Below are 144,179 nucleotides of genomic sequence, written 5' to 3' on the forward strand. Positions count from 1 at the left end.
GCAGAAAGAAAAAAGATGGTCCCCGCCTTCACAAAGTTTACATTCCTATAACGTAACAACACATAAAAGGATGCTGAAAGAGGAGGGAGAGAAGGAAAAAACCAGATCTATTGGGTAGCATTACAGAGAAAGTTTAGGGTGCAGTTCAGGGAAGAATGAGAGAGGTAGCTCTGGGTAATCTTCTTAAATGGAAATTCTGGGATTAGCCATCTGATAAAAAAGGAGAGATCACCTGGTTGCAAGGTACTTTTGAGGTATGAATTCCATGGCTAGAATGAAATTCCAGCATTAGAGGTTTCTGAGGCATTTTAGAGAAGATCTAGAGTACAAGAGCTTGTGGTCTCTGGAAGTGCTTTGCTCCATTTATTGTCTTCCTAAAATTTCTTCCACATGTAAGCTAGACTGACTTCTGACAGTAAGGATGTTTCTTTTGGTAGAGTCCATAATCAATGCTTTCTCCACTATTAGGGGCTCATGCCCCTTGTGCTCATTGCTTTTTCTAGAGTGACTGAATTCTGGCTATTGTATGGTCTCCTACTAATCCAGAGTCTCTCATTCCAACCAGATGGATGGGCTGCTACTAGTCCAATATCTCCAATGACATGGTATACGTGGAGGGAGAAACCCTCTTTTTTTTCCATCAACCCAATGATGAAAGCAAGGATTTAACACAATGTGAATCTGGGTGATTAGAAGAATGGTAGTGTCCTTGATACAAAATGGGAAATTGGTAAAGGGGCTAGATTCAGGGCAGGGGGAAAGATAAAGATTCATTTTTTAATGTGTTGATTTTGAACTGTCTAAGGGACATTCAGGCAGAGACATTTAAAATGCCATTAGAAATGAAAGACAGGGGAAAGATAAAGACAGGATACATACACACACATAAATATACCATACCTGTATAATTCCTATCAACTATATTTTTAAAGGAGGTTTTTCAGGAATAACCAGTTATTAAAGAAAATACACTAGCTTTTAATAATATTGTTCACCTAAATTATCTGTGAAATGGGAATTTGTGGACTACCCTGGGAACCTATCCACCAACATTCTTCCACAGGGAAAATGAGTGTTGTTCCAATTAAAGTCAAACAGTCATTAGATTCATTGGAACACAATCTATTTGTGAAATTGGGCATGCAAAGTTAGGGAATGACAAAAAGCAGAAACATACACACACATATATGTATATACGTGTGTATAGATATGTAGATATATTTATGCACATATATTTTATATATGTGTGTATATACATATATATCATATACCAAACTTGACGTGTCAATAGATTAAATATGTGTATACACATACACATACATGTGTATTTATGTATATACACATGTATGCATGTGTATGTATATATGTACTTATATACACATACAAATACATATGAAAAATCATCATGTATACATAAAACAGTGAATGAGTGAAGAAAAACAAGTACAGAAATAAACATAGGCCACTGTTCATGAACCGGTCTCCATCTGGGTACAGATGAAACCCCCTGTAGATTTCATCACAACTTACTGGCAGGGAAGCTTTGCTTAGGAATGGCTCAAGTCTGAAAATAGCTCTGGTTTTTCAGATGAAACTCAAGGTGTATTGGCAGTCCAAGAACATGTCTGGACTATTTCTAGCTTTAGCAACTTCTTACTCATACTCTCTTGTGATGGTATTCTCACTTCAATTAAAGTACATATTCATATATATGTATATATATGTATATATATGTATACAGATATAAGTATATACCTATATTTACAATGTATATGTTGCATGCATTCATGATAAGAATTTTCATATATATTGCATAGTTTTGGAACTATTTTACAGTACCCTTTTTCATTAGTCCAATCTCCGGCAAATTATTTTTTCACAAAGGAAAAGAAAAGAGAAATGTGAGAAAATGATACTGGAGAAATGATTGACTGCCATATGTGGAGCTAATAGAATAATTCTGATAGGATAAACTTACATTTTAGTGGAAAATGTGAATTCTATAGTTAGTTTCACTTGAATGGAATTCAAAATATCTTCTCTGTCATTAGTACTGTTGCCATATTTTACACTATCATGTAGCTAGCAATGATTTTAAAGTAAGACATTCGATTGTTCTATTTAGGTTATTGGAATGAGGACTTTTCAGGATTTTACTTAGACCTATAATGAGACTATTTCAGCTCCATGGGAAGCGAAGTCCACAAGAAGTAGCTTTTGAAAACATTTTGAAATGAAAACACTGTCTTCAAGGATAAACATAGAAAGTCACAATTTCAATTGGAAGAGACTCCGGGATGAATTGTTGACATGCTAATAGGGGGATGAAAAACATAAATCCATAGTATCACCAAGGGTCACAGAAAAATGTAAACAAGACAGATAGAGATCCTGAGGGTGTTTTTGTTCTTTTTTATAAAGTGGTATTAGAAGACAAAAATAGGGAGTTTGGATGCTATACTGCTGAGGAAACAAGGAAGAATGAGAGGGATATTAAAATCATGCACAACTGGGTTGCATGAGATGACAAGTATTCAAACATAGAGGAAGGGGTGTGGGAAAGAGTCATCCCATGAACTCTGGGGTGGAAATTGGTAAAAAGATTTAGCATTTTAGAATTTCCCACTATCTTCACACATACAATTTGGCATTGAAATAAAAAATAAATTACACTCAAAAGATAAGTGGGGAAAGGGGTGATAGTGGACATAGAATAGGTAAGGAAATAACCATAAGAAGTGGGGAATTGAAGGATAAGGGGCAAAAAGAGTAAAAACCAGGGGTCGAGGAAAGAGAAGAAATACATTTTGCCTTATAGATCACAAGTATTAGGCAAATATCCTCTTATTATTTGCAAAGAGGAGTATAGTGGGGGAAAAGACTGAATTAGTTTCAAAGTGTCAAGTTGCTACTACAAGAGTTGAATTTTAATATACAACATAAGATAGTTGATATTAAAGCTAGGAAGATCTGCTCATTTCCCACCTTTGAAGCATAATGTCTGTGTGACCCTAAGCAAGTAACTTAACCTTTCAGTGCTTCAGACAGCTTTTTCTAAGGCTGTACTTTGCAAAGAAGGTGCCAACTTGCATTAGTAGAAATTTCTTCATTCTAGGATTTTACTTTACCAATAAAATCACATATTCCAATGACCTACAATATCCCAAAGACCTACAATAGCCCCATGTCACACTTGATAAGATGATCAAGCTCATCTAAGTATCATGGTTAAATTCTAAGTCACACTATGGCATTTTAATAAAACAAAATTGCCCTGAAATTTCAGTCAAGTATTATCTAATTACAGACAGCTAGCTGGGAATACTATTGAACTTGTTGACAGATAGAGCTAATGCCTCTCTTGTGGATTTTTATTGTGAGGTAACAAACTTTTACCACATGCATCAGAAATAGGGAACTGTGATCTGACTCCGTATCTCATGAAAACCATGTAATAAACTAGGTTTAATGAGATTTTCTGTATTTCCCATTATAAATGCTAGTAATACACATGAAAATATTTTTAAAGTTTTTGCCATTTATCCCAAAATAGGGAAAGTGATCTTCTACATACCTCACATGAAAATTGTTTTATATTTGGAAGTGCTTTGAGAATTCAGGAGGGGAGTTAAGTGGTCTACTGATTATAATGACTTTTAAAATTCCTCCTGAAAGTAAAGCCATTCTTTTAAATTCCTAAAGAATAAAAAAAGAGATAGGCACAGGCACAAAAAAAGTGTTGTGGTTTTAAAAGAATTTAGTATAAAAAAAATGGCACTTGAAAAATTCAGAAGGCAAAAACTTCTGTGTTTTGAGAACAGGTAAATATTAGATGTGTCTAGAGCTCAATCTATTGCCAATCTTCAACTGCTCATTTGATTGAAAGAATGAGTAAACAAATGCATTAAAAAGCATAAAGGACCTCAGTATTTGCAATGTACTAAAAATTGAAGACACAAATAGAAAATCTAGACAGTTCTTGTTCTCAGGAAGCTCACATTCTAAAGGCAGAGACAACATACACACACAGACACACACAGACACACACGTTTTCAATTGTAAGACAGATGGAAAAGCTTAATATTTGTAAGGTTGTGATTATATAGTGGGTAGTAAAGCCCAGAGTTCCAGATGGCCCAGATATAGGGCAGATATCAATGTCTGTGAATCTGGAAAGCAGTATTAGCACACAGAATAATCCAGGTTAACTGTAGTATACAGGAGGGGTAACTATTTTACAACACCAAGCTCAAAGTCATGAAGTAGGGTAGAAAACTGAGCACATCAAAGAAAAGAGCCTGACCATTAAAAAAAAGCTACTGGGGTAACAGGAACAATCAAGACACAAATTTAGAAGACAATGATGTCAAAAAAACTACAAGCAAAGTCTCACAGGGAGAAAAAATGAATTGGATACAGACCCAAAAAGAACTCCTGGAAGAAATTTTTAAAAATTGTTTTAGAGTGGTAGAGGAAAAATTGGGTAAAAAAATGATAGCAAGGTCAGAAAAATTTGAAAAGGTAATTAACAGCTTGGTAAAAGAGGCACAGAACAATACTGAAGAAAATAATACATTAAAAACAGAGTTGTCCAAAAAGATGTGTCAAACTTCACTGATGATAACTACCTAAAAAGGAAAATTAGCTAAATGGAAAAGAGGTACATAAGTCCATTGAAGAAAATTATTCCTTAAGAATTAAAATTGCACAAGTCGAAATTAATGATGCCATGAGACATCAAGAAACAATAAAACACCTTCAAGGTAAAGAAATGAATAAAGGATGAAATATCTCATCAGAAAATCAACTGATCTGGAAAAGAGATTGAGTAGAGAAAATTTAAGAATAATTAGACAATCTGAACATCATAATCAAAGAAAGAGTCTATATGTTATCTTTCAAGAAATTATGGAGGAATTGCAAGCAGCCAGAAAGAAACAATTCAAGTACTGTAGAAATATATTCATGATATCACAAGATCTAGCAGCTTCTTTATTAAGGCATTGAAGGACTTGGAATATGATATTCCAGAGGTCAGAGGAGCTAGGATTAAAATCAAGAATCACCTACCCAGAAAAACTGAGTATAATCCTACAGGGGAAAAAATTGACATTCAATGATATAAAGAACTTTCAAGCATTCTTGATACAAAAAGCAGAGCTAAATAGAAAATTTGACTTTCAAATACAAGACTCAAGAGAAGTATGAAAAGGTAAACAGGAAAGAGAAATCATAAGAGATTTATTAAAGTTGAACTGCTTACATTCCTGCATGGGAGAATATTTGTAACTCATGAGACCTTTCTCAGTATTAGGGTAGTCAGAAGAAATAGACAGATAGAAAGATAGATAGATAGACAGACAGATAGATAGATAGATAGATAGATAGATAGATAGATAGATAGATAGATAGGTAGATAGATAGATAGATAGGTAGGTAGGTAGGTAGGTAGGTAGGTAGGTAGATAGATAGATAGATAGATAGATAGATAGATAGATAGATAGATAGATAGATAGATAGATAAGTAGATAGATCTTACAGAGTGAGTTGAATATGAAGGGATGATATCTAAAAATAAAATTATGGGGTGAGAGAGGAATATATTGAGAGAAGGAGAAATTGAGAGATAGAATGGGGGTAAATTGTCTCACATAAAAGAGGCAAGAAAAAGGTTTCACGATGGAGGGAAAGAGGGGAGAAGTAAGAAGGAATGAGTGAAACTTACTCTCCTTGGATTTGGCTTTAAGTGTGAATAACATACATATTCAATTGGGTATCTTACCTTAGAGGGGACATGTGGGGGAGTGATGACAGAAGGGAGGGCAAAATGGGGGAGGGGGTAGTCAAAAGCAAACACTTTTGAGAAGGGACAGGGTCAAAGGAGAAAATAGAAAAATTTGAGGCTGGGATAGGATGGAAGGAAATATAGTTACTCTTTCACAACATGACTGTTAGGAAAGTTTTCTGCATAACTACACATGTATAATCTATATTGAATTGCTTGTTTTTTCAATGAAGATGGAAGAGAATTTGGAACTCAAAGTTTTAAAAACAAATGCTAAAAAATTGTTTTTACATGCAGTTGGGAAATAAGATATGCAGGCAATGGGGTATAGAACTCTTTGTTGACTTACAGGAATATAGAGGGGAGAGGGGATGGGAGAAAGGGTGATAGAAGGGACGACAGTTTGGGAGAAGGGTTAGTTGGGGTGCATGTTGGCTGTAGCTGCTGATGTTGTGACATTTGAATCCAAGAATATAAAATCTGACTCTGCTTCCATTTCTTCTTCCTCTATTTTCCAGGAAGTGATGCAGCCAGTTGTCAAGATCTTAGGTCTTTTTGATATTACGCTCTAAGTCAGTTTTTATGCTCTCCTTTTTCATTCTTGTTAAGAGATTTCTCAATTCCTCTTCACTTTCTGCTATCGGAGTGGTATCATCTGTGTATTTGAGATGGTTGATATTTCTCCTGGCATCCTTAATTCCAGATTTTGATTCATACATCCTAGCATTTCACATAATGTAGTTTGCATATAAATTAATTAGGTGACAATATACAGCCTTTTTAATCAAGTTGTTCCATGTTCAGTTCTAACTGTTGTTTCTTGGCCTGCAGGTTGATTCCTTCACAGACAAGTAAAATGATGTTACTCCTAACTCTTCAAGGACTTGCCACATTTTATTGTGATTCACACAGACAGTATAGTCAATAAAGCAGAAGTTGAAACTTTCATGGAACTCCCTTGTTTTCTCCATAATCCAGGGAATGTTGGTAATTTGGTCTCTAATTACTCTGTTTCTTTGAAAACCAGCTTGCTTTTCTGGTAATTCTTGGTTCACATATTGCTGAATTCTAGCTTGCAGAATCTTTAAGCATAACTTTACTGGCATGTGGAATGAGCACAAATGTTTAATAATTTGAACATTTCTTAGCATTGCCTTCTATATAGTTGGGATACAAACTGACCTTTACCAATCCAGTGACCACTGTTGAGTTTTCCAAATTTGCTGTCATACGCAGGCAGCACTTCGATAGCATCAGCTTTAGGGTTTTAAATAGCTCAACTGGAATTCCATTGTCTACATTAGTATAATTGTTAACAGTGCTTCCTAAGGCCCACTTAACTTCATTTCCCAAGATGTCTGGTTCTAGATCAGTATCCATACCATTGTTATCAGTGATGGTTGATGTTAAGCTCTTTCTTTTATAGCTCATTTGATTATTCTTGCCATTTCTTAATCTCTTCTGCTTCTGTTCTATCCCTAATACTCTCTTTGTCTTTTATCACAGCCATTTTTGAATGAAATATTCCTTTGATGTCTCTGGTTTCCTTGGAAGGATCTTTTTTTCTTTCCCATTCTATTGTATTCTTTTATTTCCTTATATTGCCATGAAAATTTAGGAAAATCAACTTGCTATTTTCTCAAAATCTACATTCAATTTGGTATAACTTTCCCTTTCTCCTTTACCTTCTTCTTGGGATATTTTGTAGCTGCCTAAATAACACATCTTATGAAGATGAAATAGAAGTGATGAATATATTTAAGGGATTAGATTTGGTAGATTGGTTTGCAATGCTGTTTAGGAAACAGCAACAAAAACATTCCAAAGAAAAAGAAGAACAAGAAAGCAAACCAGCAAACTGATGAAGCTTTATAAATAGCTGAAGAAGAAGAAGGGAAAGAAGAAAGGGAAAGATATACCCAAATGAATGCAGATTTTGAGAAAATAGCAAGGACATCATTCTTTCATTTTTGAGATTATACCACAGTACTGTTTTTTTCACCTTCTTATTGACAGTGGGGGCTATTCCATTACTTCTAAGGGAGTCTTACCCACAAACTATGTTATGAAGGGATGGTCATCTAAACCAATACTTCTTAAACTTTTGCACATGAGACCCCTTTTCTCCTGTGAAATTTTTAGATGATCCTGGTTTTACAGGTATATAAAATAGGCATACAAATCAAACATTTACTGATAATAAATCATAAAGAAATTTACTTTAAAACAATTCTTTGGTATACATATAATTTTGCCAATTATTAAAGATGAAAGCAAATTTGCATACTAATGAGATGGTTGTGTTTATTTATTTTTACACAAAAATCTTGGAGAGGATTCTGGTAATATAGTGGAGTAAGTCAGAAAATTTCAAACTCTCAAGATTTTCCTCCACAAAGGAGAATAGTGCCTTAAGGCAAACATAAAGCTGCGAAAATAAATAAGAGAAGGGGAAGAACAGGTGTCCTCTTGGGACAATCAGAGAAGATCTGAATAAAAATCCAAGGACAAAATTTTCTCCCAGTGAAGAGCAAACATCTCCAGATTAGGGGCAGCTTAAATAACATGCAGCAAGCTAGGAGTTTAGCTGGGTTGGGAGGCTGTCTCAGATCCACCCAAGGGAACTTTTACCCCTGGGACAGTGAGGAGAGTTGGGTATCTGAGCTGGGGAAGATCTAGGGAACTTCTGCTGACAAGGAATGTCAGACCTGGCTATGAGGAGGAGACACAGGTACGGTGAGAAGTGCCAGGCCTAGAGGCCTGTGTGGTCTACCCGAGTCTTCTTACCTCACCTCCGAGGTCTTCGGTTGGCCAAAACCGGATGCTCATATGAGAGAAAGGACGTTCCAGAGTCGAACAAGGGTTGAGCTTTATTTCAGGGTCTAGTTACAAGTGCAGGGAGGTCTTCCTTAGGAGGAAGAGGGGGAGATTTCCTAAGGAGGCTAAGATCTTAAGGGATTGGAAGTAGAAGTACAAGCCGGGAGAGAGGGGGAGGGGAGAGAGGAAAGAGAGAAGCGGAGCCTACTGTCCTCTTGGCTCCTCACATGCTAAGAGAGCTTTCAGGCTTCCTCAATCCTACTTAGCCTTCAGCCGCATAGTTTGCATCTCAATACCGTGCTGTTAGGTAACTATAGTGTGCCCAGATCCGGGACAACCTCGAGGGCAGGGAGACTCCACCCATCACGTATCTCCCGGGGAGAGGCGGAAATACTTGAGATAGCTCGGTTCACCTCGATCCCCTGCCATTTCCTGGGGGGGGGGGGGGGGTCTCGTGAGAACTCTAAGATTTAGAAGCTCCCACCTTTACCCGCCCGAGACTGTCCACACGGAATTGAGCTTCCAATCCCAACAGAGAAGGATCCAGACCATGTCAGGTGAGTGCAAAAGCAGTGGGGCTGGACGCTACTGGCTGTGGGTACTTACAGGAGGCTGGAGGTCTTGGTTTGAGTTCAGCTGAAGAGGATCTGAGGCTAGAGGCACTATTTTCCATCCACGAGGACTAGAGATGATTATAAAATCTAAACTATTACCAAAAAAATGCACAGACGGAAGAAAAAATCCAACCATAGAGAGGTATTATGGGAATAGAGAAGACTGGGGTTTATCTTCAGAGGAGGATACTGAGGTAAAGTGGTCACCTGCCTAAAAAGAATTCATTGAGGAACCTAAAAAATGACTTTAAAAGTGAAATGAGAAAGACTGAGGAAAAACCAAAAAGAAAAATAAGAATAATCCAAGAAAAATAAGAAGATTATGAAAAGAAAATCAACCAATTAGAAAAAGAGATCCAAAATCTTAAGGAAGAAGTTGATTTCTTGAAAATTCGAATTGGGTAGGGGAAAGATGGTGAAATTCTAAGAGATCAAGAAATAATAAAACAAAATATAAAGAATGAAAAAATAGAAGAGAATATGAAACATGTCATAAGAAAAACAGTTGATCTGGAGAAAAGATCAAGGAGAGAAACCATAAGAATGAATGAACTACCTGAAAACTATGATCAAAAAGAATTTTGATGTAATAATAATGCAAATAATTAAATAATTAAAGAAAATTGTCCTAAAGCATTAGACCAAGAGGGGAAAATACAAATAGAAAAAATCCACCAATCACCACTTGAAAGCAAGTTTTCCTACAAGGAAAACTCACAGGAAACCCCTAGGCCAAAGATAAAATATTATGAGCAATAAGGAAAAAATACATATGGTGGTACCACAATTAGAATCACAAAGACCTACAAGTGACAAGACAGGTCTTAGCACTCTATATATTGAAGAGCAAAAGCACTGGGCTCCGGGCTGAAAATACTATTCCCAGCATAACTAAGCATAATTCTGAGTTTAAAGAAAAAAAGGATATTTAATGAATTGTCAGACTTTCAGGACTTTATTTTAAAAAAAAATGGAACTGAGTAGATTCGACATATAAGACCCAAGAGAAATATAAGGTACATACCAGTGACCAGTTACAAGGGACTTAATAAGGATATACTGTTTACCATTTTTATGTATGTAAAATGTAAAATCTATGTGTAAGATTGTTATTAGTAATTAGGTAGATTGTAAGAGAGATTGGAGTAGACCTGAGTATGATATGACTTCAAAAAGTAAAGCAGTTTAAGAACAGATTAAAGACTAATTATATGAAAGAGTTGCCAGAGAAAGAACCAGTTAGATGGGGGAGAAGGACTGTTAGTTCTGGAAACCTGCTTTCATTGAGAATGAGTTCAAGTGGGAAAATACATATACATCTAGGAGAGTACAAAAGTCTTCTAAATTTAGAAAGAAATAAAATTCTAAGGGGATAAGGAGTGAGAAAAGGTGAAAGGAGGGATCTTTAGAGGAGAGGATGAGGGAATAGGTTAAAATAGCCTATGGAATAGTGTTTAGATAAACAGGAATGAGAGGATAAGGGAAGGATCTGTAGAGGGGAGTGTGAGCGAATAGGTCAAAAGAGTGTACAAAAGGGTGTTTGGATTTAGGGGAAGGAGAGAATAAGGGAAGGATTGCTGGAAAGTGGTAGGTTAAGCAATAGGAGGGCAAAGTTAGTGGGTAGAAGTATACTAAAGGAGTTAGGAGATATAGGAAAAAAGAGATATAAACATAAAAACAGATTAGGATTAGAACCTCTTAGGGAAAGTATATGTTTATATATGTATGTATGTATATTTCAATATCTACATATACAAATATCCATGCTTACTTGGAGCCTCAGGGTGAGGGAGGTGTAAGGGGGAAGGAAAGGGGAAAAAGAACAAAGCAAAAAGTGTACAGCAGAGAACAAAAAGAAAACAAGGAAGCAAAGATAGACAGCTTTCAGCATGATGCAAACTATCTGATATATGGGCTTTCTTGAAATAGAAACTTTTTGCTATATATTCTGAATCCTCTGCTATGTTCTGTGTGCACATGGCGTGGTTTTTTTTTTCTTTTATATTGAAGTTTGTAATATGTTTCCTTTTCTTGGTATATATTAATGTTTTAGTATTAGTCTAAAATAAAAAAATCAAAAAAGAAATCAGAAGAATATTTGATACTGCAGGTCTTGGAGAATCTTAAACATTTTTTCAGAGTTAATTGGTATTTTGATTTTAAAATCATTAATGCTGAGAACACTGTTTCACATAAATACGTGGTACAAAATGGCACAAGCATGTTTTGGGCCATTGCAGAAATTTTGGAAATTCTGTTCTAATCTCAATCCAAAATCCATTAAACATTTTTTTTAGAAAACTCCAGTTTTAAACTGGTGTCACTTGATAACTTGACAAATTCTTCTTGAACTTTTAATTGCAGACCACAGACATCTTTGGTTTCAATTGAATATGGTTTATGAATCCAACTTAGTTTTTAAGAATCAAAATTTGAAAGGAAGTATTTCTGAAACTGTGTCTCCAGACACATCAGATGATCAATTACAACTCTTACAATTAAATGTTTGGGAAGATTATTTTCAATAATAAAATCACCTGTAGCTGTAAACATTTCTAAAGAACCATTTTCCACACTATTTATCTATATGTTAACTTTTTTAGTAAAATTTTTTTTCAGCATAAATGTTGTACTTTTTCCCTTGAAGCAACATGTTTAAATCATTGAACTTTTCACAAATATTCTAAAAATAACTAACCTTTGAAAGCCATAAGTCATTATGAAAGAAATAACAAAATTGGATTTCTGCTCAGTTAAAAATGTAACTTCATCTTTCAATTTTAATAATCTGCTTAAACTTCACCCTCTTGAGAGCCACACGATTCAACATACTTTCTTTTTTTGTCAATTTCGGTGTACTACAACCTAGTAGAAAAGACATTGCCACATTGTCATCAGTGTTTTTACTTCTTCTGTCTAAATTTAGCCACTTATCCATAACTAAAAATATTTTTGTCTAAAACATAAATATTGCTAATAATTTTCAAATAAATACTAGCTTTAGTTTATGAAATTACATTTGTTTATGCCTAATTTTAAAAAATGATGTTCATGCTTACATACACATATAGTGGTAATGATGGAGAAATATTATTAAAGGGCTTTATCTTGCTGCAATTAAACATTTATCTTTCAGTAAAAGGAGATAACTGAAGTTTTTAAAATCAAACATTCTAATGCAATACAATCAAAAGATATACTAATTTCATACTTCCATGCTGAGGAATGATGGTAGGAAAATATTAAAAATTTTTATTTTCCATAATTAAACTATTATGTTTCTATAAGAGTAGAAAACTTTGTATGTATGGTAAAAATACTGAAAGTATTTCTGTTGATGTTGCATGACATGATAGCATGCACAGTGCAGTGTGCATGTTGTGTGTTCAGAACCAAGGCTATAGTGAAATCACCCTATGCAACATGGGCAAGTGCTGTCAGAAATCCCTCAGCTTCATTACGTTTGATTTTGAGTTCATTTTTGGTCATTGTATGTTCAGAAACTTTTTACTATCGCCAAATTTTTCACAACTCCACATTAAGTTTTGAAACCCCATATGGAGTCATAACCCAAAGTTTAAGATTCATTGATCTAAACAATCTGGTACTCGTGAGAGAAAGAAAGACAGAGAGAGAGAGAGAGAGAAAGAGGGAGAGAGGGAGAGAGGGAGAGAGGGAGAGGCAGAGCATTGGAATAGATTAAGTATAATACACAGTAGTATATGACTATAGTAATCTAGTGTTTGATAAACCCAAAGATAAAACTTTGGGGAAAAGAACTCATCATTTGATAAAAATTGTTGGGAAGTGAAAACATTTTGGAAGAAACTGGGCATAGACCAATAAATCAAAATAAGGTCAAAATAGATAAGTGATTTAGACTTAAAGAGTGATATCATAAGTAGATTAAGGGATCATGGAAAGATTTACCTTTCAGATATAAAGATAAGGAAAGAGTTTATGATCAACAAGAGATACAACTCATTATTGGAAGTAAAATGGATAATACTGACTACACAAAATGAAAAAGTTGTGGCACAGACAAAACTAATGCTGCCAAAATGGAAAGGAAAGCAGGAAACCAATTTAAAAAGAAATTACAGTTCTCAGATAAAGACTTCATTTCTCATTTACATAGATAGCTGAATGAAATTTATGAAAATAAGAATGGTTCCCCAACTGATAAAGGGTCAAAGGATATGAACGTGCCATTTTCAGAAGAAGAAATTAAAACTATTGTCACATAAAAACACTTTAAATCACCATTGAGTAGAGAAACACAAATTAAAACTACTCTTAGATACCACCTATCAGATTGGCTAACATGACAGAAAAGAAAGTGACAATTGTTTTAAGGACATAAAAAGTAGGTACCCTAATGCCCTGCTGGTGGAGTTATGAACTGACTTAACCATTCTGAAAAGCAATTTGCAACTATGCACGAAGGACTATAAAACGATGCACACCCTTTGCCCAATCAATACCACTGCCAGGTCTGTATCCCAAAGAGATCAAAGAAAAGAGAAAAGGAAATAATAATAATCAAAGTAGAGGGGGAGGGGAGGGAATGAATCTGGAACCTAACACTTAAAAATGCATTTTAATTTTTTAGAAATATAATTAGAAAACATTTAATGGAATAAAATATATTTTAAAAATGTCAAGGATGTTTTGGGATTTGTATTTTTAGTATGAAACTTTTTTTCTGTTAGATTGTTAAAAAAAAAAAGGAGATTCTGGTGTACAATTCTTATCCCTTCATCATGTCTTTGTAGCAATTTTGTAGATGCAGCAGTATGTTTCACAGTTTCTAACACTTCCTCATAATGAATAAAACGGGTCTCTGCAATCAGGAAATTCCTGCAACTTCTGGTAGTAATGATCTGTGAACTAGCCAAAATAGTTTGTTCAAACCTGGAATTAACTAGCAGTAATCAAATGGAGGGAACCAGGTGGTGGGCCGTTCCGAGGACAGAGAGCTCTCATCTCCACTGAGTCTCAAAGAGCTGTCTAAGCATACCTTATGTGCAGTTGGAGCCTAGGAATTTTATTTTCCTACAAGGACTTATCCAGAGAGGGACAGCCCCAGAGCTCCCACATGCAAGTTATTCTAACTAAGGTGTTGTTCCTGCTTGCATGCTGTTCAAAGGAAACCTGCATTTCCACCTGGCCCCTTATGGCTAGGGGTGAGGACCCACTTGCTTTTTACTTAATCTACTGCCTTTTCACCCCTCCCCACCCCTCCCCATCAAAAAGAGAGGCCTACATTGCAGAACTCTTCCAGTTAGGTGGAAGTCCTAAACTTACACCAGCTTCTTTGTTAGTCCTAATGCAGAGAGAGATACACCACAGTATTGCTAGGAAGGTGCATAGCCCCTCTCCTAATTCTAATCCAAGTCCCAAAGCCAATGATATGAAATGGATGGATGGTTTGAATTTCCTTGATGACTTCACAGACAAGATATATGGGCAAAGTCTGTCACCTCTGCTGTGGATTTGGTGAGTCACTGGCTCATTACCTTTGTAGGGCTTATCCCTTCTCCAGAGTACCCTCCCAAGATATTAGCCTGGGGTGTGTAGGAGGAGAGAGGTTCATTCTGCTGGTAATAGGTGGCTTCTCCCTCCTAGTCTGTGTCCCTGTAGTCTACAAAGGGGGTGTCCCTCAGTGCCACTTTGGGGGTGTTTTTTATTCTCATGGCTTATGCTGAACTCTTAAGATAAACTCTTAAATAGCCCTAATGTGCCCCTGCTTTTAGCAGGGTCCAGTGGGAATTTTGAGGTTCTCACATTTCCTACCTTTTTGGTAGTATTAGTTTTAGGGGGTGCTAATTGGCGTTTCCAAGATCCTTACATGTTTTGGAGTGCATTGGGGGGCTAATACCAGGGGTGTGAGGGCCTGAGTCCCTCGAAGTGTTGGCTACTCTTTCACTGGCAAAAACAGCCAAGGGGTGAACACAGTCCTCTCTTGTCCCTTCCCCCAGGCGAGTGAGTCTCCCCCTCAAGCTTTTATTGTTGCTCTGTCTCATGGGTTCTTCCTTGGGGCAATCACACCTGGAACAGGTTTACAGCCCTCCTCCTCCAGGTTGGGGCTTCCCCCCAGCTGCTCACCCTTTTCTGGATTGTGGGTTTCTTTGAGCTCTTGGTCCGGGGTCAAAATTGGAACCTTAAGTGAGGTTGGCTTATGAGAGCAACGAGAACTGCTCCACTGTCCCCCCTGCATGATTTTAGCATACGCATGCCCAGGTTAAGAGCCCCACCTTCCACACTACAGACACCACCAACAAAAAGCAATGGCCTACCACATGTTTCTGGATGTGTCCCAGATTGCATTAATGAGACTTAATAGGTGGGTATTCACTCATCTATCCACGTCAGTTACTGACATTCCAGAGCCCATTCCTGCAGGATCCCATCCTCTTGGTCAGTGGAACTGGATAAACTAACCACTGGGTTCAGATTCAGCAAGGAAGGAAGGAGAGACACCTGGATGCACTAGCACTAATCAAGGGTAAGTGATGGAGTGATGGGCCCTGAACGAGGATAGAGAGCACTCACCCCCATTGAGTCCCAATGAGCCTTCTATTCTTGGGCAGTCAGCATTGAGCCATCTCTAGGTGAAGAGCTGCCCTGTGCTGTTTGAACATGGGGGTTTTATCAGTCCCAGAGCTACCACTTGCTAGATTTTTGAAAGATACCAATGTTTTGGTTGGCAGGCTATTCAAATTCTCATGTTCCTTACTGCTAGGGGTGAGGGCCCAAATCCTTAGTCTATGGCTTTCTCCCTGCTCACTGGTGACTTGGTATTTTATCCTTCTTTCTGCGTATCATGAAAGTAATTTGTTCAGTGATTCATTGTACATGTTTGTTGCTGATTGAGCTAATTAAAAGGTAATCCATGGAGCCATTTTGCTTCTCTTAGCCATTTCATACCCTCTTTCAGACACAAAAACAAATACCAGTTATACTCAATTTCAGCAATGTGTATCTAAAACCAATTATTCTCTTTTGTAACTGTCTTGGAATGGTTGACCCTGTGTTTTGTTCATATCTAGAGGTGTTTGGATTTGACACTCCTGGAATCTATTATTTCCTATTTTATGTCTCCAAAGTTACAGGCTGGTAACGGCATTGATCACTCTAAACTTATTCTACTATTGTGTCTCTTTGACTTCAGGTTACCATTAAGTGTCTTGATGTAGGCAATCTCAATTTTCTTCTTTATAACTGTTTAGTGTTTCTTGCCTGAAGAAGACCAAAGCATTTATAAGTATCACCTTTGTCCATTGATTCTATTTGACTTCCCAATTCAAGCTCAAATTTTTCAGTCTCTGTTTTTCATTGCCATACAATAAGAGATTTCAACTTATTGAGTCTATCTGACATCTTACTATCAGTGGAGAAAGTTTCTGAGATGAAGTTGTTTAATGTGCTTTTTGATGGAGATACACAACTTGATTTTATCCATTGATGTTGTTCCAATTCTCACTTTGATAACGATTCTTAGTTGTTTGCAGGAGAGATGATAATGGATTTAGGACTAGGCAGAATCATGATGGGTTTAGTATATCTACTTGCAATCAGACATCATTTGCATCAATCATTCCTGCCAATATTGGTGGTATATTTTAAATGGAGAATAGTTTACAAAGTTTATATAAATACCTGCATTCATTTTATCTATTTACATTATATGAAAGGTCATGAATTCAGAATAAAATGCTTTTTTTGAGTAATCAATAAAGGCATGCATTTTATCATGATTTTATCAACTTGACAATAATTACCTAATCAATAAAGATTATTTTTTAGGGTCTTGGAACTTTTTGGAATGTATTTAATTATTTTTACCTTTTATTTAATGTATTATTTTCATGTATGAATCAATACATTTGTGGGAGGTGATTGTGCAAGATAGAATGCTTTGTACATAATATATAAACATATTATTGGCTTCTATTTGGAGGGGTCCTTGATGTCCTCCTTTTTATTATATATGTCTTTGATGCATTTTCTCAAATGCTTCAAAAAAAGCAAGAAAAATAAAATGAAAAATATGCTTCAGTCTACACTCAGAGTACACCAGTTCTCTTTCTGGAGGTGGATAACATTTTTGTCCTGAGTCCCTCAGAATTGTCATTGCATAAAATTGATTAGCATTATAATGTTGCTGTTACTATACACAATGTTTTCCTCCTGTGCTCACTTTATTTTGCATCTAAAAATTACTTATTCATATACTTTGATCATTTATCAATTGGGGAATGGCTTTTTTTTTTTATAATTTTGGCTCAGTTCCCTATATATTTAAGACATGAGATTGTTCTCATAGTAACTTGTTATTTTTCCCTAGCTTCTTGCTTTTTTTCCTAATTTTGGCTACATTTATTTTCTTTTAAATTTCCTGTAAGCAGACTTTCCATTTTGTCTCCTGTGATCCTCTATACCTCTTGCTTAGTGTGTATGTAAGTGTGTGTGTGTGCATGCATGTGCATGTGTGTTTATCATAGGCAGCTGGATGTCACAGTGAATAGAATGCTGGACCTGGAGTCAGGAATACTCATCTTCATGATTGCAAATCTGGCCTCAGACACTTACTGTGTGACCCTGGGGAAATCACTTAACCCTGTTTGCTTCAATTTCCCCCTCTGTAAAATGAGTTGGAAAAAGTAATGGCAAGCCACATCAGTATCTCTGCCAAGAAAACCCCAAATGAGGTGACAGTCAGATATGACTGAAACAACTGAAAATAAATACATTTCATACATACCTATACACATAACACACATATAAAATATATATGTATATATCCATATATGACATATATACATACGCATGTATATGTACACACATTTAATTTAGTGCCAAGCGGATTATTGTGGAAAAACAATATATAATTTTTGTCTTCACTACAGCTGATAAAGTTGTATTTCTAGTTATTATAGTAACATACTGCCATGTGATACATATATTTCATTAAGCAATTAGTTTTTTAACATTCAATTGTTTCTTTAAATTTTGAGTTCTGACTTCTATCTCTCCCTCCTTCTCCACTCCCACCCATTGTGAAAGCAAGTTATATGATATCCGTTATATATGTGAAATCATGTAAAACATATTTCTATTTTGCCCAAGTTGCCAAAAAAAAAAAAAAAAAAGGCAGGACAAGTAAAGAAAGCAAAAAAAAAAAAAGGTAAAAACAGCATACTTCAACTGTACTCAAACTCCATCTCTTTTTGTTTTGTTTTTTTTCTGGAGGTGGAAATCGTTTTTTAATATGAGTTCTTTGGAACTGTCTTGAATCACTATGTTGATCAGAAAAGTCGTTTTCAATTGATCACCATACAACAGTGCTATTACTGTGTACAGTGTTCTGGTCCTGTTCACTTTACTTTCCAATAGTTCATTAGTCTCCCAGTTTTTCCACATCCACACCAACATTTGTAATTTTCTTTTTGTGTCATATTAGCTAGTCTCTTATATGGGAGACAGTATTTCATAGTTGTTTTAATTTGCATTTTTCTAATCAATAGTGATTTAGAGCATTTTTCATGTAGATAGCTTTTATTTCTTCTTCTGAAAACTGCCTGTAAATACTCTTTGAGCCTTTGTCCACTTAAAAATGATTCATTTTCTTGTAAATTTGATTCAGTTTTCTATATATTTGAGAAATAAGGCTATTACCAGAGAAACTTGCTGTTAATTTTCCCCCTACTTTTCTTCGAATCTTGGCCTCATTGGTTTTGCTTATGCAAAACCTTTTTAATTTACTATAATTAACATTATGTGTTTTACAATCTATGACCATCGCTATCTCTTCTTTTGTCTTAAATTCTTTTCTTATCCATAGATCTGATAGGTAAAATTGTCCATGTTCTCCTCATTTTCTTTAAGTCTATATCAGGTACCCATTCTGACCTTATCATGGCGTATGATATAGTTAAACCCTAGTTTCTGCCAAACTGCTTTCTAGTTTTACAGCAGTTTTTGTCAAATAGTGAATTCTTGTTCCCAAAACTTTGATCTTTGCATCTGTCAAAGAGTTGCATATCTAATCTATTCCACTGATCTCCAGTTCTATTTCTCAGGCAGTACCAGATTGCTGAAATCTGATTCTTCTAGGCCTCCTTTCTTCACATATTTTTTCATTGACCTCTTTAATATTTTTGACTTTTTGTTCTTCTTAATGAGTTTTGCTTTTATTTTTTTGCTCTATAAAATAATTTTGATAGTTTTATATGAAAATGAATAAACAAATTAAAGTAACATTTTCATTTTTATTATAGTGGATTGGCTAATTGTTTAGATGTGTCTGCATGTGAAAAGTAACATATATATATGTATATATAGACACACACATATGTGTGTCTATATGTACACACATATACATACATGTGTATATCTATCTATCTATCTATCTATCTATCTATCTATCTATCTATCTATCTATCTATCTATCTGTAGTTCCTGAGTTTGCCTTGGCAGGTTGACTCATAAGTATTTTTTTATTGTCTCGTCATTTTAAATGGAATTTCTCTTTGCTCTCTTGTTGCTGTACTTCATTAGTAGTATATAAAAATGTTGATGAATTATATGGGTTAATTTTTTACCCTGAAACTTTACTGAAGTTGTTCATTTTTTTCAACTAGATTTTACTTGATTTTCTAGTATTCTATATGTATACTGCCACATCATACTCAAAGATCAGAAGTTACGTTTCCTCTTTGCCTATTCTTTTTCCGTGAATTTCTTTTTCATCTCATTGCTATAGGTAGCACTTCTATTACAGTATTTAATTATAGTTGTGATGATGGACACCTTTGCTTCAACCCAGACCTTTTTGGGAAGGCTTCTAGCTTGTCCACATTACACAACCATTTTAATACATGTAAATTGTTTGCCTTACCTGCTTTAGTGGTCAGCAGCATATGCAATGAACTCTCTTCAGTTAGTATATGACTACCTATGTGGTAGTATATGGTTTTTTAATTTCTTTAAGTACATTTTGCCTCCTTGTGGAGCTGAAAATCAAAAACTTGCCATTCTCTTCTCTATCATACACGATAAACTGATCATGCTTTTTCTGAATAGGTTCAACCTGTACTTCTATATTATATCTCCCATTTCTTGGATTCTTAGGAACACAAAGATGACGTTGAGAAGAGAGCAACCCTAATCTGTGCTATTTCCATTTTCCTGTCCACTCTATTAAAGAAGTCTGAGGATCTCCAGAGGGCCTAATGTAAATCACCTTAACTGCTAATCCAAAACTGTGCTATTTTCTCTTCCCTCTCTCCAAATGAACTGATAGTATGTTGAGATTTGAGGAAATTGTGAGTATTTATGATACTGTTTTTATTATGAGTATTGTTGGTTATATAGCACTATAATGTTTACTATATATGTGTACACATATATGTGTATATATACATATACAGTATATATGTATGTATATACATGTCTGTGTGTACACACATATTTTTCTATATTCTTCTTCTTTAGTCCTTACAACAACACTGTTAGGCAGGTGCTGCTATTATCCCCTTTTTATAGGTAAAGAAAATGACATTCAGTGATGTTAACTAAATTGTCTGGTGTTCTCTAGCTCATAAGTGTCTGAGGTGGAATTACAACCTAAGCTGCTCTATAATGTGATATTTGATTCTTTTTGGTTTTAAGTGAAATGCCTTATTCTCATTGTCTAGGATTTAATCAAAGTACATGTATAAGAGCACACAGACTTTAAATATATGTTTGTGTGTGTAAAGAATATGCCCATTATAGTGTATATACATAGATTATACATATATGTATATATATGTGTGTGTGTGTGCATGTATACACATATGCACTTTTTGGATACTAATAAATTGGATATTGGATAAACAAAATATAATGGAAATAATGGAATATTATTGTATTTTATCAATAATGAAAAGGATACTTTTAGAGAAATCTTGAATGACTTATATGAACTGATCCAGAGTGAAATGATCAGAACTAGAAAAACAATTTAAAAAATTAAACAAGAATCAATAAAGGAAAGCAACCTTAAAAGGACTTAAGAACTCCAATGAATGCATTAATCAATGCTAACTCCAGAAGAATATTTATGAATATGCCATCTGCATTCTGAGAGAAGGGTGATAAACTCAAACTACAAAATTAGAGATGCATTTTTGGATATGATGAAAACATGGACCTATTTTGCATAACAAAGATTCTCATTGTTACTGTAGATTGAGGTATTCTTTTTCTTTTTTTGAGGGAGAATTTTGGAAAACAAAGGTATTATGAACATATATATATGTAATTTTTTTTGTCTTTTTTCCCTCTTCATTTTTCTCTAAATGGATAGCATCTTAGGGTTTTTAATTTTACTTCATATATAAGCTAGTAGATATATGTTAAGACAGTGACCTAAGAAAGTATTTTTCACAGATCCTCCAGGTAATCCATTTTGTTTCTCATTTACCCTTGATTTTTATGCTGCTAGGAAATTGGCAAACCAACCTTTACAGAAAGATTAAGGTAAAATAATACTTTCAAGAAGTCTCATTGTGGAAGGGTTTTATGACATTTATTAAGATCATAAATGTATTGCTGAGAGTCCAACCTCATCATTTTATAGAGGAAACTGGAGTTATCTAAGGACACAATAGTAACAAGAGAAGAAATGTTTATTTTAACCCAAGTCCTTTGTCGGTCTGTCCAACGCTCTTTCCACTGGATCATATAGCTTCTGCCAAGTTGTGCTTGTGCAGCGCACTATAAAAGGATCTCAACAGCTGGAAAGGCTTCAAATACAGGCTGATACAAACTATGTTTCTATTTCTCTTTTTATCCACAAACTGTATTTCTACTTTATTTTTTAAATTAATTTTTTTGTTTTCTGATTTCAACATTCATTTCCATAAGTTTTAAATTTTCTCCCTCTCCTTCACACTTCCCTCCCCAAGATAGCATGCAATCTTGTGTAGGTTCTATACATACATTCTATATTGTTTTGATTGTGTGTCCAATTTAATGTAATTAATATTAGACATTTTGCATTTCATAAAACTCTCTGTCTCTTGTTTGGTCATAAATTTCTCCATTCTCCATACATCTGGAAAATAAACTCTTGCTCCTCTAATTTGTTTATAGTATCAGCTTTGCACTTATATTGTGTACTCATTTGAACAGTATTTTGGTATATGGTACCAGGCATTGGTCTATGCCCAGTTTCAACCACGTTATTTTTCTAGTTTTCCCAGCAGTTTTGTCAAACAGTGAGTTCTTATCCCAGAAACTGATGAGGTCCTTGGGTTTGTCAAACAGCAGACTACAATAATCCTTCACTACTTTGTCTCGAACCTATTCCACTCATCTACCCCTCTGTTTCTCAGCCAGTATCAAGTGGTTTTGATGATTGATGCTTTATAATACAACTGAAAATCTGGTATGGCTAGACCACCTTCCCTAGCATTTCTTTTCATTAATTTACTTGATATTCTGGACGTTTTGTACTTCCAGATGAATTTTGATATTTTTTTCTAGTTCTAGAAAATAATTTTTGATAGTTTTATTGATGTGTTACTGAATAAGTAAATTAATTTAGGTAGAATCATCATTTTTATTAAATTAGCTTGACCTAACCATGAGCAACAGATGTTTTTCCAATTATTTAAATGTGATTTTATTTGTGCAAAAAGTGTTTTGTAATTGTGTTCATATGGTCCCTTGGTTTGTTTTGGCCGCTAGACTCCCAAATATTTCATAGTGTCTAGAGTTACTTTAAATTGGATTTCCCTTTCTATCTCTTGCTTTTGAGTTTTATTGGTAATATATAGAAATTCAGACGATTTATGTGGGTTTATCTTGTATTCTGAAATTTTGCCAAAGTTGTTTATTATTTCAAGTAGTTTTTTACTAGGTTGTCTAGGATTCTCTAAGTATACTATCATGTAATCTGCAAAGAGTGATAACTTAGCTTCTTCTTTGCCTGTACTAATTCCTTCAATTTTGTTTTCTTCTCTTATTACTAAAGTTAATATTTATAGTACCATATTGAGTAACAGTGGTGACAATTGACATACTCACTTCATTAATGATCTTATTGGAAATGCACCTAGCTAATCCCCATTACATATAATGCTTGTTGATGGTTTTAGGTAGATGCTACTTGTTTTAAGGAAGGCTGCATTTATTCCTATGCTTCCCAGTGTTTTCAGTAGGAATGGGTGTAGTATTTTGTCAAAAGTTTTTTCTGCATCTATTGAGATAATCATATGGTTTCTGCTAGTTTTGTTGTTGATATGATCAGTTTTGCTCATAGTTTTCTTAATATTGAACCAACCCTGCGTTTCTGGTGTGAATTCTAACTGATCAAAGTATATTACCCAAATGATAAATTGCTGTAATCTTTTTGCTAATACCTTATTTAAATTTTTTGCATCAATATTCATTAGGGAATTGGTCAGTAGTTTTTTTCTCTGTTTTGTTTCTTACTGGGTTAGAATCAGAATCATATTTCTATCATAAAAAGAATTTGGTAAGACTTCTTCTTCCCCAGTTTCCCCCAGTACTATTGCATTGTATAGTATTGAAATTAACTGTTCTTTAAATGTTTGATAGAATTTGCTTGTAAATCCATCTGCCCTGGATATTTTTTCCTAGGAAGCTGATTGAAGGCTTGCTCAATTTCTTTTTCTGAGATGGGATTATTTAAGTATGTTACCTCCTCTTCTGTTAATCTGGGTAGTTTATATTTTTTTGTAAATATTCATCCATTTCACTAAGATTGTTAAATATTTGGGCATGCAGTTGGGCAAAGTAATTTCTAATTATGGTTTTAATTTCCTCTTCATTGGAAGTGAGTTCACCCTTTTCATTTTTAGTATTGCTAATTTGATTTTTTTTCTTTCCTTTTTAAAAAAAGTTGACCAAAGGCTTATCAATTTTTCCTGTTCTTTTTTCATAAAGCCAGCTCTTAGTTTTATTTGTTAGTTTAATAGCTTTCTTAATTTCAATTTTATTAATCTGTCCTTTGGTTTTCAGTATTTCTAATTTGGTATTTAATTGGGGATTTTAAATTTTTTTCTTTTTCCAGCTTTTTCAATTACATGCCCAATTCATTGATCTCCTCTTTCTTTATTTTATTCATATAGGCATTCAGAGATACAAAACTTCCCCTGAAAATTGCCTTTGCTGAATCCCCATAAGTTTTGGTAGATTGTCTTATTATTGTCATTTTCTTGAATGAAATTAGGGATTATTTCTATGATGTGTTGTTTGATCCACTCATTCTTTAGGATAAGATGATTTAGTTTCCAATTAATTTTTAGTCTAACTTTAAATGACCCTTTTTTTCACTGCTTACCTTTTCATGCTTCTTAAGTCTTGTATTTGAAGAATTTTCTACTGAGCTCTGGCCTTTTTATCAGGAAGGTCTGGAAATCCTTTATGTCATTGAATGCCCATCTCCTTTCCTGAAAGATTATGCTCAATTTTGATGGATAATTGATCCTTTATTGTAGTTCAAATTCCTTTCATTACAGAATATCATATTCCAATCCCTCCAATCTTTTAATGTAGAAGTTGCAAGGTCCTATGTGTTCCTGAGTGTAGTTCCACGATGTTTGAATTGTTTATTTCTGGCTGCTTGCAGTATTTTCTTCTTGATTTGATAGTTCGGGAATTGTCAAAAGTATTCCTTGGTGTTTTCAATTTGATATCTGGTTCAGAAAGTCATCAGTGGATTCTTTTGTTGATTATTTTGCCCTCTGGATTTAGGACCTCAGGACAGTTTTCCTTGATGATATCTTGGAAGATATTGTCCAGGGCTTTTTTTATCATGGCTTTCTTGTCAACAAATAATTCTTAGATTTACTCTCCTGGATCTATTTTAGAGGTCAGTTGTTTTTCCGAGGAGATATTTTGCATTTTCTTCTATTTTGTTCATTTTTTGGATTTTGTTTAATTTATTTTTGATGTCTCATAGCATCATTAGCTTGTACTTGCTCCATTCTAATTTTTAACAAATAGTTTTCTTCAGTTAGCTTTTGTATTTCCTTGTCCATTTGTCCAATTTTCCTAGTTAAGTTTTGTAACTCCTTGTCTTTTGGCCAGTTTTACTTTTAATGAGCTACTCTCTTCAGTGAATTCTTTTTTCATTTTGTCAGTTGTATTTTTTAAATCATCCTACAATTTTTCTTCTACCTCTCTAATTTGACTTTTAGTATCTTTCTTGAGCTCTTCCAAGAATGCTTTTTGGGCTTGAGACCAGTTCATATTCACTTTTGAAGTTTCAGATGTGGGTATATTCAGATGTCCTATCCTCTTTTAAGGACATATTTTGTTTTTCATTGTCCCCATAGTAAGATTCTATGTGCTTTGCTTTTCTGATTTGTTTCTTGCTCATGTTGATTGGCTTTTGTCCTGGCTTTTAAAGTGGATTTCTGCTTCGAGAGCCACACGTGATTCTGTCCCACTTTTCTTATGCTGAGAGTTTAGGGCCTGGTTTCTGACTTTTGTGTATTGTGGCCTCTGGTCCTTTCAACTAGAAGCTATATAATGCTGCAGCTTACTTGGTGCTGAGCTGGCTGGTATGTGCCAAAGCCAAGGCAAGTGAAGTCCTTTTGAGTTTCCTTAGGGTTACACTGCAGCTCCTTGTGTGGGGTGTGTGTGTGTGGGGGGGTAGTCTGATCACTAGAAGTTTCCTCCTCCCCTATGTCTTCAATAGAGTGCAGGAAGGCTTAGGGACTGGTGAACCCCATCTGTACTGGTCTTTACCCAATTCCCCCGCTGTGCTAAGGCAGGCCTGGGGTCCTTGTGTTTGAGCTTACCTTCACCCCACCTGAAGCTCAGGCTCTTCTGCAGGTCACTGAGACGGTGCTTGCTGCGATGCTTCCAGTCCTGCACTGGTCCCCTTCAGCCACAGCAAGAACAACCCTTCCCATTGATCTCTCTAGCCTCCTGAGTTGAAAGACTGCTGTAATCCTTCTACTGAATCCACTATTCCAGGATTTTTTTCTGGGGCAATATTCTCTGAGTTTTCAGAGGTCAACAACAGGAGGGTGGGAACACTTACAGTTTACTCCACTCTCTTGGTTCCTGGAAGTTCAAGTAGGTGGCTTTCAAATATTTTGTCTGTGGGCTAATCACTTCAGGAGTGGCTGTAGCTCCTGCCATGGGTCTTGCTCTTCTGTCTTACTCAGTTCTGCTGATCTCCAGTCCTGTGGTGAGAGGTTTGGGAATTCACACTGCTGCATCTGATTCAGTCTGCCCAGGACCATTGCCACTCTGCTATAACTGTGGCAGAGTCTATATTGCTACAGCCCACATTCTACACTCTCCCAGTCCCATGTAACAGATTCGTCCCATCCACCTTCTAATCTGTGTTGAGCTGGAAATTTGCCACACTGTCTCCCAGTGGATTCTGTCACTCTAAAATTTGTTCAGATTCACTTTTTATAGGTGTCTGCAGAAGTTTGTAGTAGAGCTCAGTTGAGTCCCAGCTTTCACTCATTTCTATTTCTTTTGTTTGTTTGTTTGTTAGCTCTGAACACAGCATGTAGTATGTATTATATAGGCTTTATAAAAAAAATTTTGCTTTCAGTTTTCAACAATCACTTTCATAAGTTTTAAATTTTCTCTCCCCCCTTCCTTCTCTCCCCAAGATGGCATTCAGTCTTATATGGATTCTACACATGCATTCCTATTAAACATATCTTCACATTAGTCATGATGCATGGAAGAATTAAAATGAATGGGAGAAACCATGAGAAAAAACAAACCGAAACAAAATATAACACAAGAAAAAGTAGTCTGCTTCATTCTGTGTTCTAATCCCACAGTTTTTTCTCTGTATGTGGATGGCATTTTGCCTCTAGTCCTTTGGGAATATTTTAGGTCCCTGCATTACTGTGAAGGGCTAAGTTGATCAGAAACAATCCTCCCTTACTGTGACTATTACTGTGTACCATGTTCTCCTGGTTCTGTTCATTTCACTCAGCATCAGTTCATATAAGTCTTTCCAGTTTTTCTGAAGTCCGACTGTTTGTCTGTGCTTGTAGCACAATAGTATTCCTATTTATATACCACAACTTGTTCAGTCATTCCCCCAATTGAAGAGCATTCATTTGATTTCCAGTTCTTGGTTGCCACAAAAAGATCTGCTATAATATTGTTGTACATGTGGGACCTTTTCTCATTTTTATGATCTCTTTGGGATACAGCCTTAGAAACAATATTGCTGGGTCAAAAGGTATGCACATTATTTTTTTTGATGGCCCTTTGGGCATAGTTCCAAATTGCTCTGCAGAATGGTTGATTTAGCTCACAACTCCATCAACAGTGAATTAATATTTCAACTCTCTCAAATCTCCTCCAATATTTATCATATTTCTGTTGTACCATGTTAGGCAATCTGATAGATATGATGTGGTATCTCAGAATTGTGATTTGAATGTCTCTAATCAGTACTGATTTAGAGAATTTTTTCATATAACTATAGATAACTTTAATTTCTTCCTCTGAAAACTGCCTGTTCATATCCTTTGACTACTTATCAATTGGTAAATAACTTGTATTCTTGTAAATTTGACTCAGTTCTCTATATATTTTAGAAATGAGACTTTTGTCACAGATACTACTTGTAAAAATTCTTTCCCAGTTTTCTGCTTCCCTCTTAACCTTGGTTGCACTGGGTTTGAGCAAAAACTTTTCAATTTAATGTAATCAAAATTATCCATTTTACACTTCATAATGTTCTCTATCTCTTGTTTGGTAGTGAATTTCTCCATTCTCCATGAATCTGACACTCTCCCTTGTTCCCCTAATTTGTTTATAGTATCAGCATTTCATTTCAGTTTCTTAATCTAAATTCAGATATATTCATTTTGAAAAATTTGGCTACCAAGTAAGCAATTCTTTTGGTCATATGACCTCATGAAACTATTTCTTTTTTTGTCATTTCCTTCTACTAATTTTTTTACCAATTATTTTATTTCTCCCCAATTACATGTAAAAACTGTCCTTTCATTCCTTATGCCCCTTCCCTGAGATGGTAAGGAATCTTATATAGGTTATACATGTGTAATCATGTAAAACATTTCCATATTAGTCAAATTTTGAGGGGGAAAGCATGAACAAAAGAAAAAATTATGGAAAAGTAGTATACTTTGATCTGTCTTGCATCATTATATTGCTGAAAATACCTAAGTCATTCACAGTTCTTCATTGTACAAAATTACTGTTGCTTGTGGACATTGTTTTCCTTGTTCTGCTCATTTCAATTGACATCAGTTCATGTAAGTCTCTCTTGGTTTTTCTAAAGTCACATTGCTGTCATTTCTTATGACACAATAATATTCCATTGCAATCATATGGCATCACTTCTTCAGTCATTCCCAATTGGTGGACATCCTCTCAATTCCTAATTCTTAGCCACTACGAAAAGAGCTGCTACAAATAATTTTTTACAGTCATTTCTTTTGCTTTGTTTTTTCTTTTGGGGATGCAAATATACTAGTGGTATTGCTGGATCAAAGGGGATGCACATTATTTTAGCCCTTTGGACATAGTTCCTTATTGCTTTCCAGAATGATTGGGTCATTTCACCACTCCACCAGCTGCGACACCATTAATGTCTCAGTTTTCTCACATCCTCTGCAATATTTATCATTTTCCTTTTCTGTCATATTAGCCAATCTGATAGGGTGATAGAGTGTCTCAGAGTTGTTTTAATTTGTATTTCTCTAATGAATAGGGACAGAGCATTTTTTAAAATGAGTATAGATAGCTTTGATTCCTTTCTCTGAAAACTGTTCATATCTTTTGACCATTTGCAATTGGGGAATGACTTGTAATGAAGTCATTGCTACAGCCTTACAGGTTATTATCCAAATTCTTAGAGGATGTACCCATGCTAAGGAGCTCCTGGTTCGCAAATATTGTGTAAGAGGCACATGGAAGATATAACAGAAGTGCCAATTGAAGGGGAGGTGCATATTATGCTTTAATTTCTTTTATAAGTTGAAATATGGTTTAAAAGTAATTTTCCTTAAAATTTTTAAAATATATTTTGGATTTGACCATGTAACATGGGAAACACTGGCACAGGACTGCTCAGCATGGTGTGCCCACATCCAAAAGGGTGCTGTTCTCTATGAGAAAAGCAGAATCAAGACAGCACAAAGTTAATGTAGGATGTGAATATTTGGAGTATCCACGGCAAATATTAACACAAACTGTCTGTGCCCAACCTGTGGTAGAGAATTCTAAGCTCATATTGGTCCGATCAGCCACAATTGGACACGCTGATGTTTCACTTTATCATGGTGATGTCATTTTGGTTTTCTTCAAGAATGGAGGACAACAACCAACCAACATATATACATACATACATATGTATACATACATATGCATATGTATACATGTGTGTATATATGTATATGTACATATATGTGTGTATATACACACACATATGTATATACATACATATGCACACACATATGCATATATACATCTATAAACATACTTGCATACATATAGGTGTGTATGCACACGTACATATATACATACACATATGTTTATATAAATACATACCAGCATGGCAAATTGATTTATCACCTATTTTTTTCTACTAAAAGATATGAATGAGGTATGATAAGGTAAATGACTAGTCTTTCCTTTGGACAAGTACAAATCCATTATTTGCCAGGCTGAGTTGAGCAGTGGGGATTTTCAAGGTAACTGTATTGAACTTAGGATCAAAGTCATCAATGGATAAGGAAACACCGCTGAATGACTCATTTCCCTCTCAGAGTTTTGCAGTAATGGTAAAAAAAAAACCACACACAGATTTACAGAATATTCCTATAAAAGTCAATCACTAAATCAAAATTTCATTTGTTTTCTTAAATTAAAAGGTAGCGGATATTGCCAAAGAGTCATTGGATTCCTTGGGAAATCATTACTTGCATTTGAGGAGAAATCTAATTTGATGTGGAAGCAAGCTATCAGGGTTTTCTGATATGATCTACAGTTTGACTGTATCTTTTTCATGAACATAAATTATGCATTGTATTCATGTCTCTAAGATTATCTTTCTGAAAAATTTCAGCCCAGAATCTAAAATTTCTCAATCATGCTGTTTGAAATTTTAATCCCCATACTCCTGTATCCATCTTTATATTTTTAGCACTTTAACATAAAATGTAGAGGACAGGGATTCTATGTATTTTGCTTTTTGAAAAGGTTGCTAGACACAAGGCCACAGTTTATAAATAATTTTGCTTTGGAATGGTATAGTTGGAGAATAAAATGTCCTGGTCAGTTAGTTGAATTAACACAGAATTGTTAACCACAATGGTCATTAAGAAGGGAAAGTATTTATTCTCTATAAAAATCTGTAAATTGAAAAATTCAAGAAAAATAAGTAAAAAATAAAGGAAGTAAAGCTGAATGCACAAAATGAGAGTGCAGACATATCTTCTGAGGTAAAGAGGACCCTGCCTAAGTCCTCTCATCAGTCCCTGAACTTATAAGATATAGCAGTAACAGATTTAGTCCACCCATGAAACAGAAAGCAAGGGCCAGTTGGGAATGGAGGAGTGAAGGAGACTTGGGTAGCACAGAATTGGATAGAAGTAAAAGATTTTCTTCATTTTATTGGAGGGAGAATAGAAACTGAAAAATCTAATGCTCGAGATTTTGGACAAGGAGGAGACTGGGCCACATTTTCTAAACTATCAACATCAGTAGGATTAGGCTACCTTGACTTGACTGGAAATTTCAGCTGTGAAAGCAGGAAAAGGCAAAAAGCAAGAGAGAAAATCACACAAATTATGAGAACTAGAAAAAGGATCCAGAAAACAAACAAACAAACAAAAATGCAAGGGAGAAAGTTTAAGTTTAAACCTAGCTCACATGCAAGAAAAAAAATAACAAAACTACAAACTACTTTTAAAACCGAAAGGGAAGGTCAGGTTACAATGAATTAGTTTTATGCTATAGAGGCACTAATCCAAAATCATTGATGAAAAAAATGGACTGTCCAATGAAAATGGAGAAAGGCAGGAAGCCCTTGAATAGTTCCAGAGAAAGTTTAAAAAACTAATATCCTGGGAGCTAATTTGGATTAGAAACCATAGATTTTAGTGCTTAACAAAAAATGCAAACAAGGTAAATAAAAAAGACAATATGATAAACCATAAAAGAAAAGGAGAAGACCTGAAGGAAAGAAGGAAAAAGAAAAATGTACAACACCCACCCCCCCCCCCACACACAAGCACACACATACACACACACACACACACACACGAAAGGTAGGAGACTGGCAAAACGCAGCAACTTTACAAAAAAAAAAAAAACAACAACAACTTGATTTCTACTATATAAGCCATCCTTGATTGACATTGAACAAAAACATTTAAAGACAAAATTTAAAGTTTGTAATTTTTCCAAAATAGATTGTTATAATAAAACAAATACCACCCCAATACCTTGAATATCATGTTGGAGGTAATGATGCTAAAATAATAATATTAAAAATTCACTAGAAATTTTGAATAGCGATACCACATTACTGATTAACAGAATCTACAAATCTTTGTAAGTTAATAAATAAGAGGCAGCTAGATGGTCCATTGAATAAAGCACTGTGTTACACTAGGCAAGTCATTTAAACTGAGTGCCTCTGTTTCCTCAATAAAATAAACTTCAAAAATAGAACAGAGTTATAATGAGAATAAAATGAGATGACATAAAACTATTTATTAGGTGTTGTTTTTCTTTTAGAAAGATCAATCAGTAGAATGAATTAGGAATACACTGAATCAAACAAACATGGTAGCATAGTATTTGATAAATAAAAAAGATCCCAGTTGCTAGAGTAAGACTTACTCCTTGACAAAAGCTGCTAAGAGAAGTGGACAGCAACCTGGAAGAAATTAAGTTTAAACCAATACATAGCACCTCACAAGATAAGTATCAAAAGGATCTATGTCCTAGATATGAAAGGTAAGATTATAAGCAAATAAAAGAAGGAAGGAAGAAATTGTGTATGGATACTAAAATTCATGGCTAAAAAAAGTAATAGAGAAGACTGAAAAATAAAATAAATAATTTTATTATAAAATTAAGAAGTTTTGCACAAATTTACCATAAGTATTAGAAGGAGAACAGGGAAGCATGAAACAAGATTTGTAACAAGTATATCTGGTAAAAGATTTATCAATGTGTTTTTTCACATATCTACACACATATAATATGGATGTAGACACACACATATACATACATTCATATATGCAAATGCATACATAAATATACAAATATATACACATGATAAGAATTATACACACACATAGGGAGAGGGAAAGAGTAAAGAAGAGGTGAGGTGAGCTGTGTGTATGTTTATTATAATTTATTTGGCCATCTGTTGATCTATATCACAATAGCTAGGTGGTTGTTGGATAGAATTCTGGTCCTGGAGTCAATAAAGATTCATATTCTTGAATTCAAATCTGGCCTCAGACACTTACTAGCTGTGTGACTCTGGGAAAATCACTTAACCTTGTCTGTGTCAGTTTCCTCATCTGTAAAATGAGATGGAGAAAGAAATGGTAAACTACTCCAGTGTCTTTGCCAAGAAAATCATAAATGGGGTGATGAATATTTAGACACAATTGAAAACTGGCTGAACAATAATTATATTTCACACACACACATATGCACATACATACACACCCATATATATAAAATTGTGTGTAAAATATTTATGTATATATACACACACACATATATATATACATAGATACACACACCCACACACGTATATGTACAAAATTGCATGTGTGTATGTGTGTGTATGTGTGTGTGTGTGTGTGTGGACCTCAATCAAATTTATTACTAAGAGCATTTCTTCAACTGATAAAGGGTTAAATGAGATGGCAGTTTTCAAAGTAAGAAATCTAAGCTATTTAAATTATATCTAAAAATACTGTTAATCAGAGGTGTCAGACATGTTGCTCGGCTGAATTGCATTAAGGTAATTTGGGAAATATTTAACCAAATAAATAAAAATACAATAGAATATAAATAATGTTAATATGTGGTTTTCTTGGTCAATAGGTGGCCTGTGTGAATCCTTATCTACCTGTTAGTAGTCCTATGTCTTTTTGAGTTTAACACCTCAGCTCTAAATCACTAACAAGCAGGGGGAAAAAAAAGAATAAAGTGACAGTGAGGTTTAACTTCCCACCTGTCATACCAGAAAAAAATGACAAATATTGGAGGAGTCTGCAGGTGTATTGAACCTGAGGTCTTGAGGCCACTTGTAGCCTTCAAGGTATTTGGGTGTGGTCTTTCGACTGAGTCCAAGGTTTTCAGATCAAATTCTTTTATTAAGGGAATTTGTTATGTGAAGTTTGGATTCAATCAAAGGTCCACATTTGAGGACCTGGAGGTGTACATATGGCCTAGAAGCTGCAAATTCCCCACCCCTGAACAATAGGAAAGCAGGTACAATAGTGTACTATTAATGGATGATTGATCCAACAATTCTGGCAAGAAATCTGGAACTAGAATGTTACCAAACGGTGCATACTCTTTGACGAAGTTGTTCCTATTCATATAACATGAAGAAATCAAAGATGGAAAAATTATTTAAATGTATACATATAGAAATGAATACATGGAAGGTGGGGGAAATAACTATAACAATAATAATAAATATTATTTATATAATGACTTCAAATTTGCTAATTAATTTACAAATCTTATTTCATTTGATTCTTGCAACAACTCTAGGAGGTAAAGCTATTATCATTCTGATTTTAAAGATGAGAAAACAGGCTGAAGAAGGTTAAATAACTTGCCCAGGGTTACACAACCAGTGAGTATCTGAGGCTGAATTTGAACACAGATCTTCCAGACCAAAAATCCAATATCTAGTCACTGAACCACTAACTAATAATGAATGGATCAAAGAATAATTATTTACTATGTGAAAAGAAGCAATAACTATGAAACAATTATACAGAAATTTCTAGAATTCTGTTAAAGCAGTGCCCTGCAGAAAATTTCCCTATTCATGTAAGTGAATATTTGTAGCACCAGTCATTATTCACAGCACCTGTTATGGCCATGAATATTCCAGCAAAACTCAGAATTGTGAAATACAACAGAATCTCCACATGAAGGAGAGAAACAAAACATTTGTTCAGATACCAGAAAGCCAAATCCATCATAGTAACAACACTAAATCTCTGAGTCCTCCTTTCTGTCACCTTAGTTCTCAGTTCTCAGAGAGCCCTGTGCCTTTAGCTTATTCTCTTGCTAGGGAGGAATAAGGCAAATCTTTCCACCCTGGGACATCTATTTCTTCCTCAAAAGACTTCCTGCCTCCAAATAGAGATCTGATATTTCACGATCCACTTTTGTCACCATTGTAACACCAGTGTGATATTCACAGTGCCTAGGGTGGCCATGAATATCCCAGCACAATTCTGAATCACAATATACAACAGACTCCACATAGAAGACAGAACCAAAACATTTATTCAGACACCAGAAAGCCAAATCCATCACAGTAACAAAAATCTATACGCAATAATACTGCAGAGAACAACACCATCCCCAAGCCTTCCCCCTGCTAGGCTTCCCACAAACCAGCTCCATTAAGCAAATCACAAGCAGGCTCCCTTAAACAAAATCACAAACAAGCTTTCACTCACAGTACCAAGCAGTAGCCTGTTTGCCTGCATCCTTCCTAGCTTTGACTGCTCTCATGACCAAATTTTCTTTCAGCTCTGCTCTAGATCTGCCTCTTCCTGTTCTACCTTCCTGCTCCACCCCTTCAGCAAACTCCTCCCACCACAGGCTTCATGTTACTCAAACTCATGTGACTTACACTTCCATGTGACTTAAGCACGCACATTAGTCTATTAATGAATGGGAAAGATCTTTCCATTTAAATTACCAAAGTAATATTATCAAGTAGCAAAAGGGAGGATCAGGGAACTATGTATAATTTTTATAGAAGTTTGTCAAATGAAGAAATCCAAAATAAGAATAAGCTATTTTTAAAATAAGAACAGAAATTGATAAGATGGAAAAGGTATAACTGATCATTTTAAAACTGAATTTTAAAAAGACCCATAAGAGCAAAAGAAAAAAAAAAACCTTCCCTAACCTAATAAAAAAGAAGAAAATTAAAGTACCTAAAGAGGAAATTAAAATAGTATTATTATGACAAGGAAGAATAAAAATAATATTTTCATATTATGTAATACTTAATTGTATGCTAACAAATAGTATTTAAAGGAAATTAGTGTTAACCTAAAATCTGAAATATTCAAATTAGCAGTACATAAAATAGAGATAAAATACAACCTAGGCTCAGAGAAAGTAAAATTTAACTTTTAAAGAAAATGCTAAAAAACAAAAAAACCCTGTTCAAGGCAACTATAGATAAATTATATATATATATACATACATACACATACACACATTATATATAATGTGTGTATATATGTTATATAAATATGCCCTCTCTATATATATGTATGTGTGTGTGTGTGTGTGTGTGTGTGTGTGTATAGATAACTCTCAAAAGTTAAGAAAGGAAATACTTTATCAAATTGCTTTGTGGAGATAAATCAGAAAAGTAGAACCCTAGACAAATTTTAATGAAGAATAGCAGTGGAAAAATTTTTCTTAAAAGAATCTTAGTAAAATGACTACAGAAATATATTTAAGGAGTTATTCATTATGACTGAGTTAGATTTATATTGTATCAGTTATAAAATTGATAAAAGAATGGATTAACATTAGAAAAAGAGTTACTAATCATACTAAAAACAAATAAAAATCACCATTGTAGTATTAGATGCATATAAAATAGCCTTTCACATATTACAGCAATCACATTAAATCCTAAGAAATAAAAACACAAGGCTATTTTAACATGATGAAGTGTATATATCTGAAATCCAAAGTTAGCATCATTTGCAATGGGGAAACATAGGCACTCTGCATGTGTTCAATTTCATTATACTTCAAAATAAACTCCTTTTTTGTATTTTTTCTGTTTTTGTATGTGCCTCAGTTTCCTCAACTGTAGAATAGGGGTAACAATAACACCTCCCATGGGTAGTTGTGAGGATCAAAGAAAATTATATTTGTAAAGCATCTAGGCACAGTGCCTAGAGAACATAGTTGGTAATTCATATTGATTACTGTTGTTGTTCTTGTTATTTCTGGCCCCAGGAATAGAGTGTCTCTAGGAAGGCATCCCAAAGGAGCTCTCAGCATGGGGTTTGAACTGGGGTGTCTGCCTGCTGATTGCTTCTGTTCTTGTTCTTTTCCCAGTACACAGTCTTGGACTCATAACTACCCCTTGCCTAGGTAGTGCAGCCAACCCTCCTTTCCCTGGAGATGCAAGTGTGGTTTGACCTCTCTTAGGCAGAGATCCCCTCCTTAGTCCACTCTAACTCTGGGTTTAGTTTTTGGGGTCAGAGTAACAGAGTTTCTAGTTAACTACTCTTTTACCCCTATATGGTCTGGCCCTTTCCTCACAGACCTTTAAGGTTTTCAAAGTTTCATGTGTGTTATGTCATATAAGTCTCATAATACCCCTTATAGAGAGCCAGGATCCAGGCAAGCACATAATAGGTACTATATAAATGTTCTTGTTTTGTTCAAGACCTAGGTTTTCTGTGTCTAAGCCCTACTTATGGTACGTACTGACTGTGTGACCCTGAGTAATTCACGTACCCTTTCAGCACTCCAAACATCTAAAACCTCTAGATTTGAGGAAAGTTGCATCAGTAGAAGAGGTTTATTACCAAGGTTTTCCATATAGTCATGAAATCATAGCACTGGAAAAACTAAGTGAAGGGCATAGAAGGTGTGGAAGTTTGCTTAATGTTTTATGAAAGCCTATATGGGGGATACATGTCTCTTTTAGTATAAACATCCCTATGTACCTTCAATCAGTCCTTGAGAAGGATAGATTGTTGAAGGGATAGCTTGGAGACAGTGTAAGCCAATTGGATTGGCTTCAGAAGGGGCTCTTATTTCCCCTCTCTTTACCCAGATTCCACAATTAAAGATGATCCTTTGCTTAATGTATTTGACTTTCTGGGAGTCTTCTTTTTAAAATGCAAACATCTTTAGAAGCAGAAGATCACTTCTTTACAATTTGTGAATACTTGTATGGGGGTTATTTTAATAAATTGTTCCAGGGCAACAGCTAACTGAAATGTGTTTTTACCCAGAATTTTTAATATGGAATAAAGAGTAGAGGATCTGGAGCATGGTTCCTAACTATACAGTTTTTAATTCTTCTACTTCAATTATACGTGCATTTATCAGCTCAGCTTTTGTTTTTTATGGCTATTTCTACCAAATGAAACAGCAACATCACTGAGTTTCTACTTTGCTCCAGTATCTTTTATATGTATCCTGTCTTCTCCATTCCCCTTGTAACCTCTCCAGTTTTAATCTTCATGCCTTCTTAACCAGACTATGTTAACAATTTTAAAATTGGTCTCCTTGCTTCTTCTTTCTACTATCCATCCTTTACAAAGACTACTTGAAGGTAGAGGAATACTTAATCTAGAAGACTTTTATAAGACTTGAGAACCATATTTGAACATTCAAAGAAGTGTTATGTCAAAGAGGGATCACACTTATGTTACATGGTCCCAGACGGCAGAATTAGAAGCAATGGGTGGCAACTACACATAAGGATTTGTTGGCTGAATAGTAAGGAAAAAATTAGACCAGTGCATAAGTACAGGTTACTAGATCTTTATCACTGCAGATATCCGAGTGGATCCTGGATAACTGGACTTTGTAACAGGATCTTGTTAAAATAGAGATTGGTGAGTATGAACTATGAAGTTCTCTTTGACTTTCAAAGACCAATATTATATCTCATAACAACATGGGAGAGACTCTGAACTCCTAAAGACTATACTATTATATTCTAAGTGATGAACTTAAGGATACTGACAACTGTCGTACAGGATACATAGGCATAGATGAATTATAATGTTTTTAGAAGGAAGAGCCAAATTGATGAGATCATAGACTCTTTTCAGTATTTCAATGGAACATATGCTATCGTAGACCTTCCCTACTAGGGAAGGCTTTTAGCATATGGATCTCATAATGTCTATGTCTTGTCTGATGACCACCATAGGTAAGTTTGCATAAGCTCCTGACCTAAAGTTTGACCACTGGGAAATACATTTTCTTGCTTTGTGCTATTCAGAAAGACTACTAAGGAATGGAAAGATCATGACCTACATGGCAGGCAGCCCTTTTACCAACAAAATCATTAATCCATAAAGAATTGTAGGAAATCTAATTTAACTTCTTTTTTTCTGTTTCTACCTGTCTCTTGAAATTTTGCACCTTTCCACCTAGAAGGGTGTTTGTGGGGAGGAAGTGAGAATGATTCAGTTTTGTGAAGTACTCACAGTTCTCAAAAGGAAGCATGCTATATTCAGCAAGTGCAAAGTATGATTATTAATCTTAATATCATATTTTTAAAGCTGCTGACAGATGGTGAATACAATGAAATGTTTTGATAACTCCTTGTTATATTTTCAGAGACTCAAAGGCTTAGTGAAAATATGAGGTTCTAAATATTTGAACACCCAGATGCTTCCCTGGATCATTGTGACCAAAGAGTATCTGCAAATATTGTACCTATGTTTATAAGCGAGGGGAGCGAGAAGGCAGTCGGAAGAAAAAGAAACCCACAAATATTGGATTCCTGCAAAAAGTATAGTGGAACATCAGGCCTTACACCTCCAGGGCAATCTATGCATCTTTTTAACACAAACTCTCTCAGATAAGACTGTCTAGGAACTCAGGCCAAGTATGTCAGCATTAAAAATACAGAACTGGCTGGAAATGCTGTTGTGTGTCAACTTTTATTTGTCCTTTAAACCAAGATAAAAGAACAAATGTATGCCTGTAGGCCAAATAAAGGGCCATCCCCCTCCTTCGACCCTCCTTTCTTCTCTCTCTCTTTCTTTGCAACTTAGATGAAATTTGTACGATGAATTGCAATAGAAAGTTCAGATGACAAAAAATTACAGTGGTGTGGCCAAGAAAAATGCCCATGGGGCTTTTAGTTTCCCTTGTGCCAGGACTGAACTATCAGATCAGCCTTCTGGACTCAAATGCAACACTGTCAATAAGGATACATCATCTTTTTTGTGGTGTAGAAGAGCTGTCGGTTGCAATTCCCATTATTCCAAAGCCAGGATTTTCCATTAGTGTAGCCACCTGCTGGGTTTCTCTACTCAGGTTTAATGGAGTCTGAATTTGAATTTATCACCATCTGTGGGAAGACAGGAAATGAGAGGAGCATCACTAATTCCTTTCTTCATTTACTAAGCATAAGCATAATCAGTATAAGGAGACAGGCAGAAGCTGGAGCAATAAGGGAAAGGGAAAGGGAGACTGTTTTAACTTGTACTGACATCTGAGCTCCAGACCAAGGGAAAAATGCTGTCTGTTCCATAGCCAATTGCAGCAGCAAAAAGAATGTTTTAATTTCCTCTGCACCCCAAACATTCAGATTCAGGATACAGTTTCTCAGCTTCTAAGGATATCACTAAAGATTTTAATCATGTCTCTGGCTAAAAATATGGACTCATATACCAGTAAGGTCTCAGGAAGAGCTTAGGATGCTTAATTATAATACTGAAGCATATAAAGAAAAACATACAAATCTAAGTGTGTCTCTTTGGTTGTATTTCTCACCATTCACCCCCAAACAGTGATAATGAAGTAGGACCAGAGGCCGGGGAAGCACCACTTGGCTTAAAGATCTTCAGAAACTGCTGCAAGGATGAGGTCTCAATAAGTTAGGTTTTTGTTGTATGTATTCCAATGATTCTGAATAAGTCAGCGGTAGAGCATTTCAGTCATTTCCAATTAAAAAATAGAAAAGAAAACAGGCGAGACTTCTAGAGGGAAAATCTGCTATGCAGGGGAAATCTGGCTTCTGCTGGTGGATAAAGACTTGCCAGTCATATCTGCCCAGATCACATGCCACTCCCTAGAGTGGGTTGCCCTGAGGAGGGTGCTGTCCGTATTCTGAAGATCTCTGGGGGTTTGGGGGGAGGAGGAGAAGATGCTGCTGTCCTAACTCACTAGCTGCAATGAGCATCAAGGACCACCTTCATACAAGTACCAGGCAGAGGAAGAAGAAAAATTCATCCAAGAATGCAGATTTCAGAAGGAAACATACGTACTCACATATACATACATACATGCACATGCATGCATATACACACACACAGAGCTCTGAAGAGATTGTCTCCCATTGTATTTCTTTAGGGACCATAAATTTAGCCCTTTTTCATGAATTTCCCTCCAAGTTTATAGTCTTTGGAATAATGGTTCTTAAGAACAAGGCTACTCTAAATAGGGGTCTACATGGGGGTCAACTTGATGGAGTTTAGAAGCTTGAATAATTGCAAGGAAGATTTCTTATTACAAAGAGGTAACAATTCTAGAGAAGAGAGGAAGCACAACAAATAATGATACTCTTGTTCTTTGAGGCTACCAGGAGACTTAAGTCTCCTATCAGGGAGGTTTTGAACACTGTATTGTGACAAAGCAAAGTGCCTCATGGGTGCCTGCTACCAGTGCAACTTGTTTGATGTTTGATCTGTAATGAGATGGAAGAGGAAAACAACCCCTTGGTGATCTACTATATGATATCTATGCACAGTTTTAAAGATTTAAGATTTACTTCTGGGACAACATCCCTCATTGTGCTAATTTATTATTGAGAAAAAAAAACTACACTTTTTAAAGGGGGTGGAGTGCACAGAAGTTGATACGTTTAACACACTTCAGCATTAACATTTGACTTCCATAGTATCAACTATCAGAAGCTTGACTTTTTTATTTTATTTTATTTTTTTTGCACTCACTTCAATTGAACAAGTATTTACTAAGCACCTAGGATGTGGCAAGTCCTGAAATAAAAAGAGAAAAATGAAGCAGTCAGTCTCACTTGCAAGATCATTACATTTTATTAGGGCTAGGACAATATAGCATGTACACAAACAAAGAAATAGAAAGAGTAGAGGGACAGCGACAAGACATTATTCTATTGGTATTCAGAACTCAAAAATGAGGAACCCCCTCTACCAATGCTGAAAAGGAACTTCAATTTAGTCTTACATAACTGCAAGATCATGTGTGTTAGAGGTCATATTTGAACCCAAACACTGATGGGTTTGAGGTGAACTGTCCATCCACTATGTTATGCTTCCATTTTCAAAGTATATAAAAATGAATAAAATGCAATTTCCTGATGGAGAAAGGGCTATTAACAGAGTGGGAATCAGGAAAGGCTCATATATTTGGTGGCACCTAAGATGTGCTTTGAAAGAAGCAATATATTCTTCAAGGCTGAAGTAAGTAGAACTCATTAAGGCTGAGGTGGTTTGTGACTTAAAAGAGGGCGGGGGGACTTTGTGTTGGAAAGCATATGCATTGGTGAATGACCAACAGTGAAAAATACATACCAAGGAACTCACTGATGAGGGAGGAGAGAGGAAAAAAATGAGACAATGTAAAATAAATGAGCGGTTAATTCTAATCTGAATGTAATGGATGATGTCACACACATGGTTATTCATACCAGGCGTGGCCACTTCGAGAGAATGGAGACAAACATAAGAAAATCTGTCAGTTTGGGTTAAAGGAACATTGTTATTACCTCAGGTCAAGCAGATGGAGGGCAAACTTCTCTGCTGGATTCTGCTGCTCTTTAATTAATGTCCACATTTGTTATGTCAACATAATGCATCATGTTGGGTTTAAAGATTTGTTTTCTTTTCCAACATGAATGAATCTATCATTTAATATTCAGCATTCTCACAGTTGAGCAGGAATGTGGATGGATATGCAGATTCTTACAACTAATTTTTAATCAGCCATAGGAGTGAAAAAAAAGAAATACAAAGCACTGTTTTTGCATATTTTATTTCTTGATGTAGAGATAGATTTAATACTTCACTAATGAGCATGTTTGATTGAAAGCTCCTGAGTGTGTATGTGTATGTGCGTAAGAAAAATAAGAATATCACAGGATCAAATAATACAAAATCAAGGATTCTTCCCACCCTCATCTTAGCATCCTTTCAATGGTTTTTCTTCATAAATGATTAAGTAACCACGGTCTTTTGGTATATCTGTATGCTCTTACCAACAACAGATGACAATTTGGCAAAAAAAAAAAAAAGAAAATTATTTACCTCAACTCACTTTGTTTAGTAAGCAGGGCTTTTCTTAACAGTCTACCAAAGGAAGAGGTTTAGCCAGATTGAGTTTATGCATGTGAAATTCTGGTGATAAAACAGAGCTATTTTCCCATTGCTGAAGCCAAAGTGTAAGCCTATTATGTAGCAGTAAATGAGGAGCTGTAGACTAATAACCAATGTTCTTTCTTAAATAGATGGCAGACGGGCATTGTTCATTTTGGGGAAATATTTTTGTAGTGCTGGGCTCCAGTCTCTAATTATTTAAGCAACTACAAAGATATTTGTAGTCAAAATGTGCAAATATTGCTTGGATTTATTCCAAGCTAGAGAAGTAGGCAGCGATCTGGACCAGTTGGATGGAACGCTCAATTGATAGTTAGATATCTTACAGGTCCTGGGACAGAGTCTCATTCAATAAAAACAAAAACAAAAACCAACAAAAAGGTGTCTCCATTAGCACCTGGTTTCACCAGGTTTGGGACCTTCTTAGAAAGAATGGTTGTGTCCTACTTTGAATACATTGCTCTTTAAAATTAAGTCACTTTCTGAGATAAGATTTCAGGACCCTAACTGACAAGGGCTAGATATTCTTCTTTGAACGAGTATTTATTTTATTCTGAACTTAATAAACATTAAATAAAATAGCCATTCCATATGTATATTGCAACAGAAAAATAAAATTGTACATAAAAAGTAAATATTAGGTATAGCTTATTTGTGAAAAAAATATTTAACCTTTAACTGTCAAATATTTCTGATTTTCTGTTTTCTTCTGTGCATTAAAATGATTCTTCAACAAGCCTCTTTTGTTTTATTTTTCCTTTTTTTATTACCTTATTCTTATTTTTTCCCTGAATTTGGAAAAAAAATTATAAAAAGAAAGATTATGTTTTCTTAACTTCAATAGAGTTGCCAGTGGGACAGGGAATATATTGGCTAACCATTGACATTTCAATGGTTTGAAAGATTTCATACAATAATTTGTAATTCAGGGGTTATTTCTTATTAAGTGGTTTGACAAAGAAGATTTGGAGTAAGGGAGATCTGACTTTAAAATCTACACAGGAAACTTAGGATGATGGATCTCATAATGAAGGGATTTTCAAAGTAGTTCAATTCAACTCCCTAATATCCATTAGTCTCTCTGGGTAGATGGTTAGATAGGAGTTAAGAGTGGGTATATTCGTAATTGCTTGTGATATAAAAAAAAAAATCAATAAATTTTTAAAAATAAAATACATTTCCTCTCATCTTTTGTTAGTCAGCTATAAATTATGAAACACCTACTCAGTGCCAGGCTAGGTTCTGGGAAGATAAAGACAGCAATGAGTTTAAGGATGACTAACAAAATTTGTTTTCAGAAGATGAGACTTGAAGGAAACAAGGGGTTTCCTCTTAACTAGGAGTTAAGAGACAAGGAAGGAGAGTGTTCCAGGCATATGGGATAACCAGGAAAAAGACTTTGAGTCTGGAGATAGAGAGGTTTTTCTTTATTTTTTCCTTTTATATTCCCCAGTGGAATAGCAATGACAATGTCACTTGATTTTAGAGTACACAGAGGAGAGTATGGTGTAAGAACTTTGGAAAGGTAGAAAGGCAAGTTATGAAGGTCTTTAAAAGCCAAACAGAGACTTTTATATTTGATTCTTGAGGAAATAGGGGGACACTGGAGCTTATTGACCAGAGAGATGACATGATGGGATCTGTGTTTTGAAAGATCTAATTGATCTTTACTGTTTCATTCATTCATTCAACAAACGTTGATTAAGGAATTAGTCTGCTTGCTCTTGAGGAATGTAAGGTTTAGATAAGATATAGTCCCTTTCATCAAGAAGTGAAGTTTAGAATATGGGGATAACACAAACATTGAAAACTATCATATAAAAGAGAGAGAGAGAGAGAAAGAGAGAGAGAGAGAGAGAGAGAGAGACAGAGACAGAGACAGAGACCGAGACAGAGAGACAGAGACAGAGAGAGACAGAGAGAGAGAGAGAGAGAGACAGAGACAGAGAGAGACAGAGAGAAAGAGACAAAGAGAGAGACAGAGAGACAGACAGACAGAGAAGTAATTGTAAGGAACATTTTATATTACAATATCTGAGAGCCAGTCCAGTACTGGTAATAGAGACTCAGAAAAGCCTTCTTGAATTTCTTAGAGTTAGAAGGAAGCTCAGTAATCTAGTCAACTTTTTATTTTCTAGAAAAAACCCATACACAAAATGATTCATTACTATAACATACCTGACAAGTGAGTAACTCAGGGTCTGATTTAAGATACCCAAAGACTGCAGCATATTGCCCTTTTGGATATCTCTAATTGTTAGGAAGTTTGTTTTGTGCCTTTATTTTCCCCTTACACCAAGCCTAAAGTCCCCTCTTTAAATGCTATCATTTGGCCTCATTTTGGCCTCTGGGAAAAAATAGAACAAATCTCATCTGTTCTCCACAGAATATATAATGTATTTTCGGACACTTGATAGTAGCTATCATGTCACTATTTAGTTTTGTCTTCTCCAGAGTAAATATGCCCAGTTTCTGCAACTGATCCTCATGAGATAAACGCAAGGTCCTTCACCTTATTTTGACCTCCTTTGGCCACTTCCAATTTATTGATGTACTTTTAAACTGTAGTGTCCAGAACTTACACCATCGTTATCATCATGGCATATATAAATTTTTGGAAAGCACTTTATAAATATTCTCTCATTTAATCCAGCAATAGAAAATGGTAGCAGTTAAAGCCTTAATTAGGGGGCTTTCCCATATTCACACAATTAGTAAGTATCTGTGAATGGATTTGAACTGAGGTCTTCCTCTCTCCAAATCCAGTGATCTATATTTTTTACTGTATCACCTAGCTGCCTCACAAAGCTGTTGTAAGCACATTTATGGTTATTGCTCTTGAAAAGTATTATGGTTATCACAATTATTTGATCTAATTTATAGACCAGTATTCAAAACCATTTTGATGTTATGAAGAAAGAATGATCTCTCTACAAGTGAAAAACTAAAAAAATGGCCCAAAATAGCCAGAAATATTTGTCATGATTTATTTTCATTATTCATTCTATTTATTGTAATGACATAATAAATATGTGTGTTATTTCCCTAAAATAGTATGTAAAAATGGAAGCTATACATATTTTCAATCCTCCCTTTTATTCCTTCCCTCTTTTTCATCTTGTAAAATTTTTTTGAACCTAGCTTTGTTGCTGTTTCTTACATTCAGTACATTATCTTCATTTCAATGCCTTAGTTTCCACAAAAGCTTTGCTTAAAGGCTACTTCATACGTTAAACTTAGTTCCCCAATGTCTGAAATGCCCTACCTACAGAATTTCCTGACAACTCTTCCCCAGCTGATTATTTCTCCCCTCTCCCAAAGTTTCCATTTATTTAGTTTATATGTAATTTGTATAAACTTGACATAGAGTATAGATTTAGAACTTAAAGAGTCTATAGAAGCCATAAAATCAACTGTTTTATTTGATACATGAAAAGAAGAAATGCATAGAAAATGTAGGTGATATGGCCAAAGTGAATAGCTAGGAAATGTCTGAAGCAGAGCTTGAAATCAAGTCTTCATGAGCCCATGTCTACTACTCTGTACTTCAGTGATATTGCCTTCCCCACTTTTTCTCAAATAATACACTCCATCTCCTGATACTGGACATTTTCCTAGTGTCCCTCATGCCTGGAATGCTCTCTCTCCTCATGTCTGCCTCCTGTCTTCCTTCAAGTCTTAACTAATTGCCTATTTTCTTCAGGAAACCTTTGCCAATCCCTGAAGGTAAGAGGAAAACGAGAATTGTAACCTATAATAAAAATCATCAAAAATGAAGTATATATTTGAGAAAGAGACTAAGGAGTGATATTTAAATTAGTCCTTAAAATCATTTTAAATCTCTTAAGAATAGTAACAACAGCAATAACACGATCTTGCTATTTTTTTTTTAAATTTAAAAACCTTTTCTGGGGAAAAGGATGTTATCCTTTTAACAGGGGTAATTGGTGAAAAAAAAAGTTTCAGGGGAGCTACATCTGTTGCTAAGAAGAGTGCTATTGTATTTAAAATGCAAGTTAACACAACAGCTGGCAGCTGGAAATAATCTATTGGGAGGCACAAAGTTTCTTGTATCTTAGAGAAGGCAAAAGTTTTCTTTTATGATTATTTAAAAAGAAAGATCTCAAATTGTTCTGCTGAATTATAAAGTTACTCTTGATTTTTCTTTTTCTGTATGTGAAGCAATAAGAAAAGTAGTCAAAGGGAATGACACTCTTTATTAACTGATAAGAAATGAGAAGGATAAACTAAGGCCATCCTTTAAATTACATTACTCAAAACAAGTGAACAAAAATCTATGACTAAAGTGAAAGAAAACCACTAACAGATGGCAAAAACTGCAAGATTTTCGACATCAAGTTAGACAGAAGTTTAAAATTAAACAAGGATTCAGAGTGAGTTAGAAAGAAAAGTTCTTCTTAAGTGTTACTTTAATAGCACAATCAAAAAATTAGTGAGAAAGATACTATTGTTATGTTTAGGGATTTATCTAATTTTAAAAAATGTTTCCTAAGGTGAACCAATTAGAAAAGGAAATCCAGAATCATAATGAAGAAAACAGCACCTTGAAAGTTAGAACTGGGCAAAGCAAAGCCAGTGAAATTATAAAAGATCAAGAAATAATTTAAAAACATGAATAATGAAAAAAAATGAAGAGAAAGTGATAAGTCCTATAAGAAAAGCAACAGATTTGGAGAATAGATCAAGAAGAGAAAATATAAAAATAATTGAGCTAACTGAAAGCTATGATCAGAAAAGAATCTTGATACAAAAGTATAAGAAATAATTAAAGAAAACTTCCTGAAGCATTAGAACAAGGGGGAGGGGGAAGTAGAAATAGAAAAAAAAATCCATTAATCACCACTTAAAAGAGATCCTATGAGGAAAACTCATAAGGATATCATAGTCAAATTTTGAAACCCCCAGCTCAAGGATAAAATACTAAAAGCATCATCATTACAAAAATTTGAATATGATGGAGCCAAAATTAGAATTGCACAAGACCTAACAGCAAAGACATCAAAGGACCACGGGTCTTGTAACACAATTTGCTGGATAGCAAAAGAACTGGGGCGAAGGCCCCAAACTTCGTACACTGCAAAGTTAAGTATTATTCAGAATAAATAAAATGGACATTTGATAAACTATCAGACTTTCAAGACTGACTTTGTTAACAAAAATTCTGAACGTACAAGACATACAAGCATACAAGACATACAAGAAACAGAGAAATATGTGATATATACCAAAGACTGATTAGAAGGGATTCATAAAGACAGGCGGTTTGTCTTTTATGTACGTAAAATGTTTGTCTAGGACTCTTATTCTGAATTGGGTAGCTCAAAACAAAGATTGGGGTAAAGCTGACTATGATATTAATTTTAAAAGTAAAACCATTTAGGAATAACTAAAAAGAGCAATTATTTTATACAAATGAGGTGCAAAAGGAAGAACTGGTACAAAGGAATTAGATGGGGGAGGAAGACTGATAGTTCTGGTAACCTACTTTCATCAGGAATGGGTTTAAGAGGGAACAACACATATATATTTAGAAGAATATAAACATCTTCTAAATTAAGAGGAAATAAAACAGTAGGCACATGGTGAAGAGGAAGAGGACAAGGGAGGGATCTCTAGAGGGGAGGGTGAAGGAATAGGTTAAAGGGGGTATAGACATGTTTAGATTTATGGGAATGGAAGAATAGGGGAGGGATACTTGGAGGGGGGTAGGCAAGTAATAAAAGGGCAAGATAGTAAGCAGAAGCTAAGTAGAGGAGGCAGGAGGGATAGGAAATAAGAGATATGTATGAACGTAAACACCAAAAATCAGGTGTAGAATAGAGAGTGAAAATATATGTCTGTATATGTTTGTATATGTGTATGTATGTACGTATGTATCTATAGCCGCAGAGAAACATCTAAACTTCATTGTAGCCTTCTTGGGGGTAGAGGGGCAAAGAACAAAGTAAAAAAGTGCACAGCATGGAACAAAAGAATTCAGGGAAGCAAAGAAAAGATGGAAATTTTTCAACACAAGTATGTATCATACAAGCTTTCTTGAAATGAAATATATTGTTACGTAATATGAATTCTGTCTTATGTTTTGCTATGCACATGACATGTGTTTTTTTCTTTTTAACTTTGTATTTAAGTTCCAATATTTAAGTTTATGACATGTTTTTGTATATTTATGTTCTAGTGTTTGAGTCTAAAATAAAATTTTAAAAAGTTTCCTAAGTGAGATAACTGGTGTATTAGGAGGAGCTTGTGATTTGCAATCAGAGAATGGAGTTTTTAATTTTGCCTCTGGTCCTTGATATTGCTGTTACTCTAATCTAGGCCAAAGGGATCAGCTCTCTGAATGAGCCCAGTAGCAGATAGATGAAGCATTGCTTCCTGCTTGGAGCTTACCCACTTGACAGGGTTGAAGAGGATGCTGGAAAGGGAGAAGAGAGCCTACCAGGAACAGTAAATATCACTTGGACACAAGTCCTGCTTTTATGAGTGCCTGATTTAAAGCATCTTTGTGCTTTAAATTTGAGCCCATTCTCCCAAGTAAAGATGAGAGTGTTACTGGTTTGTGGTAATGTTTTTGTAACTTTTGCCCTTGATAAACTTTCTCAGTAAATGTAATTTAAAGCTAACTAATATGAACTGGTTAAACAATATAGAATTGAGCATAGCTGATGGCAGATCATGAGTGACAGAATTAGAAAACAAAAACTTCTCAGTTACCCTTAAAAATCTGCGGGGAGATTCAGAGTCATCATCTGGGAACTCAACTGACAGTGAAAGTGGGGATTAGGAGAATATTTCCCCATGTATGACAAAAGTGCCCTCGTATATGGGGGCTTCTTTTGGGATAAATATTGGGTCCTTCATTACGAAGGATATGATTATTCTAATTGTTGAATATCTAAGTTTTGGTTATGCAATACAGAAAATTAGTTCTTCCATCCTCTTTTTATTTAGACAGTCAATTTTATAGTTGATTTCCATGCAAATCAGACCAGTCTCTTGGTAATAATATTGACTTGTCTGAATGCTTAATTACTAATATACGTTGTATTACTGTCCCCTTACAAGTACAGAGGATAAGAGCTGTGTGAATTTTTCAATCCTTGAAATACTGGTGCCTATTAGATAATCTACATCATACTCTGATAGCTTATGCCTGTTGATTTAAAAAATATTTTTACTTTTAAGCAACTGCATATTAGTTGGCTTTTTTGTGATATAACTAGACAGTTTGTCTGAGATCTTTTCAAGTACAGATTTATGGAATAAGGTCTGATTATAGGCTAAAAAACTCTTGGGGATGAATGAATGAGTGAAAAATATGCAAAACTGCTCTAAATGTGGGGAGCAAAAGGACATCCCGTTTTGTCAAGTACTTCACATTTTAATAGTGATAACACTCATAGGAGATTTCAGCTACAAGTCAGATAGAAAGACCTCATAGAATGTAGTGGCAAAACAGATAATAATGTGTCTTGCATGACTTCTGCTCCCTGACCCCACTGATAAACCATACCTATTTCTAATGTTGAAATATTTGACAAAGTATTTGACTTTGACTCTAGGAACTTTCTTTGGGGGGTCTTCAGTAGTAGTAGTGGCTACTGATGAGTAAGGACTTCTAGACCTTTCAGTATCCATTTCAATATCCATTCAGTATCATTTTGACAAGGATGACTTCACTAGATGATGACTGCAGGGCCCAGTTGGAAGTAAAGTCCTTGTTTGGGGGAAGGGGAAAGTGTGATGCTGTTCCTGGGACTCTTGAGGTTATAGTCTTTGACTTTCTTAATCATAACCTGAGGGCATATGATAGTAACATTTTGATTCACCTGCCATAAACCACCTCCTGTCTTTCCTTTAGGATGTCATGCTGTTTATGCTAGTATGAATAGTACTTGTGAATAGTATTTGATGTGAATAGTATTTGATTGGATTTTGGAGATGATATTTAACCCCTTCTTTATTGACATAAATCCCCTGAAGTTTAGCAATGGAGGCTAGATTTGAAGCAGAACAATTGGTCTTACAAACTCAGCTATTCCAACAGGTAAGTTGGGGCTTACCTGTTCATAAATAGCAGTTGGTCAATGGTGACTGATTGTGGAGTTGAAGATGGTAAGTTAATTTTTACAGAGTTTTTTTTCCCTCAATGATGGTCATAAGAATCTGGATGGCAGCAAGGATGGAAGGGAGCCTGATATTCTCTGGGTTCTTGGGTCCATTTCTTTGGGCTGTCTTCATCAGGGTCTGAAGGAGATCACGTTGGTATTTGAACTTGTTTGGTACACACCAACTAATGCAACTCTCTTAAGCTCACTTGAGTAATCAATCTGAGGGAACATATGTCTTGCTTAGTAGTGGACACTTTATTAACCCTTTTCCGATTTTATTTTTGGTACCAAATTTCTAAGCTTCAGTTTTCTCACTTGTAATGGAATGAAACTTTATATACTTTTTTGCTCCATATTTGGTATGTTGTTGTTGTTGTTGGTTTTTTTTTTTTTGGATTTTGTAATGAAAAATATTAGAAATGTGTTTTGTCAGTACATAAACTTTATGGAAATGTAAGTTCTTAAAAGGAAATACCTAAGTTGCATACACTATGGAATAGTCATAAAAAGTTATTCCAGGCATCACTTGCAAAAATGAAAATTAGATAAATTCCAAAAGGTATTAAAAAGCATGTATTTGTCAACAGTAATGGGAAAAAATAAGGAGTACTTGAAAACTAAAGTGGGAGTGGACTTGGGGATAGCCTTGAAAGTAAGCAACTCAGAGAGCCAAGATAAAGGAATATCCAAAATGTTACCCTCACCTCCTTCACAAAGGAAAAATTTCTCACTGAGAAATTCTAAGAAATAAATCATGAACCACTTTTCCCAACCCAGGCTGGCATAGGAAAACAGAGAAATATGTGGACACTAGAGACACAGTCTGATTAGAAGAGAGCATTCCAGGGTACAGGGACTGAAAACATACCAAAAATATGCCCCCAAGCAAGAAGTCCCAGATTCATATAGGCAATATGACCTTAGGCAGAATATGAAAGCAGGTATCAATTGGTACCTCCATAACTCACTATCTAGTTCTAGGTCAGAGTTCTAGGATGGATTGAGGAAGGGACCTGCACCTAGGTGTGACTTTCAAATATAAGAAAAGGACATAGGTCCTAGCTAGGAGTGGGGAACCTGTGGCCTTGAGGCTACATTTGGCCTTTTAGGTCCTGGGGTGTAGCCTCTGACTGAGTCCAAGTTTTGTAAATACAATTTTTTTATTAAGAGGATTTGTTCTGTGAAGGACATAGACCATGTTGCTTGTCATTCATTTATGAAGAGGACCATGACATCAGGAAGGTGATACCATGACTTGAATGTAATTTGGATTTAAGTGAGGGATGGCTGTGCAGTTACCAGTCTTACCCTCTCCTCCAGAGCCATTTGGGTCCAGTGGAAAGACATAGATCAAGCCCACAGCCAATAAAATACCTGTAAAAAATTACTCTACATAAATTCTAAAGCAGCAGAAGCCACAAAATGACAGAGGGAAAGAAATTTCCAGCCCAAAGCAGCCTGGAAGGCTGACAGGAAAGGTCTATCACACTTCGCTTGGAGCACCGCCCAGCCCTGGCTGTGCATCAGGAACAGGACAGGAGCAGGCTTCAAGGCTCCACCAGCAGCAGCTGCGATTCCCAAATTCCTCAACCCACAAATGCCAAAGGCAGCTTTAAAGGTCAGAGAGAAAGTACTTTCACCTCCATGAGAAGGGAATGCAGGGGTCTAGACCTAGTCCCAGGTGGCAGCAGCTTCCATTTTTGGAACCCTGGCCTAAAGACCCTGGGGGAATTGAGTTGCTGATTTGGATATCAGCCCTGAGTGGCAGCCTTGGGGTGAGGAGGAGTGCTGACTCACATGGTGGAACTGGAGGTGGTTGTGGAGAGGAAATTCTACTGGCAGATCCTGGCCAGAAAAGAGTGCATGTCATTGCTTCCAGATCAGAGTGCAAGTCAGAAGAGGAGTAAACTTCTTTCCCTTGATTGTACCACCTGGGAGGAACTGAGAACTTACAGGTCTCCAGGCTATACTCTCTTCTTGATAAAGAACTCAAAAGTCAAGTAACTGGCTGGGAAAATGCCCCAAAAGAGAAAAAGAATAGGACAATAGAAGATTGTTTTCTTGGTGAGCAGGTATTTTCTTCCATCCTTTCAGATGAGGAACAACAATGCATACCATCAGAGGAAGGCCTAAAAGTCAAGGTTTCTGCATCCAAAACAAAAAATAAATATACAATGGTCTCAGGCCATGGAAGAGCTCAAAAAGCATTTTGAAAATCAAGTAAGAAAGGTGGAGGAAAAAATGGGAAGAGAAATGAAAGGGATACAAGAAAATCATGAAAAGTGAGTCAAGAGCTCGCTAAAGGAGACCCAAAAAATGCTGAAGAAATTAACACCTTTAAAAATAGAATAACATGAGGAGCCAAGATGGTGGAGTAGAAAGATACACATACACTTAGCTCTTACCCCATAGCCCATAAAATACCTGTAAAGAAGAACTCTCAACAAATTCTAGAGCAACAGAAGCCACACAACAATGGAGTGGAGGAGATTTCTGTTCCAGAGAGACCTGAAAACCAATGGGAAAGATCTTCTGCACACCAGATCAGAGCAGAGCCCAACCTTGCCTTGACCATGCAGCACAGAGGGGAGCAGAAGTGAGCAGGCTTCAGGGACGGAATCTCCAGCAGCAGTGCAGATCTCTCAACCCATAGGTGCCAAAGGTCAGTGAGAGGGTCTTTTTGGCTGGCCGAGAGGGGAGTGGGGTGTCCCCATAACTCAAGCCCCCTCAGGAGGCAGCAGCAGAGGCAGCAGCAGACATGGGCTCCCAAAGCAGGCATTGTTGAAGATCTCATCATAAACCCCCTAAGGGAACTGAGCCCCATGTTGTGGCTCTGCCCCAACCTGAGCAACTGAACTTAATCTCACTGAATAGCAGCCCCACCCCTCCCCTAAAAACTTCCTAAGGCTTGGGAGCAGCTCATTTGAATCTCAGCCCCCAAGCACTGGCTGCGAGGAACTGGAGACTAGTAGTTGTGGAGAGGAAACTCAGAAGTCAAGTAACTGGCTGGGAAAATGCCCAAAAATGGGGAAAAAAATAAGACCATAGAAGGGTTACTTTCTTGGAGAGAAGGTGTCTCCCCTCATCCTTTCAGGTGAGGAAGAACAAGGCACACTGTCAGAGGAAGTCAAGGCCTCTGCCCCCAAAGGGAACTTAAAATGGGCTCAGGCAATAGAAGACCTTAAAAAACAAGTTAGCAGCATACTAAAGGAGAACAAAAAAAATGCTGAGGAAAATAACAGCTTTAAAAAGAGGCTAACTCAATTGGAAACAGAGGTCCAAAAAGCCAATGAGGAGAAGGAGGTTTAAAAAGGCAGAATTAGCCAAATGGAGGAGAAGGTTCAAAAGCTCATTGAACAAAATAATTCATTGAAAGAGAGAATTGAGTTCAGGGAAACAAATGACTATGAGTTAAACCAAGAAGTTAGTAAACAAAACCAAAAATTTTAAAAAATAGAAGATAAGATGAAACAACTCATTGGAAAAACAACTGACCTGGAAAACAGATCGAGGAGAAATAATTGAAAAAAAATTATTGGATTACCTGAAAGCCATAATAAAAAAAAAGAGCCTAGACATTACCTCTCATGAAATTATTAAGGAAAAGCGCCCTGATGTTATAGAATCAGAGGGCAAAATGGATATTGAAAGAATTCATCAATCACCTCCAAAAAGAAACCCGAACAAAGAAACTCCTAGGAATACTGTGGCCAAATATCAGAGTTCCCAGATCAAGGAGAAAATACTGAAGCTAGAAATAATACTAATACAAGCAGCTAGAAAGAAACAATTTGAGTACTGTGGAAATACAATCAGGATAACACAGAATCTGGCAGCTTCAACATTAAGAGACTGAAGAGCTTGGAGTGGGATGTTTCAGAAGTCAAAGGAACTGGGACTGACGTCAAGAATCACCTCCCCAGCAAATCTGAATATAATATTTCAAGGGAAAAAATGGTTGTTCAGTGATATAGTCGAATTTTAAGATTTCATGTTGAGGAAAAGACCAGATCTGTATTTTAAAATTTGACTTCCCGAAGATGGCGGACTAGAAAGATGTGTTTATGCAGGGTCCTCCCCACAGCCCATAAAATACATGTAGTTAGGGACTCTCAACAAATTTTGGAGCAAAAGAAGTGGAGAACAAAAGAGGGGAGGAGATTGCCAGGCCACGGTGACCTGAAAGGCCCATGGAAACGTTGGTTGTGCTGGACGTGGAGCCAATAGCAGAGCCCAGCCCAGCCTTGGCCAAGGGGCAGTGTGGTGAGACTCTGGGAAGAGGACACCTTGGGGGTGGAAGCTCCAGTTGCAGTAGCCGGGTCCTCAGATCCCTTGGCCCACAGGTGCTAAAGGTCAGTGACAGGGTTTTATCAGTATGCCAGGAAGGCAGAGAAGGGCCTTCCCATAGTGCCAGAAGCAGGCAGTGGCCACAGAGCCTGCACAGCAGCCTGTACAGAAGCTCCATTGTTGGAGCATAAAAACCTCTGGGGGCATTGACGAGCTGAGCCTTACCTCTGCCCTGGGTGGAGGCCCTGGCCACTCTGGTCTTTGTCTCAAACTGAATGGTGGCCTTGTCCATCCAGCTTATCTGAAAATTACCCCCCAGTGCTGACTTGGGAACTGGAGGCCAGGTGTCTGTGGAGAGGTAACTGCTAAAATTCTGGACATAAAAATCCCTTTCTGAGTCCAGACCAGTACATACTTGATTGTGCCACCTTGGAGGAACTGAAATCTCACAGATTACCAGAGTATACCCTACTCTTGAAAAAGGACCCAAAATTCAAGTAACTGGTTGGGAAAATGTCAAAAAAGGAATAAAAAATAAGACCATAGAAGGTTACTTTCTTGGTGAACAGATATCTCCTCCCATCCTTTCAGATGAGGAAGAACAATGTTTACCATCAGGGAAAGACATAGAAGTCAAAGCTTCTGTATCCCAAACATCCAAAATAAATATTCAATGGGCTCAGGCCATGGAAGAGCTCAAAAAGGATTTTGAAAATTGAGTTAGAGAAGTGGAGGAAAAACTAGGAAGAGAAATGAGAGAGATGCAAGAAAAGTATGAAAAGTAGGTCAACACCTTGCTACAGGAGAACCAAAAAAATGCTGAAGAAAATAATACCTTGAAAAATAGGCTAACTCAATTGGCAAAAGAGGTTCAAAAAGCCAATGAGGAGAAGAATGCTTTCAAAAACAGAATTAGCCAAATGGAAAAGGAGGTCTGAAAGCTCACTGAAGAAAATAGTTCCTTAAAAATTAGAATGGAACAGATGGAGGCTAATGACTTTATGAGAAACCAAGAAATTACAAAACAAAACCAAAAGAATAACAAAATGGAAGATAATGTGAAATATCTCATTGGAAAAACAACTGACCTTTAAAATAGATCCAGAAGAGACAATTTAAAAATTATGGTACTACCTGAAAGCCATGATCAAAAAAAGACCCTAGACATCATCTTTCATGAAATTATCAAGGAAAACTGCCCTGACATTCTGGAACCAGAGGGCAAAATAAATATTGAAAGAATCCACCGATCACCACTGGACAGAGATTCAAAAAAAAGAAACTCCTGGGAACATTGTGGCCAAATTCCAGAGTTCCCAGGTCGAGGAGAAAATATTGCAAGCAGCTAGAAAGAAACAATTCAAGTATTTTGGAAATACAGTCAGGATAACACAAGATCTAGCAACTTCTACATTAAGGGATTGAAGGGCAAGGAATATGATATTCCAGAAGTCAAAGGAACTAGGACTAAAACCAAGAATCATCTATCCAGCAAAACTGAGTATAATACTTCAGGGGAAAAAATAGTCTTTCAATGAAATAGAGGACTTTCACGCATTCTTAATGAAAAGATCAGAGGTGAAAAGAAAATTTGACCTTCAAACACAAGAATGAAGAGAAGCATGAAAAGGTAAACAGCAAAGAGAAGTCATAAGGGACTTTACTAAAGTTGAACTGTTTACATTCCTACATGGAAAGAAAATATTTGTAACTCTTGAAACTTTTCATTTTCTGGGTTGTTGGTGGGATTACACACACACACACACACACACACACACACACAGAGACAGAGAGCACAGAGTGAATTGAATAGGATGGGGTCATATCTTAAAAATGAAATCAAGTGGTGAGAGAGAAATATATTGGGAGGAGAAAGGGAGAAATGGAATGGGGTAAATTATCTCTCATAAAAGAGGCAAGCAAAAGACTTTTCAGTGGAGAGGAAAAGAGGGGAGGTGAGAGAAAAACATGAAGGTTACTCTCATCAAATTCAATTAAAGGAAGTAATAAAATGCACACTCATTTTGGTATGAAAACCTATCTTACAATACAGGAAAGTGGGGAAGAAAGAGATAAGCAGGGTGGGGGCAATGATGGAAGGGAGGGCAGTGGGAGGAGGGAGCAATTTGAAGTCAATACTCTTGGGGAGGGACAGGATCCAAAGAGAGAATGGAAGCAATGGGGGGCAGGTTAGGATGGAGGGAAATGTAGATATTTTTACACAACATGACTATTATGGAAGTCATTTGCAAAACTACACAGAATTGGCCTATATTGAATTGCTTGCTTCCCAAAGGGAATGGGTGGGGAGGGATGAAGAGAAGTTGGAAGTCAAAGTTGTAGGAACAACTGTTGAATATTGTTCTTGCCTACAACTAGGAAATAAGAAATACAGGTAATGAGGTATAGAATGTTGTCTGTCCCTACAGGACAAAAGAGAAGATAGGGACAAGGGAAGGAGGGATGTTAGAAGAGAGGGCAGATTGGTGATAGGGTCAATTAAAATGCTCGGTGTTTTGGGGTGGGGCAAAGGGAGAAATGGGGAGACAATTTTGAACCCAATATTTTGTGAAAATGAATATTAAAAGTTAAATAAATAAATTGAAAAAAAGAAATTGAAAAAACAAATTGACTTCCCAAGACAAGAATCAAGGGAAGCATGAAAAAGTAAACAGAAAAGAAAAATCATAAAAGACTCTCTAAAGCTGAACTGTTTACATTACTACATGGAAAGAAAACATTTTTAACTCTTCAATGCTTTCTCAGTATTTGGGTGTTTGGAGAGATTGTACATACACACACACATACACATATATAAATAGAGAGTAGAGAGTGTGTTATATCAGAAGAGATGATATCCACATGCAAAAATAAAATAAAATAAAATAAAATAAAAATTAAGAGATGAAAGAGGAAAATTCTAGGAAGAGAAAGGGAGTAATGGAATGGGGTAGACTATAACTCATAAAAGAGATAAGAAAAATCTTATACAATGGCAGAGATAAGGGAGAAGGGGAGAGAGGGAAAAAATAAAGCTACTCTCCCCACATGTGGCTGAAGGAGGGAATAATATGCTCACTAAATTTGATATGAAAATTTATATACACCAACAGGAAAGCAGGAGAGGAGGCAACAAGTGGAGCGAAGGGAATGTTAGAAGGGAGGGCAGATAGGAAAAGGGAGTCACTAGAAATAAACACTTTCGAGAAGGGGCAAGGCCAATTGAAAGGGGGGAAATTAAGAGGGGGTAGCGTAGGTCAGAGGGCAATATAATTCATATTATACAGCATGGTTACTATGGAAGTCTTTTGCAAAACAACACATGTTTGTCTGTATTGAATTTCTTGCCTTCTCAGTAGGTCTGGGGAAGGATGGGGGACAGAGAGAAGTTGGAATTCAAAGTAATAGAAACGAATGTTGAAAATTTTTATTGCATATAATTTGGAAATAAGAACTACAGGAATAGGGGTATGGAAATATATCTTGCCCTGCAAGAAAAGAGAGAAGATGGGGATAGGAAAGGGTGGGGTGTGATGGAGGGGAGGGTACATTGAGGGAAGGAGTAATCAGAATGGAAGGTATTAGGAAGCAGGGGGAGGGGAGTGATGGGGAGAAAAATTGGACATATTACAAAGTGAAGTAAAAGCAATTAGTATTAAAACAATAGACTGAATTAATTACTGGGAATAAATCAATGATATCTTTAATTTGGAGAAAAGAATTTCAGTCTAAATTTCCTAGAGGAAGGTAACCTCAGGTAAAAGTTGGCATTGATGGAAAAGTAAAGGTTTTAATGGTAAATTACATTGTATGATTGTCATTTTATCAGGAACTGGAACATGTATAGAAAGACATGTAAACCACTTAAGACTTGCCTCAAAATATGTTCCTTAGCCAAAGTGAAACTATAATCGCATTTGAAACCTGGTTATTGGAATTTGACATTTTTAGATGCTATGGGACTATTAAGTGACTGTGCTGAGGTGGGATTCTCCTGACTCAGTTTCCCACTGATACCTGGCAGACTTTAAGCCTGACTGAATGCAAGTGGATAACCTAATCCTGCCTGGAATTGACATGAAATTGGGGTGATATTGTATCCCTGCAGTGTCCTTACTATTGGTGGCAATTTCGTATAGTCAAAATATTTGTAAGCTTAATACCAGTTCTATTCAATTATAGATTATGGGTAAGGGAACATCTGAGGTTGTCTAAAATTAAGCTGTTAGGCATAGGACTTTAGACCAACAACAATAAGTTAGGGTCCTTTAATTCTTAGTAATACTATGGAGACAATTAAGTCAAGAGCTTGTGAAGTTAGCAACATAAATATTATTTGTGTCTCAGTTAGTTAATGTTTAAAAAAATTTATTTTGTGGTGCATATTGTAAATGCTTTAAAAAGAAGTATCACCTGACCAAAGTTGGAATTGTTTCATCTGTTACAAACTGTGTTAAAAATAAATAATAATATAAAAAATTTAAAAATACCTTTACTTTGAAAAAATAAAATAGAATAACAGAAATGGCAAAAGAGGCCCAAGCCAATGAGGAGAACACTTTAAAAAGCAGAATTAGCCAAGTGGAAAAGGAGTTTCAGAAGTTCACTGAAGAAAATAGTTGTCTAAAAATTAGAATGGATTCTAAGAGAGGTGGAGCCAAGATGGCTGAATGAGAGCAATAGCTCACCTAAGCTCTTAGACAAACTCCTTCAAATACCTTTAAAAAGAGATTCTGACCAAATTTTGAAGGTGCAGAATCCAATAGAAGAGAGACAATGGCAGATTCACAGCCCAGGACAGACTGGAAGGTCTAAGGGAAAGATCTGTTTCATGGGGGTGAGCCCACAGCATACAGTGCAGCACTGCCCACAGCAGAGTGGCTGAGCAGGAAAATCCCTGGGGAAGCCACACACAGTAACAGCATGGTGGAAAGGCAGAGTGGCAGCCCAGGGCATAAGACCATCAGAGCTTAGCAAGTGACAGCTGCTAAGCACCAGATATCAGCTGCAGTAGGCCCTGAGACTTTCAGCCCACAGACTATACCTCTGTAAATCACCTACTTGAACTTTGGGGAGCCACGATGGCAGAGTGAATGGTACATGCTCTCTCCTCCTCCCTTGTTGACCTTGAAAGAACCATAAAATATTTCCCCAGAAAAATCTGGGATCAATGGGAACAGCTGACAGGGCAAATAGTCTCATAACACCTGAGGCTAGGAAAATAGTTAAAGGGGATTCCTCTTACTCTGGCAGAGGGTAACTGAAAGGTGAGGGACCCGGGGGGGGGGGGGGGTTGGAAACTCACACTAGGACCCAGGTGTGCCTCAGGGGAAATGGGAAGACAATAGGGCCAGGATCACCAACCCCTGGGCTTGCCTTCGTCTGTGCTCAGCTGAGGATATCTCCCAGGACCAGACCACCCTTCCTCCACACTTAACAAGCTAGCCCAGGGCTGATCTAGAAAACACAAAGCAAAAAGATAAATTAGCACCTTGCTTAGCTTTTTCACACCATTCAGCTCAACACCAAGTTCTGCAGCTTCTAACTGAAAGAACCAGAAGACCCAACAGACAATCACCATCATGAACAAGAAAAAGCAAAAGAAGGGTGAAAAAAACATAGAATCTTTCTATGGGAACAGGGAACAAAACACGAATACCAAAGCGGTCAGTAGTGACCTCATCTGAAACTTTAGAAGGGGCTATGAACTGCTCGCATGCACAAACAGCTCTCCTGGGACAGCTGAAGAAGGAAATAGAAAAGAAACTGGCCAATGATTTTAAAAGTATGAAAAAAGAATTCACTAAAGAGAACATCTCCTTAAAAAGGAAAATTGAGCAAGTGGAAAAGGAAGTACTGAAATAATTGGACAGATGGAAAAGGAGATGCAAAAGTTAACTGAAGAAAACAATTTGATAAAAATTTCAACTGGGCAAGTAGAAACTAATGACTCTGTAAGACATCGAGAATCAGTGAAACAAAATCTAAAGCATGAGAAGATAGAAGAAAATGTAAAATATCTAATTGGAAAAACAACTGACCTGGAAAATAGATCCAGGAGAGAAAATCTAAGAATTATTGGCCTACCAGAAAGCCATGATGAAGAAAAGAGTCTGAACCATATCTTCCAAGAAATAATCAAGGAAAACTGCCCAGAAGTGCTAGATCCAAAGGGCAAAATAGTCATTGAAAGAATTCACTGCTCACCTCCCAAATGGGATCCCAAATTAAAGACATCAAGAAATATTGTTGCCAAATTCCAGAGCTATCAAATGAAGGAGAAAATATTACAGGCAGCTAGAAAGAAACCATTCAAATGCTGAGGAGCTACAGTGAGGATCACATAAAACCTTGAAGTTTCTACATTAAAAGATCGAAGGAATTGGAATATGATATTCCATAAAGCAAAGGAGCTGGGACTACAACCAAGGATCAATTACTCAGCAAAGTTCAGCATAACATTTCAGACAAGGAATGGTCATTCAGTGAAGTAAGGGATTTCCAGACCTTCCTGACAAATATGCCAGAACTCAATAGAAAATTCAATCTTCAAACACAAGTCTCAAGAGAGGAATAAAAAAGTAAACAGTAGGAAAAAAATAAACAAAACTTGTTACTCAATTTGGGCAAACTATTTAACTCCCTGTAAGGGAAGATAATACCTGTTAATCTTGAGAACTGCATATCTATTATGAAATATAAAAGGGATATACATAGAGGAAATGGGTATAAAGTAAATGATGTGATGGTAAAAATGTGATTTAAGCATGTACAGAGGTTGTAACAGAAGATGTGAAAAGAAGGAAGCAGAAAATGGTAAATTACATCATAGGACAAAGCAAAAAAATATAGTAGAGGGAGAGAGGGGAGGGAGATGAGCATTGTTTGAGAGGTACTCTCATGTGATTTGGTTCAAGGAAGGAACAATAAACTTAATTAAGTATATAATTCTAATTAGTTCTATAGGCAGTAGGAGGGAAAGGGGGAAAAAGCAGAGGGGAAGCTAAAAGGGAGGGAAGAAGTAGTAAGGGTAAAGGGGAGTAAAAGAGATGGGGCTAAAAGAAGGAAGGGAAGACTGTGGGAGAAAAGTGAAAACTAGTGAGGAGGGGAAGGGAGATGGGAGAATTAAAAACACAAATGGTGGGAAAGAGGATGGAGGGAAATACACAGATTGTAATCATAACCGTGAATGAGAATGGAATGAACTGTCCCATAAAATGTAGACAGATAGTAGAATGGATTAAAAGCCATAATCCAACAATATGTTATTTACAAGAAACACATTTGAGAAGGAGGGATAGACAAAGGGTAAAGGTGAAAGGTTGGAGCAGAATGTATTTTGCTCCAACTGATGTAAGAAAAGCAGGGGTAACAATCCTAATTTGAGACAAAGATAGAGGAGAAATAGATCTAATCAAAAGAGATAAGGAAGGAAACTATATCCTTCTAAAAAGCACCATAGACAATGAAGCAATATCATTACTAAACTTGTATGCTCCAAGTGGTATAGCATCCAGATTCTTAGAGGAGAGGCTGGGGGAGTTGAAGGAAGAAATAGATAGCAAAATTATACTAGTGGGGGAACTCAACCTCTCTCTCTGAACTGGATAAATATAACCTCAAAATAAACAAGAAAGAGGATAAGGAGGTAAATAAAACGCTGTATAAGGTAGATATGATAAGTCTCTGAAAAAAACTGAATGGGAATAGAAAGGAATGTAACTTTATCTCAGCGGTACATGGCACATATACAAAAATTGACCATGTCCAAGGGCATAAAAACCTCACAATTCAGTGCAGAAAGACAGAGATAGTCAATGCATCCTTCTCAGATCATAATGCAATAAATATTATATGTAATATAAGATCAGGGAAAGATAAACCAAAAATTAATTGGAAACTAATTAATGTAATCCTAAAGAAGGAGTGGCTTAAACAAGAAATCATAGAAACAATCCATAACTTCATTCAAGACAATGACAATAATGAGACCACCAAATCTTATGGGATACTGCAAAAGCAGTTTATAAGGGAAGTTTTATATCTTTGAATGCTTATATGAATAAAATAGAGAAAGAAGACATAAATGATTTGGACATCCAGCTGAAAAAGCTGGGAAAAGAACAAACTGAAAATCTGCAAGTAAATAACATAGTGAAAATCAAAGGAGAGATTAATAAAATTGAAATTAAGAAAACTATAGAACTAATAAATAAAGTCAACACTTGGTTTTATGAAAAAACTAATAAAATTGATAAACTTTTTGTCAATTTGATTTACAAAAAGAAAGACGAAAACCAAATTACTAATATCAAAAATTTAAGAGGTGAAATCACCTCCAATGAGGAGGAAATTAAAACAATAATTAGAAATTACTTTGCCCAACTTTATGTTTGTAAATTCGACAATCTAAATGAGATGGATGAGTATTTTAAAAAATACAAATTGACCAGATTAACAGAAGAGAAAGTTGAATACTTCAAGAACCCCATCTCAGAAAAAGAAGTTGAACAAGTCATCAATGAACTCCCTAAGAAAAAATCTCCAAGACCAGATGGATTTACAAGTGAATTCTATAAAACATTTAAAGAACAGTAAATTCCAATACTATATAGACTATTTTTGAAAATTGGGGAAGAAGGAGTCCTCCCAAATTCTTTTTATGATACAAATATGGTTTTGATACCTAAACCAAGAAGAGACAAAACATAGAAAGACCAATTTTTCTAATGAATATAGATGCGAAAATTTTAAATAAGATTTTAGCAAAATGAATACAGCGTCTTATCACGAGAACAATACATTATGATCAGGTATTCATACCAGGAATGCAGGGCTCATTCAATATTGGGAAAACTATTAGTATTATCGACCACACCAACAACAAAACTAAGAGAAACCACATGATTATCTCTGTAGATGGAGGAAAACCTTAAAAAAGGACTTAAAAGAATTCCCAATGGTCTTCTAAGGCAAAATGTCCTCCACATACAGAGAAAAATCTATGACATCAGTCATAGAAAGTAGCAGATCATTTTTTTTTGTGTGTATTAGGTTTTCGTTTGTTATATGATTTCTCCCATTCACTTTTGTTCTTCTGCACAGCATGACTATGGTGAAAATGTATTTAATAGGAATTTATGTGTAAATCCTACATAAAACTGTATGCTGCCTGGGGGAAGGAGAAAGGAGGTGTGGGGTAGGTAGGGAAAAATATCTAAGCTTTATGATAGTGATTGTAGAACACTAAAAATAAATAAATTTAAAAAAATATTATGGAGTAGATGGAAGCTAATGACCTTATGAGAAACCAAGAAATCATGAAATAAAACCAAAGAAATGAAAAAAACATAAGACAATGTGAAATATCTCATTGGAAAAGCAACTGACCTGGAAAATAGAACCAGGAGAGACAATTTAAAAATTGTAGGACTACCTGAAAGCCATGATCAAAAAAAAAAAGCCTAGACATCATCTTTCATGAAATTATCAAAGAAAATTGCCCTGATATTCTGGAACAGTGGGTAAAAGAAATATTGAAAGAATTCACTGATCACTTCCTGAAAGAGATTTGAAAAGAAAAATTCCTACGAATATTGTAGCCAAATTTCAGAGTTCTCCGTTAAAAGAGAAGGTACTGCAAGCAGACAGAAAAGAAAAATTCAAGTATTGTGGAAATACAATCAGGATAACACAGAATCTGACAGTTTCTACATTGTGATTGAAGGGTTTGCAATATGACATTCCAGAAGTAAACGGAACTAGGATTAAAACCAAGAATCACCTAACCAGGAAAAGTCAACGTAAAACTTCAAGGGAAAAATGGTCATTCAATGATATGGAGGACTTTCAAGCATTCTTGAAGAAAAGGCCAGAGCTAAATTGGAAATTTGACTTTCAAACACAAGAATCAAGACAAGCATGAAAAGGTAAACGGGAAAAAGAAGGCATAAGGGACTTACTAAAGTTGAACTGTTTACATTCCTACATGGAAAGATAATACTTTTAACTCTTGAAACTTTTTTCAATATTTCGGTTGTTGGAGGGATTATACATACATACATACATACATACACACACATACACATATATGCATAGACAGAGAGCACAGGATGAGTTAAATAAGAAGTGATGATGTCTAAAAATAAAACTAAGGGGTAAGAGAGGAATATAATAGGAGAGAAAGGGAGAAATGGAATAGGACAAACTATCTCTCATAAAAAAGGAAAGAAAAAGCTTTTTCAGTGGAGGGGAGAAGAGGGAGATGAGAGCGAAAAAGTGAAGCTTACTCATCACATTTGGCTTGGGGAGAGAATAACATGCACACTCATTTTGTTATGAAAATCTATCATGCACTACAGGAAAGTAGAGGAGAAGGAGGCAAGTGGAGTGTGAGGATGATGACGGAAGGGGAGGCAAATGAAAGGAGGGGGGTAATTAGAAATAAGTCCTTTTGGGGATGGAATGAGGTCAAAAGAGAGAATAGAGTTGGGGGGGCAAGATAGAATGGAGGGAAATATAGTTAGTTTTTCACAACATGACTATTATGGAAATCTTTAGCAAGACTACACACACACACACACACACACACACACACACACACACACACACACACACACACATATATAGCCTATGTTGAATGTCTTGCCTTCTCAGTAAGGATGGGTGGGGAGAGAGGAAGGGAGAGAAGTTCAAACTCCAAGTTTTAGGAATGAATGTTGAGAATTGGTTTTGCACGTAACTGTGAAATAAGAAATACAGGTAATGGGGTAAAGAAATCTATCTTGCCCTGTAAGAAAAGAGAGAAGATGGGGATAAGGGAAGGGAGGGGTGTGATTTAAGGGAGGGTAGATTGGGGGAAGGAGTAATCAGAATGCACGATGCTTTGGTATGGGGGGAGGGGAGAGCTGGGGAGAAAATTTGAAACTCAAAATCTTGTGGAAATGAATGTTGAAAACTAAAAATAAATGAATAAATTGAAAAACAAATTTAAAAAAATAAAAATAAAACAAACAAAAAAAAGACATTGATCAAGATAACTGGAGATGATTCCAGATACCCCTAGAGCATATACTGAGTTAGGGAATAAAAAGTTTCAGAAAAAAATAATAGCTACTTGTCTCTCATCCAAGGAATACACCTGAGTCTCAGTTCTAGCCTCTAAATGAATCTGAACCCTGCAATGGAATAACTAATAAAGAGGTAACTGATCAAAGGAGAACCTAAGGTTCTGTCAGTCTTAGCTGGAAAAAGGTTTTTAGACAGCTTGTAGTGACTGAGTTCAGCAACAATCTTTTTTTTTTTTAATTTAATATATTTATTTATTTTGTTTTCAACACTCATTTCCACAAAATTTTGAGTTCCAAATTTTCTCCCCATCTCTCCACGTCCCCCAATCCAAAACGCTGAGCATTCTAATTACCCCTATCACCAATCTGCCCTCCCTTCTAACATCGCTTCTTTCCTTTATCCCCATCTTCTCTTTAGTCCTGTAGGGCAAGATAAATTTCTATACCCCGTTATCCGTATTTCTTATTTCCCAGTTGTATGAAAGAACAATACTCAACAGTTGTTCCTAAAACTGTGAGTTCCAACTTCTCTTCTTTCTGCCCTTCTCACCCATCCCCATTGAGAAGGCAAGCAATTCAGTAGAGGCCATATATGTGTAGTTCTGCAAATGACTTACAAAAGTATCATGTTGTGTAAGACTAACTATATTTCCCTCCATCCTATCCTGCCCCCCATTTTATCTATTCTCCCTTTTGATCTTTTCCCTCCCAAAGAGTATTGACTTCTAATTTCTCCCTCCTCCCATTGCCCTCCCTTCCATCATCCCTCCCACCCTGTTTATCCCCTTCTCACACATTTTCCTATATTGTAAGATAGGTTTTCATATCAAAATGTGTATGCATTTTATTCTTTCCTTGAGTCAAATATGATGAGAGTAAGCTTCACATTTTCCCTCTCACCTCCACCCTTTTCTCTTTCATTGAAAAGGCTTTTTCTTGCCTCTTTTATGAGAGATAATTTTACCCCATTCCATTTCTCCGTTTCTCCTGCAATATATTCTTCTCTCACCCCTTAATTTCATTTTTTTAGATATGATTCCATCCTATTTCACTAATACTGTGCTCTCTGGCTTTCTCTCTCTAGGTGTGTGTATATTTGTGTGTGTGTGTGTGTGTGTGTGTGTGTGTGTTGAGGGGTGAAAAGGAAGATTAAGTGGAAATAATTCTATATCATAGAAAAGGTATAAAAATATAATCATGACAGTAACAACTATCATCTGTAATCAACATTTTTCCTCATCAAACTGGACTTGAGTATGCTAAATACGATGTCTCTTGAACCATAGAATTTTATAATATACAATCATTTATTGCAAAGGGAGAGGTTTTCCCCTGTGGTTGTTTCCAACTTTCTAGAGGAGCCCCTGTGATGCCTATTTTCTTAGGAAGATTTTGAAGAAATCTCCCACATTCCATTTTCATTAATGAAACTCTTTATGTTTCCCAGAATATCCTGAAGGATGTAATTAGGCAGGGTGACAGTTATCCTTTAAGCTCTTTTAGATGCTGGGCATATGGGAGGAAGAAATACCTCTTAAGTAAAGATTCAGTAATCAGTTCCTGATGTCACTCACTTGTTTCCCAAATTTGGAAAAAAAAATTCTCTGTAAATACAAGTAGACCTGCTCCATGATACATGCTCTTTAATGCCGAGATCCGAGGTAACTAAAGTTACTCATGTTCAAGTTTGATTCTGTGAAATTGCCTTATTCTTTTCTTGGTATTGGTAAAGACAGTTTCCTAGACTTCAGTTAACTAAGCTAATTCAATCAGGAATTGAGACTGTCAGAACCAATGAAGTTGTTGCTTGTTGAAGTCGAAAGCCTATAAATGAGGAACATAGCCACTTCCAAAGGGTTGTGTGTTAGGATGAGAGGAAAAGCATACTCTTAGACATACATCCTTGTTGAAACAGCTGCAGCTCATATGTTTATTGGGTTCTCATCGCACTGTAGACTTCATTAAACAATGGATAAGGTAATAGGATGAATGCTATTACTAGCCTGCTCTGAAGTATTCTCTGTCTATTGACCTTTGGGGGTACAACAATTCAATATCCTGATTGGATCAATGTAGCTTGAACCATGATAGATACTGCATCTGTCCCCATGCCCTGTTGTCACAGATGAAATCACTGGAGATGCTGTTAATGACAGTTTTGTGTTCTAACATAATTTTAGTGGAGAGTCCTTATCACTGAAATTTATTTTCCCCCATAATGCTTGACAGACTATGAGTGTGTTGACCTTTTCTAGAATAAAATGCAGGGTAATGCCCATCTGTTCTTTCAGGCTTTTGCCTAAAGAGCTTATAAAACAGGGAAATGTGTGGGTCATGGAAAGGGAGCTCTGAGATTTGTCCAATTTATTTTTTCTCTGCTTTTCATCAATAAAAAAAAATAGTAACCCAATCCAAACCTTCTTAATTTGTGAAATCTAATGAGAACACAGCTTCAGAGAGTATGGCTATAGAACATTTAAAGATGTGAGTTCAAGCATGCCTTGAATAAGGGAAATATTAGGACAAATTTCCACATGAAACCATGACTAAATTTCATATACCCATTTAAGCACACACAAAGGAATAAGCAATAGGTTGCACAAGATACAAAGAAATTTTGTTTGGCAATTATCAATAGGAAATTTTAGAATTAAATTTATCTCTTTGTTTTATCTTTTCATTTGTATTTATCAGTTTTATTTTTATGCAACTGTTTTATCTCTTTCTATAAATTTGGCCACAGTAATCATGATAATGATGATGATAGTGGTCATGATGATGACCCTAGAATTCCCTAGATGACCCTAGATGATGACCTAGGATTCCCTTTGTTGAGTGGCTATTACTATTCCTTCAAGTCTGTCATGATTTTTGAGGGACTGAATTCTGAAAATAGTTCTCTCCCCAAACCATGAATTTGGAGCTGAAAGGAACTGATTCAACCTCTTCATTTTGTATTTGAGGAAATGGAGATCTGGAGGATTTAATATATTTGCTCAAAGTCAGACAGATAACAGGAGGAGTAGAATTCAAGTTCAGGTTTTTTTTTTAATTTCCAAACAACATTCTTTCCTCTCCACAACAGAGTACTCATTAATAGTGATTAATTATTTGTGATTCATTAACCCTGTCTGTTCCATTCTCTGTCTCTATTAGAATATCTATCAATCTATTGATATATCTCATCTACATATCTATTTATCATCTATTTATATTTATATCTAGAAAAAATATTATCAAAGCAGATAAACAAAAATACATAAGTAACACTTCTGAGAGACCCCATCCAACTGTGTCATGAAAAATAATTTGCGTATCTTGAAAGTTGCTTTCCTGGAACAATTACTATAACTCTTCTCACACAATTTAAAGCCTTAAAACAATATGCTGAATATCTAAATATAGGTGACAATGAGTTTCTTTACTTATTTTTAAAGCTATTTATTACAAGTACATTGTCAGATTGCCATTGCTTTCTTTATCATTCATTTTTCCTTAAATGATGAATATAATATTTTAATTTTTACATGACTATTTTTACCATAGTATATGGTGATTTAAAAAATGTGACCATGAATATCCCTCCACCCTTCAAAAAGTTATCTTTCTTAAGATTCCTATTCAATATTTGTGAAAGATCTGTCATAGCTAGTTTTTCCATTATCAAATTAAGATATATAATTTGTTCATTTTCCCATTAGATTTTTTCAAATCTTCAAGGCCATCTTAACTCACCATTGAATATTATCTTTCAATCTAGCTCTATTTTGAGATTCAGTTAGCTTTTCATTTGATTACTTATATGCTATATTATTCAATAATTATATGATATCATATTATGCTGTTGTATTAAGATTTGTTGCATTCTCTTATATGAACTTGTTATATGCATGTGATATTAAAATGCGTAAGGATCTTTGGTGCCTTCAGGCAAATACACACATTTATGTATAGTTGTATATTTATGTGAATAAGTATGTGAATTTGTATATGGATTTGTGTTTATCTATGCCTAAATCTATTTCTACATATCATCTGCCTCTACAATTATATCTATACATCCATCATCTATTTCTATATATAAATATATACATATATATGTCTGATATCTATTTACAGTAGTTTACTTTCTCCTTTCTTCCTAATTTCTTTCCTTTTTTCCTTCTATTTCTTTTCACCCAAGCTTATCTTCCTTTTCATCTTCAATGGTACATAGTCAAGGTAGATCTAACAACAGGAAAAATAAATGTCTCTAGTACTATGCAAATGGTAGTAAGTCAACTATTTCCGGACATTTAGATTTCTTGCCTTTTGTTACATATCTGTTCTGCATTTTTCTTCCTTCTATATTTCAAAGACTTACTAAATCCTGCTTAAAAGAAATGTTAAATAATTCAATCTTCTTTAAACCCATTTTCCTCTTTAGATATGAGATATCACTGTGGGGGAAAGATTTTATTCCTTTTTGTTTTTCTTACATTATTTTTTAGTATTTCTGCAAGTTTCTAGATTTTCATGGTTAGGATGTCTTGCATATTTCTACCTATTGTGGTTTAGGATGATGATGATGATGATGATGATGATGATGATGATGATGATGATGATGATGATGATGTTGATGTTACTGTTATTTTTTGCTTTTATTTGATAAATTTCTTTTGCTTTAGATGAAAAATGAAGCTAGACATAGAGGTGACCTCTGCTTAAAATATCTTCTCCAATATTTCCTATTCAAGTAAAGATGAAGAATTGAGAATTAGTTGTGTTAGAGAGTATGGCTGATGATAGGCTTGCAGGGGCCATCCAATAGAAAATGAATTCAGCTTTGGCTACTTCAGGAGTCAAGTGTGGCTCAATACTCAAGGGTCATGCCTTGAACTAGAGACTCTAGACTTCCTTTTCAGTGTTCCTTCAAAGATACTAGGGAATAGAAGTGTAGATCCTTATAAAGCTAAATCTGGAGGGAACTTATGTGTCATTTCACAATCTTAGAATATAAAAGTATGTATTTGTTTAGTTTTTTATCATTTTCTTCATATTTACTTTTTTAAAAAAAATTTATCTAAACTCTTATGCTTGCACTTGAAAGTTTCTATTTGGCTATAGTGTTTTCATCAGAAAAGACATTTTTACCCCTTTATTTCACTATAAGTCTATTCTACCACAGCACTATGTTCATTTTTTTCTCAGCAAGTTATTCCTGGCTGTTGACCCAGAAACTCTAAATTTTGACTACAATATTCCTGGGAGTTTTCATGTTGGTGTTTTTTTTTTTTTTAGGAGGTGACAGGTTCTTTTTGTATTATACCTTCTGGTTCTAAGAGATCTGGGCAATTGAATGCAAAGTATTCATGTAATTTCTGAGCTAAGAAACATTCATTTCATATCAGATGATTTACTTGATTTTGACTGTGAATATCATACTTGCACCAGAATAAGCTCATGACTTGAAATTTCACCATCATGGAGACTGATTCAGCTTTAATATTCAGTGCCTTCTCAGCATCCAAAGTTGCTTCTCCTGTCTGATTGGAGGGCTGTAAAATGGAATGATAAAATTCTCCCCAAACCTTGCTTTATAGAGGGCACAGCTAACTTCATTTCCCATCAACTTTTCTGCTTAGATTCGGCTCCATGAATATCATGGCCCTGTGCCAGATACCCTTGGTTGCAATCCCTACTTTGCGAACGTTTATTTTGTACATTGTCTTCCCCCCATTAGATTGTAAGCTTCTTGATGTCAGGGACTGCTTTTATATATTATTTTTAACCATAGACTTAGTATAGTGCCTAGCACAAGTGTTTATTGACTGTTGACTATTGACAAAGTATTATAGTGATTTTTGAACAAAGAAACATTAAAAAAAAACTCCTTTGGTATTTGATTTCCAGCATGTTTTTTTTTAATTAAAAAGATAGTTGGCTTATTTCTTAGACTTTAGTACTTTCAAAGGTTAGTTGTGTTTTGATTTCTTTATATTTTCATCTAGCAATGGATCTCTACAAATGTTTCATTACTACCTTGGTAAATGGTCTCTCAGGCAGCTCTCTAGCGGTATAAATTGAAGAAATGTTTACACACTACACTCATAGAATTTCCACACCAAGAACTTTATCAATGAAATGACTGATCAGATCCACTCTAATTTCAACTCTAAGAAATGAACCCCTTACATGCTTCTTGATTAATGATAAATTGTATTCAATTTCACAAAGCTTACACAAATAAGAAGAGTATAAGATTTTTCCTATGGGTGTGCGTGTGTGAGAATTAACATCTAGCAAATTCTGTTGCCAAAGCACTAATTCACATTGATTTGGGGTGAGTTCACCTTTCCTTTCATAAGTAAGTTGTTTAACTTTATGCTTCTTCAAAGACATGCACTTTTTTGACAGTAAAAGTTTTGTAGATCAGTAAAAGTTCGCCAAGGAACAAATAATAAATAGTGGTTAAAACAATGCTTAGAGAAATGTGACTTACAAAGACAAATTACTTCAGTGATGACAAATTTTACAATGTCTTAGCATGAAGCTCTTTTTGACATCCACTGAGATTTGTCCTTTGAGGTGTAGGTAAGGACAAGCTCTGCACTATTCAGGGAAAGAGGGGAGAGAATGACATCTGGAATGACACAGATGAATGATAGGAATAGAAGCAGTCCCTCATTAACTAAACAAATAAAGGCCTTCACTTGACCCTACTTTCCTTTCAAGCTATTATACTAAAGAGTTTTCCATATTTGTTACCTTGATTTCCTCATCTCTTACTCACTTCTCTAGCCCATGCAATCTGGTTTTTGACCCTACTACACTATTGCAATTATTATTTTCGAGTTGCTGATGACCTCTTAAGTTCAAAGTCCAATGTCTTAAACAATAACATCCAAAGGGTCCTCTGAGGCAATCTTGTCCACTCAAGTTTCCTTAACAAGACTCAATCAACTAATAAGCATTTATTAAGCATCCATTATGTGTCAAATGATATGCTAGATGGTGGAGATAAAAAGAGAAAGGTAAAGATAGTCTCTGCTCTAAAGGAAATTACACTATAGCTATGAGAAATAATAATATGTACACACACACACACACACACACACACACACACACACACACACACATATATATATATATATATAAAACAAATATGAGATAATTATCTAGGGCTATAAAATAAGGCCTAATGTGTTCTCTTTTCGTTATCCTTCCATATATCTTACTAACATATAGTCTTCTTTGGTATATCATTTTCTTCTTGTTGTACATTATTTATTATTGCTCCCTAATATTCCATTCTGGGCACTCCTCTCTCTATTGTCTTCTATTTTGTGATCTCATTAGTTTGACTTGGTTCAATTGTTTTGACATAGATAATTACAACATGTATATATAAAGCCCTAGTCTTTTTTCTGATATCTTGTTCTATGTTACCAATTGCTTATTGTATAAATGTACCTTAATGTTCTATAGACATCTCAACCTCAGTATAGCAAAAATGAAAATAATTTTATTTTTCCCCAAAAAATTTCTTCTCCAAACATACTTCATCTGATGATCCCATCATGCTTTTTTTAGTCACACAGTTTTGCAACCTTAGTCATATTTGGCCCTTCTGCTAGATGTCAGATAAATTTTCCTAAATATTGGAGTTATTCAAAAGTATAATAGACTCCTTCAAGAGGGCGTGTCTCTTCCCCTCCTCTTCAAAAAGGGATTGAAACACAACTTGTCAAGTATGCTAGAAGAGTCATTACTTTAAAGTATGGGTTGAACTAAATAGCTTCTGAAGACCCTTTCAGTACCCTTACTCTCTGACCACCAATACCTACTTAGTTTCCTAGTCTACTGCATTATCATGTCCTCTGAATTCTATGTACTGAATATCTTAAGCATCCTCCCAGTCACTCTCTTCTCACAACCTTTTATTTAGTTCTGGCATTCAAATCTTTCAGTCAAAATGATTAAGATAGCCTCCTAATTTTTCGGTGTGCCTCTTTTTTCTTCCCTCCTCTATGAGTTCTATATATAGATGCCATCTGACATTTTTAATAAAGCAAATACTTATATATTGTCCTTTTTATTCAGCGACTCCCTAGTTTGAAATAACAAAAATACCACATTCCAAGAAAGCAAAATTTAGTAAGGTAAAGAAGAATGTTTTCTTTTTCTGTAAACCCTTAATATTTCGTGATGAAACTGCTGATTGGAAGGCCAGTGAACAGTTTGCTTTTGGCAGGTCTGTCATAGCTATATCAAAATAAGCATACCTCAAAATATGACCAAATTAATGGTCTTCAAATCTGAGATAAGTAGTGGGTCCAGTTGCTCACTGGACATTTCTTTCTTGCTCTTAATTTTTATTTTCTCTACGTTTTAATGTTTTGTTAATTAATTCATTTTCAGTTTTCAACATTCATTTTCAAAACATTTTGAGTTCCAAATTTTCTCCCCTTCTCTCCTCTTCACCCCCCATTCTGAGATGGCATGCATTCTGATTACCCCTTACCCCCAATCTGCCCTCTTTTCTGGTACTCCAATAATTTTTAAATTATGTTCCCTAGATCCATTTTTAGGTAAGTGATTTTTTCTAATGAGATACTTCACATTGACTTTAATTTTTTATTCTTTTGATTTTGTTTTATAATTTCTTGATTTCTCATAAAATTATTAGCTTCCATTTGCTCTATTTTAATTTTGAAGGAATTATTTTCTTCAGTGAGCTTTTGGACCTCTATTTCCATATGACTAATTCTGTTTTTTTTTTTTCCAGACATTCTTCTCCTCACTGCCTTTGTGGATATTTTGTCATTTTGGTTAGTCTAATTTTATTTTCTAATGTTATTTTCTTCAGCCTTTTGCGGGGGGGTGGGGTTTCCTTTAGCAAGCTGTGGACTCATTTTTTTATGATATTTTTGTATCATTCCTATTTTTCTTCCCTAATTTTTCTCTGCTACACTTACTTGATTTTCAAAATCCTTTTTGAACTCTACCATGGCCTGCAACCAATTCATAATTTTCTTAAAGGCTTTGGATGCAGGAGCTTTGACTTTGTTGCCTTCTTCTGGCTATACGTTTTGATCTTCCTCTTCACCAGTGCTGTAAGAAAATACCTCTTCATCAAGAAAGTAAAACTCCATAGTCTATTTTTGCCCTGTTTGCTCATTTCTCCAGTCAATTAGTTGAAATTTGAGCTTTGTTAAGTCATTTCAGCAGTGACTACTATTAGGGCTGGGACTGCAGCTGGACCATGCTCCCCTCTCAGCCAGGTGAGAGATCCTTCCCACTGACATTTGAAACTGTCTTTAGTGTTTCTGGGTTGAGAAGTCTGGAATTCACAGCAGCTGCCAGTGATTTGATCCTCTAAAGCCTGTTCCTGTTCAGTGCAGGCCAGCTTGACCCATACAGAACTGTACTCAGCTCCCAGTCTGATGCAATAGACCCTGCCCGTCAACTTTCCAAATGGTCTTGGGCTAGAAATATGCTTCAGTCTGTCATTTTGTGGCTTCTGCTACTCTAGAATTTGTTTAGAGTCATTTTTACAGGTTTTTGTGAGATAGCTGTAGGACATCCCTGCTTCTACTGTACCATTTTGACTCCACTCCTCTCAGTTCATATTTTGATTTTGTCTGTCCCCATAGTTAACATCTGTTATCTTTGCTTTTCTGATTTGCTTTTTGTTCTATGTGATTGCCTTTTTCCTGGATTTTAAAGTGGATCTCTCTTTCTGGGGCACAGGGGGTTCTGTCCCAGGTTTCTTGTGCTGGGAACTAGAGGCATGGTTACTGGCTTTGTATGCTGTGGCCTCTGGTTCTTTTAACTAGAACCTATATAATACTACAGCTTACCTGGAGCTGAGCTGGTTGGTGTGTGCACAGCCTAGGCCAAGTGAAGACTATTTGAGTTTCCCCAGGGTTACACTTATGCTTGTGGCATGAGGTGTTGTCTGGCTGCTAGAGGTCTCCTCCTCCTCTAGGTCTGCATTAGAGCCTAGGCAGGTTCAACAGCTGGTGAATCCCATCTGAGCTGGTGTCTGCCCAATTCCCCTGGATAAGCCATGCCTGTGGTCCTGGTTGTGGTGCTTACTGGGTCCACCCTACTGGGGCTCAGGATCTCCTGCTGGTCTGCTGAGGTGGGGCTTTCTGGGACAACTCTGGTCTTGCAGTGATCCCCTTCAGCCATAGCAAGAGGGACCCTTCCCATCAATCTCTGCAGCCTCCCTAGCTATACTCCTGCTGGCTCCAGTATTTTTGGATTTTTCCTGGGGCAATATTTTCTGTTTTTTTTCAAGGTTAACAAGGGAGGGTAAGGACATTTACAGTTTACTTCACCATGTTGGCTCTTGAAAGTTCAAATAGGTTGCTTTCAAACATTTAGTCTGTGGGTTCTTGTTTATGTATATACATACACATAGACACATATGTGTGTATATATATATATATGCCACATATATGCATATATACACATACATACATATGCACACACCACACACACACATATGCATGTATATACGTGTATATGTTATATAAAGCGATACAAGGACACTCTCAAGGTCTCTCTCAAGAACATTGAATTTGACTGTGCAACATGGGAGACACTGGGTCAGGACTGCTTAGCATGGCTTGCCCACATCACAAAGGGTGCTCTCTGAGCAAAGCAGAATTTAGACAGCAAAAAGTAAATGTAGAATGCACAAATTTGGAGTATTCACCCCAGATATTCACACAGACTGTGTGCCCAACCTGTGGTAGAGCACTCGGAGCTTATATTGGTGTGATCAACCACAGTTGCTCACAGTGAAACTTCACTTTTTCATGGTGATGTCATTATGGTCCTCTTCAAAATGAACCAAGCAGCCAGCATGTATATATTTAGATATGTATGCATACATGTATAGTATATACACACATATATATATATATATACATACATATGTGCATGCATATTATATATATTAGGTATATATAATATTAAAAAGATATCAGTATTCCTATATTTTATGGATTTTCTTTAGCATAAATGGGTACTGACATGTCAAAGGCTTTTTCTGTATATTTTCAGATAATTTGGGGGTTTTAGATGCTGTTATTTTGACCATGATTAACTGTATTGATTGTTTTCCTAATGTAAAACCTTTCTTGATTTCCTAATTGAAATTCAACTTGGAAATGATGATTTATTGGATTAATTGCTGCAATCTGTTTAAGAGGGTTGTATTTAAACATTTTAGGAAATATTCATTTATGATATTGGTTTATAGTTTTCCTCGTTTGTTTTGTCTTTCCTTGGTTTAAGTATTTGGATTATATCTATTTCATAAAATGAATCTGGTAGAGTTTTTTTCTTACTAAATTTTTGAAAATATGTTCTTAGTTTTGTTATTAATTGTTCTTTCAGTACTTAAGAGAATTCTCTTGTAAATTCATCAGTACTAGAAATTTACAACCTGCAGTAGTTTTTTTATTTCTAATTCTGTTTTTTTTTTTTTTTAATGTTGTGCTTAGTTTTAGATCTCTACTTGCTCTGCTTCTGGTTTTAATATTTTATATTTTTGAAAGCAGTCCTCTTCCTTTTGTGTTCTTAGTTTTTTGGCATATTATTGCACATAGTAATTTCTGGTACTCTAATTTTAAAAAGAAATTCTCTTATTTGTAGTGACTCCACAATTTTTGATAATTTTTTGGATTCAACTTCCTTGAAATCAAGTTGATTTAAAAACAAATCTTGTTCATATTCTTAAGGAGCCAACTTTTAGCTTTATTTATCACTACTACAATTTTTTTTTTGTTTTCATTTATCTATTTTTCTCCACATTTTGATATCTTATCTTTTTTTGCTACTATTTTGGGCTTCCTTACGTGGCTTTCTAATTTTTTTCAGGTGCATATTCAGTCATTAGCTCTCCTATTTTCCATTCTGGTAATGTATATTTATAGGGATATAGTTTTTCTCTCAACAATTAATATAAATGTATACCCAAAATTTTGCTATGTAGTTTCCTCAATTTCATTCTCTTTCACAAAATCGCTGTTTCTATGATTTAATTTTTGAATTGGTTATTAGTTAGGAGTTCATTCTCAAGAATCGATCCAAGGTTTTCATTTGCATTCCCTGAATTGTACAGTAATTTTCTTCCATTTTCTTCCTACTAGTTCTGTCTTTTTATATTTATTTGAAATGCCTCTGTTCCTTATAAATGATAATATTTTAATAGAACTGGCATGTGATATTGAGAAATATACATATTATTAGCAGTCCCATTTAGGAGACATTTCTTTTGCTTTAAATTCTTGAGAAATTTGTTTACTTCAACATTTTCTCTTTTATTCATCTTTTTTAGGTTTTTCCAAATCCAAAAGAGGTGACAGATGTATTGTACATTTTATTCCAATTTCTCATTTTTATTTTATGTATGTCTTTGCTTTTCAGGTATGTTTGTTATAAACAACAGGTTTGTTATAAACAACAACAACAATAATCCAATATGTCACTCTTTTTCTTTTTTCATATCAATTAATTTATGCACATTTGATGATATGAAACAAGTTCATATTATACTTACATGATATGGACATATATTACATTATATTGAATATTTCTATATTAAGTTTATACATTTTCCTGCATCTGTTCATCCAGTATTGGTTTCTCTCAATATTTTTTTGTTCTTTTTCTTCTTTTAAAGAAATACTTTGTATCTTCAGTTATTTATGCTTAATCTACATTAAGGCAATCCTATTTGCTGTCTTTTCACTAGTTTTGCCATGTTTCATTTAACTTATTGATTCATTTTTTCTTCATTTAATTTGGTTATCTATTTTCTTTCTTTTCTGTCAGGTAAGAGGTTAACCTAAGTCCTTTTCTCCTCTTCTCCCTTTCAACTTTTGTATTTGTAAGATTCCATCCAATTTTCTTTTTCCTTCTAACTTTTTAACCTTTGCTTTATTAATTCATGTCCATTTCTGCCTATTCTAAGCTTCCATTTGATTCATGACTGTCTTTTTCTCTTTTTTGTATCTTTCTGGTTATAATGGAATCGAATTTCTAAAAATAATTATAGTTTCCTCTTCTAAACAATTCCTGTGCTATTGCTTTATTGATCGTATCTCCCTCCCCCTTATTCTATTGTGCCTCCCTCACAAGTATCACTTTTTCTGTGAGGTAATAGTGCTAAATTATTGATTTGTGGTAGAAATGTACCCATATCTCTGATTGTGTTATCTAATTCTCCTACCTTTACAGTCATAAGTATTTTCCTTCTCATTTGTCATGTAATTTTCTTTCTGGTGTCATGCACTTCTAGATGTTTGAAGATCACATTTTCTGTTGAGTTCTGGCCTTTTTATCAGGAAAGTCTGGAAATCCCTTATTTCATTGAATTTCATCTCCTTGCCTGTAATGTTATACTGAGTAATTAATGAGTAATTGATGAGTAATTAATCCTTGGTTGTAGTCCCAGCTCCTTTGCCTTATGGAATATCATACTTCAATTACTTTGATATTTTAATGTAGAAGTCGCAAAGTCCTACGTGATCCTGACTGTAGCTCCTCGATATTTGAATGGTTTCTTTCTGGCTGCCTGTAGTATTTTCTCATTTACTTGATAGTTCTGGAATTTGGCAACAATATGTCTTGGTGTTTTTAGGTGAACAGTAGATTCTTTCAATGGGTATTTTGTCCTCTGGATCTAGCACTTCTGGGCAGTTTTCCTTGATGATTTCTTGGAAGGTATTGTCCAGACTCTTTCTTTCATCATGGCTCTGGTAGGCCAAGAATTCTTAAATTTTCTCTCCTGGATCTATTTTCTATGTCAGTTTTTGCAATTCAATATTTTACATTTTCTTCTATCTTTTCATTCTTTAGATTTTGTTTGACTGATTCTTGATGTCTCATGAAGTCATTAGCTTCTACTAGAACAATTCTAATTTTTATCAAATTGCTTTCTTCAGTTCACTTTTGCATCTCTTTTCCATCTGTCCAACTATTCCATTTAAGAAATTATTTTCTCCAGTTAGTTTTTGTACTTTCTTTGCCCTTTGTTCAATTTTCCTATTTAAAGAGCTGTTCTCTTCAGTGAATTCTTTTGTCATAATTTTAAAGTCATTGACCAGTTTTTGTTCTATTTCCTTCTTCGGCTCTTCCAAGAGTGCTCTTTGTGCAAGCAAGCAGTTCATAGTCCCTTCTGAATTTTCAGATGGAAGTACGGTCTCAATACTGACCTCCTTGGCATTTGTATTTTTGTCATTGTCCCCACAGAAAGATTCTGTGGTCTTTTCCTTCTTGCTTTGCTTCTTCTTACTCAGGATGATGACATTTTGTGTATTGTGGCCTCTGGTTCCTTCAGCTAGATGGTAAAGAACCTGGTGCTCAGCTGGCTGGTGTGAGAAAGCCCAGGCTATGTGAATTATTTCTGTTTGTGTTTCCCCCAGATTAGCCCTGGAGCTAGCTTGTTAAGTGTGGGGGAGAGGTGGCTGGTCATGGGAGATCTCAGCTAAGCTAGAGCAAAGGCAGGCAGTGGTTAATGATCCCAGCTGCCCTATTATGTTCCCATTTCCCCCCGGAGTGTTGAGGCACACCTGAGGTTTTGGTGCAAGTCTCCACTCCCCTAGAGCTCTAAATCTCTGAATCTTCTCTTGGTTCTCTGAGGTGGAGCTGTCTGGAACAGCTCTGGTCCTCCATCACAGTAAGAGGAATACTCCTTAGTGATTTCCCTAGCCTCCCATGCTATGAGACTGTTTGCCCCTTCTGCTGATCCCACTGTTCCAGGATTTTTCTGGGGAAATATTTTATGGTTCTTTCAGGGTCAACAAGGGGAGGGGGAGAGAGCATTTACTTATCACTCTGCCATTTTGGCTCCTGGAAGTTCAAGTAGGTGAATTACAGACATTTAATGTGTGGGCTGATAATCTCAGGAGTAGCTGCTGCTGATACCTGCAGCATGGTGGCTCTCACTCTCTCTGTGCTGGCTCTGCTGCACTCTCATCCTGTTCTGCCATTCCACCATGCTGCTGCTGCCTCAGGCCTCCCCAGGCTTTCCTGCTTAGCCCTGCTGTGGCAGGGGCATGCTGTGCTGTGTGCTGAATGCTGTGTGTTCCTCTACTCCTGCAGAACAGATCCTTCCTTCCAACCTTCTGGTCTGTCCTGGTCTGTAAATCTGCCACAGTCTATCTCCTATTGGATTCTGCACCTCGAAAATTTGATCAGATTCTCTTTTTAGAGGTATCTGAAGGAGTTTGTTGAAGAGCTTAGGTGAGTAGTTGCTTTCTTTGTAGCATCTTGGTTCTGCCCCCCCCACCCCCACCTTACTAGATGTTAACCACTCACAGGAGCAGATTTCTCTTCTCTTGGCTAAGGTAGCATGTAAGCACAGAGACTCAGTTCTCTCTCTGAACTGATAATGCCCTGAGTTGCAACTTCTGCAGATTATAGTCAGGGTAAGATCATTATCTATCATTACAGAATCTCTCCACCTTTAGAAGTTTTTTGCTTCCCTTAGTGGAAACCAATTAAGAGAATTATACATTAATTTGAAGGAGGGATTTTAAGGCTATCTAATATAATACCATAGTATTCCACAACCTAGCACAGATCCTGGGAGTTGCAGATACCTGAATTGCATTCTTTGACTCACAGAATTTTGGAATTGAAAGATGCCTTCCAAACATAAGAATGTTCTCATGTGGAAGACAGGTGAGATTTGTTTTAATTCAAGAAGGAAGACAGCTGTCCATGAAATGGAAAGAAATAAAATGAACTACTTTGGGAGGTCATAGGATTTTTACCTACTGGTAGAGTACAGGTAGAAAATAGACAACCAATTGTCAAATCTGCTACAGAGGAAATTTCTCCTCAGAGGCTGTTTGAATTAAATGATCTTTGAGTTCTCCCCAGATTCAGAGATGCTGCAATTCTGAGACACCAAAGCTATGACAAGTGAAGTGATCGCTCTAGATCATACAACTTCTTCATTTCTGATGCAAAGATGACACCCAGGGGTGGGAGAGTGGAGCCAAGATGGCAGAGTAAAAGCAGGGACTTTTTTGAACTTTCCCCCCCAATCCCTCCAAATACCTGTAAAAATGACTCTAACAAATTCTAGAGCTGAAAAACCCACAAAATGACAAAATGAAACAAATCTCTAGACGATGACAGCCTGGCAGGTCAACAGGAGGTGTCTATCACACTGGTCTGGGAATGGAGTGCAGCCTGGCTTGAGCCATGGTAGCACAGAGAGGCTAGGAGCAGGCTTCGAGGGACCGAATCGTTTGCAGATGTGGCAGTTTCCATCTTCTCAGCTAACAAAGAACCACAGGGTCAGTGAGTGAACTCACTGTGTGCCATGGTGAAAAAAGAGCACAAGGTCTGGCTAAGTCCAATCTCAGCCCCAGCGTGGTGCGGGTGAATGACAGGGGCATCAGCACCAGCAGCAATAGTCACAGCAGCAGCAGTGGCAGCAGCATTGGCAGCTGCTTCCAGAGCTCTGGGTCCACAGACTGTGTGGGATCAAGTGGCTGATACAAAACCCCTGAAGTCTGGGACAGTACACCAACCTACTACTGTACTTCTACCTCCACTGAAAACAGAACCCTACTTTGACAAAAAGGTCTGTAGCTGGTGAGGAGCATGAACAAATAGCATAAAAAAGCCAAACATCAGACTATAGAATCTTACTTTGGTGACAAAACAGATCACAACATACAACAAGAAAAAAGGCAACGAAGTGAAAACATCTATATCAAAAGGCTCCAAGAATATGAACTGGTCACAGGCCAACACGGAAAGAGTTCAGAAAAGATTTTGAAAAACAACTAAGAAAAGTAGAGGAAAAATTGGGAAGATAAATGAGAGTGATACAAGAAAATCATGAAAAATGAGTCAATAGTTTGCTAAAGGAAATCTCCAAAATGCTGAAGAAAATAATACCTTAAAAATAGACTAACTCAAATAGCAAAAGAGGTCCAAAAAGGCAATGAAGACAAGAATGTTTTAAAAAACAGAATAAACCAAATGGAAAAAGAGGTCCAAAAGCTCACTGAAAAAAATAATTCCTTCAAAATTAGAGTGGAGGAAATGGAAGCTAATGACTTCATGAGAAATAAGAAAAATTATAAAACAGAACCAAAAAAATAAAAAAAATATAGGAGATAATGTGAAATATCTAATTGGAAAAACCATTGACCTGTAAAATGGATCCAGGAGAAATAATTTTAAAATTATAGGGCTACCTGAAAGACCTGATCAAAAAAAGGGCCTAGACATCATCTTTCAAGAAATTATCGAGGAAACCTGCCCTGATATTCTACAACCAGAGGGGAAAATAGAAATTGAAATAATCTATTGATTACCACTTGAAAGTGATCCCAAAGGAAAACTCCTAGGAATATTGTAGCCAAATTCCAAAGTTCTCTGGTAAAGAAGAAAATATTGTAAGCAGCTAGAAATAATTCAAGTATTGTGGAAACACAACATCTAGCATCTTCTACATTAAGGGACTGAAGTGCTTGGAATATGAAATTCCAGAGTTCAAAGGAGCTAGGGTAAAGACCAAGAATCACTGACCCAACAAAACTGAGCATAATACTTCAAGGGAAAAAATGGAATTTCAGTGAAAAAAAAATGAGTTCCAAGCGTTCTTGCTGAAAAACCAGAGCTGAATAGAAAATTTGACCTTCAAATATAAGAATTAAGAGAAACATGTAAAGATAAATAGGAAAGAGAAATCATAAGGGACTTGTCAAAGTTGAGCTGTTTACATTCCTACATGGAAAGGTGATATTTGTAACTCATGAGACCTTGCTTAGTATTAGGTTAGTTGGAGGAAAGATAGATAGAAGATAGGTAGACAGACAGACAGACAGACAGACAGACAGACAGACAGACAGACAGATAGATAGATAGATAGATGGATGGATGGATGGATAAAGGGCCCAGGGTGAGTTGAATAAGAAGAAATGATATTTAAAAAAATAAAATTAAAAGGTGAGAGATGAATATACTGGGATGAGGAGAAAAGGGAAGATAAAATGGAGTAAGTTATCTCACATAAAAGAGTCAGAAAAGTCTCCTGATGGAGAGAAAGAGGGGGGAGGTGAGAGGGAATGAATTAACCTTACTCTCATTGAATTTGCCTTAAGGAGGGAATAACATACACATTCAGATGAGCATCCTTCCCTACAGGAAATAAGGGGGAAGGAGATAAGGGACGGACTATAGAAAGCAGGACTTATTGGGGAAGGAGGTAGTCAGAAGCAAACACTTTTGAAAAGGGACAGGGTCAAAATTGAAAATAGAATAAGTGTAGGGTGGGATAGGATGGAGGGACATTTCACAACATGACTATTATGGAAGTGGTTTGCATACCTACAGATGCATAATCTATATTGAATGACTTGCCTTCTCAATGAGGGTGGGTGGAAAGGGAAGAAAGAAGAGAATTTAGAACTCAAAGATTTAAAAACAAACGTTAAAAGTAGTTTTTACATGCAACTGGGGAATAAGACATACAGACAATGGGGTATAGAAACCTGTATTACCCTACAAGAAAGTAAGGGGAAGAGGATAAGAGGGGAGGGTGATAAAAGAGAGCTCAGACTGGGGGAAGGGCTAATCAGAATGCATGCCATATCGAGTGGTGGGAGGGGAGAGAGGGGGGAGAAATTCTGGAACTCAAATCTTGTGGAAATGAGTGTTGAAAACTAACAATAAATAAACTGAAGAATAAAAGAGGACAATAAAATGTAAAAAAAGAATAAAACTCAGGTCTCTTCCTAGTCAATTTCTCAGGGTACTATTTCATATTTACTTAGTATCAAATTTGATTTAAGAAATGTGCAAGGTGACACTTCATACTCTGAAAATTTCATTCTGTTTAAATGTTACACAACTAAAATTAGTGGGCCAATGATTTTGTCAACTAGAAATCTACCACATCCACATTTTACCAGTATAGGGACAGTGGGTTGTTCCTACTGGTAGTGAGCCACTGGCAGATCTAAAAATTCCCTCTGAAGAGTAAGCCTTTTGGGAACCTACGTATTACATAACTTTAGTGCTGAGAATAGTAACTGTTTTTAATTATGTGTTGATTCTTCCTTAAACCAATGTACAGTGTATATGCAATGTCATATATACAATATAATATATATATACATGCATTCTTATGCATTCATAATATAACAATATTATATAATATAGTAAGTATAGCATAGCCCAATATACTATATGGTATAACATATTATATTATAATGTATACAATAGCATGTGACTCTTAGATTACATATACATTGTATGCACATGTGTGTTTCCATATATTTGCATACATGTGTATATATAGATATACACATGCAGATGTGAGTATGTATCTCCGTGCATACACACATATATCTTCACATGTATTATATGGGTGTGTATATATATGTGTGTCTATATATGTCATGTGTACATATATCTCCATAGATACATATAGTTACTGCTATATAACTGTATAGGGGTCTGTCTAAATGTGCATCTAAATATATGTACAATATATAATTTCATAATTTTCTAGCTTAATTGCGTATAATAAAATTTTGATGCAGAAAAAAATAGGAATGTCTAAGTTCAGGTATTTTACCTGAGCTTTACTCATTTTGGCTAATTACTACCTGTGGTTCAAATATAATCAAAAGGAACTATATGAGAAGTTATGGTTAGACACTTCAACTCAAGATTGGTATTGACATAAAGAAACCTTATTCTTGTAACTTTATATTCTTGGTGGCTCCATAAATATTCATCTTTCATGTTTATAAAATGATTTAATTATTTCATATCAATTATTTCTTAATCATCAAAATAACTCAGTGAGGAAGGAAAGTTAAATATTACTCCAACTTCACAGATGAAGTATCTGTTGACCATTGAGGACACACTTTACTCAAGATCACTTATTAAATAGGAAAATCAAGACTGGGACTCAGGCATACTGTTCCCAAGTTTAGGTCTTTTACCAGTATGGAAGAGTATTCAAATGAATAAATATGACTGGAGCAGAAGACCAGCATCCCTTCAAACTGATGGATTTCAAGATTCTAGAATAGGGGTAGACAAACTATGATCAATTTCTGGAATATTCATTTTGGGGGTAAATTTGTGCTTTTTGACTGATAATACTCTCTCTTTGTGTGCAGATTATATCTATCTATAGATAGATAGATAGATAGATAGATAGATAGATAGATAGATAGATAGATAGATAGATAGATAGACAGACAAATAGACAAATAGACAAATAGATAGATAGACAGATAGAAAATATTTCTATATATAACATAACAAATATTATATCATAAGGAATTCTAAAATGTCAGAAATCCTTTAAGCTATTACCAAATACAAGTCATCATGGGTTTTACACTGTCTTGCAAGAGAGAGGTTGCAAGGGACAAGCTGCCACTCTTTCTTGGGTAATTAATTCTATTTCAGAATTTGGCAATTACTTTAGTCCTGAGTACCACCCACTCAGCTAAAAAAACAACTACAACAACGAAGACCCATAGAACTCTACATACCACTGATAGTTCTGGTCATCCCTAAAGAGAAGCAAGAGAAATGAGAAAAGGTAGATGGGAGGAAAAGGATAAAACAATAGAAGTGGCAAAAAGGAAGAGAAAGGAAGGATTTGCAGAAAAACTCACATGGTAGAAAAGAGTAAAGTTACATAACCAATTGGCTCATATTCTATTCATTCACATTTATATCATATGTGGCTAATCTTTGGTTCGTTCAATAACTGATTGGGTAGGCGGTATATAATAATTTTCTGCTATCAGCAAGTAAGCTCATAAGTATCTTTTTAATGATTATGCCATAAGATTTATTTTAGTGCTGTAATACCAAGATGGCATTGTAGTATATTAAATCACTGACCCAGGAATCAAACGCAAGATCTATTTCTGGCTTTTCTGTTAGCTAGTTATGTGATACTGATGGAATTGTCTAAGCTTTGATGTTCTCATTTCTGTCATGTGGAGAATGATGATATGGGCCTAGATTTTCAATGGTCCAAAGTCACAAGAATAATTTTCATATAATGTTAAGAAATGGAAAGGATCTTTGAGGTCATATAGTTCAACCCCTCTCATTTTACAGATAAAGAAATGGAGTGAAGTCACTTTTTTAAAAAAAAAGTATTTTTTTCAATTATACATAAAGTCAATTTTTAACATTCCTTTTTTAAAAAAATATTTATTTCCACATTTTTTTCCTCTTTAACGTCCCATCTCAATAAGAATTTTAAATAGGTTATGTACATGCATATTTCCATTTTAGTCATATTATGAAAGAAGAAACTGACCAATAGCAAAAGAAAACATGAAAAAGGTAAAGAATGTAAACATAGCATGCTTTGATCTGCATTTAAACTCCATCAGTTCTTTCTGTAGATGTGGGTAGCATTTTCTGTCATGAGTCCTTTGGAATTGTTTTGGATATTTCTGAGAAGACCTAAGTTATTCATAGCTGATCATCACACAACGTTGCTGTTACTGCATACCTTCTTCTCTGGATTCTTCTCACTGAAGAAGTGACTTTTTGCCAATCATACAGTTTGTGGTAGAGTTGAGATGGCTCCCAGCTCTCAAAATCTGATTAAATGCTTACTCTGGAGACAAATCACTGAATGCAATTTAATTAAACACATATCTATTAAGCATGTATATGATTTGCCAGATGTGCTACTCACTGGGGTTACTGTAACATTTAAATAGCTCCTGCCCACAAGACACTTATTTCTACAGGGGGAAAGAATATATACACAAATAAATAAATATGAATATATGCTGCTCCTTTTGAATTAATGTATCTCTGTCACCACTAAGTCCCCCTGGCAGATAATTCAGTTTTCTAGACCTAAGTTTCCTCAACTAATAAAAATAAGGAAGTTGGATGAGCTGATCTCAAAGGTTCTTTCCAGCACTAATGTTGAGTCTATAAGCCTTAACTATGCAACTCCTTCTATATATATGGTACAGTCTTTGTCATTTTACCATATACATTCCAACACAATTGCCAACTTCTACTTGACACAAGAGAGGTCAGTCATTTTTATAGCATCTGCTTTGACAATGCAATTGCTTATATGTTCTGATCCAAGGTGAGAGTCCTATAACAAACTCATTTTATTGGTTTATAATGAGGTACCACAGTTCCACCAATACTCAACCGAATGTAATTTGCCATCTTGCCTGCAACATCTTTCTGAAGTAAAATTATGAAATTTTCTTATTTTAAACTTTAAAAATAGTGTCATTAGGATAGAAACTTTTAAATTTTGCAATGAGTATGTCTTTCCCTTGTTGAAATGTTGCAAGATGGTACTTTAACACTAAAATAGTGTGGAAGGAAGGAGAGACAAAGTGTGGTATAGTAGAAATTGTGTTGCATCCTAGGACCAAAGTTTGAATCCAGACCTCAGTTACCTAATTTTTAAAATGTTGCATTTGGATCAGAGGACATCTAAAGACTTCTTTAGGTAAAAATTTTTCTTCCTATGACCTTATGAACCCAAGCTATGATACTTATTGCCACATAACTTTGGAGAATTTGCTTAACTTCTTTGGATCTCAGTTTCCTTATCTGTAAAATGAAGATTTTGGATAAAATGACCTCTGAGATTCTGACTAAATCTATTGTAGTTGGTATTATTGTTATTTTTCCCCTCACCCTGGAGAAAAGTAGAAAAGGGGAATAGAGAAGGTGTCCCTTGCCTTCCATTATTTATACTTCCTGCCTCTGGTGAGGCCTCAAATAAGAAAATTATTGCTTCCTTAATTCTTTCTTCAACTTGTGGTATAAATATTGCTGTTCCCCAGGTATCCCAAGAGAAAAAGAAAGGGTAAGAAAAAGATGGTTTGACTGAGAAATGCATCTTCAGTTGTTTTTAAATTTTACTTTATTATATCCAAGAAACTATGTAATCATTGATATTTCATTGCTTATAGTATATAGAGAGAATAGGATTGACCTACTAAGTTTCCTTTCCAAGTATGGGGGTGGAAGAGAGGAAGGAGTCAGATTCAGAGAATTGCCCATAGTTCTCCATTAATTTGGAGTCATGTTTTTAATTACTCCAGATCAATATTGAACCAGAGCACAAGAATTCCCTTTCTTGCTGAGATGAAGTCTGAAGCACTGCTGTTTGGCACTATAGGCAATTTGGTGTCTTACATACCTATTCAAGAGAAGATCTATGTAAGAACATAAGGATGGTCTTCTCCACAGGCTAATTAATAATGTGACTGTCTGCCTTTCCGTACGCTATCAGCAAGCAGAATACAAGCGAGTGTGGGGTTGCACTGCTAATGCTGCATCACAAATACAACCTGAGATAATCATCTAGTGCACAAATAGTCTGTGAAGAAAATCTATAATTCCACATTCTTCTTAGCATATATTTAAATAAATGTTGAGATCCCATTTCTCCTGGTCAGAATATGTTCAAATTTTAGAAAATTCCCTGACATCTGTAGGTCATAGTTTTCTCCTCTACAAAATGATGGGCACATAAAAGACAATCATTAAGGTTCCTTCCAGTTCTAGCATCTTAAGTGTCAGTGAAATGGGGTGGGAGGGAGTGTGGTGTAATGGAAATAACTGATGTCAGAGGACCTGAGTTCCTACCCCACCTCTGCCACTGACTATCTGAATAAACTTTAACAAGTGAATTAAATTTTCTGTGCCTCAGTTGCTTCATCTATAAATTGAGGAGGTTGTTATTCCTCACTTTCAATCACTCTCCACCTGTCTGTCCACCCCTTCCCATGCTCGTTTAGATAATTAAATTCTATATCAACAACTCTTCTCTTTATAGCAGGAGACCATGTCTCTCTACCTTTTTGAAAAATTGTCTTCAGGAAATGTGAAAAACTGTAAGAAAACCCATTCTCCCTCACCACATGTTCACATTTCTTCTCTAAAAGAATGCTTTCCTCACTTAAGTTGAGCATAGAGAAAGGGCAGCCAATTTAAGTCATTTTGTCTCTTTCTTTCAGTGTACAAGGTCATTAATTGCTGTGGGGACCTTCCTAAACCCTCGCCTGCTGATGGGGTGAGAACTCTATTGTTAAATGTATTATGGCAGGGCTGTCTTTGGAGATTGCCTGCTTGATTGCTTTGTACAGGCCCACTGGCACACAGCAATTAAAATCCATAGACCTTTATAACCCTTCTGATGTTTTATGGGCCTTTTTGTGTCCTTTGGTATGGTTTACCATTTGTGTGTTTCCCACTGGATCTTCCTTTCGGAATTCTAAGCAGGGAGGTTTTTTTTCCCCTTCTTTCCAAGAGTGATAAAGCTAGTTACACATCATGTGAAAGGTTAATGAATATTTTCAAAAAGGAGCATATGTTTTAAGTCAGAGGGTGAAAGTTATAATAAAGAACAGTTATGCAAAATCTAATAACATTTCCCCCAATCTTACCACAGTTGCTTCTTAGAAAACCTAACCAAGCATGATAGTTCTTGGTTTCAAAACAGTTGCAGAAACAGCTTCAAATTGCAAATGTTGTCACTTCCTCCTCTCCCTAAGTAAGTGACTTCTCATATTTTGGGGGACAGATCACATGAAACAACTGAAGAAAAAATGAAAATATCTAACTGGGTTGCCTCTGGGGCTATATGTGTAAGCAAGCACAGATATTCCCCACTCTTTGCGGTATTGAAAGGGGAATTGGAAGAGTTTGAAAAACCTGAGGCTTCTGTGCTATCAGAGCTTTCTGATGTCTCTAGGTTGTGATATATGCTCTAATGTAAGGTTGGGGAGTCAGGTGTGAGAGATGGAGGTGAGAAAATGAGTAATAGTGAGACCAAGGAAAAATATTGCTGCCATGCCTCACCAGATGGATAAGAGATCCCAGAACACCTGTCCCTCCCCTGTTCCCAGATACTCCACCCACAGCCCTCCCAGCCTTAGATCACAAATCATTAGACATTTCTTGGTGCCCTCAGCTATCTGAAATTGTAATTGCTTTCTTCCCCAGTACACCTTCTTGACTTCTCTTTTTTTCTGTTCCCTTTTCCCATTCCCTTCCTTGGGATCCAACTTTCCCTAATCAAAAGATATTTAGAAACATTCATTGGAAAAATGATTTATAGAGTTTAAAAGTTAATTGTATATTGCCTTGAGCTCTTTAAAAGCAAAGCATTACTGAAATTTATTGAGTTTTAGAGCACATGTTATATAAAGTTTTAACTTGGGGTCCATGAACTTATTAACTATATTTTAAAATAATTAATGTCCTTTATAACCCTGTGTGTTTATTTTATGCATTTAGAAACAAAGGTTTCATCATCTGTCAAAAGATTCCACCACATATACACACACACGCACGCACACAACACACACATATACATACAGAGAAAGACAGAGAGAGAGAGAGAGAGAGAGAGAGAGACAGAGAGAGAGAGAGAGAGAGAGAGAGAGAGAAAGAGGAAGAGAGAGAGAGAGAAATTAAGAATCTCTGATCTTTGAGTTGTGGGTTATGTAAAATTGAGAAAAATAATAATGTTTTCCTAGATGACATATTTATATGGAGAACAGAGTACTTCCGAAGGAATATTAGATTTGAGTTCATAAGGGCTGAGTTCAAATTCCAGCTTTGTGACTTACCACTGCTCTAATCATGAGCAAGGTATTTAACCTCTCCAGATTTTAGTTTCTTCTTTCATAAAGCTAGGAGGTTAGACTAAAGACCTCAAAATTCCAGATCTAAATCTGTGTTCAGCCTTCAAGCTGCTAAATAAATATTCTCCCTTTCTCTAATAATGATAATTTGCGTTTATGCAGTAATTTAGGGTTCATAAAACTCTTTAATCATAATAGTCCTTTGACATAGGTGTAAGTATTATTATTCTAATTTCACAGAGGAGGAAATTGTGCTTCCTGTTTTCCTCATACAGCTAGTAAGTATTAGTGTGAAAGTTTGTAATGGTAATTGAAATGGGCAGATCTTTCACATTCATTAATAGGTCCATGTGTCCTGCCTGAGTCAAGAAGGGTGGAGCAGAAAGAGGTGGAGCTAGAGCAGAGCTAAGAGGAAGTTAGAGAGCAGTCAGAACTGAAGGACACAGTCAAACCTTCTACTGGCTGTGAGTGTGAGAAAGGCATTTTGTTGAAGGGAAGACTGGTTGTGATTTGTTTAAGGGAGCTGGTCTGTGGGAAGTCTATCAGAGGGAAGGCTTGGGGCTGGTGTTGTCCTCAGCATTGTTATTGTGAATAGATTTTTGTTGCTGTGATGGATTTGGCTTTCTGGTGTCTGAATAAATGCTTTGGTTCTGTCTTCCATGTGAAGAGTCTATTGTGTTTTGCAATTCAGAATTGCTCAGGAGATATTCATGGACACCATAGGTACTGTAAATATCACATTGGCACTACAGAGTTCAAGTCCCAGAATTCTTGGCTACAGCTTTTCTTTCCATTTAAACCCCTTAGTTCATCTAAAAACAAGCAAAAACATTTCTCTTCTATGGAGTGAGAGATTATATACTATCTGGAAGTATGTTTGTTCATCAGACTTTTTGAGATCCAGAGAAGTCCTGGATTTTGATGATCAGCAACATAGAAGAAGTCCTGATGTTGGGAAAAATTGAAGACAAAAGGAAAAGGGAATGGCAGAGGATGAGATGAATTGATAGTGTCATGAAAACAATGAACATGACCTTAAACAGACTTTGAGATATATTAAAGGATAGAAGAGTCTAGTGTGTTATGGTCCATGGATCCATAAAAAATTGAAACACAGATGAACAAGTGAATAATAACAGCAGCAACATTTCCAAGCAAAAGTTCCCAGCAAAATATCCCAAGAAGACTGCTTTTGGTTGAAGTAGATCCACTTGTGCCTACATTACTGTGTAGGGACATGTGTAACGTTGTAGACTACAATAAAAGTGCAGAATTTTAGCTGGAGTTAGTGACAGTTCTAAGAAATATAATTTAGGCATATGCCTACAACTACAATTTCTCTTCAACTTATGTAGTTAGGCCTTTCCCTTCAGAACAATGGGTGGGCATGAGGGCAAAGAGTCTTCTTCACTTCCTAGGTATTTCAAAAGAAACCTCCTCATATTTTCTGATACTTTTCTCTGTCATCACAGTCTAAAGTTCAGGCTACCTGCAATCAAGATGGGAAGTACTAAACACTCTTTTGTCCTCGGTCCTTATTCAGGTCTTAACTGGGTGGTCAGAATGGTAGAAATATTATCTAAAAACCTGTCTCCTTCAAACAGAGATAATTTACCTTGTCTTATCTTTTAATTCGAGAGGCCAAAGTTGAAGCAGAGTCAGTAAGTAGAGATTAGTAATAGTAATGCATGTGGGTTTTCTTCAGGTCTGTCAGTAAGCTGTCAAGATTGTTTCATGGAGTTGTATGAATATTTTTTGGCTGTAGGTCAGATTCCCCTATTCTACAACAGATATGCTTGTGGATACTTTGCAACAACAACAGCAAGCTATTGACTGTTGAATATTGACTACTTGTGTTAAACACTGAACATCTATGATTTCCAAAAGAGAGATCAATAAAATTTAAATTCAGGAAATTATCAAACTAACAAACAAAACTAAGAGCTGGTTTGATGATAAAATACAATAAAATAGATTAACTTTTGGTTAATTTGATTTTTAAAAAAGAAAACCAAATTGCCAGTATCAAAAATGAAAAAAAGGGGGAATTCCAAGGAAGAGGAATTAAAGCAATAATTAGGAGCTATTTTGCCCAACTATAAGTCAATAATCTGATATCCTAAATGGAAAGGATGAATATATGCTAACTATAAATTGCGCAGATTAACAAAAGAAGAAATAAAATACTTTAAATAGCCCCATTTCAGAAAAAGAAATTGAACAAACTATCAATGAAAACACCAAGAAAAAATCACCAGGAACATATGGATATATAAGTAAATTCTACCAAACTTTTAAAGAACAATTAATTTCATATTCTTCCTGAACCAGGAAGACTCAAGACAGAGAAAGAAATTATAGACTAATTCCCCTACTGAATAATGAAGCAAAAATTTTTAATAAGATAAGATATTAGCAATTACAAGTGGAATTTATCAGGAATGCAGGGCTGCTTCCATATTGGGAAAACTTTCAACATAATTGACCATATTAATAGCAAAACTAACAAAAACAATTTGATTATCACAATAGGTACAGAAAAAAAGCTTTTCACAAAATACAACCCTGATTCCCATTAAAAACACTAGAAAACATTGGAATAAAAGGAGTTTTCCTTAAAATGATAAGTAGCATCTTTCTAAAACTATGACCAAGCATTATATGTATTGGGGATAAGTGAGAAGAATTCTTAATAAGATCAAAGGTGAAGCAAAGATGTCCGTTATCAACACTGTTGTTCAATAGTGTATTAGAAATGTTAGCTTTAGCAATAAGAGAAAAACAGAAATTGAAAGAATTAGAATAGGCAATGAAGAAACAAAGTTGTCACTCTTTGCAGTTGATATTATGGTGTACTTAGGGAATCCAAGAGAATGAAATAAAAATCTACTTGAAATAATGAAGAACTTTCGTAGTTATATGTAAACCCACATAACTCATTGGCATTTCTATATATTACTAACAGGGTCCAGCAGCAAGAGATAGAGAAATCCCATTAATAAAAACTGTATATAATATACAATATTGAGGAGTCTACTTCCCAAGACAAACCCAATAATGATATAAACACAATTACAAAATACTTTTCACACAAATAAAGTTAGTTCCAAATTAAGTGCAAAAATATCAGTTGCTCATGGGTAAGCCAAGTTCATATAATAAAAATGAAAATTATTTTATAGATATAGAAAAAATAATAACAAAATTCATGTGGAAGAACCAAAGGTCCAGAATATTAAATGAATTAATACAAAGAAATGCAAGAAAAGGTGGCTTAGCTACACCAGATATAATATGTATTATAAACCAGCAATCATCAAAACATTTTCTTACTGTCTAAGAAATAAAGTAGGTTAGGTACATAAGACACAGAAGTCAGTGACTATAGTAATCTACTATTCAAAAAACTCAAAGACTCCAGCTTCTGGGGTAACAATTCGCTTTTGACAAAAAAAAAAAAAAAAACTGGGAAAAGTGGAAAAAGGTATGGCAGAAACTAGGCATAGACCAACATCTTACACTATACACCAAGACAAAGTCAAAATGGGTACATGATTTAGACACAAAGGGTAATAACATAAGGAAATTAGGAAAGCAAAGAATAGATCTATGGAGAAGGGAAAAATTTATAACCAAACAAGAGAGAAAATATTATAAAATGAGTAATTTTGATTACAATAAATGTAAAAGTTTTAGCACAAAAAAAAAAAAACAGTGCAACCAAGATTAGAAGGTAAGCAGAAAGCTGGGAAGCAATTTTTACAAGCAGCACCTCTGATAAAGGTCTCATTTCTAAAATATATACGGAACTGAGTCAAATTTATAAGAATGCAAGTCACTGCCCATTGATAAATGGTCCAAGGATATGAAAAAGTAGTTTTCAGATGAAATTAAGCCTATTTGTAGTCATATGAAAAAATGCTCTAAATCACTACTATTAGAGAAATGCAAATTAAAACAACTCTGAGGTACCATATCACACATATCAGGTTGGCTAACATGACAAACAGTAAAATGATTGCAAGAAGATGTGGGACAAATGGAACACTAATGCACTGTTGGTGGAGTTGTGAATTGACCTAATCATTCTGGAGAGTAATTTGGAACTGTGTCCAAAGGGCAATCAACCTTTGATTCAGCAATACCACTTCTAGGTCTGTATCCCAAAGAAATCATACAAAAAGGAAAAGATGCACATGCACAAAAATATAAAACAGCAGCTCTTCTTCTGATGGCAAAAAAATTGGAAGTTAAGGGGACATCCATAAATTGGAGAATGGTTGAACAAGTTGTGGTATGTGATTGTGATTGAATACTATTGTACTATTAGAAATGATGAGCAGGCAGACTTCAGAAAAACCTGGAACCACTTACATACTTACATGAACTGATACTGAATGAAGTGAGCAGAACCAGGAGAACATTGTACATGGTGAAATCAACATTGTTCAAGGATCAACCATGATAGCCTTAGCTCTTCTCAGCAATACAGTGATCCAAGGCAATTCCGAAAGATTCATGCTGGAAAATGATGTCCACACCCAGAGAAAGAATTAGGGAGTCTGACTGTGGATCAAATGATGCTATTTTCTACTTTTTTCTTTATTGTGATTTTTTCCTTTTGTTCTGATTGGTGTTTTCACCATGTGACTAATATGAAAATATGTTGAATATGATTATGCATGTATAACCTAAATGAGATTGCTTTGCTATCTTGGGAAGTGGGGACAGGAGGAAGGGAGAAAAAAGTTTGGAACTCTAAATCTTATACAAATGAATGTTGCAGTCTAACTTTACATGTAATTAGAAAAAAATAACATACTATTAAGTGGGGAAAAATTTAAAATAAATAAAAGTCTATGATTTCATAAAGTCTTAGTATCACCACCAGATTATAGATCTAAAGTTGGAAGAGTCCTTATGGCTCATCTAGTCCACCTCTCATTTTGCAGGTAATGAAAAAAGGGATTCATACATTTTGTGACTTGACTAGGGTAAACACAGAGAGAGTAAAAGAAGTGGGATTTGAGTACTTGTTGTCCTGTCCCAAGTTACCTCATCAATACAGCATGGAAACAATTATTAAGACATGTTGATTATGTCCATTATACATTTGCACTACCTAACTTCTACCACAGTCCTACTCCTTTGTGTTCTCATGGAGTGATGACTTTTGTTGTTGTTGTTATCAAAGACTGTGGCAACTGAGTGCAGGGTTTTCAGGGTTCTATTAAATTGGAAAGATTTAGAGTATGATTTAGATAATATAATTTATCAACTTTGTAAGTGCCAACCTAGGCAAGTGTGGACAGTCATGAAGAACAAGTTTACCATTGTTTTATGAATCCTTTGGCAATCATTATTGATAAAATAGAAATACAAAATGACAGTTCTTTGAAGCATTCTTTCAATTACTCCTTATATAGCTCATGATGACCACATGCAAAAAGACCACAATATAACTTTATAACTTTTGCTAATAAACATATACATACATGGGTATGTATATATACAAGCATATTTAAACATAACACCTGTTTTGATGGCTCTTCTGCACAGAGTGTAAATGCATTCCTATCTATCCATTCTTTTTTCCTTTTTTCTTCCGTAATTTCTTCCTTCTTTCATTCCTTTCATCCTTCCTGCATCCCTCCCTCCCATTCTTTTCTCTTTGTTTCTTTGCTTGTTTCTTCTTTCCTAACCTCCTTCTTTCCCTTCTCTGCCTTGTCTTTTCTTCCTTTTTCCCCTCCATTCTTCCTTCCTCCCTACTAGCTATTTGTCATTTTTATACAGAATATTTGTACATTTTGAAGAATTTATTTAGACAAAGAATTTTTTAGGAAGGTAATTAGATGTGGGAGAGAAAAATATTGCACTAAGGAAACAATTCATATGGAGGAGTAAACTTTTATTAGACATCATCTGAAGTATTTCCTTCCTTTGTACCATTATTTCAAACCTTCACTTATTCTTAGATGATTCATGAAAAATGAGAAAAGAAGACTTAAAAAATGGAATTGACTCTAATTTAAATAAATTGATATTTTTAATGAAAGTCAAACTTCTTTCAATTTGTTTTCATGGAAATTTGACTTCATCTGCTTTTTAAAAAACAAGTTCAAAAAGCCTTTATAAAAGTCTCAAAAGGAATTGTGAACATCAAAGAACTTTAAAATAGAATTTAACAATTTGCGTCAATGAATCAGAAACATCTGGAATAAATAGCTAAGAATTAAAAATGGATTCTCATATTAAGGAAAAAAAGCCTTCAGAGAGAGACATATTTTGTATTCCATGGTATATAGAACTTAAACAAATCTGAAGATGTCACCATGCTAAAAAAGTGGCCAGTATTTTGGAAATGATAACATCTCAGAATGGAATGTGGAGGCCTAAATTCTGAGTGGAGACATTGCCCTTGATGATAGCAGCCTTCCATTAAGCAGTACAAATCTCGCCAGCTATTTGAAGATTTTATGAGAATGGAACTTAGAAAAAATATTTTCTGGACCAGGCAATTAGGTTTTGTGATTACACAAGATTGCTGGATGAGAAGATTTAAGTGAGCAGTGTTAGAATGCTCCTTAATTCTAAGAGGCAGGGTAGAAAGATAAGTGGACCTGAAGAGAGGAAGACCTGAGTTCAAATCCAGAATCAGACCCTTACTAGATTGTGTGACCATGGGCAAATCACTTAACTGCTATCTCATTTTTTTTTACCTGGAAAGTGGTGATTAAAATAACACTTATTTCAAGGAGCTCTTATGAAGATAACATGACATAAATTTGTAAAATGTTTGCCACAGTGCTTGTCACATAGTAAAATGTAAAAACATTTATTACTTTATCTTCACACACTGCTAACTTTAGCTAATCCTTTTCAAGTGGAAGTTAAGTGCTAGAAAGGGGGAAAATGTACTTCTGAGATTTCAGAGGATGGAAATTCTCAAGGCACCTGATGATGAACATGAAAATGAAACAGAAATAATTAAATGTGACAAAATATTTTTAAAAAATGCTAAACCAAGCCCAGGAAGCATGGAGTGCAGCCTGATATGGCAGGGACAGGACCCTGAACAGACTTCAGGGAGCCACTGGAAGCACTAGTTCCCAGATTACTCGACCCACAAACAGCTTCAAAGGTCAGTGAGAAGGCTCCTTCATCCAGGAGAGGGGCATACAGTCTGGAATGGCAGCCCTGAGAGACTTTCACCTAAAGCCCCTGGGAGAATTGAGCAGCCGATCTGAATCTCAGCCCTGAGCTTGGCCCTGACAAAGAACTCAACTGTCAAGTAACTGTCTGGGAAATTTCCCCAAAAAAGGGAAAAAAGAATAAGACAATAGAAGGCTACTTACTTGGTAAATAGGTATTTTATTCCATCCTTTCAGCTGAGGAGGAATAATTTAGGTCTTCAGAGGAAGATCTAAAAGTCAAGACTTCTACAGGCAAAACCTCCAAAAGAAATATGCAATAGTCTCAGACCATGTAACAGCTCAAAATGGATTTTGAAAATCAAGTAAGAGAGGTGGAAGAGAAATTGGGAAGAGAAATGAGACCAATGTTAGAAAGCTAGGAAAAGCAAGTCAATAGCTTGCTAAAGGAGACTCAAAAAATGCTGAAGAAATTAACACCTTAAAAAACAAATTAACTCAAATAGCAAAAGAGGACCAAAAAGCCAATGAGGAGAACAATGCTTTAAAGGGCAGAATTATCCAAATGGAAAAGGAGGTTCAAAAGCTCACTGAAGAAAATAGTACTTTAAAAATTAGAACAGAGTAGATGGAAGCTAATGAGTTTATGAGAAAGCAAAGAAAAAAATACAAAACAAAACCAAAAGAATGAAAAAAATAGAAGATGCTGTGAAATATCTTATTGGAAAAACAACTGACCTGGAAAATAGATCCAGGAGAGACAATTTAAAAATTATGGGACTATCAGAAAGCCATGACCAAAAAAAAGAGCCTGGACATGAAAATATTGAGGAAAATTGCCCTGATATTTGAGAACCAGAGGGTAAAATAAATATTGAAAGTATCCACCAATCACTTACTGAAAGAGATCCAAAAAAGAGAACCTCCTAGGAATATTGTAGCCAAATTCTAGAGTTCTCAGGTCAAGGAAAAAATATTGCAAGCAGCTCAAAGCAATTCAAGTATTGTGGAAATACAATTAGGATAACACAGGATCTGTCAGCTTCTATATTAAGGGACTGAAGGGCTTGGAATATGATATTCCAGAAGTCAAAGGAAATGGTATTAAAACCAAGAATCACCTACCCAGCAAAACTGAGTATAATGCCTCAGGGGAGAAATATGATCATTCAATGATATAGAGGACTTTCAAACATTTTTGATGAAAAGACCAGACCTGAAAAGAAAATTTGGCTTTCAAACACAAGAATCAAGAGAAGCATGAAAAGGTAAATAGGAAAGAGAAATCATAAAGGACTTTCTGAAGTTGAACTGTTTACTTTCCTACATGGAAAAACAATATTTGGAACTCTTGAGACTCCTCTCAATATTTGGGTAATTGGAGGGATTACACACACACACACACACACACACACACACACACACACACACACATACACACACACACACTTATATAGACAGACAGCACAGGGTGAGTTGATTAAGAAAATATAAAAATTAAAGGCTGAGAGGAGAATATATTGGGAGGAGAAAGGGAGAAATGGAATGGGCAAATTATCTCCCACAAAAGAGGCAAGAATAAGCTTATTCAATGGAGTAGAAAAGGGAGGAGGTCAGAGAGAGAGTGAAGCTTACTCTCTTCATATTTGGCTTAAGGAGAGAATAACATGCTCACTCAATTTGGTATGAAAATCTATATTACACTACAGGAAAGTGGGGGAGAAGGGGAAAAGTGGTGTGAAGGGGATGATATAAGGGAGGGCAAATGGGAGAATGGAGTAATTAGAAGTAAACACTTGTGGAGAGGGACAAAGTCAAAAGAGAGAATAGAATAGGATGGAGGGAAATATAGTTAGTCTTACATAACATTACTGTTATGGAAGTCTTTTGCAAAACTGCACATATATTGCTTATATTGAATTGCTTGCCTTCTCAGTGGGGATGGGTGGGGAAGGAGGAAGGGAGAGAAGTTGAAGTTCAAAGTATTAGGAGTAAATGTTGAGAAATTCTTTTGTGTACAACTGGGAAATAAGAAATACAGGTAATGGGATATAGAAATCTATCTTGCCCTACAAGAAAAGAGAGAAGATTGTGATAAGGGAAGGAGGGGGTATGATAGAAGGGAGGGCATATAGAGGGAAGGGAGTAATCAGAATGCAAGATGTTATGGGGTGGGGGAGGAGAGAGATGGGGAGAAAATTTAGAACTCAAAATTTTGTGAAAATGAATGTTGAAAACTAAAAATTCATAAACATTTGTAATTTAAAAAACTTATTCCATTGAATCACTATTATATTTATAAAAATAAAGGTATCAGCTTCCGCTCCAAAAAAATACTAGACCAAGAATCAAGACAATAATTAGTTTCTCCAACCCACTTCTAAGGTAGCAAAGAAAGGACAAGGAGAAAACTTGCATTTTACCAGTTGGCCAAAAACAGAGAATTTTGGAAAAATTGTATTTGGTAATTGACAGGGAGATGGAATAATTGGAAAGCTATTCATATGGGCAAGACCAGAGGTGAAAAATTAAGACGATTTACAATAATAATAATAACAGTAGAACATTTCACAAAAATCCTTTACCAAGAGACTTGAGAAAAAAGTATACATATTGCAACAAAAATGCACCTCTTTTTATCTTTCCTTCTGTCCTTCATTTTTTCTTTCTCATTACCTTTCTTTCTTTCTTTCTTTCTTTCTTTCTTTCTTTCTTTCTTTCTTTCTTTCTTTCTTTCTTTCTTTCTTTCCTCTCTCTGTCCTTCCCCTTTCCTTTCTCTTTTCTTCCCTTTTTTCCTTCCATTCTGCTTTTTTTCTCTCTCCTCATATCTTCTTTTTATGTTAAATACAACTGTTTACTTAGAGTCCTTAAGAGTAAACTCCTTTTTGCATTTTCTTTCTAGTTCCATACCTAAGCACATAGTAAGGCCAACATATGGCATTTGTTGATTGATTGCCTAATGACAAGAAAAAACATATTTTTCCATAGTGTACTTAATATCTACTGCAATTTGTAAGAAGGTTGATACCCCAAAAGCAAATGTAGTCTTGACAATTCAAGAGACATTTTGATTCTTGACAATATCTTTTCTTGGGCAATAAGAATAATAGAATTTTAGGGCTAAACATAAGCTCCATTAAATTCCTCAGAAAAAAGTAACTCTTTAATTTAATTTTTCCTTTTTTGATAAAGACATTTTACTTTGTTTTGTTTATTGTTTAATTAGTGAAAGTAATTGATATATAATAATTAGATGTGTAGAATTTCAAATACAAAACCTTTTTTTTCCCAATAAGAGAGTAACATGCATTGTGAGTTGGATAAAATCTTCATGATATGAGTTTTCCAAGTTTAAAGACTTTAAGTTCATGAAACCCTTTTTAACATAAGCAAGGAATATCCATCCCTGGGAAGAGGTTTGCTAATGGTAACCTTAAGTAAATTACTTGGTTTCTGACTTTCATTTCCTTTATTTTATTAACTGAAGAGTTTGGGGTAAGATCAAGCTCTCAAACCAATTTTATCTTTGCCAGATAATAGAAGTTAATCAAGTTATCTAGAGCCCAATCCCCTTTTAAAAAGAGACTGGACATGTTTATTTACTTGTTTCTATGGCAAAAGGAATAAATCACCAAGGGGAAGGGAAAAGGCACCTTATATTTTTATCCATAAGATCTTTCTATGTAAGTTTCATGGTACCTTTTTACTGTTTTATTTTCATAGGAAAGGTTTTTTTCTAGTAAAAGAATTATGATTTAAAATTAATATTTTAAGATTAACACATATTTTACATTTTAAAATATACCTATACCTGTGATTTCATTGATATAGAAAACTCGCAATGAGAAAATTCTAACAATGCAAATAGATAACTATTCTGCAACTTATATCTTGAATAATCATCCATCTATGTGACTTTTGCAGGGTTACATAGTCAATAACTGTCAATTTTGGGTCTTGTTTACAGGTATTTCTAGTTCTCACACTGACTGTCTACACATTGTACCAGACTAGTTTCATATATTGCATAATATAGTCTTAATGTAAAGTTATAAGTATTAAATACATAAGGAAGATGGACTGAGAAAATCACTTTTGAATTAATATAGAACTCTAGCCATACATCTCCAACAATATGCTTTGTAATTCTCCTTGGATGTGCTATCAAGACCTCACTCCAACATGTCCAAATCTTAGCTCACCAACTTCTCTAAATTTACCCCTCCTCCCAACTTTCTTATTTCTATTGAGAGGTTCATCAATTTGTCACTTTTTCGGTCATGGCAAGGAAGTAACCTTTGTTTCTTAACTTTTCTTCATCCAAAATCAGTGGTTAAAATATTTTTTCCCCTTTTGCCACATAGAATAGACTTTAATTCAACCTCTCATCATCATTTAAATAAAATATTATAACATATTCCAAATAGGTCTTTTTTTCCTCCCATTTCTCCATTCTATATTTCATGTTCTATACAACTGTCAAAATAATCTCAAAATCTAGGTCTGACTTTTATGATTTTTATGCCTAAAAATCTTCAGTAGTGTTATCTTTATTCTTCTCTCAACTTTATTGTACATATCCCAACTGCTGTCAAGTTTTTATCAGTTTTATATTTCCAACATCTCTGAATATATCTCCTCTCTATTCATATAGTCATCACCCCTTTGGAGACACTTTTTACCTTGCCATTGGATTATTTCAATAGCTGTCCAGTTGCTTCATCTTTCTGTACTAAAGTTCATCTTCCTCTAATCTGCCAAAATTATATTATTATAATTCAGTTCAAACCATATATTGCTCCTCTTAATAAACTACAGTGACTACCTATTACCCTAAGAATCAAGTAACTGCTTTTTCTTATTTAAATCTCTTCACAACCTGATCCCTTCCCATCTTCCCAGTCTTCTTGTATGTTTCTCCTTTCCATGTATTCTACAGTAATGCGACACTTCTTCTTTCAAGCCCATGAATTTTCTCAGCTGTCCTCCATGCCTAGAATATCCTCCCTCATCATCTCTGCCTCCTCATTTCACTGCCTTCAAAATCTAGCTCAAATTCCATCTTTTGCAGAGGCCTTTCTTATACCATCCTTTAAGTCTTCCCTCCGACATTGTCTCCCATTTGCACTGTATAAATCTTGTATGTACAGTTATTTACATGTTTTCTTTCCCATTAGAATGAGATGTCTTTGAGGGTAGGGACTTTGTTTTTGTGCTTTTTATATACACTAAGTTAAGCACAGTGGCATGGACATTATAAACGCTTGTTGACTGCGTAGCTCCATTTTTCCCAGTGAACAAAATAAAATCTCTCAGACTACCAACTCAGAATGCTAAATCTAGCATTCTTTTACAACCTCATTTCCTGAGGCCTCTTTTATGTAAGGAAGCCAAAATGTACAATTATCTGTTTCTCAAACATGACATCTTACACTCCTCTCCTGGCTCCCCAAAGATTTATGTGCATTTACTCAAACTATTTCACTTTTGTCATAGCGGATATCTAAAGTTCTTTTGCATTTTTTTTCAAGTTTCATATTTTGAAATGAGACAGAATTTCAAAATGCGTATTTTCTCTTAAGCTTAACCCGTATGTAACCTTGTCCATGAAGCCTTTCCTGATCCCCACAGCTTTCAATTGTCAGTTTTCTAGAGCACTTTGCCAGATAAGTAATTTGTTTTCTCTATTTCTTATATTGGATTAAACTTCCATGTTCAGGTATGGCAACCTCTATATAGTCCTAGTAATAAAATCATCTTTAACCTTTATTATTGTAAAAGCCTCCTCAATGGTCTTTCTGTCTCCAGTTTCTCCCCTTTCCAATCCAGTCTCTACACAGATGGCAAAACAATACATCTAAAACCGACTCTTTCCATGAGAAAGTTGAATTCTGGGTTCCTGTTCTTTAATGTATTTATTTCCTTTCAGAACATGTATTTCCAAATATATCTTGCTCCCTCGCCTGACTTCTGGTAATATTTCATTTCCTGCTTCTCTGCCTTTGCACAAAATGCTTCTGTGCTTAGAATTCATTCTCTCCCCACTTTTCTTCTTTTTAGAACTCTTAGGTTGTTTCAAAGTTAAATCCAGGTGCTTCTTCCTACACGGCGTTTTTCCTGGTCTCTTTAGTTGTTAATGCTCTCCTTCCTCAAATTTTTTGTTGTCACAGTCATTGTTGTTGTTCAGTTGTGTCTGACTCTTTGAGATCCCATTTGGAATCTTCTTGGCAAAGATACTAGAGTGGTTTGTCATTTTGTCCTCCAGATCATTTTGCAGATGAGGAACTGAGACAAACAGGTTTAAATGACTTGGCTAGGGTCACACAGCTAATAAGTGTCTGAGCTCATATTTGAACTCATCCTTCTGATTCAAGACCCAGCACTCTATGTACTCTGCCACCTAGTTTCCCCTCACTCCCCATTTAGCTGTATGTTTACATTTTTCATATCTTCCAGTAAAATGTAAACTCAGTGAGAATAAGTAATGTTTTCCACTTCTGTATTTATATCCTGACTGCCTGGTATATTGATTTGCACATAGTTCAGTGTTTTAATGAAAATTTGTTAAGTTTAAGTGAATTGTTTTAAATTATTTTGTGTGGTGTGATTTTAAGGGAGAAGTGATACATCAGTTACAATTTTGGTTTCATATTAATTTTTGGAGCTTGAGACACTGTAAAGTTTTGCTTACCAATATCAACTATTTCCCAACTTCTTGCTTATTTCCATTGTTAATATTCCTTTTAGTATATTTTTCTTTCCTCCTTCTCTTTTATTGATTCCTTTTATTTATTTCTTTTTTTCCTAAAAATATGGCAATGTACCAATATGAAAAGAAAGATTTTTGGCCTTGATTTAAAGGGACTGGCAAATAGTAAGATAGACTGATGGATGGATGACAGTGTGTTCCTAAACAGATGGATAAATGATGCATCCCTGTCCATTGTCACTCTATTAAGAGATTGATAGCCCTTGAAGTTCTTAAAGGGGCCATGATGCAGAGTGGAAATTATTGCACATAAAATTTTGATTTAATTCTTTTAATCTCTGCTATCTTTGTTAGGTCCAGAACTAAAAGAATTCCATTATTTCTATTGAGCCTATGAATGTGTAATAGAAAGAGAAGCTCAAGGATGTTATCTCTCTTTGTATCAGTGAATACATTTCCACTTTCCTTACTCTTTCAGATCTGAGGGGGGAATATGGAAGACTGCTTTTATGGCATTATAAATATATACAGTAATCTCTATTGTGTAATCTCTGAAGCTTAATATTAGTGATTAAAGACCAGAATTCAGCTTATGGACTCTCTTCTCTCCTGTATCGTTTGAGGACTCCTTCAGGAGCTCAGACTAATGGAGTAAGAAAATACTTTATGGGGGAATAAAGAAGAAACACTTATATTTAAAATATACACAATGGTATAGTGTAACCCAAGGTTTCCCTTATTGCTGGTCCCCTAAAGGATTAGTCAAGGTAGCTCATCAGTTTGAGATCAACCACCACCATTTCCAGCTCACAGACAATAGAGGCATCAGCATGGACGATCATGGCACTGATTACATACCATCTATTGGGAAATTCTCATGGCCCAGAGAAGGTTACAAATTGTCCTGGGACTGGTTGGAAATTTGGCAGAAAAAAAGTAATTCAAAAATATAATGGTGATTATGTCCTGTGGTCAGGAAGCAGAGATAAAAGGATATCTTTTGACCCTGTGACAATGGTCATTGATTATCTTGCAGTGAAAATGAGAGGGTAGAGTTCTTGGATGAACTTCAATTATGTTTCTGTGTTAGCTTTGGTTCTTAGTTTCTTTTTCCTGTAATAAGTCCAGAAAACATGATTTAAACAGTATCCTTTCACTGAAGTCTGAACTCTTCAATTCAATGTTGTGAATTGATAATGAATGACTGTTTCTTCTTTTCTTAAAAGATTAATAATAATTACATCAGCCAAGCTCATCTGCTTGATCTTCTACACATCTGCCATTCAGATTATCTGCTACAGGCTGAAAATCTTTACCTCCTTTGAGAGCAGGTACTAAATAAGGTGATGTTTCTTCATAAAACAAAGACCAAAAGCAGTGGGGGTGGAATCCCTGCTTTATTTTCACTAATCAGAGAATCCAGTGACCAGTCAATTTGTGCACCCTTCATGTCTAAGGGATTATGTTAAGAAGTCTGAGGCTACTAAAAGCTGTTCAGACAAGCCTTCTGTGTTTGCAGCTGCTCCAAAAGCCAGTTATATTAGATAATATGGTTCCAAAGGTAAATAAGATGAGTGTGTCAGGGATTGATATAGTGGCATTCCTTATACATTCCTTAAGTAAATGGCCATTCTTCTATGCTGCTATCTGAGCACAAATATGTTTTAAATCCAAATAAGAGTTAGGTAAAATTTTAGATATTTGACATACTATTGCTAGCAACCACTGTTCATAATATACTACAGGCTTTTTCAGCCCCACATGCATTTCTTCATTATAGAGGCAGCTAGGTGGTATAGTGACTAGAGCACTGGACCTGGATTTAGGAAGACCTGTGTTCAAATTTTACTTCAGACCTTTTCTAACTATATAACACTGGATGATGTATTTGATCCCTGCCTGTCTCAAATTTCTAATTTGTAAAATCTGAATAGTAGTAACACCTATGTCTCGTTGTGAGAATGAAATGAGGTAATATAGTATCTGTAAAGTGCTTAAAAACCTTAGAGTACTATATAAGTGGTAGTTATTATTATTGTCCTCTGGTTGATCCACTGATTTTTTTAACTCTTGGCATTCCATTATTACTAGTTGTCTAATACCAACAGTAGGATGTTGTCAACCTGAGAACCTAAAATGAGGGCTCAGAGACAGGAGCTTACCTGAATTCTAACAATATACCTCGCAAAACAACTTTAAAAATAACACCTCAAATTGAATTCTGGAGTAGAAGAGCCACCAAAAGGCTAGAGTGAAACAGTTGTTGAGCCCAAGACAACAAGATGTCAGCAGAAAAGGTCTGTCATGTCAGGGTGATAGTCAGGGCCAGAGAACAGTGCAGGCTACAGCAGCAAAGGCAAGGAGTAGGCCTTAGAAGCAGCTACAACAGCACCAGCTTCAGGAGATCTCAGTATGTAAGTGGTAAAAGGATTAGACAACTGGTCAGAAAGAGTTTACAAGATTTTGTGACATTGGTTGCAGGACCCTGTTGCATTAACCATAAGAAATTCTGAGTTCTAGTTTCAGGGCAAAAAAGCGCACTAGCTTTTGTAGCTGCAGGGTACTGGGAACCTAGTCATGGTTCAGTGAACTTTTTGCTCTTTTTGTATTTGGCCAACTGGATTTTTTTAAGCAATTCTTCCACTCATTATATTTTTGTGCCACTTTTAATATTTGGCCAATTTTTTTTTTTTTATGATTCCCAAACATTGTAATAGCTCATTCATGCTGATGGGATTACTTCCCCCTTGTCATTCCAAGTGGGATGGTGCCCATGTTTTGTTTTTCTTTTTAAGTAATATTTTATCCACTCCCTAATTATTGGTAAAAACAATTTTTCACATTTGATTTTTTCTTTAAAGTTTGTATGTATAAATTATATCCCTTCCCCTGTCCTCTTCTTCTTCCCAGATAAGCAATCTCATAAGGATTCTACATGTGCCATCATGTAAAGCATATTTTCATATTAGTCATTTTGTGCAAGAAGATTTAGAAAAGAAAGAGAGAGAGGAAGGAAGATAGGAAGGAAGGAAGAAGGGAGGGAGGGAGGAAGGGAAGGAAAGAAAGGAAGGAAAGAGGAAAGAAAGAAAGAGGGAAAAAGAAAGAAAGGAAGGAAGGAAAGAAGGAAGAAAGAAGGCAGGGAGGGAAGGAAAGAAAGAATGAAAGAAAGAAAGAATGAATGAAAGAAAGGAAGGAAGGAAGAAAGAAAGAAAGAAAAAGAAAGGAAGGAAGGAAGAAAGAAGGAAAGAAAAGAAGAAAGGAAGGAAGGAAAGAAGGAAGGAAGGAAGAAGGGAGGTAGGGAAGGAAAGAAAGAAAAGAGAGAAGTAGCATGATTCAGTCTGTATTCAGACTATCAGTTCCTTCACTGAAGGCAAATAACATTTTTCATCATGAATGCAAGCATGTTCCACAACTTGTTCAGCCATTTTCCAATTAATGAGTATCCACTCAATTTCCAAATCTTACCACAAAACAACTACTATAACTATGTTTGCATAAATAGGTCCTTTCCCCTACTTGGGATCTCCTTGGGTTATAGATCAAGCAGTGTCATTGTGGGATCAAAGGGTATGCAGTATTTTAGCCTTTCAGGCAGAGTTCCAAACTGCTCCCCAGAGTGATTGCATCAGTTCACAACACCACCAATAGTGCATTAGTGTCCCAGTTTTCCCACATCCCCTCCAACATTTATAATTTTCATATTAGCCAATCTGAGAGATGTGATGTGGTACCGTAGCTTATTTTAATTTGTATTTCCCCAATCAATAATGATTTAGAGCATTTTTCTATAAGACATAGAATTGATTTGTCTGAAAACTTCCTATTCATATCCTTTGATCATTTATCCATTGGCAAATGACTTGTATTACTAAAATTTTGATGTAGTTCTTTACATATTTGAGAAATAAGCCCTTTATCAGAGATATTTGCTCTAAATTTTCCCTCAATTTTCTGCTTTCCTTCTAAATTTGGTTGAATTGGTTTTGTTTCTGTAAAAACTTTTTATTTTTATATGATCAAAATCATCGAGGAAAACTGTCTTGATATCTTAGAACCAGAGGGTAAAATTGAAGGAATCCATTGATCATCTCCTGAAAGATATGTCAAAAGGAAAACTTCAATGACTATTGCAACCAATATCTAGAACTCTCAAGTCAAGGGGAAAAAATATTACAAGTAGTCAGAAAGAAACAATTCAAATATAATTGAACTACATTCAGAATCACAAAAGATTTAGAAGTTTCACCCTTAAAGTGGAGGACTGACATGATATTCTGGAGAACAAAAGAGCTAAGATTACAACTAAAAGTAATCTTTCAAACAAAATCTTTGAAAGGAAAAAAAATGATATTTAGTGAAATAGAGGACTTTTAAAATTCATTCCAAAAAGACTACAACTGAGTACAAAATTTAACTTTCAAATACAGAGAAGCACAAAAAGGTAAACATGAAAGAAAAATCACAAGAGAATGTAAATCAAGTTTACATTCTTATATGAGAAAATGACATTTGTAACTCCTAAGAACTTTATCATTATTAGGGAAGTTAGAAGAAACCTTTGAAATTTACTCTCACCGGGGGCTGCCTCAGAGATAGAACAACGTACATTTTTATTTGGTTATAAATAATTTGGCTGCATATATATTTATATACATATATGCATATATACACATTAGAAACCTATTTTACCCTCCATGGAAATAGAAGACAAAGGGGATGGGGGGTGGCTCATGGGAAGGCAAATGAAGGGAAGCAGTGGACAAAAGCAAAATAAACTTCTGTGGAGTGATAGTTAAAAAAAAAAGAGAGAGAAAAGGCTAAATTAAGGGAGGGAATAGGATAAAGGGAAATAGTTATAATCATAACTGTGAATGTGAATGGGCAGAACACACCCACAAAATGAAAGCAGATAGGATAACAGATTAAAAAAACAGAATCTAACTATATTATATTTACAATAAACACACTTGTAACAGAGAGAAAAGCACAGAGTAAAAATAACTGCCTGGAGGAGAAGTCAAAAAAGGGTAGTGGAGGGGTAGCAAGCATGATCTTAGACAAAGCAAAAGAAAAAATAGATCTAATTAAGAGATAAGCTGCTAAAATAGATTACCTTAAAGGTATCATAGACAATGAAAAAATATCAATATGAAACATATGCACCAATGTCATCACATCCAAATTTTTAAAGGAAAAGTTAAATGAATCACACTAGGATATAGATAATAAAACTATACTAGTGGGGGCCTCAACTGTCCTCTTTCAGAACTAGGTAAATCAAACAAAAAAAAAAAGAAAAACAATTGAAGAGATGAATAGAATTTTAGAAAAGTTAGATATAATAGACCTATGTAAAAAATAGAATAGAACTAACAAATAGTTCACCTTTTTTTTTCTTTTAAGCTACACATGGTCCTTTCACAAAAATTGACCATGTATCAGGGCATAAAGCCTGAAAAACCAAATGTGGAAAAGCAGAAATATTAAATGCATCAGTTTCAGATCAAAATGCAATAAAAACTGCATTCAGTAAAAGAATTTATTTCATTGTATGAGAAAAGCATAAAGGAAGAAATAGTAACAGAAGGAATCTGAGTGTTATGAGATGAGAAAGTGGGGAAAAGAAGGAGCTTATGGCCAATAGTCTTAAACCTTTTTATTCCTCCTAAAGTTTCCCATGGCTCCCCATGCCCCAACTCTCTCAGCTAAGAACTTTGTTTCATATTCTACAGAAAAAATTGAGACCATTGGTCATGAGCTCCCTCTTTTCCCCAATTTCTCATCTCGTAACACTCAGATTCCTTCTGCTACTATTTCCTCCTTCATGCTTTTTCTCATATGTTGAAGTAAATTTATACCTTACCAATGCAACCCCTCTACTTATTCAAGTGATACCATTCCATTTAATCTCTCCAAGAGATTGTTTGTCTGCCATCCCCGTTCTTTCACTTATTTTAAATCTTTCATTTTCTACTAGCTCATTCCCTACTACCTACAAACATTCATGTCTCCACAATTCTGAAGAAGCGATGTTTTGATTCTTTATCCTTATTAATTTTCATCCTATATTTCTGCTCCCCTTTGTGGCTAAACTCATTGAAAAAGATGTTCTATAATAGATGTCTCCACTTTCTCTTCTCCTACTCTCTTCTTCGCCCCTTTCAACCTGGCTTCTGATCTTATCATGCCACTGAATTCCTCTCTCCAAAGTTACTAATGATCTCTTACTTGGCAAATCCAATGACCTTCTCTCAACCCTCATTGTCTTTGACCTCTCTGCAACTTTTGACATTGTTGATCTCTCTCTCTTCTCCTTCTTGATATTCTCTTCTCACTAGATTTTCAGAATGCAATTTTCTTCTGGTTCTCCTCCTACCTATCTGATCCCTTTTCCCCCCTCTTTCTTTTGCTGTATCTCTAAGTGTAGCTTTCCCTTAAGGCCCCTTCCCCAAACCCTCTGCTGATCTCTGATATTACATCTTCAACAGTGTTTCTGATGTCTCATGGCTTTCAAGTAGTCCAATAATTATTAAATTATATCTCCTGGATCTGTTTTCCACGTCAGTTGTTTTTCCAATGTGATATTTCACATTGTGGGCTATTTTGTCATCATTTTGGTTTTGCTTTATAATTTCTTGATTTTTCATAAAGTCATTGGCTTCCATCTCCTCCATTTTACTTTTTAAGGAATTATTGTCCTTGGTGAAATTTTGGATTACCTTTTCCATCTAGCCAGTTCTGCTTTTTGGGCATTCTTCTCCTCACCAGCATATTGAATCTCTTTTGCCATTTGAGTTAGTCTATTTTTTTAAAGTGTTATTTTCTTCAACATTTTTGGGATCTCCTTTAGCAAACAGTTGACTTGTTTTTTCATGATTTTCTTGCATCACTCTCATTTCTTTTCCCAATTTTTTCTCTACTTCGCTTACTTGATTTTCAAAATTATTTTTGAGCTCTTCCATGGCGTGAGACCAATTCATATTTTTCTTGGAGGGTTTGGATGAAGGAGCTTTGACTTTGTTTTCTTCTGTTTGCATGCTTTGGTTTTCCTTGTCACTGAAGTAATATTCCATAGTCTGATTCTTTTTCTATTTTTTTTTTCTCATTTCCCCAGGCATTTATTTGACTTTTGAGCTCTTTGCCAAGGGAGAGGTCTGCTTCCAGTGAGAGTGGGGGGTATATTGTCAGCTGCTTGATTCCTCCCCCCCCCACAGTCTGTGGGCCTGGAATTCTAGGAACAGTTGCTGTCTCTGCCCCTGTATGCTGTGGCTGCCTTTGGTTCCTCCACCCCCTCCCCCCTCTGCTGCCCTGTGGCTGAGACCGGACCACTCCACTCTGCTACACTGGTCCAATAAGCTTTTCCCACTGACCTAATTTGTCCTCAGGGTTGTGGAATCCTGAAGTCCGGAAACTGCCAAAGGTACAAGAGATTCAGTCTCCCCAAGACCTGCTCAGGTCCTGTCTGTATCAGCATCGCTCATGCTGGACTGCACTCTGCTTCTAGCATGGCATGATAGATACTTCCCAGCTACCTTCCATATTGTCTTGGGCTGGAGATTTGCTTCATTCTGTCATTCTGTGGGTTCTGCAGCTCCAGAATTTTATTATAGCTATATTTTAGAGATATTTGGCTAGGCTTGGCAGGAGGTCTCTAGAAAGTCCATATTGTTACTCTGCCATTTTGACTATGTCCCCTTCATTGAGATTTCTAACTAATCTCTCTGAGGTCACTTAATTGAGCAAATGCCTAATCATTTAATCATGATACAAATGAAGAAATTCAAGTACAGTTGTAAATTGACAAGAAAATTATTGGTAGGATATTTATTACATTTTTTCTTTGTAAAGCAGAGTTAATACATTTTGTCATTTTTCACAGTTCTTCCAAAATATTTCCAATTCACATTTGAATGTTCAGTCATTTTTACTTTGATTAAACAGTGTTTAATATCAAAAGTCAACTGCCTTTAAAAACAATGTGGAAGAGAAGATAAAGAGATAATTAAGAAGTGCTGAATCACTATCTCTGTTATAGTGCCTGTGTGACCATATGCAAATGTCTTAGTGCTCTACATCGCAGATGTCAAACACTCACTGTTGAGTCCAGAACTGAATGATAATGTAATTGAGAAAAAGTTAACAAAAAACCCAATAAAACATAGGTAACATTATGTCTTCAATGCAAATCAATATGTGACCATCAAGGATACTTATATACAGATTAATGGCTCCCAGTTTCTATTTGTGTTTGAAACCACTACTCTATACAACTTTTCAAGACTATAAGTTTCAGAGAAGTTATTGACTTACATTGGTAGAGGAAATTCTTCAGCAGGATCTTCCAGTACCAATGAAATCATACATGTGGTCCCATCCATTACTTTTGCCATATTGTCTCATTCTACTTCATGAAGATATATCTTCTTGAAGAGGCTGGTTAAGCAAATGGAAAAACAAATCTAGACAATGGAACTCAATTGTGTTAGACTTAAATTTCAGCTCTTTTTTCAAGTTACCTTTGGAATATAAATGCCACCATCCTTCATGGTTATGAGTGAGTCTTGTGTGTTTGATATATATTGTTCCTTATGTGCTACCAAGTTTTTATTACCAGATGTAATCATTGCTGTTTGTTTACCTGTGTAGAGAATGTATTTTCTTTTTGGCTTCTTTCAATTTAAGAAACTATTAAAATGGGCATCTTGTTTTAAATCAATTACCGTTTGGTGTTGACAAGTGATTACAGTTTGAGTACACATAGTGAACATTTGGAAAATCCTTAAACCTTCATACTTTGCATGTTACTGCAGGTGTTGTTTTCTTAGTAAGTAAATGAGGAGAAAAAAGATGTCATTCTCCTGCATTCCCCATCTGTGGATAAGTATCCTCTGTGGGAAAGATTTCTCCTTACAGAGCTGAATGTCCCAAGCAATTGTTTGGATATCATCATCACACCTTTCCCACCCTCACCCCCACCCTGAAACATCTATCTGGAATTTTTAAACATATGGAAGTAAATCCTATCCTATTTTAACACTTTCTCCACATTAAAAAATGCAGTTCTGAGAAATGGAAGCAAGAGCAAAAATGTTACAAAGCATCAAATGTTTCAGTACCCAGGAAACATTCACTAAGCACTTAATAGATTAAGTCAAGTCAAAAAATACTAAGTGCCTACTATGTGCCAGACATTTCTAATTCCAAGAGAAATAAAGAAAGTAAAAAACAACATACATTCTCATAGGGGAGACAACATGAAAACAAATACGTACAAACAAGATAAATGAAGGGTAAATTGGAGATAATCTCAGAGAGAAGACATAGTAATTAAAGAGGACTGGGGATAATTTCTTGAAGAAGACGGGACTTTAGATGAAACTTGAAGTAAGCCAGGAAAACCAGAAAGCAGAGAGGTAGAGGGAGGGAGTTTTTGGCATGGGAGACTGCTGCTGAAAATGTCCAGAATCAGGAGATGGAGTGTCTTATGTGAGGAATGGTAAGGAAGCCAGTGTTACTAGATAACAGACTATGTGAAAGGGAGTTAGATAGAAGAAGACTGGAGTGATAGAAAGGGTCCAAGTCAAGAAGAGATTTGAAAATCACACAGAGGATTTTATATTTGATTTGTGAGATAAAAGGGAGTAAAGAAAGTTTATTGAATAAGAGAGTGGAATGATCAAACTTGTGCTTTAGGAAGATCAATTTGAAAACTGAGTGGAGTATGGAATAGATCTGGAAAGAGACTTGAGGCAGGAAGAGCAACCAGCACTCTACTGCAATTATTAAGTATGAAGTGATGAAATTGTGCACTAGGTAGAGTGGTGGTAGCATCAGCAAAAGAAGGAGGTGTGTATAAGAGATGTGCTAAAAGTGGAAGTGACAAGATTTGACAACTGACTGCATGAGGCAGAGGTGAGAATGACTGAGGAGTCAGAGATGACTCTTGCAGTTGTTGGTGATGCTCATTTTTCTCTTCTATATGTCATGGATTAGACTAGCTTCTTTTAACTCCTCTTCTAATTATAGATCTGTGATCTTAGGATAGAGAGACTGAACAAAAAAAATAGTCCTTTTTCTCATCCTACAAACAAGGCCAGGCTTATATTTCAGTGATACACAAGCAATAATATGATTAATAGCATAGGGTAAATAGCTTTGGAAATTCAAAGATTTAGAAATTATCTGGGGCTTCAAATTTTGGAAAGTTCTATGAAGTAGGTGGTAACTGAAGGGTGGTATATAATAGTTTTCGGGCATGGTGAGTTGTTATTGTTGTGAAATTCGTCCTTTGTTGCCAAAGAAGACCACACCATCAGAGAAAAGATGGCTCTGGAGAGCCATCTGAGTCCAGTGACCTGATATTCCTCAGGATGACTGGAGATGACCCAGGAAGCAGTGGGAGACCTTGTCCCCTTTAGGCCAAGGTCTATGCAGGTACTCACTTAAGATGAGGTAATGCCCATTCATTGAATAGGCCTGTTTAAGAAGTAGTCAGAGAATGACCCCTTTAATGGGGCAAAGAAGAGAAAGACAGACTGAGAGGGAAACAGCCACAGTTAGTATTGATAATCACTCTGAAGCCAGGCTGATCCAGAAGAGAGCCTTTAGGCAGGGGGCAGGGTGTCTGAGCTTCAGAGTGCAGTAACCTCAAGGTGAAGGCAAGGGAAGGGAAGGCAAGGGAAAGGAAGGGAAGGGAAGGGAAAGGAAGGGAAGGGAAGGGAAGGGAACGGAAGGGAAGGGAAGGGAACGGAAGGGAAAGAAATACCTTGAGAGTGTCTTTATACACCTTTGTCTGACCAACATGTTGATTTTTGCCTTGTGTGAGTTCTCCATGAAATAATCTTTTGGGAAAGCAAGCATTTGACACTGGAACAATGTGAATAGGCCAACAGAGTTGGATTCTCTGCAATAGAATTTGAATGCTTGGCAATTCAGTTCTGGAGAGGATCTCAATGTCTGGTATCTTATCTTGCCCAGATAATCATCAAGACCTTTGTAAGACCATTCAAGTGGAAGCAGTTCATTTTTTTTTTTTTGGAAGGAGCTGATAGACTGTCCAGTTCTTATAGACATACTGCCGGATAGTCAGTATGATGGCTCTGTAGAACTTCAGTTTGGTATACAGCCTGATATCTCTTCTCTCCTACACTTTATGTTGGAGCATCCCAAATGCTGAACTAGTTCTAGCAATACATGCAGCATCTTCATTTTCTGTAGCATAGTTGGAGTTGGAAAAGTCTTGAGGCAAAGAGATAGGTTAGGGAGCTATTGAAGTAGTCCATGTAAAAAGTGCCTGAGGTGGTGGTTCTGTGTAGTCAGAATTAGAGAAAAGCAGGTAGAAATTAATGACATGATATTGAACCATACATGTGAAAAGGGACCATTTACCTAAAATAGAAATGCAGGGCAAATAGCTTGAAAATACTTCAGACAACAAATATCCTTCAAATACCCATGGAACAGTCCAAGCCATTAATCAGCACTCAGGGATGAAAGGTTGTGAGTCCAGTCTCAATTATCTTTAAATCCTCTCCTTCCCCTCCTTTTTCTAGAGAAAAGGGAGATGGTAAATTAACAATTTTCTTTCAGTTGTGTGTCAGTATCTGAGTCATCATTTTCTTTTGCTTTCTGTACCAGTGAATTTTAAGGATTTTGAAATGTTTTCTTTTTTTGATCTATTTATCTATTTTTAGTTTTCAACATTCCTTTCCACAAAATTTTGAGTTCCAGATTTTCTCCCCATCACTCCCCTACTCCATCCCAAAATGCTGTGCATTCTGATTACTCCTTCCCTCAATCTACCTTCCCTTCACACTTTATCCCCATCTTCTCTTTTTTCTTGTAAGGCAAGATAAATTTTATACCCCATTACCTGTATTTCTTATTTCACAGTTACATGCAAAAACAATTCTCAACATTCATTTCTAAAACTTTGAGTTCCAACGTCTTTCCCTTCCTCCCTCCCCACCCATCCTTACTGAGAAGCCAAACAATTCAGTACAGGCTACATACGTGTAGTTTTGCTAAAGACTTCATAATAGTCATATTGTGAAAGACTACCTATATTTCCCTCCATCCTTTCTTGTCCCCCATTTCCACGCCTGTCCTGGGCTGTGCTCTGCTCTCTGCCTGTTTGAAGTGTTGTTTTCATATATGGTGGGGGAAATGCCTCAGGACTAGAGGAGTGTGATTTCAAAGAGATCAGCCTGTTATAAAGAAGTATATATGGCAAAAAGCAACAATGTGTTCACTATTGAATCCATATTTCAAAATCTAGTAGCATCAAGAAATAAAGGAAATGCCTCAATGCCTGCAAATTCAGGTAGAAGAAGCTTACTAACAAGGGACATACTTTGCTTTGGAGATTATTTATTTCTTTATCTTTCTTTCCTCCCCCTACTCTTGACTTTTGGCTTTTATCAAATAAGATAATACATAGAGAGCTTTGCAAACCTTATTCTGATATTATATGTAGTCATAATGATATTTTTCTTCCTTTCCATCCTTTTCCATTGGATTCTGATAGAAACAGTGCTTGGACAAATAAGTACTCTAACATATTTATTTGAAATTTTAATGTTTTGTTGCATATTGTAGAAGTGGATAAATCAGCATTTTTGTGGTTGAATTAAAGTATTCAAGCTTACCTTCTACAGGCTCACTAAAATCCTTGTTGGTAAAATAACAATAGAAGAAGGGACAAAGTGGATGTGAAAGAGAAAGAGTTTCAGCTTGATAATTCTAAGAAGCAGGTCATACTTTTTAAAATTTTTCTGGAAGCTAAATGCAGCACTGCAAAGTTTATGCCATATCCTTACATAATCTATATTGATTTATAATTCCTGACTCCTTAATCGTAACCATTTCATAATTTCTCTCCTCAGTGACCTTGTCTTGAAATGACCATCATAAACACCTTAATTTGTACAAAGAAGTCCTCATGAGTAAATCAATTGTCCCATACTTCTGTAAAGATAATCTCCAGGATTTTTTTTTTTTTTTGCAGACACACAAGGAGATCTAAGGACCTTAAACTTAAGCACTATGCAGAAAATAATTGGACTGATATCTTTACCAATTCATTGTTTGAGGAACAGATGGGAAGTATGGAATTCAGAAATATCATCTCTTCTGTTTTCGTACTTCAAAAAGTCTTTGAATGAACCATGGTAAATTTTACTTAGTAATGAAATACAAATATGAGCACGTTATGAAGTTTAATCCACTTGTAAGGGATGAAACCAAAGAGTGAATTTCTTTAGCCACCCAAGATGGTTCTGTCCAAAGTGAACTACTAAATGCCATATGGAGGCTTATTTCTCTGAGCATGTTTTTGATGTAAGAAAAGATGAACAAGCGAGTAATTTTAATCTAATTTGTTTTGGAAAACAAAAATCAAACCTTTTATTTTTCTTATTGTGTGTGTGTGTGTGTGTGTGTGTGTGTGTGTGTGTATTAAAAGAGGCTTGAGGAACTTTTGTGAAACAGAAATTTTTAAATGGTGAAAGCAATTTTCACAATAATAGTGATTCATAACTGAATTATTAATACAAAATAAAAATGTCACTTTTTTGTTGTAAAATGACCTTGCACAGAATCACATTGGAACTCTTTAATGAAAAATATAACCATAGATTTTGAGTATATATTTCAAAAGCAAAGCATTTTCTGAGATAGCCAAACTTTTCTCATCTCACCAAATGGTCCAACTGGCCAATTAAAGTAAGTTCAGTAGAGACTCAACAGTAGAACATTGCTAGCCATGAAACCTCCCCATAATGCACAACATTGGCATATTTTGAATTTGAAGAAAATCCAGTTCCCTCTGTTAAAGAAGCAAGTATTTCCTGCCCTCTCTTCCTTTTTTTTATAGTGTTGAGGAGGAAGAGAAGGTTCTTCTGAAAGCAGTGAAACACTTAAGAAATCACAGGAAGCTGGCCAACATTGCTGACAGAAGTGGAAGATCAAAAAACTTGGCTTGAAGCAATTCGATGCAGTAACACCAGATGGGCTTGAACATTCCTCTCCCAGACCAGATTTCATGAGTTAGAAATTGTTATCCTGGGAATTCAATTATAATATCTTAAATGACTCACCTCATAGAACTTAAACTTTCAAATTTCTATAACAAGAGCTTCATCACAGAGCATCTACAATGACTGACTTATTAATATAGAATTAATATAATGGAAAAAAATTCAAAAGCATAAATGAGAGGGAGATTAAGCTCTTTTTACCAAATTAAAGTAAATATTCAGTGACTATTCACTAAGTGATTTAGTTCTTTGAATGTGAGTGGGGTCAAGATTAAATCTATTTTTCTCTATCTCTAAAAATAGAAGGATTTCATTGAGGGTGAAATTTTGATATCCTAACATTCTACATCTGAAAGATATATGAGGGAGAAAGGAAAAAGATGAAAACAGGAAGAAAGAACGCATAAAGAAGAGGTTGAGGAATAATGAAAGTCAAGTTCGTCTGCTTTGCAATCTGATACATTGTTTCTTTCCAGGTCTATGGAAACCATTATTGGGGCAATAACATTGATGACAAAGATAGCAGTCATGATGGTGATTGATGATAGTGATGACAGAATTTTTCTAAGCAATTTGTACAAAGCAAATTGTATATGTTATATCATGTGATTCTGATTCCAATAAGAACATTTTTAACTCTCTCAAGGAAATAAGAACATATTCATAGTATCTTCAATCTATTATTTATGATAACATGGAACAACAGACCTAGGTTTGAGCTACACCTTCCTCTGCTTACATTTTACACCTAATTTTGTTTCTAGTAGGCTGTGTGGCCATGGACAAGCCACTTAAGCGTTCTAGCACAGTTTTTCATGTGAAAAATGGGATTTGATATCACTAGATTTTTCTAAAAATCTGTTTAATCTCTACAAGTTAATAGTGGTAGTAGACAAATCTAATGTCATTTTATTAGATTAATTCTTCAAATGGCATTCAAAAAAATCTCCTTACTTCTGTTAATTACATTACATGCATACTTAGAAAAAAATCTATGAAGTGCTAGAAAAAGCCTGAAAAGGGCAATATTGGTGGTATTTTTTTTAATTATAAATAATTTTCTGTATGGATAAATAAAGGTTTGCTTTATATTTTCATAGAAGAATGGATAACTTGTAGATTGATAACAATACAATTTGAGATACACAATTGGAACTGAAGGAATATACTTCAATCAATCACAATGAGAGAAAAGTAAGAGTTGAAAATAGCCTATCACTGAAGGAGTTTTAACTGGAATCCAATCAGTCAAGAGTGTGTAGGTGGTAGGGATAGTCGGTGATAAATAGAGGAAAGAAAGTTACATACACACACATGTATTATGCAAAAAGACAAGGAGAGAGATATAGAGAAAAGTAGAGGGACAGAAGGGGAGAGACAGCTGCACAAAGAGAGAAAGAGAGAGAGAGAGAGAGAGAGAGAGAGAGAGAGAGAGAGAGAGAGAGAGAGAGAGAGAGAGAGAGAGAGAGAGACTAAGAACTAAATCTGTAATTTTGTCAGGGTAGGAAATTCTACCATACAGTAACTCCCTCTCTAAATGCATGAAGGTACCTTCTCTGTGGCTTATAGTTTTAACATCACCTACAGTGTTGTGTTTAAGTAATTTGCCTTGGGTCATATAACCAGTAGGACAGAGGCATTGTCTGAGCTCTGGCCTTTCCTGGTTCAAAGGCCAGTTTTCTATCCTCTATATCTCTTTGCATAATAGAAACAAAGATATAAAAACTCATTTTGGATGATTCCGTTTATAAATAGTCATATATTGTTTTGAAAAGAAGACAAAAGCCCTAATCTATTATCAATGTCCAAGGAAGAGATGCAGGATTTGGAAACAGAGGGCCTAAGTTCAAATTCTTGTTCTACCACTTGCTACATGTGCGATGTAGAGCAAAATCCTTTAGTACTCCGGCCTCAGTTTCTCACCTGTAAAATGAACAATTGGAAGAGATGACCTAGAAAGTCCTTACCAGTCTTAAATCTGTGATCCTATGTGGGAATCAAAGTTTTAAGTTCCTTTTCAAATAGTTTGCTAACAATAGGAAAGTTATAGCCATAATGGAATTTCTTGGGGACTCATGGTGTGAAAAAAATCAATTGAGATTGTCACAACACTGATGTGACCTATTTATCACACTGTGGATCTATCTACATGGCAGAGGCAAACACTTTAGAGGGCACACAAGTGCATATAGTGGAGCGTGGAACTATCTTAACTGGGGCACTGCCTTCATACTTTCCCTTTATGATTGAAAATGCTGTTCAAGGACTCTGCAGGGGAGCATGGCAAATAAATGCTTCATAATCTCGTCACTTGGTTGAGGTTCACACCTTGTCCTATCTTTGATACTCTTCTAAACTCTCAGTAGGCAAATCATTCAGGAAAGGTAAGAAGTCATGGGTCAAATATAGCAATATCAATTGGACCTTTTGAGTCATTTAGTTTAGCTTTCACCCTATGTGTGATATCCAAGGTCAGTGCCAAAAGAAACCATTACAATTCAAATGAATTATTTATGAAGGCATTATGACAAATTGGGGTCATAGGTTATTCTGTCCCTTAGCTCAACATGCTAAATCCCTTCAGACAATCACTCTCTTCTTTGTTGTCCATTCTTCTTTCTCTTGGGATTTACTAGCAGGATACAAAACTAAAGACAAATTTAGAGAGCAATAACTTTTTAATAAATAAATATTACAATATTTTAACATGCTAGATTCATAATTTCATATAGCACTTGATATACATCAAACCACTTTATGTATATTATCACATTTGATCCTGCCATGGGTAGGAGTTTGTTTTTTAGTGTGGTTTTTTTTTTGCTTTTGTCTAGACCTGATATCATTGGCACACAAAATTCCTGGTGAGGAAAGTCCCTCTACCAATGAAGTTGGGTATCTGTTCTGCAACATAGGGTATTAGTGAATTGTTTCAGGGCACTGAGAGGTTAAATGATTTGCATAAGACCACATGGCTACCATGATTCAGAGCAAGGACTTGAATCCAGGTCTCCTTGATGTTAAAGCTAGTTCTCCATCTACTATACCACTACTGCCTCCTGTAATAGATAATGTTTTTCAAATTTTACAGATGAAGAAAAGAGACAGAGAGGTTGAGGACCTTGTGTATTTCCTATGATGATACATGTAGTACATGTTAGAAAGTAATGTCTGAATTGAGGAAAGATACTAAGTCCAATTTTCTTTCCACCATAGTACTTTACTTTTTCTGTAAAATATTTCCTATTGGTGTCAGGAATCATGAGAGAGGTGTCATCTGATATATAAGTAGTGAGTACATCTGTAGAGTTGGTAAAGAACACAAAGTATAGCTTCTATTTTAGTAAACTGTACTTCTTGCTTTTTGAGCCAAAAATATTTTATTTAATACTAAAGCTAATTGAAATTATATTTTTAAATGATTTACCCTGTTTTCAAAAGGGAACCATATTTTGTCAGCTATAAACATCTCTGACAAAACTTAGAAGAAATAACTGTGTTCTGTCTCTTTGATTGCAAATAATGAAAAAGATACAGCAGCTGCATCTAACAGTGGCCATTCTTTTTACAATTTAGGTAAACTGAAGATTCTGTGCAACAGTATCAGAATATACTTTTCTTCTTGTTCTCTGGTCAATCTTATAAAAATGATCTAACAGGAAAATCTCTCACCACCACCCCCCTTTTATTCCCAGTGATTACCACTGTAGAGAATGCATTCTAACATTTGAAATCAGTCACTGAAGGACCATGTTAAATGTCCTACCACATCTAAAAATGCACAAAGAGGATTTTAACTGAATTAAGAACTCATTCATCACTGATTGCAGTGAATGTGCAACCGAAGTACAGTATTATTCTTTCAAAAAAAACTCCTAATTTTGAAACTTGAGTGTCAGATTTCTAATTTTTCTTCATATGTTTTAGGCATCCAAATGGTAAAAGAAAAGTAGGGCAATCTTTTCCAAACTATAGATCATGAAATTTTTTTTGGAAAATAAAAAGAATAATGCTTTCTGACAGTTACTATATATTTTGAACATATTACTTTATGTAATACTCAAATTAGAATGTAAGATAAATACTATAAATAACAGATATATGATCTCATTAATTTGGTTATTTCTTGCAATCATCAATAAGCATTGATTAAACTTCCACTATGATAAAGGGCACTGGAGCAACAAAGACAAAAATAAAATAAAAATCTCTTCTGCCAAGAATATGATTATTGGATGAATATTCTATTCACTTGTGTTCTAAATCACAATTCAGCCATGCTTTCCCATGCTGATGATGGGACTAAACAGTTTCTATTTGCTCCTAGCGGTAATAAGGAACCCCTGGAGTTTATGGGGTTAGAGAATATACCTTGTAAGACCTGCATTTTAGGAAAATCGTTTGGGTAGTTAAAACACAGGATAAATTGAAGAATAGAAACCAAACCCTGGGAGATCAATTAGGAGGCTACTGTAGTAGTCCAGATGAGAGAAGGTGAAGGCCTTAGCAAAAGTAGTAGCTATGAAAGAGAGGATCTATACAAGAAATGTTGTACAGGTAGAAACAAGATTTGGCAACTTTTAGGATATGCAGGGTGAGAGAGTATAGAGTCTAAGATGATATTATGTTGAATGAATAAAAGAATGATCTTTGGCTTCTTTCTTCTCAAACCCATTGGGTTATATTTTAGAATACATTTTTATCCCTCTTCCCTACGTTCACCTTTCTGTTGAAAACATTGAATTTTCAAGTTTATGCAAATTTAATTTGTAGAGTTCTGAGTTCTTTTTAAAATTACTCTGCCTCTTCAGCTTCTTTCACAGATGTTGGCACATGAAATATAATTATATTCATGGAAGTCTTTTTTCTCTCTACATTCACCTTAAAGAACACTGAAATATAAGAAGACTGCTTTTTAAACAAAATCATGTTTGCTATTGCCTTGTGACATAAGAAATCAGCACCACCATATTATTTACCTCTCAAAGGAAAGCGATAGCATTCCTTTTATTCTCTTCAATGTCATTGTCTCTCATCCCTTAATCTGCAATGATTTTCTGCCCTAATCTCCAACCCCATGAATGACGAATATTCTTCTTTGCCTTTGTTTCAGTTTCTGATAAATATAGCCTTTCTGCTTAATGAGGTGAACAACGGTATTTGTGATTCCCAACCTTTCCCATCTCTTCCAGAAATTTTCCCTTCCTCATTCATCTATTTTCTCTAATCTTCCATCTCACCCAGCATCTGACTTCTTTCTCAGTTCCAGTTAGGTCAAAGTTTCAACAATTAAAAGAAAAATCTTATACCATTCATTCCCATCCATAAATTTAGAAAGTGTTATTCATGTTCATTGCTTCTATTTTCTCTCCCACCCAATTCTTTTTACAATCTATATTTCAGCCTCATTACTTACCTAAATTGACATACCAAGTGTAATCAATGAGACCTTTGTGTGAAAAGCTTGGGAAATATTTTCCTTGGAGCAGAGGATTTTTAGTTTGAACTTAAAAGGAAGCCAGGGAAGGCATTAGGCAAAGATGAGGAGGTAGAGCATTCCAGGCATGGAAGACAGCCAGAGAAAATGCTTGGAGTCAAGAGATAGATTATCTTGTTCATGGAACAGCTAAGAGAGCAGTGTCAAATCATGAATTAAAGCATGACAGGGAGTAAGGTGTGAGCAGACATGAAAAGAAAGAGAGTGTAGATTATGAAAGAATTGGATGCCAAGCAAGGGATTTTGCATTTCATCTTGGAGATAATAGGGAGACAATAGAGTTAATTGAGTAATGGAGTGACAAGGTCATACATGTACTTTAGAGAAATCACTTTAGCGGCCCAAAGGAGAAGAGATTGGAGTGGGGAGAGATTTGAAGTAGGCAGATCCAACAACAAGCCATTGAAATAGTTCATAATAGTAGCAGTGTCAATGAAGAGATGGAGGTTATTCCAGAGATGTTACAAAGGAGCAATTGACAGGTCTTGGCAACAAATTGGGTATTAAATAAGAAATAGTAAAGAGTCAAAGATTATTCCTAGGTTGTGAGCTTAAGGGACTGGACAGTGATGCTCCTCTCTATGGCTATAGGAAAGGTAGAAGTGGAAGGGTTAAGGGGAAAGATAATGAGTTCCATTTTGGATATGTTTAGTTTAAGATGTCTACTGGACATCCAATTTGAGATATCTGGAAAGTGATTGCAGATGTAAGACTGTAGGTCATCAGAAAAGTTGGGACAAGTAGATTTGAAAGTTGTGAGCATGGAAATGGCAATTAAATCTATGGAATCTAATGGCATTACTAAGGGAAGTGGTATAGAGGGAGAAGAGAGAAGAACCCAGCACAGAACCCTGTGGCACACCTACATACAGTTAATGGCACAGTCTGCTAGAGGATCCAGCAAAGGAGACAGAGAAGGAACAGTTAGTTTGGTAGGAGGAAAAAGAGGAGAGATTAGTGATTTGAAAACATAGAGAGAAAAGAGAATCAAAAAGGAGAGAGTGATTCACATTGTCAAAGGCTGCAGTGTGATCAAGGAGAATAAGGATTGAGAAAAGAATTTGCCAACTAAGAGATTACTGCCACCTTTCAAGAGAGTAGTTTCAGTGTAATGATAAAGTTAAAGCTCGATTGAAAGATATTAAAATGTTAAATGGGAAGAGAGAAAGTGAAGGTACCTGTTTTGTATAGATGGTCTGCTTTTCTTAGATATGTGCTCTCCTTCCTGAATGCTCTTATGGTTCTCTTCCTACCTAACTGCTACCTTTTGGTCTTCTTTGCTAAATGATTTATCTATATCCTATCCTTGTAAGGTTCTGTCTTGGGTCATCTGTCTTCCTTCCTTCCTTCCTTCCTTCCTTCCTTCCTTCCTTCCTTCCTTCCTTCCTTCCTTCCTTCCTTCCTTCCTTCCTTCCTTCCTTCCTTCCTTCCTTTATTTTGAGGCAATCAGGGTTAAGTGACTTGTCCAAGGTCACAAACCTACTAAGTGTCCAAGGTCCAATTTGAACTCGCGTCATCCTGACTCCAGAGCTGGTGCTCTATCCATGGTGCCACCTAGCTGCCCCACTTTATTTTAAGTATACTATCGCTTTTCATGGTTTCATCACTTCCTATGGTTCCAGTTTTATGCAAATGACTCTCAGATCTATTTATCCCACTATATATCCTCCATTTATGATATGATTATAGATATTTCAATAATTTCTACGTGATTATATTATTAAAAACCCTGAGAATGGATGGTTCCTATTCCTTAATCATTTATCTAATGGGGAATGTCTTATGAACTTATCAATTCCTTAGTAATTTAGGATATCAGATCAGATACATTTATGGCAAAGCTCTTCCCTTTTCCAATCTGTTTCTTTTTCGTTTGTATTCATGGATTTTTTGTTGGTCAAACATTAATCAAATTAATCTGTTCCATGTTGTATAATTCTTTTTACATTTGTTGAATAGATAAGACAACTCTCCTCCACAATCATAATGCAGTTCCATTTTCCTCTTATTGTTTTACCATCTAGTTAAGTAATACTTCGTATATGTCATAGGATGTGTTGTCTGTAGTAGCATATGCTCTCATGTATATATGAAAGTAGATATGGATCTAAGATGAAATTTTTTCTACCTGATACTCAATTTTTCCAATTTGTTTCTCGAATAAGAATTCTCTTTCCAATATTCCATAATTAGTGATTTATCAAATCCAGTTTATAAATAAAGACTAAAAATGTTGGTCATAGTCTGCATTTAGTTTTAATTCTGAGTTATCGTTGTGTTCTTTTGAGCTACTTTGCTGTTCCAAAATCTAGTCCCCAATTGTTTAGATAATTAGAACTTCATAGTATAATTTGGGATCTAGCCATGGAAGAAACTATTGCTTCTGCCAAATGTCTCTCATGGATTTGTTCCCTCATGAATTTTATTATAATTATATTCACATCAAAGTATCCCATTATTTTGCCTTAAAATATGTGTAATATTTTGTTTTTATTGCCATTATTGCTCTATTTGTCCAGATTACTCAAAAATGTTAGATGTTACTCTAATTACTTATTTCTTTTTTATTTCTAACAGTTCTTCTATGGTTATTTTATATATACCTCCTAAGTTAAGGTCAAATTACCTAGTAACTATCAGTTGTGAATGCAATACTGATAACTATTATGAAAATAATAATAGCTAGCATTTATATGAGATTTTAAGGTTTATAAAATGTTTTTGTAAGATATTCTTATTGTATCCTTCTAATGACACTTGAAAGAAGGTGCTAGAATTATCTTTATTTTACACTTAATAAAAATGAGGCATGCAGATGTTAAATGATTTGCCCAGATTCACATAAGTAAAAGAATCTAAGACCAGATTCAAACCCAGTTTTGTCAAAAAACCCTTAGGTCTAGCACTGTAGCCACTATGCTACCTATGTTAGCAATTTCTTATCAGTCTGACACAATAGCAATCTACAAAGTACCCACTATGTACAAAGAACTGTGCTAAACACTGAGAATAGAAAGGTAAAAAAATAGCCCTGCATGCAGTGTGCAGACCACCCCAACATATGGCAGGCAAATCAGACCACCATGAGGCATGTAAACTAGCTCAGAGTGCAGCACTCAGACCAGTATGGCGCTGGAGCATCAGGGACAGGACCCAGAACAGGCTTCAGGGCACCACTACCAGCAGTTCCCAGATTGCTCAACCCACAAATGCCACAGACAGCTTCAAAGGCCACTGGGAAGGCTCCTTCACACAGGAAAGAGGAGCATGATCTGGACCTCCAGAAGCAAGCACTGCAGCTGCAGCTGCCATTTTTTGAGCCTTCTGCCTAGATCCCCTGGGGGAATTGAACAGCTGATCTGAATCTCAGCCCTAAGTGGAAGCTCTGGGAGATCTCCACCTAAAACCCCTGGGGGAATTGAGCAACTGATCTGTTTCTCAGCCCTGAGTTCCACCCAGGGGTAAGGAGGTACCCTTACCCCTTACTGGTGGTAGAGCTGGAGGTGGTTGTAGTGAGGGAATTCCAATTGCAGATTCTGGGCAGCAGAGTTTTTGGTTGCTCTCAGACAAATGTGAAGGCCAGGATGGGGTAAACTACTCTCCCTTGATTGTGCTACCCTGGAGGAACTGAGAACTTACACATCCCCAGTGTATACCCTTCTCTTGACAAAGTACTCAAAAGTCAAATTTCTTCCAAAAAAATGAGAAAAAATGAGACTACAGAAGGTTACTTTCTTGGCAAACAGGTATTTTCTCCCATATTTTTGGATGAGGAAGAACAAAGCATAACATCAGAGGAAATCAAGGCCAAAATCTCCAAAATAAATATTGTCGCAGGCCATGGAAGAGCTCAAAAAGGATTTTGAAAATCAAGTAAGGGAGGTAGAGGAAAAATTGGGAAGAGGAATGAGAGTGAGGCAAGAAAATCATGAAAAGCAAGTCAGCAGCTTTAATGGAGACCTACAAAGATGCTGAAGAAAATAACACCTTTAAAAATAGGCTAACTCAATTGAGAAAAGAGGTCCAAAAAGCCAATGAGGAGAAGAATGCTTTAAAAAGCAGAATTAGCCAAATGGAAAAGGAGGTTCAAAAGATCATTGAAGAAAATAGTTCTTTAAAAATCAGAATGGAGCAGATGGAAGCTAATAACTTTATGAGAAACCAAGAAATTAAAAAAAACAAATGAAAAGAATGGAAAAATAGAAGACAATGTGAAAAATCTTACTAGAAAAACAATTGACCTGAAAAATAAATCCAGGAGAGACAATTTAAAAATTATGGGACTACCTGAAAGCCATGATCCAAAAAAGAGCCTAGACATCATCTTTCATGAAATTACCAGGGAAAATTGCGCTGATATTTTAGAACCAGAGGGTAAAATAAATATTGAAAGGATCCATAGGTCACCTCCCGAATGAAGTCCAAAAAGATAAATTCCTAGGAATATTGTAGCCAAATTCCAGAATTCCCAGGTCAATGAGCAAATATTGCAAGCAGCTAGAAAGAAACCATTTGAGTATTGTGGAAATACAATCAGGATAACACAGGATATGGCAGCATCCACATTAAGGGATTGAAGGGCTTGGAATATGAGATTCCAGAAGTCAAAGGAAATAGGATTAAAACCAAGAATCACCTACCCAGCAAAACTGAGGATAAAAATGGTATTTCAATGAAATAGAGGACTTTCAAGCACTCTTGATGAAAAAACCAGAGCTGAAAAGAAAATTTGACTTTCAAACACAAGAATCAAGAGAAGCATGAAAAGGTAAACAGGAAAGAGAAATCATAAGGGACTTACTAGAGTTGAACTGTTTACATTCCTACATGGAAAGACAATATTTGTAACTCTTGAAACTTTTCTCAGTATCTGGGTAGCTGATGGGATTACACACACACACACACACACACACACACACACACACACACACACACACACACAGGACAGGGTGAGTTGAATAGGATGGGATCATATTTAAAAAATGTAATTAAGGGATAAGGGAGAATATATTGGGAGGAGAAAGGGAGAAATGGAATGGGGCAAATTATCTCTCATAAAAGAGGCAAGTAAAAGACTTTTCAGTGGAGGGAGAAGTGGGGAGGTGAGAGAGAAAACATGAAATTTACTCTCATCACAATTGACTCAAGGAAGTAATAAAATGTATAATCATTTTGGTATGAAAACCTATCTTACAGTACAGGAAAGTTGGTGAGAAGGGGATAAACAGGGTGGGGAAGATGATGGAAGGAAATGCAGTGGGAAGAGGGAACAATTAAAAGTCAACACTTTTTTTTTTTTTATTAAACTTTTAACATTTATTTTCACACAATTTTGGGTTACAAATTTTCTCCCCTTTTTTCCCCCTCCCATCCCCCCAGACCCAAGTTTTCTAATTGCCCCTGTGACCTATCTGCTCTCTCCTCTATCCTCCCTCCCTACCCTTGTCTCCATCTTCTCTTTTGTCCTGTAGGGCCGGATAGCTTTCTTGACCCCTTAACCTGTGTTTCTTGTTACCCAGTGGTAAGAGCATTACATTTGGTCCTAACACTTTGAGTTCCAACTTCTTTAGCTCCCTCCCTCTCTACCCCTTCCTCTTGGAAGACAGGCAGTTCAATACAGGCCATATCTGTTTAGTTTTGCAAATGATTTCCATACTAGTTGTGTTGTATAGGACTAACTATATTTCCCTCCATCCTGTCCTGTCTCCAATTACTTCTATTCTCTTATGATCCTTTCCCTCCCCATGAGTGTCGACCTCGGATTGCATTCTCCTCCCCATGCCCTCCCCTCTATCCTCCCCCCCACCCTGCTTGTGCCCCTATCCCCCACTCTCCTGTATTATGAGATAGGTTTTCCTATCAGAATGAGTGTGCATTATATTCTTTCCTTTAGTGGAATGTGATGAGAGTAGATCTCATGTTTTTCTCTTGCCTCCCCTTTTTATCCCACCACTAATAAGTCTTTTGCTTGCCTCTTTTATGAGAGATAATTTGCCCCATATAACTTCTCCCTTTCTCCTCCCAATATTTCTCTCTCACTGCTTGATTTCATTTTTTTTTTTTTAGTATATGATCCCATCCTCTTCAATTCACTCTGTGCACTCTGTCTCTATGTATGTGTGCGTGTGTGCATGTGTGTGTGTGTATACTCCCACCCAGTGCTCAGATACTGAAATGTTTCAAGAGTTATAAATATTGTCTTTCCATGTAGGAATGTAAACAGTTCAACTTTAGTAAGTCCCTTATGATTTCTCTTTGCTGTTCGCCTTTTTATGGTTCTCTTCATTCTTGTGTTAGAAAGTCAAATTTTCTTTCCAGCTCTGGTCTTTTCATCAGGAAAATTTGAAAGTCTTCTCTTTCATTGAAAGACCATTTTTTTCTCCTGAAGTATTATACTCAGTTTTGCTGGGTAGGTGATTCTTGGCTTCAGTCCTAGTTCCTTTGACTTCTGGAATATCCTATTCCATTCCCTCCTATCCCTCAATGTAGAAGGTGCCAGATCTTGTACTATCCTGATTGTATTTCCACAATACTTGAATTGTTTCTTTCTAGCTGCTTGCAATATTTTCTCCTTCACCTGGGAATTCTAGAATTTGGCCACAATGCTCCTAGGAGTTTCTCTTTTTGGATCTCTTTCATGCAGTGTTCTGCGGATTCCTTGAATATTTATTTTGCCTTCTGGTTCTAGAATCTCAGGGCAGTTTTCCTTGATAATTTCGTGGAGGATGATGTCTAGGCTCTTCTTTTGATCATGGTTTTCAGGTAGTCCCAGAATTTTTACATTGTCTCTCCTGATTCTATTTTCCAGGTCAGTTGTTTTTCCAATAAGATATTTCACATTATCTTCCATTTTTCGAATCTGCGCGGTATGTTCTGAGATATGTCTTTCTCGAAAAGTCCAAAGCTTCCATCTGTACCATTCCAGATTTGAGAGATCTATTTTCTTCAGTAAGCTTTTGAACCTCCTTTTCCATTTGGTTAATTCTGCTTTTGAAAGCATTCTTCTCCTCATTGGCCCCTTGAACCTCCCTTGCCAGCTGAGTTAGGCTAGTTCTCAAGGTGCCAATTTCTTCAAGATTTTTTTGGTTCTCCTTTAGCAGGGAGCTGATCTGTTTTTCATGCTTCTCCCTTATCCCTCTCATTTCCCTTCCCAGTCTTTCCTCCATCTCTCTAACTTGATTTTCAAAATTCCTCTTGAGCTCTTCCATGGCCCGAGCCCATTGGGTGGGCTGGGACACAGGATCCTTGATTTCTGTGTCTTTGCCTGATGGCAAGCATTGTTCCTCCCCATCAGAAAAGAAGGGAGGAAGTGTCTTTTCTCCGATAAAGTACCCTTCAATAGTTTTATTTCTTTTCCCTTTTCTTGGCATTGTCTCCACCAAGTGGCCTGACCTCTGAATGTTCTCCTCACACCCACCTCGCCTCCTGGTCCTCCCAGCCAGCGTTTGGGGACTGAGATTCAAATGCTGCTTCCCGCCTTAGGATTTTTGGCGGGGGCAGGGCTGCTATTCAGTGTGAGAATTAAGTTCAGGTGCTGAGGTCAGGGGCAGGGCCGCCTCTCTAGCTCAATTCCCTCAGGAGGTTTATGCACAGACCTTCCACAATGGATCCAGGCTCCAGTCCGTTTGGGGAGCCCCCGTCCGCAGCCGCCTCTCAGCCCCCACCTCCCGGGGGGGCCCGAGCTATGGGGGCACCTCACTCCCCTCTCAACCCACCAAAGAGACTCTCTCACCTACCCCCGTCAGTCACCTGTTGGTGGGGGGCCCGGGCAGCTGCTGAAGATCCCGCCTCCGGATCCCTGTCAGAACTTTGTCTCTCAGAGCCGCAGCCACCGTCGCCGCCGCAGGTCCGGGCTGGGCACCGTGTCTGCAGCGCGACGGACCTTTTGCGAGAGGTTTGCAGGTCCCTCTGTGGTTGGGGGAACCCCGCGTGGCCGCTGGAGACTCCGTTCCGCAGCCCTCTCGGATCTCTTTCCCACGGTGTCGCTGTCGCAGCAGGGCTGCTCTCCTCTTCCCGCCCCGGCACCCAGTCCCCGGCGCAAGGTCCCCCTGAGAGAGGTTTGCAGGTCTCTCTGGAACAGAAATCTCCCTCGCTCCAATATTCTGTGGTCTCTGGGTGCAGAATTTGCCCTGGGTTAGTCCCCTCTGCCGTTCTGTGGTTTGTGGGTTTGGAGCTATGTGTATGTGCGTCTTTCTACTTCTTCGTCATCTTGGCTCTGCCCCAAAAGTCAACACTCTTGAGGAGGGATGAGGTCAAAAGAGAGAATAGAAGAAATGGGGGGCAGGATAGGATGGATGGAAACATAGTTAGTCTTACACAACACAACTATTATAGAAGTCATTTGCAAAACTGTTGGGATTGGAAGCTCAATTCCGTGTGGACAGTCTCGGGCGGGTAAAGGTGGGAGCTTCTAAATCTTAGAGCTCTCACGAGACCCCCCCAGGAAATGGCAGGGGATCGAGGTGAACCGAGCTATCTCCAGTAATTGCGCCTCTTCCTGTGAGAAATGTGATGGGAGAGAGATCTCCCCGCCCTCGAGATTGTCCCGGATCTGGGCACACCTAGTTACCTAACAGCATGGTATTCAGATGCAAACTATGCAGCTGAAGGTTAAGTAGGATTGAGGAAGCCTGAAAGCTCTGTTAGCACATGAGGAGCCAAGGGGACAGTAGCCTCCGCTTTTCTTCTTTCCTCTCTCCCCTCCCCCTCTCTCCCCGCTTGTACTTCTACTTCCAATCCCCTAAGATCTTAGCCTCCTTAGGAAATCTCCCCCTCTTCCTCCTAAGGAAGACCCCCCCTGCACTTTTAACCGAGACCCTGAAATAAAGCTCAACCCTTGTTCGACTCTGGAACGTCCTTTCTCTCATATGAGCATCCGGTTTTGGCCAACCGAAGACCTCGGAGGTGAGGTAAGAAGACTCGGGTAGCCCACAGAGGCCTTTAGGCCTGGCACAAAACTACACAGATACAGCCTCTGCTGAATTGCTTGCCTTCCCAATGGGAATGAGTGGAGAGGGAGGCAGGAAGAGAAGTTGGAACTCAAAGTTTTAGGAACAACTGTTGAGTATTGCTCTGCATACAACTAGGAAATAAGAAATACAGATAATGGAGTATAGAAATTTATCTTGCCCTACAGGACAAAAGAGAAGATGGGGATAAGAAAAGGGAGGGATGTTAGAAAGGAAGGCAGATTGGTGACAGGGGTAATTAGAATGCTTGACATTTTGGGGTGGGGGGAGGGGAGAAATGGGGAGAAAATTTGGAACTCAAAATTTTGTGGAAATGAATGTTAAAAACTTAAATAAATAAATTTTAAAAAGTAAACATTCCAACAGCGTCACGTTAAAAAAAAGGAAAATAATATAAAAAAAAGTTACAGACACCGCAGGTAGACAAAGAATATAATCTAAGCTTGAACCGTCAGGCATTAGACTGGATCAGGTTGGAAAACTGCACAGAACTTTGCTCATGAAAAGCTATTCACTGAAGCAAAAGTCCAAATTATTTTTTAAATGTAAATGCTTTATTGATTTTTTATCACTGTTTTCAATCAGTGTCCCTCAAAACTAAAAGAATCCTCTCGTGTAACAAAGGATTCCTGTTGAGCAAAACGAATTAATACAGTGGACATGTCTAATGATATATGCCTTATTATGCACTTACAATCAATCATGATATAGAAGGCATGCTTATACTATCAACCCTCTGAAGTCATAATTGATTACTGCACTCATCAGATAAACATCAATGTCCTAGCAATGGATAGAGGCTAAGAATTATGAAATACTGTAATCTCAGAAGAATCAAAATTTAGTACGTATAAAAGGATTGTTTCTTATGTAAATCATATGATCCCAGGATTTGGAGCTGGAAAGAACCTTTGAGTTTGGATACTTGAGAATCTAGTGGGCAGAAGGATGGAGTTCATTCCAATAAAAGGAACTTGTCTATGTAAAAACATGGAGTTGTGAAACTGAGGTATAGGAAATCACAAGTAGGGCAGTTTGACTTTAATACAGAATATGTTAAGTGTAGTAATGTGAAGTAAAGTTGGAAAGGTAGGTGGGAAATTAGACTGTGAATGGCTATAGATTCTAAAACAGAATAGATTATGTTTTTTCTTAGAGGTAAGAGGGAATGACTCTAGAGTTTGCTGAAAAGAGGAGTAACCTGGTAAGATCCATGCTTTAGAATATCAACTTGGCAAGAATCTAAAACATAGAGGAAGAGATTGGGCTATTATTGGTAATATGCTAACCTCCTATCGTTTTTATACTTGGCTCTTGGGAAAATTTCTATTTCAATTCTTCTGAGAACATAAATATAGCATCACTTTGAGAATATTGATCTATTAAGAAAAGATGTATTTTTGTGTGATGGAATAACTTTGAATTTTTCTACTATGTATAACTTGTTATTCCTTTTAAAATACTTCAAGGTTATCACACACATTTTTTTCTTCTATTTTTCTCCCCCCACCATCCCTGACCTTACTTGTGTATAGGCAAAAAAATTTATGGATAAAGAAGAGATAGAGAATAAAGTAAGGGATAAAGTGGATAATTTCGAGTACATTAAATTTAAAAAGGTTTTGTACAAATAAATCAAATGCAGCCAGAATCAGAAGGAAAGCAGAAAATTGAAAAAGAAAACTTTTATATACAGTTTCTCAGATAAAGCTCTAAAATATATAAAGAACTTTGAAAAATCTATACAAATATAAGTCATTCTCCAATTTATAAACGTTCAAAGGATATCAACAGGCAGTTTTCCAATGAAGAAATCAAAACAATTGCATAAAATTCTTCTGGATATATATTCTAGAGTGAGGAAAGACAGAAATGTCCTTCAAGTACAAAAATAGGAATATTAGCACCTATCATAGAAGCAAAATCTCCAAACAAAGTAGATGCCCGTAATTGTGGAATGGCCAAACAAACAATTTAAATGAATGAAATTGAATATCATTGTGCCATAATAAAAAAATGAATACATAGAATTCTGAGTAACACAGGAAAACCAATGCATTGAAATGAACTAAATTCAGAAAGAGGCAAACAATATAAAAATACAATAATATAAAACAGCAGAAAAGTTAAGCCAAATGCTTTCTAATTATAACTCTCTTTGGCCTTGGAGAAGAGATCCTTTTTTTAATTGAAAAGATATGAGACTGTGGTTGTGCAATATGTAAAGTGCTTAAAAAGATGCTTGGCACATAATGGATGATATATAAATGTCAACTATCATTTTTTGTTTTGAAAACTGGTTTTGATTAACTGTTACAAAGAAAACCTCATTTTGGGTCGTCTATCTGGAAGCAACTATGATCTAAATACAAAAGCCATCAAGTTTATCTTGTAAAGAATATAGACTTAAGGCAAAATACATAAAGTTGAAGATTTGTTTTCAGTATTCACCAAAAACTAGTATTTCTACAGAAAATGTAATAAATGGCTTGGAGAAAAAGCACTTTAAGTTGAAGGCTTACAAATAATACTAGATCTTTTCTCTTCTCTATTATCTACTATGGAGCAGGATCTATGCTACACTCTAAGTATAATAAAAAAAAGGTTTTTGATTGTTTTAATCAATAGTGAAATAAAGAAAAAAAAGCCTTGTTCTCATGGAGTTAACAGTCTGATGGGGAAGAAAACGTAAAAAAATGTCTGCAAACAGGATAAATTGGGGAAAATCTCAGAGGGAAGGCACTACATTTAGGAAGACTGGGAAAGGTGGCAGATGGAGGGATTTTAGCTTGGACTTCAAGGGAACCTGAAACTGCAAGAGGTAGAACTGAAGAGGAAAAGGGTTCCACTCACGGAGCATAGTGACTGTAAATGACAGAAGTTAAGACATAGTATGTCTTGTTGTTCATGGAACAGAAAGATGGTGAGTGTCACTGGATTGCAGAGTACCTGGAAGGGAGTAAGGTACAAGAAGTTAGGAAGGGGTCAAGTTTATGAAGGGTTTTGAAAGTTAAATAGAGGGTTTTATATTTGATTCTGGAGGTGATAGGGAGCCTCTGGGTTTGACTGAATGGTCAATGATATGGTCAGACTTGTCCTTAAGGAAAATCAGTTTGACAACTAAATAGAGCATAACCAGACATGAGGGCATCTCCATTTTGCACCTGTTGTTCTGCCTGGTTTTAACTTCCCAGAACAAGATACCCTTCTCAGGTAAAAAGCATTGCATTGCATCATTTCTCATCAACATGCTGCTAAGTAAATCCTTGATTGACATCACCTCCCTCAATCCCTTCTCCCCTCAAATTGGCAGTCTGGAGGGTGGTGTACTAAACTCCACCTAATACATACTTTCATTTTTAGAGAGCAAAAGCTGGAATTTCAGCTCATTACACTTTGCATCTGATGCCCCTGTGTTGAGTACCCTTTTGGGTCTCATCACTGCCCCCTCAACCTGTTTCCTGATGCCTTTGAGTGTTATCTCCCCCATATTAATTTGCAAACATTTAAAACAGTGCCTAAGCATTTACTAGAAAATTGATAAATATTTATTGGATTAAATTATTGGATTAGATTGGGAGAGAGACTCGAGGTAGGGAGACCAACCATCTATTATAATGGTACAGGTATTAAGTGATGAGGGCCTGCACCAGTATGGTGACAATATCAGAAGAAAGGAGTTATATATCAGAAATTTACAAAGGTAAAAAAAATAAAATTATTACATATGGAAAGATAAAAAGGAAAAGACAAAGTTGATTCTAATGTTATGAGTTTAAGTGACTAAGAAGATAGTGATTCTTTTACAGGTAAAAGAGATATCAGAAAGAAGAGAAGGTTGGTAGCTGTGAAGTATGGAAGATAATGACTACAATTTTGGACAAAGTGAGTTTAAGATGACTACAAGACATCTGATTCAAGATGTTCAATAAATGGCTAAAACTTAAGACTGGCTAAGGGAATATAAGTAGATCTGAGACTTAACTGTACACAGATTTAAATTAACTCTATAGGAGCTGATACGATGACCAATAGAGAGGAAAGAAAAAAGAACCTAAAATAAATCCTTGGGGTATATCCACAATTAAGGAACAGAATCTTGATTATAGTAATTGGTTTTTGTTTTTTTTTTGCCTTTTTTTGTTTTGGGGAGGTTTTTTTTTTTTTTGTTTATTTCTTTATTTTTAGTTTTCAACATTCATTTCCACAAAATTTTGAGTTCTAAATTTTCTCCCTATCTCTTCCCTCACTCCACCCCATAACACCTTGCATTCTGATTGCTCCTTCCCTCAATATGCCCTCCCTTCTATCACAGCCCTCCCTTCCCTTGTTCTCTTCTTCTTTCTTTTCTTGTAGGGCAGGATGGATTTCTACACCCCATTATCTGTATTTCTTATTTCCCAGTTGCATGCAAAAAACTTTTCTGAACATTCCCTCCTAATACTTTGAATTCCCACTTCTCTCCCTTCCTCCCTCTCCTCCCATCCCCACTGAGAAGATAAGGAATTCAGTATAGGTTGTATATGAGTATTCTTGAAAAGACTTCCATAGTAGTCATGTTGTACAAGACTAACTATACTTTCCTCCATCCTATTCTGCCCCTCTATTCACTCTATTCTCTGTTTTGCCCTTGTCCCTCCCCAAAAGTGTTTACTTCTGTTTACTCCCTTCTCCCATTTGCCCTCCCTTCTATCATCTTCCTCACCCCACTTGTCCCCTTCACCCCTACCCTTCTATAGGGCAAGATATGCTTTCATACCAAAATGAGTGTGCATTTTATTCCTTCCTTGAGTCTAATGTGATAAGACTAAGCTTTATGTTTTCTCTCTCACCTCCCCCCTTTTCCCTCCACTGAAAAGTCTTTTACTTGCCTCTTTTATGAGAGATAATTTGCCCCATTCCATTTCTCCCTTTCTCCTCCCAATATATTTCTCTCTCACCCATTAATTTCATTTTTTAGATATGATCCCATCCTATTCAACTCACCCTGTGCTGTGCTGTGTGTGTGTATGTGTGTGTGTGTGTAATCCTACCAACTACCCAGATACTGAGGAAAGTTTTAAGAGTTACAGATATTGTCTTTCTATGTAGGAATGTAAAACAGTTCAACTCTATTAAGTCCCTTATGATTTTTCTTTCCTGTTTAGCTTTTCATGCTTCTCTTGATTCTTGTGTTTGAAAGTCAAATTTTCTTTTCAGCTCTGGTCTTTTCATCAAGAATGTTTGAAAGTCCTCTATTTCATTGAAAGACCATTTTTCTCCTGAAGTATTATACTCAATTTTTCTGGGTAGGTGATTCTTAGTTTTAGTCCTACTTCCTTTGACTTCTGGAATATCATATTCCATGCCCTTCTATCCCTTAATGTAGAAGCTGCTAGATCTTGTGTCATCCTGATTGTATGTCCACAATGCTCAAATTGTTTCTTCCTAGCTGCTTGCAATATTTTTTCCTTGACTTGGGAACTCTGGAATTTGGCTACAATGTTCCTAGGAGTTACTTATTTTGGATCTCTTTCAGGAGGTGATTGGTGGATTCTTTCAATATTTATTTTGCACCCTGGTTCTAGAATATCAGGGTAGTTTTCCTTGATAATTTCATGAAAAATGATGTCTAGGTTCTTTTTTGTTCATGGCTTTCAGGTAGTCCCATAATTTTCAAATTGTCTCTTCTGGATCTATTTTCCAGGTTAGTTGTTTTTCCAATGAGATATTTCACATTGTCTTCTATTTTTTCATTCTTTTGGCTTTGTTTTGTGATTTCTTGGTTTCTCATAAAGTCAATAGCCTCCATCTGTTCCATTCTAATTTTTAAAGAACTATTTTCTTCAGTGAGTTTTTGAATCTCCTTTTCCATTTGGCTAATTCAGCTTTTTAAAGCATTCTTCTCCCCATTGTCCTTTTGGACCTCTTTTGCCAATTAAGTTAACCTATTTTAAGAGGTGTTCTTTTCTTCAGCTTTTTTTGGGTCTCCTTTAGCAAGTTGTTGACCCACTTTTCATGATTTTCTTCCATCTCACTCATTTCTCTTCCCAATTTTTCCTCCACCTCTCTTACTTGATTTTCAAAATTCTTTTTGAGCTCTTCCATGGCTTGAGACCATTGAATATTTATTTTGGATAATTGGGATACAGAATCTTTGACTTTTATGTCTTTCCCTGATGGTAAGCATTGTTCTTCCTCATCTGAAAGGATGGGAAAAGATATTTGTTCAACAAGAAAGTAAACTTCTAGATCTTATCCCTCTCCCCCCCTTTTACAGCATTTTCCCAACCACTTACTTGACTTTTGGATCCTTTGTCAAGAGTCGGGTATACTCGGGGTGTCTGTAAGATCTCCAGTCCTCCAAGGTGGTACAATCAAGTGTGTACACTGGCCTGGATCAAGCAGAAAATATTTGTTCCCAGAATCTGAGTGATAGAGTTTCCTCTTCACAACCACCTCGCCTTCAATTTTGCCAAGTCAACACTGAGATTAGGATGAGTTACAGGGGCAGGGCTACCATTCAGTGTGAGATAAAAATCAGCTGCTCAATCCCCCAGGAGTATTAGGTGAGGGCAGAGCCTCTACACAGTGCTTAGGTAAGAATCAGCTGGTCAGTGCCCCCGTGGGTTTTTACGATCCAACAATGGATGTGGGTTGCTGTTGGGGCTGCTGTGGAAGCTGCTGCAGCCCACCTGATGGGATCTCTGTGGCTGCAATCTGGGGCTGGAGCTATGGGAAAGCCGTTCTCCCTTCTTGGCCAGCTGAGAAAACCCTGTCCCTGACCTTTGGGGCCTGTGGGTTGAGGGATCTGTGAACTGCTGCTCCTGCAACTGGAGATTCTGCCCCTGAGGCCTGCTCCCGTCCTCCTCCCAGAGCAGTGCTGCTTGGCCAAGACTGGGCTGGGCTCAGCTCTGCATCTGGTGCAACAGAAGTTTCTCATTGGTCTTTCGGGTCACCCTGGGCTGGAAATCTCCTCCACTCTGTTGTTCTATGGCTTCTGCTGCTCTAGAATTTGTTGAGAGCCTTTCTCTATAGGTATTTTAAGGGCTGTGGGGGAAGAGCTAGCATATGTATGTCTTTCTACTCCACCATCTTGGCTCTGCCCTTATCATATTATTTTCTTGAATAATGTCCCCAATCCCCCCCAAATTAAGGGGCAATCATGGACTAAATCAGGGGTTATTTAGCATAGTGGATATTGTAATATAAGCAAGACATATTGATTATCTATGTTTTTTTCAGTGAAAGTAGTAAAACATAAGTCCTCTCAAAAAAATCTCAAAAAGGTACAGGAGGAAAAACTCAAAAATGTATAAGCTCTCTAAAAATGAGTACCTTTCTCTTTGGGAAAGGTGGATATATATTTTTTTGTTACACTTGTAAACACCCTGGGTGAACAGTGAGAGTTTTTATGCCTCTTTACCTGATGGTGATAATCAGTATCACAGAACAAAGTTTTATCTGTGATTCTGCTTACTACAGAATCTTTTATGATATTAGAATATGCCTGGAGGATTGGTTATTTGAGGAAAAATCTTTAAACCTCTATTTTCTCCTTCAAGGCTAATGATTTCCTTTTGTTTCTCTTTCTGTCTTTCCTCCCTGCATCCCTCCTTCTCTTCTTCCTTCTTCCCTCTTTCCTCCCTCCTTTCCTCTCTTCCTTCCTTCCTCCTTTCTTTCTTTCCTGTCTCCTCTGTCTTTTCTTTCTTTCTGAGACTAAAAAAAGTAGATGTGATGAAAGAAGAATTTCAAAGAAGAATAAGAGTAAATTATATCATCAAGGAATTGTTTGACAGAAAGAGAAAATGGGATGGTCAATTGGTAAGAGTGATGGATAGGTGAATAGCTGGAGTGTTTCCCTTGTGCTCCATCTTCACAATATTGGGGTAAAAGGAAGAAAACGTACTGCTAAAACGTGGAAATTCTTTTTGCAGACTTTTGGCAAAATGTGATGAAAGTTGCACAGTGTCTCTAGACAGACTTGGCTGGCTAATGAAATTTATCACTGAGGGAATCTTTCATACTGATGAGATATATTTTAGTATTGCCCCTTCTCTACAAATCTATCATTTTTGTTTATGTAACACTGGAATCTGGAGTAAAGAAAATAATTAGCAACAAAAGCTTGCTTTGTACCCTTCTTATATCAAGTGTGCCCTCAATTCATGGTTGTTCACCTTGTTTCTATTTATACTACATTATATTTTAAAAAGAAACATTCAACAACAGATAACTAATGGGTATTTCATTTGGTCCTGAATTTGATGTTCTGTAGGAGACACACTGCCCACCAGTTTCTTAAATGATCCTAGGTCTTGGGGAGAGGATTCTGGGAAGATGACTGATTAGATCAGAAAACCCCAAGCTCTAAAGATTTTCTCCCACAAAATAGTTGATAGCATTTTAGGGGGAACAAAGTGTAGGTGAGATAAATAAGAATAGGAACACAACAGCAGTCTTCCTGGGACAATTGGAGAAGACTGGATGAAAAATCCAAGGATGAGGTTTGGTCCAGGTGAAGAGAAAGCACCTCCATGCTAGGGTCCCATTTAACAACAAGAAGGAAACTACTTAAGCAAGAAGCAGCAAGCCCTGGGGTTATTTGGTTTGGGAAGCTGCAAAGGCACCAGCAAAAAGAACTTTTACCCCCAGATAGTGAGATGAGTTGGGCGTTTGAGCCCAGGAAGAGTGAAAGAACCACTGCTGATAAGGAACACCAGACCCAGCTGCCGTATGAAGAGCAAAGGGGAAAGAAGGAATCAGCACATACCTGGTGAGTACAGAAGCAGTGAGGCAGATTGCCTCTGGCTGAGGGCACTTACAGGAAGTTATAAGTTTGGCTTTGTTTTCAAGGTAGAGAGGAGTACTGAAGATCTGGGACAAGGCACCATTTCCCATACCCCAGGGCTGGAGATATTTACAAAAATTAAACTGTTACAAACAAAAGCACAGGCAAAGGAGAAAGAATCTAAACATAGACAACTGTTGTGGGAATAGGATCACCAGGGTTCATCTTCAGAGGAGGACATTGTAGCAAAGAAATCCCCAGAGAGTAAAGTCAAGAGATCACCTGCCCAAAAAGAAGTTTTAGAAGGTCTTAAAAAATACTTTACAAGTCAAATGATGGAGGAAAAACTAAAAAAAAAATAATAATCCAAGAAAAACAAGTAGGTTATGAAACTCAACCAATTAGAAAAGGAGATTCAGAATGTTAAAGAAGAAAACACCTTTAAAATTAGGCTTCGACAAAAGGAAGCCAGCAAAATTATAAGAAATGAAGAATTAAAAATGAATAATAAAAAAACAGAAGAGAAAGTGAAACATCTTATTGGAAGAACAACAGATTTGGAGAATAGGCAAGAAGAGAAAATATAAAAATAACGACTAAATGAAAGTTAAGGTTAAAAAAATTGTCTTGAAGCATTAGAACAAAGGGGAGGAGAAGTAGAAACAGAAAAAATCCATCAATCGCCTCTTAAAAGAGATCCTATGAGGATCTCTCACAGGACTATCATATTCACATTTTGAAACCCTCATCTCAAAGATAGAATATTAAAAGAATCAATATTAAAACAATTTAAATATGATGGAGTTGTATTAGAATTACACAAGACCTAGCAGCAGAGGCATTAAAGGATCATAGGTCTTGGAACATAGTATCTTGAAGAGTGAAAAGCTTCAGCCAAAAATATCCTAAAAATCTTCAAAAATACCTGAAAAGTTAAGTAGTATTCAGAACAAAAGAAATGAACATTTCATAAATTCAGTTTAAAAAATTCTGAACTTAATAGAAGATTAAACATACAAGAACTAAGAGAAATATAAGATATAGACCAAAGACTGATTATAAAAGATTCGTAAAGACAGACTGTTTACCTTTTATATATGTAAAACATAAAATATATATCTGATGCTCTTTTTAATAATTGGGTAGGTCATAACAAAAATTGGGGTAAACTTGACTATGATATAAAAAAAATGAAATCATTTAGGAATAGCTAAAAGAGTAATTATTTTATACAAATGAGGTGCAATAGGAAGAATAGATACAGAGGAATTAGATGGGGGAGGAGGGTTGGTAATTCTGGTAACCCACTTTCATAAGGAATGGCTTTAAGCGGGAACAACA

At 36.0% G+C, this 144,179-nt stretch overlaps 1 long non-coding RNA gene across 1 annotated transcript; it reads left to right on the top strand.

Moving 5' to 3' along the window:
- The first annotated feature begins 14,182 nt into the window (after positions 1-14,182).
- Positions 14,183-119,148, top strand: LOC140531685 (uncharacterized). Its single transcript, XR_011976401.1, has 3 exons — positions 14,183-14,715; positions 15,622-15,724; positions 118,573-119,148. It is a non-coding gene; the product is annotated as an uncharacterized lncRNA (long non-coding RNA).
- The last annotated feature ends 25,031 nt before the right edge of the window (positions 119,149-144,179 follow it).

The sequence above is a fragment of the Notamacropus eugenii genome, chromosome 3 (assembly GCF_028372415.1).
Source record: "Notamacropus eugenii isolate mMacEug1 chromosome 3, mMacEug1.pri_v2, whole genome shotgun sequence".
Lineage (NCBI taxonomy): Eukaryota > Metazoa > Chordata > Mammalia > Diprotodontia > Macropodidae > Notamacropus > Notamacropus eugenii.